Raw genomic sequence first — 109417 nt, 5'->3', positions numbered from 1 at the left:
ATCTTCAGCTTTACTAGACTATGCCAGTTTTCTGAAGTGGTTGAACAAATTTTCAGTTCCACTCTGCTCGGATGAGTATTCCCGTGGCTTTCTGGTGCCACACGTGCGTGCCTGCTAAGTCACTTCAGTTGTGTCCGACTCTTTGTGATCCTATCTATGGATTCTAGCCCAGCGGGCTCCTCTGTCCATGGGATTCTCTAGGCATGAAAGCTGGAGTGGGTTGCCATGCCCTCTTCCAGGGGAATCTTCCTGACCCAGGGATTGAACCTGTGTCTCTTAAGTCTCCTGCATTGGCAGGTGCTTTCTTTACCACTGGCACCTCCTGGGAAGCCCTTGCTTAATCTGCTGGGTGTGTAGTGGTGCCTCATTGTTACTGTAAGCTGCAATTCCAAGGCGATTTAATGAGGTAGAGTATCTCTTCATATATTTATTGGCTGGTTGGATTCCTCCCTGCCCCTTTTAAAAGCATCTGTTTAAATTTTTTGCCTATTTTCTATTGGGTTGTTTGTAACATATGCCCCTGGTGCCAGCATCGCTCTAATTTTGGCCACTGTGCAAGGTACAAACCTCCTCCTGCTAGAGAGCCAGTCTGTCAACGTTCTATCCAGGGTCTTTTCCAACACTGTGGAAAAGACTGGAATAGGGGCATCATAGCTGATGGACGGGTGCCCCAGCTCCTGACCTTCACGGAGACAGCTCTAGAGTGCCTCAGAGGTCCTGGAGGTCCCACTGGCTACAACAGTGACCTTGACAACGTCCTGGTATTGGGATGTCTACCTGCCCTGTCTCACTCTCTCTACCCCTCACTCCTGCCTTGAGCATCATCTTCTAGACACCCAAGCCCTTGTCTCAGTCTCCCTTCTCCTCTTGTTCTTATTGATTTTTAGGGGATATTTATATATTCTGGATATGACTTCTTTGTCAGTTATATTATTGCAATTATATTCTCCCACTCTGTGATCTTATTCACTTTTCTCCCCTACAGTCTTTTTTAAAAAATAATTATTTTTGGCTGTGCTGGGTCTTCATTGCTGCATGGGCTTTTCTATAGTTGGGGAGAGTGGGGGCGCTCTCTAGTTGTGGTGCACAGGATTCTCATTGTGGTGATTTCTCTTGTTATATTTCCCGGGCTCCAGAGCTGGGACTCAGTAGTTGTGGCACATGGGCTTAGTTGCTCCGTGGCATGTGGCATCAGGGATCAAACCTGTGTCTCCTGCATTGGCAGGTGGATTCCTTATCACTAAGCCACCAGGGAAGCCCCCTTACCCCACCCATCGTCTTTTGATGAACAGAAACTCTTCAGTTTGTTATGTTCTAGGTGATTAAATATTTATCTGATGGCCAGTGCTTTTTGTGTTAAACTCTTCCCTGACTCAAAGTCAGGAAGACATCTTTCTGTATCATTGCCAAGATGTTTTGTAGCTTTTCACTGTCAGGTCTTTAAATTTACCTGCAATTGATTTTTTTTTTGACTTGTATGTGTTAGGGTTGAATTTTGTTTTTGTTTTTTCCTCGTGTGGATACCCAGCTGTCTGAACACTATTCGTATAAACTCCAGCCTTTCCTTGATGCTCAGAAATGCCAGCTCTGTTGTAAATCAGGCAGCCACATATGTGTGGAACTGTTGGTGAGTGCTCCAGTCTATTTCTGCATGTCCCAATTAAATTTTAGAACTTTATCTGAATTGTGTGCATTTCTGGTTAGATTTATTTCTAGGCACTTGATCTATTTTTGAAGTGTTGTAAATGGTGGTGGTTATATTAGTTATCTATTAACATGTAACAAATTATCCCTAAACTCAGTGGCAAAACCTCAAACATTTATCATCTCCGGTTTTTGTGGGTTATGCACCTAGCTGGAGGAGAAGGCAATGGCACCCCACTCCAGTACTCTTGCCTGGAGAATCCCATGGACGGAAGAGCTTGGTAGGCTACAGTCCACGGACTCGCTAAGAGTCGGACACGACTGAGCGACTTCACTTTCACTTTTCCGTTTCATGCACTAGAGAAGGAAATGGCAACCCACTCCAGTGTTCTTGCCTGGAGAATCCCAGGGATGGGGGAGCCTGGTGGGCTGCCGTCTATGAGGTCGCACAGAGTTGGACACGACTGAAGTGACTTAGCAGCAGCAGCAGCAGCACCTAGCTGGTGGCTCTGCCTTAAGGTCTTTTATGAGGTTGCAGTCAAGTTGATGGCTAGGGCTGTGGTCTTACTTTTTTAAGTGTACAATTTCAATAGTTTCTAGTTTTGAGTGGGCCCAAAAGTTCATTTAGCTTTTTTCCATAAGATCTGGTTGTGCAGAATTGTGCAGCCATCACCACAGTCAATTTTAGAATATGTTCATTACCCCCAAAAAAGAAACCTCATACCCATTACCTCATTTCCGTTTCACCAAAGCTTCCAGCATCAAGCAACCATTAATCTTCTTTCTGTCTGTATAAATCTGCCTATTCAGTACATTTCATAAAAATGGAATTATGCAATATGTAGCCTTATAACTGGTTTCTTTCACCTAGTACATTTTCAAGGTTTTTCCATGTTGTAGCATGTATTCCTTTTTATTGATGAATAGTATGTCATTGTGTAGACACACCACACTTTTATTTATTCTTTAATCTGTAGGTAAATATTTTGTTCTCTTCCCCATTTTTAATAATGCTGCTATGGGTACTCATGTACAAGTTTTTGTGTGAATATACATTTTCAGTTCTTTTGAGTGTATACCTAGGATTGAAATTGCAAAGTCATATTAAAAGTTTATGTACTAGGGCTGTGGTCTTATCTAAAGGCTTTGATTCCCATGATGAAAAGCTGATGGAAGAGGCTCAGTTCTTGTCTTTTCTGAAGAAAGAATTCAGTAAAGAGATCAATATTGTGAAAAAGTTAAAAGCATTGTTTGTGTGGAAGAAGTAAAGTATGCGTGGAAAAAACAATATACGTGTGCAAAGCACAGAGGTCACCTGGAAGTGAGCAGCCCAATAGAGGCAGCTTAGGTGGCTTGTATAGAGGCAGTTTCTGTCTGTTTTCTTTTGCTTTCCTGGTCAATCATCTCCATGTTTGGTCCTGGTATGGGCGTGCATCTCTCAGCCAGACGGATCCCAGCAGATGTCTTCGTCATCCTTTCATCCTTCCCCTAGACTGAAGGCCTTCTCTGTGTGTGTGTCAGGCTGGGAAATCCACAAGAATGCATCCAATCAAGACCCAATACTCCCACTGGTATCCCATTTTGAAATGTCAGCAGGAGACCAGCTGCAGCTGCCCAGCCTGGGGCCAATCTACCTCCTACCTCGGCTTGACTTGTGAAGGGGACCTGTAGGGCTGCCGCATGACATGACAGCTGGCTTCCCCAGGAGGGAAGTAATTTGAGAGAGAGGGAGAGAGAACACCCAAGATGGGAGCCGCAGCCTTTTAATAACCTTATATCAGAAATGACATGTCATGATTTCTGCTATGTTCTATTCGTTAGAATACAGATCATAAAGAAAGATGAGCACTGAAGAATTGATGCTTTTAAACTGTGGTGTTGTAGAAAACTCTTGAGAGTCCCTTGGACAGCAAGGAGATCAAACCAGTCGATCTTAAAAAAAATCAACCCTGAATACTCATTGGAAGGACTGATGCTGACGCTGAAGCTCCAATACTTTGGCCACCTGATGGGAAGAGCTGACTCATTGGAAAAGATCCTGATGTTGGGAAAAATTGAAGGCAGGAGGAGAAGGGTATGACAGAGGATGAGATGGTTGGATGGCATCACTGACTCAATGGACATAATTCTGAGCAAGTTCTAGGAGATGGTGAAGGACAGGGGAGCCTGGCATGTTGCAGTCCATGGGGTCACCAAGAGTCGGACACGACTGAGCAACTGAACTGAAGTTACTAAATGCAGCCCACACAAGAGGAGGGGATTACACAGAGGCACAACTAGCAGGAAGCCAGAATCATTTTGGACCATCATATAATGAATAGAACCTGTTACTGTGACCTTTTAAAAATTTTCTTTTCTAATTGTGGCTACTATATAGTATTACATAATGATGTTTTAACATTGTTTTTTGGATCCTGCAAACTTACTGAACTCTCTTGTTAATTCTAATAGATTGTCAATTTTTTAAAATAGTTTTTCAATTTTTTTTTTAATATACTCATCATCACATCTGTGAATGGTGAGGTTTGTTTTTTTCCAATGCTTGTCTGTCTTATCTCACTTCCTTTTCTTATTGCACAGGCTAGGTCTTTACAGAACAATACAGAACTGATATAGTAATAGCAAGCTTCCTTGTCTTGCTACCAAACTCAAAGGGAAAGTTTTTGACAGTTTCACCCTGAAGTATAATATTTGCTGTAAGGTTTTTTTCAGTATGTACCCTTTATCAGATTTAGGAAGTTCCTTATATTTCTAGTTTCCTAAAATTTTTTTTTTAAACCATGAATGGATACTGAATTTTGTCAAACATCTCTTTTTCATACTTTGCAATGATCATTAGAACTTTTGTTGTTATTCAGTTGCTAAATCGGAGAAGGCGATGGCACCTCACTCCAGTACTCTTGCCTGGAGAATCCCATGGATGGAGGAGCCTGGTAGGCTACAGTCCATGGGGTCGCTACGAGTCGGACACAACTGAGCAACTTCACTTTCACTTCTCACTTTCATGCACTGGAGAAGGAAATGGCAGCCCACTCCAGTATTCTTGCCTGGAAAATCCCAGGGATGGCGGAGACTGGTGGGCTGCAGTCTATGGGGTCGCACAGAGTTGGACACGACTGAAGCGACTTAGCCGCAGCAGCAGTTGCTAAATCATGTCCTGCAGCATGCCAAGCTTCCCTGTCCTTCACTATTTCCCGGAGTTTGCTCAAACTCATGTTCATTGAGTCAGTGAAATTAAGTTTTAGTATTATCTTTACCTCTAGTAATGCACTTTGCCTTAAAGTCTACTTTGTCTTTTACAAATAAAGTTATACTAGCTTTTTGAAAACTGGTATTTTTATTTTATTGCCTTAAAATGGTCTCTATTCTTATGTTTTATAAGTGTTTGTTCATTTTTAAGCATCATAAATTTTCCCCCATCCAGTCTGAAATTTTTGCCTTTTAACTGGAGCATTTAGTCCATTTATAATTAATGACTGTGTATAGGTAAATGTAAATGTAATGTACATCTACTGTAAACATTTAGAATTAAATCTACTATCTTATTTTGTGGTACTTATCTTACTCATCCTATTTTTTTCTTTTCTTTCTGGCCTTGAAAGAATTGTCTGTATATGTTTTATCATTTAACTCATATCATTTACTCTGTTAATAAGTTTGAAATGATATACTCTTTTTCTATTCCTTTAGTGCAGGAGCTGGTAACTTTTTTTGGTAAAAAGCCCAATGGTAAATATTTTAGGTTTTGCGTGCCACTGATAGTCTGTCATAGATTCTTCTCTGATTGGATTTTTATAGCCCTTTTCATATGTGGAAACCATTCTTATTTGGCAGGCCCTACCAAAAGCAAGCTGGACCTGATCCATGGAACAGTGTCCTGATCCTTGCTTTAGTGTTTACCCTAGATATTGTAACATGCACACTTAATTTATTAAAGCCTGAAATTAATCACACCTTTACCATTCGCCTGAATACCCCATTGATACTATAACATTTTGATACTATTTGTTTCCCACTCCCAATTTATGTTAGATTGTCTGGTATTTTCATTTCATTTTAAATTCCATTAGACTTTATGATTACCGTTCCATACAATGTTTTATACACTTGTCCGTATTTTATTTATTTATTTATGGCTGCACTGGGTCTTCGTAGCTGCGTGGGCTTTCTCTAGGCGAGGCGAGTGGGGGCTACTCTCTAGTTGCGGTGTGCGGGATTCTCACTGCAGCGGCTTCTCTCGTTGTGGAGCACAGGCTCTAGGGCACGTGGGCTTCAGTAGTTGTGGTGCTCAGGCTTAGTTGACCTGCAGCACATGGGATCTTCCTGGACCAGGGGTCGAACCCATGATCCTAGCACTGGCAGCCAGCCTCTCAACCACTGGACCACCAGGGATGTCCTTTGTCTGTATTCTTTTAGCCACTTTCTTTAGTCCCTATTCTTTTTTTATACCCCCTACCCTCCCATCTAGATAATTTTCCTTCTGCCTCAAGTACATGTTTTAAATTTTTCTTTAGTGAGGGTTTGCTGGCGATGAACTCTCAGTTTTTGTTTGAAAGAAAATATCTTTATTTGGCCTTCATTCTTGAAAGATATTTTAGCTGAGTATCGAGTCTAGGTTGGCAGTTATTCTGCTTCATTACCTTAAGGATTTCATTCAGTCCACTTTTCTATGGTTTCCATCATTGCTGTTAAGAATGATTTGTAAGTCTAATCGCCATTGCTTTGAAAGTAAATGGTCTTTTCTCTCTGGCTGGTTTTAATATTTTCTTCTTATTTTTCTATTTCTGTTAAATATCAATTTTTTGTATTTGTTCTGTTTGAGATTTTCTGGGCCACTTGTATCTGTGGCTGGGCCACTTTTACCTTGCATTAATTCTGAAAAAATACTCAAAATATTCAACCACCATCTCTTTAAATATTTTCTCCTCTCTCCTTGGGATTCTGAAGAAAGATATATTAGATTTTTCTCTCACTATATCCTCCATGTTTCTTACCCCCTTATCCGTAGCCTCCATCTTTTTGTCTTTATGCAGTACATTCTCAATAATTTCTTCTGATCCATCTTCAAGTTTCTAGAAGTTTCCTTTGGCTCTTTAAAAAATATGCTATGCCACTTTCTATGGTTTACTATTCCCTGAAGCTATTTTCAGCTTGTTGTTCATTTTTGTAGACTATAGTAAGAATAGTTGTTTAATCCTCTTTATCGGATCATTACAATATCCGCAGTAACCATGGACCTATTTCTGCTGATTCTGACTTACATTCCCTCTTGTCTTTGTGTAGTTTGTCATCTTTGACCTGGTTATGGCCGTTGGCTTCGAAAAATTATTGTGGGACTTCCCCCAAGGAATGGATGTGTTCCCTTCCAGCCTTGTATTTCTTTCTTTTTTTAATTATTAATAGTTTTTAAAAATTTGAATTATAGTTTGTAAGGCGAGTGCAGAGAAAGAGAGTGAGCTGGGCAGTCACGCAAGAAAAGGGAAATTTATTACAGGGAAAAGAGAGGGTGACTGGCTCTTAAGGAGACCCAGCGTCCTCCCTGTCTGATGGGGTGGGTCCTTCTTATACCCCACCAATGAAAAATTCTCTGAAGGGATGGTCACAGAGCCGGAGGTCTGGAATCTGGTGATCTCGCAGCTTTGAGAAGATAGGCGCCAGTGAGAAAACAGCATGCCATTTGGGCTGTTTGGTCAGTCAAGCCGATCACTGTGATTTTATTCTTTGTTTGCGAGGTTGACATAATGAGCTGTCTTATCAGTGAGACCCCATGTGGGCCCTATCATAGTTGATTTACAACATTGTGTTAATTTCTGCTGTACAGCAAAGTGATCCAGTTATACATATGTATACATCCTTTTAAAAACTTCTTTTCCATTGTGATTTATCACAGGGTCTTGAATACAGTTTTCTGCACTATACCGTAGGACCTTGTTGTTTTTCCATTCTGTGTTGAATAGCTTACATACGCTGACCCCAACCTCCCACTCCATCCTTTCCCAGCCACCTTCCCCTTCTCGTATTTGTCTCTGATAGGCAGTTGGAACACTTACGGATGGAAAAATGTCAGATGAGTTCACAGCTTTAGGCCCCCTGTCTGCCCCTGCCTGTTGTGCCTGGGGTGATGAAGTGCGTGCGTGCCAGCCTACAGCGGTAGCTCTCAGAGTGGGCCTCTTCCCTTGCTTCTGCTCTTCTCAATCCCAAATTGCTTTCTGGGGCCAAGGGGAGGGGCATGCTTTAGTTCTGGTTTACCTTTTTCTCGAGGAGGGGGTCCCGACCTACATGGGAAGGGTCTGCTTTACGTCTCCCTCCCTGGTCCTGTCTTTGGCCTTTTGACGTCTGTCCTGCTTACTCTGAAGGCTCCCAGGCTGAAGCTCAAGTGGGTGACATCTGCTAATACCCTTCGTACGGAAGTGGCTTTGGTGTTTCTGTCATGTTGTTTACCTGTCTGGGGCGATATTTTCTCCTCAGACTTAGCCTGCTACTTCCCCACGATCTTTCTAGCTCTGCAAGTAAATTTTTTTTTTTTTAACTCAGCATTTTAAACTGTGTTCAGAGGTAAAAGGAAGTCTGCTGTCTCCGAAAACAAAAATCTCAAGATCAGTTTTAGATCTACTGTGTTGGAGGGTCTGACGGGACGTTTTGTGTTGGGTCGCACCAAAGAAAATCTTCTCTTTATAATAATGCTGGTATCTGCACACATCCAGCCTATAGCTTGTCTGCAATGGAGTGTACCATGCCAGGGTGCTGGCATCCTCTGAGACAGAGTGGGCAGAAGTGAGTCAGATACGGCCAGCAGAACTCAGGGAAAGATCAGATGCCTCACGGAGGCAGGAAAGTGGAGCCTGACTCCTCAATTCCTGGCACATCTCTCAGTGACCTCACTTCTGTCCATTTGTCCCCAGACTGCTACTGTAAGGACCTCCTGCCGTCTCCTCCATGGATGGTTGGTGAAATGAGCGCAGTGCTATGCCTGATGACACTACTGACTGGGCAGAAGTCGCAGCTCCCTCCCATACGAGTTATACAACCCAGGAAGCTACCTAACCTCTCCTGGCCTGAGCTGAAAGATCTGCAATACGGGATGGTCATAATAGCAACCAGCTTATAGAGTTGATAGGAGAATTAACTAGCCAATAATTGCAATGCTCTTGAGAGAGTGCCTGCAACATAGTAGGCTGTATAAAATCTTTTTAAAATGGGATGAGGTCTCATACACCTCTCCAGGTCAACTGTAATAATAAACACAATATTACTGTCACATTTGCTCTTTTAATCTCCTGCCACCCTTCAGTTTAGAGGTGAGAAACTGAGACCCAGAGAGGGCGGGGATTCCACAAAGCAGTCCAGCCGGCCACCATCTCCCTAACCTGGAGAGGGCCACTCAGGGTCCCAGCCACACCTCTGCTACCTCGGACTGGCTGTGTGACTGTGGCCTGGTCTGTTCCCTCTCTGGGCTTTGGTTTCCCCATAGGTGAACCAAGAGGAAAGACCAGTCATCCCTCTGCCTCCAGCTCCATCTGACCAGCAAAGGGTGTTCTGGTCAAGCTCCATGGTTTGTTCTGGGAGATTTTGGGGGGTTGCAATTGCTGAGGTGATTCAAGGAACCAAGCAGGCTGGGAGGATGTGCAGTGGGTCATGAGAGCTGCCTTCCAGGAACCCAGAAGCTTGAGAACTTGCAGCCTCAAATCAGCCGCCTCTACCACTTATAGCACATAGGAAGGTGTTATTCAGACACGGACTTGGGTGAATAGCTTCCCACGGGTGGGGGGCGGGGGAGGGAGAGGGGAGTGGGGGAAGGGACGGACAACAGTGAGGGGTGAGAATTCACAGCAGCTCTCTGGCTGGGGGGCCCCAGGCAGGCACAGAGCCCTACTCAGTCTTGTCTTCCGGGAGCTGGGGCAGGACATCTAGGCTCTGGCTTCTGACTCTGGTTCAAGCCAGTCCCTGTCCCTCTCTGGGCCTCAGTCTCCCATCAGTGAAATGGGACCAGAGACAGCACAGATAAGTCTCTAAGGCCCCACATGACCTGGCCATCAGGCAAAAGTGTGACTGTCCCTCCTAGTGTGTGGACACTAGGACCTCCACCGGGCCCCACCACAGGGGAAAGGCAGCACTGAGTGCCCTGACCGCCTACTGTCTGATCTCTCTGAGCCTCAGGGCTCCTCATCTGTGCAACACAAATGTGACAGGGCTGGGAGGATTCCCTGAGATGTTTGCCCAGGACCTGATCCAGCTGTCAGTGCAGAAAGTAATTCCCACCCACCGACATCCCCTCCTGCCAGGCCCCAGGGGCTAGAGGCAGCTCCCCAGCCCTGGCAGGCCCCAGGCCTCCACGCCCAGAGGGAGCCAGACCTGGGAAGAGGCCTTGGCTGTGGTGATTTCGAAGCAGGTGCTATAACCCCCACTCCTGAGGCCTGGGCTCCCACACACCCATATCCTGCCTCCAGGCCAACCCCCCAATTGGTTATCATTTAGTTAGGGCCACCAGCCTGCAGGCAGTTAATTGCACCTGTCAGCAAAACAGGAAGAACTTTAGTGAGCAATTCATTAATAAAACTGGTGACTGCCAGAGCCGCTTCTTTCAGGGAGGACTTATTTCATTAACCACTTCATCACTCAGGCAAAGGCTGATGGTATCAGTGGTTTGCATCCTCCAAGATCCTTTGGGGGGGATATAGAATAACTGCTTTTCATTTATAGAGAGCCTGCTCTGTGCCAAGCCGTGTGCTTTGCAAATCCCACCAGATTCGGTCCTTACAGTATGAAAGTGTTAGTTGTTCAGTCTTGTCTGACTCTTTGCAACCCCATGGACTATAGCCTGCCAGGCTCCTCTGTCTTTAGGATTCTCTAGGCAGGAATACTGAAGTGGGTTGCTGTGCCTTTCTCCAGGGGATCTTCCTGGCTCAGGGATCGAACCCGTGTCTCATATCTTCTGCACTGGCGGGTGGGCTCTTTACCACTAGCTCCACCTGAATAAGGTACTATTATTATGCCTATTTTACAGGTGGGAAAATTGAAGCTCCGAAAGATGATTCTCTTCTCCAAGGACATGTAACTATTAATAAGTACAAATGGATCACAGTCTGTCTGATTCCAAAGGTATTTTCTCCTTGAGTGGTCCCTCAAATACATGTTTCCTTTTATGGATGGACGGTCTCAGAACCTGTGAGCTAAGAAGCAGTCACAGGCTTGCAGGAAGTGGGTATGTGGACGCAGGTCTTTTCCTAAAGCAATTCCACTGTTTCAGTGAAAAAGGAACCCTTAGGTCCTGAAACACGCTGAGGCTGGTTTGTCCCCTCCAGCCACTCTCCTGCCCCCCAAACCACCAGCCTCCATCCTCAAGATCTGGATTCTTCCTCTGCAGCTCATTTACCTATTCTGTGTCTGCAGCTGTCTGCATAAGAGGCAATTGGAATGAAATTTTAGATGGCACAGGGAAATTAATTTATTTTTTGTATTCATTTTTGGCTGCACTGGGTCTTTGTTGTTGCACGTGGGCTTTCTCTAGTTGTGGTAAATGGGAGCTCCTCTTCATTGCAATACATGTGCTTCTCTTGTGGATCGCAGGCTCTAAGCATGAGGGCTTTGGTAATTGTGGTGTGTGGGATCAGTAGCCGTGGCTCGCACGTTCTAGAGCACAGGTTCAGTAGTTGTGGCACAAGGTTTAGTTGCCTCATGGCACATAGGATCCTCCCGGACTAGGGATCAAACCCATGTCCCTTGCATCGACAGAATTCTTAACTGGACCACCAGGAAAGTCCCAAGGGAGATTAATTTTTAATATTAGTCTAATGAATAGCTTTTCATTAATTATGGCATGTGACCTTGGTCATTTAACACAGGATATTGTGTTTTCTTTTAAAAGCAATCATTTGAATTAAGTTTAAAAAGATCCATAGATCTAAAATATGAAGTAAAAATTTGGCAGATTTAATTTCTGGCCTTGGAAAAAACTGTGAGAACAAACTTGCCTTCCTGAGTTGGGGACCCCTAGCCTGGGTTACCCCTGCCCCCTTCTTAACCAAACAGGTCCAGGGAGGTATTTGTCAGTCTCAAGAGGGTAGTCCTTTCCTGGAGGGGAAGTTGGCCTTCTTCCTCAGCCAACAGACTCACGCTGCAGCCAGGTTATTTATTTCTCTGAAAATGTTATCAGTGTACTACACATACACACAGTTTAGCATCATGGTTGCCTGGGGTGGAAGTGGAGGGGAGGTTGACTGCAAAGGAGCATGAAGGAAGTTTCTGGAAAGATGAAAACACTCTGTATCTTGATTTAGGTGTCTGCTACACAAGTGTGTACGCTTGTCAAGTCATTGACTTGTACACTTAAAATGTGGAGATTTTTTGCCGGGAGATAAAGGCGATTTGAAAACAATAAAAACCAAAGCCACAAGTATTCACTTATATTGGGAGCCCTTTGTATTCCCTGCTGGTTCTAAATTCTGAGACCTGTGCTTTGCTGCATGATAGAATATGCTGGTCTCATTTAGCTATTATTTTGGTTGCTCCCCCAAATCAGCATTTACAGAGTTCTGCCACATGCTGGTCACAACAAGGGTGTTTAGACAGTCAGAGAGTTACATTTGGCAAAGGGACATCACAAGCAATTGTTGGGACAGTTGGCTCTACATTTAGAAGGAAATAAAATTAGATCCCTACCTCACACCATATGCACACATACAAACATTCCAGATAGACTAAAGGTGAATGGATTAAATGTTATTAAAAAACTATAGAAGTATTAAAATAAAATATAGAAGTTTTTAAAAATAATTTTATTTATTTTTAGCTATGCTGAGTCTTTGTTGCTTGCTGCATGGACTTTTCTCAAGTTGTGGTGAGTGGGGGCTACTCTCTAGGTGTGGTGCTTCAGGCTTAGTTGCTCTGCAGCATATGGAATCTTCCCAGGTCAGGGATCAAACCCATGTCTTCTGCATTGGCAGGTGGATTCTTGACCACTCACTGAGCCACCTGGGAAGCCCTAGAAGAATATTTTTAATAAGGTCCAGCCAGTAGGAGCTAAGACATGAGGGCCAAAATTCATAAAAGAACAATGTGTTTGACTATGTATTCAGTGGCTTCAGTTATGTCTGACTCTTTGTGACCCTATGGACTGCAGCCCACCAGGCTCCTCTGTCCATGGGATTTTCCAAGCAAGAATACTGGAGTGGGTTGCCATTTTCTCCTCCAGGGGATCTTCCCGACCCAGGGATCGAATCCACATCTCCTGAGTCACCTGCATTGCAGGCAGATTCTTTACGGCTGAGCAACCAGGGAAGCCCCGTATTTGACTGTATAATAATGTAAAACATCCTATGACCAAAGATACTGAGAATTTAGCTAAAAGGCATGCAGTAGACCACTGGAAAATATTGCCTCATATGTATTAAAGAATTAAAATTTTTAGCATGAAAAGGGGTCCTGTAAATTAGTAAGAAAATAAATTAGTGGCAAAAAGCTCCATTAAAAATGGGTGAAGGATATATGCATTTGCTTCACACAAGAAGAAATAAAAATGAAAATTAGAGTTATGAAAAGGTGTTCAGACCCCTTCACAATTATAGATACGCACATTAAAACAATGGCATCAGGACTTCCCTGGTGGTTCAGCGGTTAAGAATCCCCTGCCAATGCAGGAGACATGAGTTCAATCCTTGGCCCAGGAAGATTCCACATGCCACAGAGCAAATAAGTTCATGTGCCACAACCACTGAAGCCCACGCGCCCTAGAGCCTGTGCTCCACAACTGCTCACGGCAATGAAGAACCAATGCAGCCAAACAATAGATAAAAATAAATAGAATTAAACAAACAACCCTCTCCCCCAAAACCCAATGGCATCAGCCCCCTCCAGATTGGCATAAAAAAAGTGGTAAGAGTATGGGAAAACAGATACTTTCACAGAGTTCGGGAAATCTAAATTGGTACTACTTTTTAAGGAGGGCAATTTAGCAGTATCTATAAAAGTTTTAACTGCAGAAACTCTGACCCAGCAATTCCCCTCTTAGGAATCTATTCTTCAGAAATAGCCACACATGTGCCCAAAATACATGTTCATTGCTTCCAAGCATATTATACTAAAACTTGGAAACTGCCTAAATTTCCTTCAAGAGGGGGTTATGGCTAGATACATTTTATATTGTATGCAATAGAATTCTTGCATCAGAAAGCATGAAATAGAACTGTAGGTACTGGTCTGGAATAATGTCCGTTATAACTTGGCAAGAGAGAAGAAAGCAAATTATAAAAAACTATGTGTAGCATAATAACCCTATTTTTATAAACCAGTTGCATTTATGAATCATAGATGTTGTTCATAGATGTTGTTCATTAGCCAAGTCATGTCTGACTCTTTGAGACCCCACGGACTGCAGCACACCAGGCTTCCCTGTCCATCACCAATTCCCGGAGTTTGCTCAAACTCATGTCCATCAAGTCAGTGATGCCATCCAACCATCTCATCCTCTGTTGTCTCCTTCTCCTCCTGCCTTCAATCTTTCCCAGCATTAGGGTCTTTTCTAATAAGTCAGCTCTTCGCGTCAGGTGGCCAAAGTATTAGAGCTCTAACTTCAGCATCAGTCCTTCCAATGAGTATTCAGGGTTGATTTCTTTTAAGATTGACTGGTTTGATCTCCTTGCTGTCCAAGGAACTCTCAAGAGTCTTCTCCAGCACCACAGTTCAAAAGCATCAATTCTTCGGCTCTCTGCCTGCTTTAACAACAATAAAGACTCACAGGTATATGCCAGCAGCATGGAGTTATTATTATTCCTATTCAATAGATGAGGAAACTGAGGTACAGAGTGGTTAAATAACTTGCCCGATGTGGCACAGCTAGCCAGTTGTAAAGCAAGGATTTGAACTTTAGCAACCTGATTCTATAACTTGAGCACTTGACATTATTTTGGTTTCATAGGCCCCAAATACTTTTGTTAAGAGTTGTGTGTGTGTGTGTGTGTGTGTGTGTGTGTGTGTGTGTGCGCGTGCGCTCGGTCGCTCAGTCATGTCCAGCTCTTTGCGACCCCCGTGGACTGTAGCCTGCCAGGGTCCTCTGTCCATGGGATTCTTCAGGCAAGAAAACTGGAGTGAGTAGCCATTTTTTCCTCCAGGAGATCTTCCCGACCCAGGGATTGAACCCAGGTGTCCTGCATCTCTTGCATTGGCATGGGGATTCTTTACCACTGAGCCACCTCTCAAAGAGTTATGACCTCCCAAAACAACACTGGAAGGGCTGAGTCCCTTTCTGACAAATACTTTTAAGAGGTAGATATTTTAAAACATAAACTGGTAAATAGCACTTATCAAAAGGCCCAATTTCCTGCCAACCCCCTCCTCAGAGTCCACCACTTAGCAGTTTTAATTTATGTCGTGGTTACCTCCAGGGCAATAAATAGCATGCTTATACCGCTATTTTTTGATTTATTAACCTTGGACATTTTTTATTGACTTCCGTAAGCACTGGAAAAAAGAAAATTCAGTTTATCTTCTTTTCCCCCTCTTCCTGTTACGGTGCAGTTTTCTGCTCTAACTCTAGGCTGGATCCTTGGCTGGGCAGTTCATTTACTGTATTGTTGCTAGGATTAGGCCCACTGAGGCTCAGAGTCGAAAGGGCCGAGCCCAAAGTCAGTGTGAGTCAGTGATGGAGGGAGGACAGGATCCCTGGTCTGCATGTCTCCAGGACCGGGCTGTTTCTGTGACATCCTGTGGCCCACCCCATGGGTGACTGTGGTATATTCCTGGCCTGTAGCAGCCCCTTTTGCCCTAGTAGAGGCTCAGCATGGCTGCAGAAGGGTGGCACTGGCTGTATGCCCGCGGGAGGCTGGCCTCAGGCCTCCTGCTGCTCGGAGGCGTGTTTGCGGAGCAGCAGGTGCAGCCTCTGGGTGTTTGGCCAGCAAGAGTTTCATTCTCTACTTCTGACGGGCTCAGACTTTGACCTTCTGGGGCCTCTACCTTTCAGATCATTATCCCATGTACCCTATGCCCACCCATCCCCGCCCTTGGGGAAAGGCCGAGCCAGTGAAAAATGGTAACCTGATACCCAAGACTCTCAGGAAGAAAACATCATCCTTCCCCTTAGCTGACATGAAGTCACTTGGTAGGAGAGGCTTGAAAATGAGTGACTAATGTTGGGCATTATCCAGGGCTTCCCCAGTGGCTCAGTAGTAAAGAATCCGTCTGCAATGCAGGAGTCGCAGGAGATGCAGGTTTGATCCCTGGGTCAGGAAGATCGCCTGTAGGAGGAAATGGCAACCCACTCCAGCATTCTTGCCTGGAGAATCCAATGGACTGAGCGGCCTGGAGGGCTACAGTCCATAGGGTCACAAAGAGCTGGACATGACTGAAGCGATTTAGCATGCACAGGCATTATCCAAAAGCAAATAATTCAGAATCTGCGGCGGGAGGCCTTGAGTCTGGATGGAGAGGAGCCCAGAGAGGGCCAGTGATTGGCCAGAGGCCACGGGACGAGTACATAGGAGTCCAGTCTTGACGGCCACTTCAGCCTGGAGAGAAGCTGGCCGAGTGGGGCCATTGAGGAAATGAAGGGCTGGGGCAGGGGGGAGGTGGCCACCGGGAAGGGCAGGTGAAAGAGCGGGCAGGGCTGTGGCCGGTATGGAGTCCTGCCCCAAGGCCACAGAAGTGGAGTCCCAGAACCGAGGTCACCTCCGGAACTGTCTGAGCCCCTTTGTGCGTGGGTGTGTGCTCAGTTGCTTCAGTCATGTCTGACTCTTTGTGACCCTATGGACTATAGCCTGCCAGGCTCCTCTGTCCCTGGGATTTCCCAGGCAAGAATACTGGAGTGGGTTGCCATTTCCCTCTCCAAGGGATCTTCCCAACCCTGGGATCGAACCTGCATCTCTTGTGTCTCCTGCATTGGCAAGTGGGTTCTTTACCATTAGCGCCACCTGGGAAGCCCCTTTGTAACCAGTGCCAAAAGCCCCTGGTTCTTACAGGCCAGCTCCCTGACCCCAAATTAGGCAAATTACCCACCCAAGTGCTCAGCCTATAGCGCCCTAACCAATCACCTAATGCCACTCTTCCAGCAGGAATTTTCTTTCTCTTGAGGCTATAAAAATTGGCTACTAACCCACGAAAAGCCTTGACTCTCCCTCGAGTCAGCTTGCTGTTCTAACATGTCCAGCTGACTCTCCCTGGTTTGCCAGTACATCGGCCCGCTGTGCTTGCAGCGTCCACATTATCTTTGCTCTTTGTTCTTAATAAACTCACTGTTTTCTGCGATGGTCTGTTCAGACTGCCACAACAGCCGGGTCTGTGTGCAGTGTGGGTGGCCTTCCTAGCAGGGCCCAGCGTGACAGAGACAGGAGACGCAGGGCAGGGACAGCCATGAAGGGGGCTACATGGACAATTCAGCCGAACTGAGCCCCAGGTCACTTCATCCTCAGCAAGAGCTGCATGTGGATGGTGGGTGGTGGGGCCTCACCCCTTTCAGGGATGCAGGCAGGCTTCTCTACACAGCAGGGCTCTGAGAGAGAACACGGAGGAGGCAGTGGGATTTTCAGGATTCAGGTTGGGGGATGGGAGAAATGTGCCCCCAGCCCCAAACTCCAGTACCTCCTCCTCCTCTTGAACTGTAGGGTCAGCACACCCAACCCTGACCCTGGAGTGGTCCTGTGACTCTATGTTCTAACTCACAGCAGCTGGGGCATCACGTGAGCAAACCCAGCAGCTGGGGGGACCGGGACCCCAGGGACCAGGCAGATGGCAAGTGGGGGTAGGGCAGGGCAGGGCTGGCAACGAGGGGCCTCTCAAGTGGGGTGGGGTCCTGGCTGGGCCCCAGCCTCCCTAGGCTTGCCCTCTGCCAATCTGGTCCTCTCACCCATCAGGAGTTCCTTCGGGCCTCCGGGGAGCCCTGCAAATTTGGGGGCCAGGTTGGGGCTGCTGGAAGAAGGAGCACGAGATACACATTTTCTGACCCCTGCCCAGTGCCTGCCCTGGCACAGCTGGGCTGAGATGTCTCCACCCCCTGCAGGCCCCTCAAGCCCCAAACTCTCTCTGGTTCCCTGGAGGCTTAGCTGGACTAGAACAGTCCTGGATCCTCACTGTCCTCAGACTCTGCCAGGCCCTGGGCTCAGCACTTTGTATGTACCTTTATTCCCACAGGTCATAAGCTCCTGATGTGCCCATTTTAGAGATGAGGACACTGAGACCCAGGGGGCTTATCCAGGAGTGACCTCTTATCTTGAGGGCTCCAAATGGACTCTGTCCACTGCGCTCTTCTGCTCCCCTCCGTGGAGAGGGGACTCCTCAGCCAGGCCAGGGTCCTCGCTGGGAGCTAGAGGACATATGCCCTTGTCTTGAACCCCATCCCTGCCACTGCCATGCCTACACTCTTCTGGGGCGACAAGACCCACAGAGATAGCAAGGCTGCTTGTCTGGGGAGAATCCTGGCTTTGTTCCTCTTGGGTTGTGTGAACTTGGGCGTCTGCACCTCAGTTTCCTCACCTGGAAAAAGTGGATAAAATAGTATCTGCCATGGGACTGCTGTGAGCATGAAGGGGTTAATGTAGCAAAGTGTTGACAACCGAACGTGGCCCATATCAGTTTAGCCTTTGTGATCTCCCGTGGGGCAGATGGGTGTACTCGGTCACGTGGCCACGTTTAACTGCCAGGGAAACTCGGAAGTAATGTCTTTATTCTGGAGAGCTGTGAGCCCTGCTAAAAGTGTGAAGTTCCATTCCACTAAAGGGGCAGAGGGACATCGGGGAACACCCCAGGGCTCTGACATGGGGTCTAAAGGCTGTCAGTGAGAGGCCCATGGCGTTGTCTGGCTTTTACTCTCAAAGGGCTTTAAATCCGTTTGAAATCAATCTCAACCTTTTTTTAAAAGAATTTTTAAAAATGTGGACCAGTTTTAAAGTCTTTATTGAATTTGCTACAGTACTGCTTCTGTTTTTTTATATTTTGGTGTTTTGGCTGTGAGGCATGTGAATCTTATCTCCCTGACCAGGGATCGAACCTATACCCTCTGCACTGGAAGGCAAAGTCCAAACTAAAAGTTCTAGCTTTTCTCAAAAGAACTGAAGGATCAGGCCACACGGGGCCCAAACCCTTTCAAGTGACATTTGGTTGGAGCTGGGCAGCACTGTGGATGGCCCCTACTCTCCAGTTCACCCTGGGCTCCCCGACCCATTCTCCTCTCCCTCCTGCTCTCATCAGCTTTGCATGCCCGGCCCTTGGTGGCCACTGCAGTTTGTACCTCCTGCTCCATCAACTTCCGCAGACAGTGCAGCTGAGACATAGAGTAATCGAAGGGACTTGATCAAGGGTCACCAGGTGGGCCTGGACAGAGTCGGGCCCCCAGCTCCAGTCTGCAAACTCAGCTTGGGCTTGTTTCTGCCTCGCCTGAGTTTCAGGCAGGTGTCCACGTGCCAGGGGAGGTTTGGGGTGGGGGAGGAGGGAGCAGGGAGAATGGCTCAGTGGTTAAGCCAGTAGACACTGGAGCCTGACAAGCCTAGTTCAGATCTTGACCCTGCTACTTTCCAGGGTGATTCACCTTGTGCTGTCTGTGGCTTGTGCTTTTTGTTTTGTTTTGACTTTGAGATGAGATAATAAGAGAGCCTGCCTCGCAGAGTCCAAGGCAGATTCAAGTGAGGTGCAGAGTCCTGGGGTGCTGGCAGTGAGCACCTCCTTACATTTTGTACCTGAACTGCCCCTTCCCCTACCCCCTGCTCCACCCTGCACTAGCAAATTGAATATTAGGACAGGAGCTCAGAGACAAGGGAGAAAGAAGTTTGGGAGGAGAGATAGCTGCCCGTTCTATGAACGGGGCGGGGGTAGGGGGCAGACTTTTCTGCCTTGGGGGCCAGGGCGGCTCCCCAAGTTGCCAAGGCTGATCTCTGCAAGGTGCGGTAAGTGCTGAGGGGAATGGAATCTGTGTCAGCTGTGGAGGTGGGCCCGACATGAGCCCATGCTGGGCTTCCCCAGCAACAACAGACACCCTCTCTGACTCAGGAGCTGCGCCTGCCCGCCTCCAATTTCCTCAGTCTGCTCAGGTTTTAAGTCCTGACATGGGTTAGCATAACCTCAGAGAACAACCAGCCAGCTGCATCTCCTGTCAGCTGTTCTAAAGATACACCTCCAGGAACGGCACGCTTTGGGGCCAGCCGCGGTGTCCGGGGAGCAGCCCTCCATCATACCCCCTCACCACAGTGTAACATTTGGTTTCAGGCTCTATTTATATCCACCCAGGTACATAGATACCTCCGGTTTTTGTATAACTTTGATTGTGTTGCGCAAAACAATTTTAGAACAGCAACAATGGAAATAATTCTAAAATGGAAAGAAACACCCTCAATCCTTCCAACTGGCTTTGCTTCCTGGTAGCATTGTTTCTGGACTTCCCTGGTGGCTCAGACGGTGAAGAATCCTCCTGCAATGCAGGAGACCAGGGTTCGATCCCTGGGTTGGAAAGATTCCCTGGAGAAAGGAATGGCAACCCACTCCAATATTCTTGCCTGGAGAATCCCATGGACAGAGGAGCCTGGTGGACTACAGTCCGTGGGATTGCAAAGAGTAGGACACAACTGAACAACTACCATACATACAGTATTGTTTAAGTGCCAGCTGCATGCCAGGCACTATGCTTTCTGTGATAGGTCTCACTGAAGCTGCACAACCACCCAAGGGGGTAGGAACAGTTTACAGATGGAGACACTGAGGCACAGAGCTGTCAGGTCACCTCCCAAGGTCACCCAGCAAGTGTGTGATAGAGCCAGGATTGAATGGGCTCCAAGGTCCCACACTTACCCACCCCTGAGGGTTGGCTCTTCTTTCCCCACATCTCTGCTATTGGAAGCTGGACCCAGAGACACAGATTTGACACCACCTGCTTTGCAGAGCATTTCTGAGCAGACTCTGGGTACCAGCCTCACCTCAGAGCAGACAAACAGGTCCTTGGGATGGGTAGAGATGCCACATTTGTTTTCTGCTTATTTTCACTGAATTTATTTTTAAATTTTTATAATTTATTTTATTATTTGTTTTTGGATATACTTTTGTTGCTACATTTGGCTACTCTCTAATTGTGGTGCATGGGCTTACCTGGTGGCTCAGATGGTAAAGCCTGCAGTGCCGGAGACCTGGGTTCGATCCCTGGGTCGGGAAGATCCCCTGGAGAAGGAAATGGCAACCTACTCCAGTACTCTTGCCTGGGAAATTCCATGGACAGAGGAGCCTGGTAGGCTACAGTCCATAGGGTCACAAAGAATTGGACACGACTGAGCGATTTCGCTTTCTTTCTTTCTTCTAGTTGCAGCACACGGTTTTCCTATCGCGGTTGGCCTCTCTTGTTGTGGCTTGTGGGCTCTAGGGTGCAAGCTCAGTAGTTGTGATGAATGGGTCCAGCTGCCCCGCAGTGTGGGGGATCCTCCTGGACCAGGGATCAAACCTGTGTCCCCTGCATTAGCAGGCAGACTCTCCACCACAGGACCACCAGGAAGCCCTATTTTCACTGAATTTAGTATTTATAGGCAGTTATAGGGAAGTTGACCATAAGGTGGGGGTGGCCAACTGTCCTGGTTTGCCCAGTACTCAGGCATTTCCTGGAACCCAGAACATCCAGTGTCGGGAGCCGCGATAGGCATTACTGACAAAATGGAGGCATGGCCCCAACCCCCTCTCCTCATCCCGCAGGCACGGTCCCGGGATGAAGGAGTTAGGTCTTGTGATTCTGACTTGTCCTCTCCTTCCTCCAGTTGAGTTGGCTGGAAAGAATGTTATAGTCCATAACGTTAACTATTGACATTTGTTCAAGGATCTTTACAAAGAATGCTCCAGGATGAGCAGGTAGGCTGCAGCCTGAGATCATGGGAAACATTGTTACCTGAAACCTGCCTGTAAGGGGAATGTTTATGGCAAAAGAAGTTTGCTGAGTTTAGGGGTTAGGAATAATTAAGAATAGTTAGAAGCTAAAGGTTTAAGGTATGTTGTAGTGTTGGCATATTTTACTATAGCTTATGGAAACTAGGTATTTTAGAGATACTAATAGCCAAAAGCCTTTTTAGGAGATGATGAGCTTAAGTTACTAGGGGATAGCAGGATTTAAAGAGATAAGAAATAAACTGAGGAATGTAATATACAGCCCAGAGACAAACTTGAGTTACAATGTTATCACAAGGACACTTAAGAAGAAACTCTGAAGGACAACAATGATTTATGGAGACAGTAAATATGGGTGAGGGGAAACTGAAGATGTCATACCTCTGACCTAATGCTTTTGTAAAAGTATAAAAGAAAACCTGATGCTTAAAATAAACATGCAGCCCAGTGCTTTGAGCGAGAGACTGCATCATTTTCTCTGCCGAGATGCAGTCCAAATGAGTGAGAGGCTGCATCATTCGCCGACCCCGTTCATCCCTTCAGGGCGATTCCCTGGATGCCGGAGCTGGACTCCGGCAATCCAGGGCTGAAAGCGGGGACAGTCCGGGACAAATAGCGATGGTTGGTCACCCTAGTGGGGCAAGCTGGGCTGCGCTTTCTGAGCCACTTCCTGGCGCTGAGCACTTGGACTGTTTCCAGCTCTTGGCTGGTCGGGTTGGGAAGCCCTGTGACCACAGCTTGTCACTGGAGCATCCTTCCCTCAGGACTCTTTCCTGGTGAGAAGAGACTGGGCTCTCAGGGTTCCTCAGAGGAGATGTTCAGGACTTACCCCAGCTTCTCTGACCTGTCCCTCATCTGAGCCTGCAGGGAGGTCAATCGGGGACTTGGGACAGGGCTGAGGGAGGTGAGGCCCTCCGATGTGTTGGAGCCTGTTCATACTGGCCTGCAAGAGACAGTTGTTGGTTATGAAACAGTCCTTGTTAAGCATTAAATCACATAAACTTACAACTAAACTATAATCAAAATGGTAACAAATGCTCAAAATTCACTACTTTCTAATTATTATGCCACATTTTGCTATTATCTATGGTTATGGGCTGAGTTGTATCCTTCCCCTCAATTCATATATGGGATTCCTCACCTTCAGTACTTCAGAATGTGACCTTATTTATAGATAGGGGTCTTTAGGGAGGGAAACAATATGAGGTCGTTAGGGTGGGCCCTAACCCAATATGACTGGTGTTTTTATAAAAGGGAGATATTTGGATGCAGACACACACACAGAGAATGTCATAGAAAGATGAAGGTAGAAATCAGGGTGATGCTTTGACAGACCAAGAAATGCCAGAGATAGTCAGTGAACCACCAGAAGCTAGGAGAAAGGTTTAGAACGGGCCCTTTCTCACAGCCAGCAGAAGGGACCAGCTCTGTGGACACCTTGATCTTGGACTCCCAGCTTCCAGAATTGTGAGACAACCCGTTTCTGTCATCTCAGCTGTTCAGCCTGTGGTACTTAGTCACGGCAGCTTTAGCAAACGAGTCATCTATGTGCTTGCGGTTTTTGACATCCATCGCACTGGTACCATAGAAATGCTGTAGACTAGTGAGCTGTGGCACAGCTTTCCTCCAATTCCACATTCAAGGCGTGACACATCTTATGGAAAAACACCCGGATGAACTTTTTGGTCAGTCTAATACCTTGAAATGGTCCATGGTGGGAGTATTTATACCATAGAAATCTACACATGCTGCAATACAGATCAGGCCTTGATATCTTGCTTTGTTGATCATCTCACCAGACTTAAGGAAGTGGTGGAGAAGATGGTGGTAGGGCACATTCAATGCAGTGTGTCACGCCTGTGGCTGTCATGTTGTGAATAGCACAAAACAACAGAAAACTGTCATCCCATTCAGCAGTGTATTCAAAAGCTATTATCCGAGTCAGCAAGAATTCCAGGCTTTGAGGACTGTGATCCAATTCAGTAAAAATAAATCGCTCATGTCACTGATGAACAAGTAAAGTTCCAACACGTCTTTGTCGTTTCACTCTTGTCTTAGTTGTTCATGCAAATGAAAATTTCAGTGTTTGGGACTTCCCTAGCAATTCAGTGGTTAAGACTCTGAGCTTCCACTTCAGGGGCCACAGGTTTGATCCCCGGTCAGGGAACTAAAATTCTGCATGCCACGCAGGGTGGCAAAAAAAAAAGATAGAAGGAAAAAAGAAAATATCACTGTTTATGTCTGAACAATATACAGAGAGCCAGGTGTTACTGTTCAGCTGCTTGCTGTTGGTGAGGGGCACGGGAGGCCTGCCCTGGACCCAAGACTGCAGAGGGCTTTTGGGCAGATAGAGAGAGAGACTGCCTGATGGATGGACAGATGACTACCTGATGGATGAGCAGGTGCCAGCCTTCCAGCTCTGGGGGAACTAGCTACTGTGGATGGGCCAGCCTCAGTGTCTCCCTCCTGGATGGGGTGGGAGGCTGCCCTGCCCTCTGCCCTGGGGGACTTCTGCACAGTTCCTGCTTGACCCTGCAGGACCCTTGATCCTTGACCCAGCCTTGATCAACAGCCTTGACCTAGTCAGGGCAGAGACTAGTTCTTCAGCTACTCTCCTTAAAATGTAAATGGATGTCCTCACCCCTTGCCTAAGTCCACCCATGGCTTCCTGCTGCTCTGGGATCAAGATTGCGCCTCCCTCCCTGTCTCCACGGCCCTCCTCTCTGGCCTCATCTCTCTTGCCCCTGTGCTCCAGACACATTTACTAGCTGCCTGTTTCCCCAACCCTCTGAGTTCTTCTCCCACTCTGAGCCTGTGCACAAGCTGTTCCTTCTGCCTGGTACTCTGTGCCCTAGACTCATTCTTTCCAAGACTGGCTCTTCCTCGCCCACCAGAACTTTATTACAAATGTCACCTTCTCTAAGAATCCTTCCATGCTTACCTGGCTAAAAGCTGGTTCCCTGTTGCATGCATCTCTACGCTTATATTTTTTTTTTTTTTGCCTTCTGCATTGCCCTTACATTATATAGAATTATTTTTCTTCATACTTATTAAATTACTTGATTCATTAATTACTTCACTGAATCTTTTTTTTAATCCTTCACCCCATCTGGCTATAAATTCCATGAGGGCAGAGATGATGTCTGTCTCATGTCCACAGAGCCCAAGGGTGAGGTCTGGCATTTAGTGGGCCCTTGTAAAAATGTTTGTTGAATGAACAAATGAAATACATTTACTGAGAAGCTGCATAAAAGAGACAAGTTATGGTCCAACACAGATATGGGTTCAAATGCTAGCTTGGGCACTCATGAGCGATGTGTTTTGTGGTAGGTAACTCATTTCTTTGGGGCTCCATCTCCTCGCCTATAGTAATAGCATCCCTCCATAGGATTGTTTCCTATGGAGCATCTCGTGGAGCATCCCTCCATAGCTTCCCTGGTGGCTCAGCTGGTAAATAATCTACCTGCAATGCAGGAGACTTGGGTTCAATCCCTGGGTTGGAAGATCCCCTGGAGAAGGGAAAGGCTACCCACTCCAGTATTCTGGCCTGGAGAATTCCATGAACAGTATAGTCCATGGGGTCGCAAAGAGTCAGACATGACTGAGCAACTTTCACTTTTGATCTTTCAATAGGACTGTTATGAGGATTAAATGAATCTGTCCATGCAGAGTTTAGGCTTCCCTGGTGGCTCAGATAGTAAAGAAATTGCCTGTAATTCAGGGGACCAAGGTTTGATCCCTGGATTGGGATCAAAATGGCTTTGATCAACAAATGGCTACCCGTTTCAGTATTCTTGCCTAGAGAATCCCATGGACAGAGGAGCCTGATGGGCTACAGTCCATGGGATTGCAAAGAGTCGGACATGACTAAGGGACTAACATACACTTTAAAGCTTTATAAAGGAAAAGGCCTGGCATAGAGATGCTCAGGAGAGTTGGATGGTAATATTCTTGTAGGTAAAGTGCTGAGGACTTTTGAGATGGTGGGATTCAGGGCAGGCTGCCCCCAGGAGGCCACATTGGTGTATTGATTATTTTGAATTGAAGTTTTTCAAGGAGCAGCCGATGCAAGAAAGAAGCTCTGACCCTCCTCTGTCTCCTTGAAAAGCAGGAAACAATTCTCTGATATGAAAGGTGCCCTTCCTGTGTATGGAGGAGGAAGGACACCCTTATCGCCAGAGAGGGGGAATTTGGGCTGAGAAGCTGCATAAACAAACCTTGCTAGTTCTTTCCTAATTTACCGCCCCAAGTCCAAACTCTTTTATTTTTGTCTATGCTGGGTCTTCGTTGCTGTGTGGGCTTCCTCTAGTTGTGGTGAGTGGGGGCTACTCTCTAGCTGAGGTGCAAAGGCTTCTCATTGAACTGACTTCTCTTGTTACAGAGCACAGGCTTTAGGGTGCGTGGGCTTCAGTAGCTGCAGTTCACAGGCTCTAGAGCACAGGCTCAATAGTTGTGGCCCGTGGGCTTCACTAGCTGCAGTTTGCAGGCTCTAGAGCACAGGCTCAATAGTTGTGGCCCATGGGCTTCACTAGCTGCAGTTTGCAGGCTCTAGAGCACAAGCTCAATAGTTGTGGCCCATGGGCTTAGTCGCTCCACAGCTTGTGATATCTTTCTGGATCAGGGATGGAACCCGTGTCTCCTGCATAGGCAGGTGGATTCTTTATTACAAAGCCACCAAGGAAGCCCCCCAAACTCTGTTTAGATTCTTCACTAATTAACTGATAAGTTTCTTTGTCTTGTTAATTCCTCACAAATTTATTGTTTCTCTGTCTAAAAAGTATAAAAGCTGCCAGCTCTGGCCACTTCTTGGGTTCCAATTTTTTTCTTTTCTTTCTTGGCTGCACTGCATAGCTTGTGGAATCTTAGTTCCCCAACCAGGGATTCAACCTGCGCCCGTTGCAGTGAAAGCACACAGTCCTAACTCCTGGACCAGGGAAGTCCCTTGGGTCCTAGTTCTGAGACCTCCCTGCACACGAATTAAAATTTGTTTCTTTTTCTCCTGTTTATCTGTCTTGCGTCAATCTTATTATTAGTCTAGCCACAAGAACTCAAGCAAAGTAGGGGTGAGATGTCCCCCTTTCCAACAGAGGTACAGAGGCTGACTTCCCCTAGGGAAGAATGGGATAACTCCAAGAGGACTATTTGGAAGAGGGGACATTTGAATCGGGCTATAAGGGTGGAGGGTGGGATTTGTCTGGGCAGAGATGAGATGGGAGATCAGGAGAGGTGAGGGACACTTGGTCCCAATAAGAGACCCGTGGGCAGGTCAGGGCCACGCTGGGACTATGATGAGAGGTTCTCTAAGCTTTTCCCAGACATAGCCCTAGCAAGAGCTGCCCTGTTCTAGGCCCACTGCTCCTGCCCCCACAGTCTTGACAGCTGGTTTGTAACCCATTTCCTGTGTTTGGTTGCTACCCGGGGAGTGCTGACTTTAAGGAGACATGGGGGGGACCCAGCAGAAAATGTGACTCAGTTGTCCTAGAACTCAGTCAACTTGACAGAGGACCCCGGGACTACACAAGGACAGCCTCTGCAGGGTCACGGAATGCCAGGGATGTGGTCTGGTGCCACCAACACAACATAGGCTATGAGCAAAGTTTTCTCTCTGGGTTGCCCTTGGTCTCAGACACTTGGGGACAGACATTCGACAGAGTTGTTGGGATGATGAAATGAGTCTTTTGGTTGGCAGAATGGTTTCAGAGTGGTTCCCTGCCCCAAGTCTCCTTATGTGATTCATTTGAAAACACTGCAGCATGGGTCATCTTATTATCCCCATTTCACAGATGGGAACACTGAGGCTCAGAGGAGGGCCCTGACCTGTTCAGCATCACAGAGCCAGTGAGTGGCAGACCCAGGACTGGAACCAGTTTCTCCTGATCCTCAGACCAGGTGAAGTTGAAGGAGCAGGTACAGACAGAAACTGGAACATGTGTGTCCAAGGATGCAGAAGGTGGGGAATGAACTCCTCGTGGGAAGCAAGGTAATTCCCTTAGCTATCTCTCTGCCCATCCCAGCACAGTGAGAGCTGTGGGTTTGTACACCCACATCTGGCTGGGGAAGTCACTTTCTTCCAAATGTGGCCAAAAAGGAGGAAGAGGCCAACTCTGTTCAATACAGAGACAGCAGTAAAGACTATACCGGGCTTTGAAAGTGAAAGTCACTCAGTCTTGTCTGACTCTTTGCGACCCCATGGACTGTACAGTCTTTATAAGGTCCATAATTTCATTTCCCCTCTGGATGTGGGTATGGCAAACACTGACTGAGCCCTTACCACATGCCAGCCACTGTTGGACGCACTTAGCATTTTCTCATTTAATTCTCATAGATTGATACTGATATCACTCCCATTTTGCAGACAAGCAAAGCAAGGCTAAGGGAGGCAAACTGACTGGCAAAAGGAGCTGGGATGTCCCACCCAGGCAGTCTGTTCTAGAGCCCCATGCCCAATCACAGCGCTGCTGCCTGCCCTGTGGGCAGTTTGCTTTTGAAAATGTAAGAAAGGTCCTGGCACCCAGGAGTCATTCTGCAAGTATCAGTTTAGTGAATGAATAAGTGAATTAATGAAAAATGACCCATGTGAATTAACCTGTGATTAGAAATTTATTTTAGAGATCATTGAGGAGAATTCCCTCACAGTCCAGTGGTTAAGACTCTGTGCTTCCATTATAGGGGACACAGGTTTGATTCCCGGCTGGGGAACTAAGATGCCACATGGCGTGGCCAAAAAAAAAAAAAGTAGAGACCATTGAGTCCTCCTCACAGATGTGGCAAGTGTCTTTTCTGCAACACTTCAGCTGAGCACTCCTTGGTTTCCCCTGGGGATGGGGAGCTCACTCCCTGACTGTGGGTAGCACTAGCTCTGAGATGGAGCTTGAAGACTGAGCCTGAGGTCCTGCTAGAGTGTGAGATGTCACAGCTGGGGACCCTTTATGCCCCTCCACACTTCCCACTTACCCCAACAATGAAGGGGTCTGCATTTCCTGAGACTCCCCTCTGAGTGGGGTTGGGGTTGAGCAGAGGGAAGCGGGGTTCACCTAGGGTCAGATAAAGGGCCCCAGTCCTGAGTCAGACTGCCTGGATATGACCTCAGATGTGTTACTTAACACTCCCCCCACCTAACCCTACCTATATCTGTAAAACCCACATGAAAAAGCAGATGTAGAGGGGAGCTGAGGGGATAATCCTTAGGTCCTAGATGGGGGTTCCTAGAGACCCAGCCCCCAGCCCCACAAGTGCTTTTCAGACACCTGCTCTGGCAAGGCCCTTTCCCATCCGTCCCCTCTCCTCCTCTTTTTGCCGCTGGAAGAGAAGCAGGGCGAAGGCATGTGGTTTCATTCCATAGATGGCCCAAGGCACAGGCGTTAGGCAACCTCCCCCAGGTGCACCCAGCGAATGAGGGCTCTGACCCCTCCTGTTCACCTAAAGAGCCTGCGGATGACATCACCAGCCAGGGCCCTGAGGGCGCAGTGGGGCAGCGTGGGGGTTGGAATGTGGGTTCAGGAGTGGGGGAGTCACCGGCAGGTATACAGGAAGTCACAGGGACTCCCTTGGTGTCCTTATTGGGGTGGGTGGCATCTCTGGGGCCATGGGTGCCGCTCTCAGAGCCCCAGGGAAACTCTGTGCTTTTAGGGGTCAGGCTGTCTTCCTGCAGGCCTGTTTCTCCCTGACACCCCACCGTTCTCCTGGTGCCCCCATCTGTGCTCAACTGTGGGCACATCTTGCTGCTGAGCAGAGCAGCCACCCAAGCTCACCAGCAGAGCTGCGGTCCTATCAGCAGTTAGAAATTTCCCTGGGGTGAAGACGGGAAGGTGATTTGGGGACCACAAACCACAGTGGGGTATGGGCTAGCCTCCAGGAAAGGGGCTGAGCTGTGGCCAATAGGCAGACCCTCCCTCAGGGAGTTGGATCTCTCCCACACTTCACCAGACCCGCATCCCTCCCTTGTTCCCATCTGTCCATCTGTCCATCCGTCCTTCCTTCATCTCCCTGGGCTCATCTCTACTTCGACCCCTTTATTCAGCAATGCCCAGCTCCTCCTTATTCCTTAAACGCATCAAACAGCCACTCACCACAGGGCCTTTGCAGGTACTGTTCCTGCCCCCAGAATGCACTCGCTCCAGACACCACAAAGTCTACCTCCCTCATCACATTCAGTCTGTGTCGTGTCATATTCTTAGAGAAAATCAAAACCAATGCTCCCTCCTCCATCCTTCTCTGCCTCCCTTGCTTTATTTTGCTCCATAGTTCTTATCACTGGATATATTTCATATTAATTTCCTAATCAATTTATTATCTGTCTCTCTCAGCTCTAGGGAGGCAGAGGTTTTTTGGTTGTGCTGGATTTTCACTGCTACGTGTGGGTATTCTCTAGTTGCAGTGAGCAGGGGTTTACTCTCTAGTTGCAATGCATGGGCTTCTCATTGCAGCGGCTTCTCTTGTTGTGGAGTACAGGTTCTAGGGCCGGGGCTTCAGTAGTCATGATGCATGGGTTAGATGCCCCGTGGCATGCGGAATCTTCCCAGACCAGGGATCAAACCCATTTCTCCTGCACTGGTAGGTGGACTCCCAACCACTGGACCACGAGGGAATTCCAGGCAGAGATTTTTATATTTTGTTTGCTGCTGTGTCCCCAGTGCCTAGAACAGTGTCTGGTACACCGTTGACCCTCAATAAGCACTCACTAAATACGTGGCTGAGTCTATCCACCTGTCCATCCTTCTGTCCATCCATCATCCACTGCTTCTCCCCACATTTTCTCCTTCATCCACCAGTCACCCAGAATTTCTCCACACCAGGCCTTGTGCTGGGGTGTGGGTTTGGTCATCTGGCAGGGTTCACAGACAAGGAAAGAAATGACTCTGACCCTGGGGGATAGGCCCCAGATGAGGGGAACCCACAGGAACCCTGTGTTGGGGTGGCGGTGGCAGGGGGAGGTGAGGGAAGGCACTCAAGGTTTATTTATGTGGCTCAGTGCCTCACCTGGGGCCGAGTCCACAGTGGTTCCTGGTATAGACTTTGCCAAATGAATCAACAACTGCCTGGATGGCTTTTTGGAAAAAGTGGTGATTCAGTTCTCAATACTATGGACACTGGGGTGGTGGGGGCAGGGAAACAAGCCACCTGTGGAAGTGGGGCCAGGAGAACTGCTGGCCTCAGGCAAAGCCTCAAGGGTGATGCAGGGGCCAGGCAGGTAGCGCTGGGCAGGGGAGGCAGGGGTGGGCACAAATGGTCCACAGAGGCCAAGGCCTCTGTGGGGACCTCACGGATGGAAGGAGCAGAGCCTGCCTGGACCACTCTCCACTGTACCCCGGGAAAGCTGGAGCAGCTGCCCACAATCCCTCCCACTCTTGTTTCCCATCCTTTCTCTGTGTCAGCTCCCCTTTGTGCCCCACACGAGGCTGAACATTCTGACAGCATGGACCATGCCCCCAGTCCCCATGTCCCAGAGCCCCACCCTCGCCTCCTGTCTCCAGCCAGCTGCAGGCTGTTGGCTTGTTCCTACTGCAGGCAGGTGAGTCTGGGCCCAGGCTTCAGGTGGGGGCTGGGCTCGGAGAGGAGGCAGGCAGGAGCTCGCAGAGCTGGTCATTACATATAGTGAGGGCGGCAGTGACGCCCACCAGCCCTGGGGAAGGGGGCACTGAGACTCAGAGACATTCAGGGACCCCCGGAGGGCCACAACCCAGGAGGCCTCGAATGGAGGTGCTGAAAGTCCATTAAGGGCTGAGGTGAGGGCTGGGGAGCCTTCAGCACCCAAGAGTCCAAGTCAGCCCCTGCAGGGAAACCCAGGAATGAGAGAGGGAGGCAGGAGCCGCGGGGCCACCGGAAATGGGAAGAGACACCCACGCAGGCGGAGCCATACCTGGGCCCGCCTGCCCAGGCAAGCTCTGGCTGGGTGCCTGGGAGCCCTGGGAGAAGGTGGACGGGGAGGAAGTCGCACAGGCAGTCCGGCCAGGGGCCTGCCCAGACCTGAGGTAAGAAGCGGCTGCTCGGGGCGGAGAGGTTGGGGGAGCGTGGCTCCCAGCCTGGCTCACTTGACCTTGGCCGACCCCAGGTCTGGTTCCACGCCTGAAGGCAGGTGTGTGGCCCAACAAGGACTCAGGGTTCTGGGCTGACGTGGAAGTCCTGGCGGTCCCAGGGTCACCCCTCGGGGCTCTGAAGGGGGTTTGACCGTGCTCACGTGCGGGTCATCAGGGAAGCTAGCAGGCACTGTGTGCTGCCTGGGCTCAGCCGGGGAGACTGCAGAAGCTGGGGGGCCGAGGGCAGGCTGCAAACCTTGGTGCTTGGATGGGGAGGCAGGAGGCAGGCACCCAGCACCCAGAGCCTCCTTCCACCAGGGATCTCACAGGAAACCGGTTTGGGAGCTGGTTGGCCCAGGTTGTCTGACTTTTGACAAGGCGGGGGAAAGCAGTCTCCCTGGGTGAGATGGGACAGGGTGCAGGCCTAGGGGTGTGCCTGCGCCTCTGGCCAGCACAGGGTCCTTCCCGCCGCTCCCCAGACCCCTCACCTGGCAGCGTGTCCCGTCCCACCTTGGCTGTCACAGACAGGAGGCGAAAGGCAAGCTATTCCCCAAATGGTCTTGGACCTGCCCTGGGCCAGGCCCCTGTGATGAGCCCCTAGACGGTGGCCCAGGATCGGGGAGCCAGCCTGGAGCAAAGGGCTTGTCCCACCACTGCCTCCTGTGGAAACTATGGCAGCCTGCCATCTCTGGGCTGGTTCCCTGTCTACCTCGAGGGAGGTGGCAGGAGCAGAGATCTGGAAACAAAGACGGGAGCAGACGTCTCCAGCCCCACCTCCACCCACACACATCCAGTCTCCTGGCCCCACATGGCAGCCAGACGGAGGTGGGGGGCTGGACCCCGGCCAGCTCTGCCCCCACGAGCTTGGCTCCCTGGGGCGTGTGGGAAGCAGAAAGGGCTCCCCATGTTCCCTCTGTTAATTAGGCCACCCCTGCTGTTGAGTGTCTGTCATCATTGCCCCATTATGCCTCCTGAACCATCTGCGCCCCAGCACTCATGGGGAGACCCTGGGGGCGCCCTGGCTGCCAGGGCAGAGGCACAGGCGGGAAGTGGTGCTTCTGGGAGGCACTGGGGGTGTCTCCCGGGGTGAGGTTGGCCTTTCCACAAAGTACATCCGCCTCTTTATTTATCAAAAGAGAAGTGACGGTAGCCCCAGGTTCCAGGTAAGGACCCTGAGACACCCTCTTTATGGCTCCCAGGTGCGTCTCCTGCAGCCAACACTTCACACAGGGGTGTGTGTGTGTGTGTGTGTGCGCGCGCACGCGCGTGCGTGCGTGTGCATGCGTGTGCACGCTCAGTGTGTCCAACTCTTTGGGACCCCATGGACTGTAGCCCACCAGACTCCTCTCTCCATGGGTTTTTCCAGGCAAGAATACTGGAGTGGGTTGCCATTTCCTACTTCAGGGGATCTTCCCGACTCAGGGATCCAACCTGTGTCTCCTGCATCTCCTGCACTGGCAGGCGGATTCTTTACCACTAGCACCACCTGGAAAGCCTCTGTGTGTGTGTGTGTGTGTCTTGCTGGGGGTGTGGCACTGGCTGCATGGGGAGGTCAAAGTTGAGAGCCTGAGCCCTGGGGAGCCTGTGGCAGTCAAGCAGGATGACACCTTGTTACCCCACGATGAAGCAAGATCTGCCGTCTTTGCCTACTGCTGTGCCACCTGGCGGGTAGTCACTCAACCTCTCTGGGCCTCATTTGCCTCCTGTGACTCAGGAGTGGCGATGCCTCACCACTGACCAAAGACACCTGGCCCAAGTCTTGGGTGTCTGAGTAGCTGCCACCCAAACCTCACAGGCCAGGGCTGGGGGTGAGCACTGACCAAAGAGGCACAACCATTGAGACATCAGTGGCAGCTGGGGTGGCCAACCTGGGCCTCCTGCCCAGGAAGGGAGGCTCCTATGGAGGAGTGAGAAGCCTCTTCTGCTCCTCCTAAGGGGCAAATTTGCTTTGAAAAGAGAGCCTGGGATAGAACAACCGTGACTGCAGTCCCTAGAAGCCCTGGCCTCAGACAAGCCTGAGCACACCCATTTTACACCTGTGAACACTGAGGCTCAGAAGCTTGGATCTGGACAGTTGGATGCCAGGTCCCAGGCTGTGCTGATTGGAGGACTTTGGGAGCAGTGCTGGGAGGAACCTAGGTGGGAGAGAGGCAGTAGGGAGCCTCCTAATCACCAGGTGAAGAGGCCACTCGTTGGAAAAGACCCTGATGATGGGGAAGATTGAAGGAAAATGGAGAAAGCGGTGGCAGAGGGCGAGATGGTTGAATGGTATCACTGACTCAATGGACACAAATCTGAACAAACTCTGGGAGACAGTGGAGGACAGAGACACCTGGCATCCTGCAGTCCATGGGGTTGCAAAGAATCCGACACGACTTAGGGACTGAACAGCAACAATCACCGGGTCTCCCCAAGGCAAGCCTGCCTCAGAGCAGAGCACCAGAGGTCCCCTTGAGAAGAGCAGTTCTCCCAAATGTCAGCACCCCCAACCCCGGAGGAAGGCTGCACCCAGCTCACCAGCTCCAAAACCCTGGGCTGCAAAGGGGTGCCTGATACATAAAGACAGCATAGGGTCTCACCTGTGGAACCCAGGCCTCTGGGGGCCCCACCCTGCACCTATTTCCTGCAGCAAGGGTGGTTTAGGCTGGCGGCCTGGGAGTGGGACTGTGGAGAGGGCTTGCAGCCCCCGTTTGCTGGGCCTGCCCTTGCCCTGGGTTCAGGGGCTTCTGGAGGCAGGAGCATGGTCAGAATGGCCTTCCAGGCCTGCTCTGGCTGGATCCAACCTTCCTGCCATATGTACTTGTGGGGCTGGGCTGAGGTCAGACATTCCATCATGCCCAGGGAGAGGGGGTGGCTGCCCTGTTTACCTTCTGTCTTAGGTAGCTGGTCACCCAGGCGTGCCTGCCTCCGGGGAAGGTCAACAGGGTGGTCCGGGGAGGCCCAGCCAACCTGAACTTTGTCTAAGGACCTGCATAATGTGTCTAGGCAGGAATAGGGTGATCGTGGGAGGTGGCGGGTGGGGGAGGGGGGTGGCGGTGTCTGTCTGTTTGTCTGTCTGGGGTAGGTCCAAGGACACTTCTTGTTGGCATGTGGTCAAGATGCCACTGGAAACAGGAAGAGGGTATTGAGGGAAGACGCCAGCCTTTAAGTCGGATCCTGTGTGACCTTGGGCTGGGTGCCCTCCCTCTCTGAGCCTCCGTCTCTCCCTTCAGTAAAAGGGGCAAGACTTCCTTGGCAGGACTGTGGGAGAAAACACAAGTCCCTTGCTTGGTACACAGTGAGAGCTCAATAGGGGCACGTGGACTTGAGTCTGAAGCCTTCAGGGGAAAAGGGGTGGTGAGAGGTCAGTGCTGGGGACAGCTGTGGACACAGGAGCCCGGGCGGCTGGTATCCAGGGAGTCTTTTTCCCCAGACCACAAGCCCCAGTGCTTTTGAAACCTGATGCAGGTAAACGTGGGTGGGGCACCTGCCTGGTGCTCCAGGAGGAACCAATGGGGTTGAGTCTGTCCTTGGCCCTCCAAATAAGGCCTCAGAAAGCCAGCTTGGACCTGGGTGGCCTCTGCCCTTCATTCCACTGCTGGAGCTGGCACCAGCCTCTTGCACCCCAAGTCTGGACTTGAATCTCCATTAAACTTGTCCCATCGGCTGAAGGTGCTTCTAGCTCTCCTGCGTCTTGGATTTGTCGGGCTCCCTGCTCCTTCTCTGGCTGGGGGATGGGTGGCTGAGGCAGGCCTAAAGCACCAGGCACACAGCTCCCTTTGTGAGGGCGGCTGAGTCACATGGCCTGTGCCAACCCCCTGCGCACTGGGGTGGCTGTGATGGCGTTATCATGGGACTGTGGCTGCCCCCACGCCTGTGGCCAGGAAGCTTTCCCACGGGAATGAACAGGGAGGTGGCTGGGAGCATCGGCCACCAAATACGTAGTCTGAGTCACAGGACCAGGGTTCGAATCCTGTCTCTCATGTGGATGCGCTGTGAGGCTTTGGGAAAATTCTCTCTCTGAGCCTCAGTCTTCATCTCTGTTAAGTGGGAACAGTCATCACTGTTTGCAGAGGAGACACTGGACATGAAAGGGCTTTGCGAACGGTGGAGTGTGGGCCTGTGGCATTTGCGTTGACTTGATGATAATCATGACATTGGCCAACATCTGTCAAGCACCTACTGTGTGCCAGGCATGGTGGTCAGTTATTTACAAGGACACTCAACTTGCAAGGGGGAGAAGCCTGAACTTGAACAATTCTTGTCCAATAAGAACCCAGCCACACACAGGCAGTGGTGACCTTCCTGACCTGGGCACAGTGCTTCACTGTTTGCAAGGCTGCCCAGGCTGGAGGGTTAGAGTCAGGAAAGGGTGAGGCCTCCAGGCAGAAGCCTCACTGTACCCTCCTACTTGCCCAAGCCTCTGCCACTGTGACCACAACGAATATCCCGTCCTCCCTCCTGTACTGGGGACCACAAGTCCTCCCACTGCCCTGGCAGCCCCACCTCTGTCTCCGGTGCAGGCTTCTCTGAACAGCAATGCCCTTACAAATATATCAGAGTATGCATTTGTCCCAGGTTGGGCCAGGAGCTTGATATATGTGGCCTCATTTATTACTATTGGTGGTGCTGTTACTATCCGCACAGATGGTGGATGGCTAGAGAGATGCTGCCTGAGTCCCTAGGCTGCCAGAGCCAGGAGCAGAAGCCCGTTGGCCTGAGCCCAGAGTCTGAGTCCAGCCTCTCTGCAGTAGCATTACCAACTCTCCTCCATCCCTTCAAATGAAGCCCTCTTCTGCAACTTTCTGCACTCTCCACCCCATCTCTGGCCACTATCACCAGCCAGTAATGTTCATGACCTTCCCTGGCCCTGGGGGACCTAAGCCCTTCACCCCTGAGCCCTAGCTATGTGTTTCCAGTGACCTTTTGGAAGGCTCCCCACTATATCACAAGGATACCCCCATTCTGCTGTGCCCAAGGGCAGCCTCTTCCCTGTCTCCCAGATCTGCAGTCTGTCCCTTGCCCCCTGCATTTCAGGACAGTCTGTGACATCGTATCCCCTTTCATGTGTGGAGTGGGCGTCCCAGCCTCTGCTTCTCATTTCTTGGACTAAAGTCCCTAGCCTCCCCTAGCCCCCCACCCACTTGCATCTTCTCTAAAGCCCCAGCAGGGCTCTGGCCTCCCTTCCATATCCAATCCCCTCACTGCTGGTACAGCTGCTGGAGCAGACCAAGGTTTCTCCTGCTTGCACAAATGTTGGAACCACCTGGGATCTTGTTCAAATACATACTCTGATTCGGCAGGTCTGGGGCACCCCTGAGATGCTGGATTCCTAATGACTTCTCTGGTTGTGCTGTAGGTCTGTGGACCGCCTTTTGAGTGCTGGTCACAAGAAATTCCTTCCATGGCTTCTCAGCACCTTTGATGAAACCCCTTCAGAAGGAAACTCCCTGCTTTCACAATCTTCCAGAATCTGCCTCACCCACTAATTAGATCCTACTTCCTTCCAAGGATGCCTCCCATGTCCCACTTCTCCCCTCTCTATTGATGCTGTCCCCTCTGCCCAGCAAGTCCTTCCTGCTGGTCTCTGTTCATTGAAACTGATTCTTCGAGACCCAGCTGGTCTCAAGGGCCGACAAACCTGGTTCAAACCCTGGCTGTGACCCTCACCCTCTCTGAGCCTTGTGCCTCTTCAGTAGAGCAGGATAACAACTGTCCTGAGACGCAGGGGAGATCATGAATGTGATGAACCTAGCAGGAACTTAGTGCCTGGCAGGTGCTTGGTTATAGCCCACGGGTCTGGAGACCTAGACACAGACCATTTGTGTCTCTGAAATACCAGCACGCCCAGCCCACAGGGTGGAGGATACAACAAGAAGAACTCATATAGAGCTGAACATTTTACACAGAGCCTATGGACATAGCCCTGGTAATTAGTCCCAGCAGTAGTACTAATAAGAGGTAGCATGCATGCTAAGTCACCTTAGTCGTGTCTGACTCTTTGCAACCCTATGGACTGCAACCCTATGGACTGCCAGGCTCCTCTGTCCATAAGGATTTTCTAGACAAGAATACTGGAGTGGGCTGCCATATCCTCCTCCAGGGGATCTTCCCTACCCAGGGATTGAACCTGCGTCTCTTATGTCTCCTGCATTGGCAGGCAGGTTCTTTCCTGCTAGCACCACCTGGGAAGCCCAGTAAGAGGTAGTGTTGTGATTAATAATAATTTATTTGGTTTCTCTTCTCTGACTCCCAGAGCTCCCTGGGGCTCTATGGTGCTAGTAACTGACTCCCCAGTGTTGCTACAATGTGAGCCAGGCTTGTCCCCCAACCCCTGGAGCCTGGAACAATACCCAGCACATAGTAGGTCTCTGAGCGGGCTGATGGTAAGAGAGCAGGCAGAGCCTGGTGAGCAGCTCCTGCCCAGCCGGGCCACCTTCTAGGGCCTTTCCTATGTGGCCAGGGTGGCAGTCAGCTCCAGGTTCTGTGTCCCTTGGTTGGACATCCAGCTCAACAAGTCCATGCCAACTGCAGAGTGGCACTGCTGACCCTCCCTCTGTGCCCTGCTAGACAATACCCTCTGAGGCGTGTGTGCATGAGTGTGTGTGGGGGGTGGGGGTGGGGGTGGGGGTGTGTGGTTGCTGTCTGGCTGGCCCGGATCCCGGAGAACAGCTAAGGCTGCTCCAGTGACCATCTGGCCTGGACCTGAAGGACAGACCTTGGGGGAACTGAACCTTAGCAGTGATGATTTGCCCAAAGACATGAATTTAAGGAATCCTTGATCCTTTCCTGGGTCCTTTCCTCCCCATCCTTTTTCTGATGAGTAAGAACATCTTCATCCCTTGTTTCTTGGTCTCCAGTGTGGACCGGCCCCTCCTGCCCTGGCCATGAGGCAGTGCTCACTGCAGTCCTGGGAGGGAGCAGCTGGCTGGACATAGATAGACCCAGTGCCCACCTCTCCCGGGCAGGGGCACAGCCTGGTCAGCGGTCTGATTGCTAGGAGAGCACAGCACTGCTTGCCAGAAGCTCAGGCCTGGGGGCTTCCTTGTACCCTGCTATGTAGCTTTGTTGCCCTTCCTCTTCCCTGCAGCTTGATTTATACGAGCAGGTGAGGGATGAACTTCACCGGCAGCAGCCCCTGGCCTCCTGGGCTGCCTGAAAAGCTTCCATTCATGCTGCAGCAGGTGACTTTTCCAGGTCCTTCTGCAGATCCCCGTGAGAGAGAAGGGACCTTAGGGCCCTGGGCATCCGTTGTGTCCAGGGCCCGCTCCAGAGGCCTGAAGAGTCTAAGTTCATGAGCGGTTAGGACAGCTGGCTGTGGAGCCAGACTATCTGGGGTCCTGTCCCACCTCTGCCACTCCCCAGCTGTGTGATCTTGGGCAAGTTATTTCCCTTCTCTGGGCTTCCTAGCTCTTCCTTCTGCTTCAGCACATTCGTGGCGAACATTGACTGAGGGCTCATCAAGTGTCAGGCGCTGGTCTGAGCAACGAGTTTTCCCATGGTGCCACGGCTATGGCGCCAGGGAAGAGTCTGTAATGTAGTAAATTATTATTAATTATTATTATTACTGTTGTTATTGTTGCTGTCGTCACTTGCCCTCATTAGGCTATGAAATCCTTCCAGCATCTGTGACTTGGAAATCATCGGTTCACATTGGAGGGATGAGGGGAGATGAGGGATTCCCCGCCCTCCACAGTAGGGGAGTGTGGGCCATCTGAAGTTTCCTGACTCCCAGGGTGGCCATGAAGTTTAACAGTGAGAGGAAACTGCTGACAGAGGCCAGTGGCCAGAAAGGGAAAGGGGGCATCAGCCCATTTTCAAATTTCTCTCTCTGAGCTTTCAGAGCCACCGGGAAGGGTTCCTCCCCTGGGCCTCAGTTTCCCCTTTTGACCCAGCAGACAAACTGGAAGGCCATATCAAGAAGCCCCTGGGGTCTCAGAGTCCAGGACGTGAGTCTGCTGAATGTTGTGAGTGCTTGGGGAGCACTGAGGTGGGTCCCTCTGCTGGGAGGATGAACTGAGGCTCAGGGAGGAGTCAAGGTCAAGTGGCCAGTTGTGTGTGGCCTGGCTGGCCGCATGCCAAGCGGCTTGACACCACCCCCCTTCCCCAGAGTCCCTTCCGCTCTACTGGTCAGCACAGGCTCCTGCCTGCTGCCAAGGAGGCTGGACTTTCTTTCAGGAAGGGGCAGTTGTTGCCGGGTCCTGGGTGGAGGGGGTGGCATTGGGGCAGACTGTTGCCATAGTAACCCTGGCCTCTCTGCGGGAAATTTGGGGAGAACAGCCCTGGGGAATTAACAGATGGAGGGCGAGGAGGCAGTTATCTCTGACCAGCATCCATCCACAAAGCCTGGCACCTGGATGAGGGGAGGCGGGAGGTGAGGCTGAAGTGCCCCCTTGCCCAGCGCTGAGTCATGGGCATCCCCCAACGTTCCCGCCTCGGTGCTCTCAGCCCTGCCCCCTCCCAGCCTCCCTCTGAGAAATCCGTGTGACTCACGTATGGTCCCGTCATCCCCGGCCGAGCTTGGAGGAGGGAGGAGCCCAGCTGGGGCAGGAGGGGGGTGTTCCCCCCACGCCCCCTGCAAACACACCCCAGCGCCTCCCCCGGCTCCACACTGGCTGCCTGCCTTGCCCTGCCTCAGAAGAGGGAGTCTCCACGCGCACCAGCCCTCTCGGCAGCTGTGGGACCACGGCTGGCAGGTTAAGCCTCAGAGGTGGATCTTGAAAGGTGGTTCCGCTGCCTGGCCCCACGTGGGACCTTCTGCTCATCACCAGGTACCGGATCAAGGGCTCGAGGGCAGGAGGGAGGCGGGACGGAGGTGTGTGCTGCTGAGGGTGGGGTGACGGTGGAGCGGGGCTCTGAAGTCTCTAGCCCACACATGAGCAGGACTGTGCCGGGGCTGAAGAGTTGCAGGTAGATGGACAGCGGGATGCTGCGGAAGGGGGTGGAGCCGGAGAGGGTGGAACCTCTCAGAGCCATTTGTTAGCGGGGGAAACTGAGGCTGGGAGTGGTAGGGTCCCTGGGTCTGGCGAGCTTGGGTCTGCTCTGTGGGCGGGGAAGGACTGTGGTCTCCTGCCCCCACCGTTCAGATGGGAGAAGCAAGTTTGTGAGAGGGCAGGGGGCTCACCCAAGATCATAGAACAAGTCTGGGGAGGGAAAGCCAGCCTCTGGCCTTGGGGAGGAGAGGATAGTGCAAGGCGGCTGGGCACAGGCACTTAGGGGGCAGCCTTGCCTGCAGCTGCCCTGGGTCTGCGTCTGGGGACACCCCCTACCACCCACTGAGCCAGGGGCAACGTGGCTCTTCATGGCCTAGGCCCTGCCTTTGAGAGGAGACGAACCTGGTAGTGGTGTCTGAACGTTGTGTCCTGCGATGAGAGAGAATGTCCTGGGAGCCAGCGGCAGTCGATGGGGAAGTGCTCCCCGCTTGCTAACCGCCAGGCCCCAGGCTCCCCGTTCTGCTCGAAGTTGATAGGGCCTCCCCACCTGGGGGACGGCTGGTTCCTCTCCCCACCCCCTTCCTAACTGACCTCCTTCCTTTGGTGCTGTTTCATGGGAGTTGGGGTCTCCCGTGGCCCCCACGATGGTGGCTGGTGCTCATTTTACTGAGGGGGGTTGGTGGGGACATGAGTTGAGGCAGAGGCCCCTCTCACCACATCGCCACCACTACCATCCTGCTTGGAGCAGCTCTGGCCTGGGCGAGGTGGGGTGGGGGAAGAATACCCTTTGTGGCTGTAGAGGGCCCAAGAAGTTACTGTGTGCCTGGTACTGACCTAGGGGTGGGGACTCATTTGAATGAGACAAATGTGGTGTGGGCGGTCCAGAGCCAAGCCACTGCCCTACCCACCCCACCCCACCCCCGCTGGGGATCCCCTGAGTACAGAGTGTTGATTCCTCAGGATGAGTTGGGGAGAAGGGTCTGGAGTCCGTGAGAACCATCAGGGGCTGAGTTGGTCCCCCAGATCCCAGGCCAGGGGTCCCACGGGGTCTTCCCTGCAAATGACCAGGGCAGGACTAGCTCTAGGGGCCAGACCTGAGCCCCTTTGCTGCAGGGACCCCAGGGGCCTGAGATGCACCCCCACCTTGGTCTTAGCATCACTGTGGCCACCTTGCCTTGCCTCGCTCTCTCTGGGCACAGTTGGCCCTGCTGATAAGTGAAAGTGTGTGTTGGGGTGGGGGGTAGTAGCTGCCCTGCCTCCTGTCCTGGGCTTGGCTCCGAGAGGGTCAGGTTGTGAAGGACACCACTCTGGGCGGGCGTGGCTCTGAGGGAGGCAGAGGCTCTGCTAGACAGCCTGCTCTGTTGTTGCCAGCCTCTGTGGTTCCCTGGGCCACTGGGCAGGACACCCTCATCTTGTCAGGGACACAAACAAACAAGACAATTAGGATCTGAGGCCGAGGAAGGAGATAAGCTTGCTGATGGAGGAGGAGAGAATTCCCTGACCTGGGAGGATGGGAGGCTCCGCAGAGGGCATAGAGGCTGGCCTTGGAGGCTGGTGGAGAGAAGGGGAGGGCTGATGGAGTGGAGGGGGTGGCATTCCTGGCTGAGAAACTGCAGTGGGAATAGGTTTGGGAATGACGAGAACTGGGGGGACTGGAGCAGGTGATGGTACTGGAGAGCTGGCATGTGTCGTTTTGGTAGCCTGACTGCCAGGCTGTCAGGTTGCAATCTGCTCGCAGGGGAAGAGGTGGTGGGAAGACTTGGCAGTACTGCAGCCAGGCTATGTGGGGACTGGAGGGGGGGGCATTTTCTGGGGGTGTGGGCTGCCACCCAAGCTGGATGAGGAGGGCAGGATTGTGATGGGGGGGGAGGGTCTGGCCACCCCAGGCCCAAGGCTCCTGCTTGGAGGGAGCAGCTTCATGGCTGAGGGGACAGAGGGGGACGGTGGTCACCCAGTCCAGGAGAAGGACAAGAGATGGCAGAGCTGTGGTCAGGTCCATGTGCAGTGGGGGTGGGCTTCCTAGCAAGGTCCAGCATGACAAATGCAAGACGGGCAGGGCAGTATGCCATGAAGGAGGCCACGTGGACAGTGCTCTGGTTGAGTCCAGCCCCAGGTCACTTCATCCTCAACAAGACCTGCGTGTGGATGGTGGGTGGTGGGGGCTGGAGTGAAGAGTCAGGGGCAGGGCTGGTGGGGGGTGGGGGAAATGTGACCACACAGCCCCAAATCTCACTGCTGCCGCCCCACCTAGAACCAGAGCGGGTTCAGGACCCCCAAGCCTGATCCCAGGGCAGCCCTGTGACTCTGTGTTCTGACTCCCAGCAGCTGGGGCATCACGTGAGCAAACCCAGCAGCTGAGGGGACCAGGACCCCAGGGACCAGGCAGATGGCAAGTGAGGGTAGGGCAGGGCAGGGCTGGCACCGAGGGGCCTCTCAAGTGGGGTGGGGTCCTGGCTGGGCCCCAGCCTCCCCAGGCTTGCCTTCTGCCAGTCTGGTCCTCTCACTCATCAGGAGTTCCTTGGGACCCCCGGGGAGCCCTGCAGGTTTGGGGGTCAGGTTGGGGCTGCTGGAGGAAGGAGCACAGGATACACATTTTCTGACCCCTGCCCAGTGCCTTCCCTGGCACAGGTGGGCTGAGACACCCCCACCCCCTGCAGGCCCCTCAAGCCCCAAACTCTCTCTGATTCCCTGGGGGCTTAGCTGGACTAGAATAGTCCTGGATCCTCGCTGCCCCCAGACTCTGCCAGGCCCTAGGCTCAGCGTTTTGAACACACCTTTATTCCCACCAGCTATGAGCTCCCAGTGTGCCCATTTTAGAGATGAGATCACTGAGGCACCAGAGGCTCCTCCAGGAGTGACCTCTTATCTTGGGGGCTCCAGAGTCTGGGCTCTTGTCCACTGTGCTCTTCTGCCCCTCTTCGTGGGAAGGGGACTCCTCAGCCAGACCAGACTCCATGCTGGGGGCCAGAGGACATGTGCCCTTGTCCTGAGCCCCATCCTTGCCACTGTTAAGCCCATGCACTTTTAGGGCAACAGGACCCATGGAGAAGGCAAGGCCGCTTATCTGGGGAGAGCTTCATTCCTCTCGGGTTGTGTGAACTTGGGTGTCTGCGCCTCATTTTCCTTATCTGGAAAAAGCAGATAAAACATAACAGTATCTACTTCAGGGGCTGTTTTGAGCCTGAAGGACTAATGCAGTGAAGTGCTGACACCAGCGCTTGTCCCACATGTTAGCCTTTACTATTATGATCTCCCCCTTGGGTAGTGGCTTGAGGGGGGACGTCTTCCTGCCTCCCAGCCCCCAAGACACCAAGAGCTACTCGGGCATCAGCAGGAACCCACCTCCCACCCCCCTACCGCAGCCTGACTTGTGTTTTGGCAGGGAGGCCAGGGTGGTGGGAGTTGGGCTCTTGGGCTGGCGCTGGCTCAGGCAGTTTGTGGCGCACTTGGCAGTTCCAAGCAGGCCGAGATAAAAGCTGAGCCGTGGAGGAGCTGGCAGGGCTTCCGGGCACCAGTGGACAGGCTTCTGCATTAGACAGAGATGGCCTGGGGGTGGGGGCCTCTCTGTCTGGGAGCCAGCCCAGCTCTGGTCCCCTGAAAGGCTGGCGGTTAGACAGCTAATGGCTCCAGCCTGGCTCCCCAGGCTCAGGGTCACTCACACTACCTCCAGGATGAGCAGCAGTGCGAGATCAGGGCTACCTCTGACTTCCCTCCAGTCCCCGGGTCTCTGCCTTCCTCCTCCCAGGAGCCCTGCCCTTAGCTCTCTGGGCCCACGGGTGAGAGCAGAGGACTTTCGGGCTTGGATCCTGCTGCCTAAGGTCACAACCTCCCCAGACCTCAGTGTTCACACCTGTGCACAGGGGTGACACCACCAGCCCCTGCAGGGTTGTTGCTGGAATTTGGAGGAAATGGCTGCAAAGCATGTCCTCAGCACAGTGAGCAGCTTTGATGGGTCTTCCCTAAACCTCCACTGAAAGTTTGGGCTTCAGGTTCAGTCACACGGTAGTTTAGTTAGAACTGAGTTCACATCATTGAAAAGTGACCTTGAGCAGGTGGCTTAATTTCTCTAAGCCTCATTCCTTAGGCTGTCAAATGGGCAGGAGGATATATGAATCCCTAAGTGAGACCCTGTGGGAATCATCTGAGTCAGCCCCGCGCTGCAGGGACCCATGAGCAGTAGACCCCCCTTCCCAGCTGTCCTGGATCTTTGCTTCCCCATTGCCCAGCTCAGCTGTCCCCCTGGGGGAGGTTGCACAGGTGGGTAGCTCTGGGGTTGCCCCGTTCTGGCCCAGCTGTGTGAACTTGGACAGGTGTATTAGCCTCTCTGTGCCTATTTTTGTCATCTTCAAAATGAAGATAGTAATGGCACCTTGGGGCTTCCCTGGTGGCTCAGTGGTAAAGAGTCCACCTGCCAATGCAGGAGATGCAGGTTCAATCCCTGGGTTGGAAAGATCCCCTGGAGAAGGGCATGGCAACCCACTGCAGTATTCTTGCCTGGGAAATCCCATGGACAGAGGAGCCTGGTGGGCTACAGTCCATAGGATTGCGAAAGAGCCGGACACCACTTAATGATTCAACAACAATAAATAACAGCAATGGCACCTTGAGAAGGTTAAGTGAGCCAAGAAATCTCAAGCACTGGGTATAGGGCCTGGCACATCATTAGCGATGTCATTGCCACTCTTCTGGACCATCACCAAGCCCTTCTCTGAGGGAGCCGCAGTGACCTTATTGCGAGCATTAGCCCTGTCTTCCCGTGACGTCACCAGGAAAGGACCCAGGCCCCAGAGAGCCCCCCTCCCCCGGACACCCTCATCCAGTGGCCTCTTGATCTGCTGGCCTGAGGAGCTGTCCCAGAATGAGGGTCCCTCCTGCCCCTGGAGACCCAAGGCCTGCCTGGCTTGACCACTGTCCCAGACCTGCAGGGAAGACCTGGGTTTGAGCTGGGCTGGTCTCCTGGGGTAGCTGAGTCCCCTTGGCCCCTGGGCAGTGAGGGCAGGGGTCCCTGGCTGAGTCTGGCCCTCAAGGGTGTGGCTCTGTGGCTGGCCTCCTGGTTTCTGGCCCTATGGCGGGGGTACAACTGCTCAGACCCACCTGCCTTAATGGTGACAAATGTGAGGGGTGAACCCCAGGGGGCAGCTGAGTCATGCCTGGCCTGGCACCCTCTGCCCACTGCTCCTCTGATTTGTCACCAGCTGAGTGTGTGTCAACCGCCCTGGGCGACTCCTAACCAACCCACCACCCCTGGTGCATACAGCTCTGCTGCCTACAAAGACCTTCATTCAGTCACGGGTGCAGTTGCCCTTGGAGTTTTGAATCTGTACATTTCACAGATGAGGAAGCAGGCCAAGGTCCCCTGGCCGGTCAGAGGTAGTCTCCAGACTCCGAACCTGGATCTTTGCCCGTGGCCCCGCAGATGATGTTCCCAACTGAGCTAGTGAGTTCCCCACCCCTGCTGGTATTTAAGTCTGACAGGGAAGTTGTAGGGGGACCTCAGATACCATGTGGGGTTCTTCACGGCTCTTTCTAGTCCTGAGCTTTTCCAACCCTGCCCATTTTAGCATCAGGCAATTCTTGTGGGCAGGTGGCGCCTCCATATAAAAGCCCTCTCCATAGTCTTGCCAGTACACCCACCATTAGAAGCATCCATTACATCTTCAGAGGCTCCTCAGTTCAGTTCAGTTGCTCAGTCATGTCCAACTTTTTGCAACCCCATGGACTGTAGTATGCCGGCTTCCCTCTCTATCTATCACCAACTCCTGGAGCTTAGTCAAACTCATGTCCATTAAGTCAGTGATGTCATCCAACCATCTCATCCTCTGTTGTCCCCTTCTCCTCCCGCCTTCAATCATTCCCAGCATCAGGGTCTTTTCAAATGAGTCAAATCTTTGCATCAGGTGGCCAGAGTATTGGAGTTTCAGCATCAGTCTTTCTAATGAATATTCAGGACTGATTTTCTATAGGATGGACTGGTTGGATCTTCTCGCTGTCCAAGGGACTCTCAAGAGTCTTCTCCAACACCACAGTTCAAAAGCATCAATTCTCCAGAGTGTAAACAGCTCAGTGAGCTGGATGGGAGGCATAGAGGGCAAGAGGGCATCAGGGGAACAGGACGGGCGTGAGGAAGGAAGGTCTGATGGAGGAGTTGGGAAGGGTGGACACCCACCTCCTAAATTATCAGGTACCCCTTGCTCTCCCTCATCCAGTAGGCCTGCGCCTGGTAGGTGTGTGCCTGGCCTCGTGGCACTTTCCCTCACACACACACCTGCATGTGACATCACCTGGTGAGAGCTGCGGGCAGTGGGCAAGGCCGGAAGGAGTCCTCATGCGGTTTCCTCAAAGCTGTACTTATCCTTTGTCCATGACCACGTCTGCCGCACCCGCCTGGGGCTCTGCCACCTAGGTACACACCCCAGAGCAAATGGGCAGAGTCTATTATTCGGCTCCTTGGCTAGAAGCCGAGAATATCCGGGTCCCAGTACCTGGGCCGGGTCTGGGGACAGTGCACATTGCCATTTGTGGTGGAAAGGACAGCCAGTGTCTCCCCAAGGAGACTCTGCAGGGGGTGTCAGAGCATCTGGGAGTCTGGCCTCTGCTCCCCTACCTGGGTTTAGGGAACCAGAGTTGGGAACTGCAGTAACTAATGACCTGGAAGGATGGGAGTGCTTGCAAACCCCATGAGCCCATGGGTGAGGGTCTGGCTTCTGGGCTGGAATGCATTGGACCCATTGTGCGGCCTCTTGGGCCTCATGTCCACTTCCCTGGAGTGGCTGGCAACTCCTCTCCATGTCCTGGAGATTCCAGGGCTGGGGGTGGGACAATGGGGGCATCACAGCTGAAGGAGTGCATAGAACTACCTGTGGGTTCAGTTTTAGCAGCCGTGTGACCCCGGGAAAGAAGCTTCTCCTCTCTGAGCCTCAGTTTTCCCAGTTGTAAAATGGGCTTAATAATACCTACTCCTCTCAGGGCAGCTGTGGGCGTTGTAGAAGGTCATGGGCACATTGTATGGTTCATGCTCCCTCATGGTTCCTGTCTCTGCCCCAGCTCTATCACGAGTCTCTACAGGCTTGTCCTGGGGATATACCTGCCTCCAGGTGCCTAGACCCCAGGATCCTCCCTGGCCACAGGCGCATACCATTTCCCCTCCTTGCTCCACTTTGGGGAGACCATGGGGAGTCCAGATGGGAGATCTGGCATTTGCAGCAGTGGGTGCCTGACCCACATTCGTTGGTAAATCCCATGCCTGGGCCCCCTCTATCCCAGGGCCATGGGAGCAGGTGGTGGAAGATGCGGCAGTGTTTACTTTGCCTGCATGTAGAGAGAAAACTCAAATTTTGATCATAGTTCAGACAGGATCTCAAACATCAAATAATCTAGCACCTGTGAAAGTATGTCTGTGGTCCCACTGGTCTAGGAAAGCCTTGGGCTTCCAGGCTTGTGTACTACAGTTCAGTTCAGTTCAGTCACTCAGTCATATCTGACTCTTTGCGACCCCATGGACTGCAGCACGCCAGGCCTCCCTGTCCATCACCAACTCCCGGAATTTACTCAAACTCATGTCCATTTAGTCAGTGATGCCATCCAACCATCTCATTCTCTGTCGTCCCCTTCTCTTCCCGCCTTCAATCTTTCCCAGCATCAGGGTCTTTTCAAATGAGTCAGTTCTTGCATCAGGTAGCCAAAGTATTGGAGTTTCAGCTTCAACATCATTCCTTCCAATGAACACTCAGGACTGATCTCCTTTAGGATGGACTGGTTGGATCTCCTTGCAGTCCAAGGGACTCTCAAGAGTCTTCTCCAACACCACAGTTCAAAAGCATCAATTATTTGGCGCTCAGCTTTCTTTATAGTCCAACTCTCACATCCATACACTGCTATTGGAAAAACCATAGCCTTGACTAGACAGACCTTTGTTGGCAAAGTATGTCTCTGATTTTTAATATGCTGTCTAGGTTGGTCATAACTTTCCTTCCAAGCAGTAAGTGTCTTTTACTTTCATGGCTGCAGTCACCATCTGCAGTGATTTTGGAGCCCAGAAAAATAAAGTCTGCCACTGCCATTGTGCACTACAGGACTTCTTAAAAGCCTTTATCAGGTGGCTCTGGGTGGGAGGTGAAGTTTCAGGCCCTGTCCTGGCTCTCAGGCTGTGCACAGTCTTGGAAGCCCCTCTCCGGCCAAGCACCTGGCAGCGATGTGTGTGCTCCTAACTCAGATAGAAGCTGGAAAGCGGGGACGGCTCAGTGTTGGAATCCCCCTGCCCCAAGCATCAGGAACTGGCTCCTATTGGGAACAGGCTTGGAGCCAGCCTGGCCTGGTCAGAGTCCCAGCTCTGTCTCATTCACTCATCCATTTATTAACTAGCTGTCACTGAGCATCTACTGTGGACCAGGCGCTGTGGCACTAAGTGATACAAGTGATGAGCAAGATAGACAAGACAGAGCAAATGCAGAGAAATGGATGACAGGCAAATCACAGGGTCATTTCAAACAATCTTAAGTGCTTTAAAGTTTATTACATAAGGTGACATGGAAGAGGAACTGAATGGGGAGATAATTTCAGTTGGGTGAACATGGAAGGCTTCTTAGGAGAGGGGAGACTTGGATTAAGACTTGAGAAGGGGGACTCCCTGATGGTCCAGTGGCTAAGACTCCATGCTCCCAATGCAGGGGCCCTGGGTTTGATCCCTGCCTGGGGAACTAGATCTCACATGCTGCAACTAAGAGTGTGCATGCCACAGCTAAAGATCCCACATGCCACAGCTAAGACTGGGCACAGTCAAATAAATAAGTATTAAAAGAAAAAAAAAGGAAAAAGTCTTGAGTTGGAACCAATCAGGGAAAGAACCCAGAAAGAATGTTCTATGCTGTGGGAAAAGCATGTGCAAAGGCCCTGATGTGTGTCTGGGGATAGAAAGAAGGCTAGCGCACTGGAGTTGGTGTAAGCAAGGAAGGGTGGGAGTGGCACAAGGTGGAGGAAATGAGGGGTCACTAACTTGTTATTTTGGCGGTCATGCTGTTCTCAGAGCATCAATTATCTGATTTATGAGGCTTATCACTTTGTCCCCGACCTCCACCCTGGTTGTGGGTGGGTGTTGTGGGTGTTCAGTGAGAATCTTTCCGGCAGAGACTTGGTTATGGGCACCTGTGAGCTACTGTGCTGTACTGCGCTACTTTTTTTTTTATTGTCATTACAAGTGCTTACTGACTATGGGTGGTACCGGGGATCCTGGGCCTCTCTTTCTCTGCATGTGGCTGCAGTTAGTGAGCACCAAGTGTGTGTACAAGGCCAGGGATGCCCCATCTGTGGCCCCTGCTCTGACTCCCCTGAACCACAGCCCCCCGCCAGCTCCTTTCAAGCCTAGGATCTTTTGATCCACAGCGACTGCCTTCTCTGGCCCAGCAGGCCCTGGAATCCTTTCCGGGCGAAGGTTCCACTGAGAACAGCAACTCCTTTCTTTGCTTTCTTTTCCTCTTCCTCTGGGTGCCAAAAATAGTGCCTGAATAGGACACAGCTCTGGGCCGCCAGTGAGACAATAGCCGCCTCCTGGCTCTGGTCCATCAGTGGGGGAGGGGACGATGGGAATGCAGGGGCACACCATCCCATGGACCCCAGCCCCTGCTGCCTTTCCCATGGACTCGGCCAGAAACCATCCCAGAGCCCCTTGGAGTGTGATTGCCGAGGGGATCCTTGCTTATTCTGGGGAAGGGCTCTGAAACCCTGGGGCCCTCGGCGCTCTGAGCAGCCCCATTCTGGCTCTTGATCAGCTGCTGGTCTGGAGCTGAAGGCCTCGGTGGGGGCGCCCACGGCCCTGGTCCTCTTCTGGGCTCTGTATGGCACACAGAGGCCATCCCATGGCTTTGACGTCCTTTTCCCTTTGACTCAATGGCTACAAAAGACTTTTCAGAGGTCAAAGAGATATGTCCTCTTGAAATGAAGTGAGCCCCCTGTCAATGGAGGTAATCAAATAATGTCTGGATGTACATTGGATGGGGGTGGGATTAGTCAAGCATCAGATGGACACTGGGTCTTGATGTCTTCATGCCTCAGAGGAGATCATGGTTTGAATTCCATATACCTCTCTTACCAGTTAGGTGGCCTTGAACAGGTCACATCGTGTGGCTGAGCCTCTGTCATTCCATCTGTAAGATAGGTTCAATAGGACTAATCTTTATTGTGGTGGAAATGGATTTCCAAAATGCCCAGTGGAGTGCCTGGCACATATGCAGGCTTTCAGAAGCTTTGCCTCTGTTCTCTTCCCTCCCCAGACTGGTACTTACTCTAAGGTACAAAAAGAACCCACTCTTGGCCCCTAGGGAGCTCTGGAGGAAAGCCAGGGGAACCTCTGACCCCAGGGCTGATCCAGGAGAAAGATTCCTGGTGGGCTGCGGCTATCTGGGAAGGCTTCCTGAAGGAGGCACTCCTCTAAGACATTTCCAGGGAAGTATTGTGTACATTCTGTGCTCTTGGAACCCAGTGGTGGGGATTAGATGGGTATCCAGGGGGATCAAGCCAAGGCCAGAGGCTGGCAGCCCCACGGGCAAATGTAGCTGATAGCAGACATTTTTGATCACAAGGGTAGACCTCACTAGTGTTCTAAAAAGATTTGGATTTAAAGTAAATGTTGACAAATTTAGGCAGGTGTTCCCCAGAACTTAGTGTACTAAACTCTGCCCTTCCTCCTGCCAGCTCCATGCCTGGCCAGCATCCAAGTAAGGGGACATGGGCACAGGATAAGTTAGGAGAACTGCGCTGTGCTGGGTTGGAGCTGGGTGGTGACGTAGTAGTCACCACAGCTGCCAGTGGTTGCCAGGACAACGGTTGCCAGGGGTTGCTGTCACCTGCGCCCCTTTTCCCGGGCTGGCGGCTGGGGCTTGCAGCCGCTTTGTTTGAGGCTCTAGCGAGGGGGCGGGAGCCGGGGCTGGGGTAGTTCAGCTTCAAAGTGCCCCTCTGGCCTCTTGAACTGGGAAGAAGCTGACCCACCACCTCAGTAGGCTGCAGCCTGCAAACAAGGCGAGCCCTTAGCCCACTCATTCACGCTCTTTATGTATTGATAATCCACTTGACGGCACAAAGGAGGAATCCAGGTATGATTCTTGCCCTCTCTCTCCATCCCTCTGACTCCCGCTCCCCAAACTCCACCCCCACTTCTCATCCCCTCCCTTTTCCTTGCCCACCTTCTCCTCCATCCCTCTTCCGCTGTATCACGTTCTACTCCCTCTGCCTCTCCCTTCCATTCCCCCAACCCCCTCTTCCTCCCTAAACTAAAAGCTTAGCTGATGGGGAGGGTGGGGTTGGGGCTGGGTGCAGTGATACTAGGGGCTCAGATGCGACTCCGAGGGGAATTGGTCAGACAGCGGCCCAGAGTGACGAGGAAGTCGTTGCGGGTAAGGGCTTCACACCCCACAATCCTTCCCTCAGCTACACTCCAGCAAAAATTCAATTTCAGTTTACGGGCTGTATCCCCGTCATTGAAGACAAGCCTCCGCCAGTGCTGGGAGTGGGTGTCCAGAGCCTGCGGAGGACAGAGAGCAAGAGTGTTGCTGGGAGGGGGTCCTGACAGCCCGCAGGACCAGGGTTTCTTCAGAGGAAGGGGTTCAACTAATCCCAAGGAAACACATTTCTGGAAGCATCTTTTACTGGGAATTTTAAAGAGAAGCCCTTTGTAATAGGTAACGTCAAGCAGAAACGGACTGCAAAATCAAGAGCCTGTGCTCTGGAGCCAGGCCCCAAGGCTGCACCTCAAGCCGTGTGATCTCCAGTGGCCAACCTGATCTTCTCGGGCCTCTGTTTCCTTATTTGTTAAATGGGCAGAATGGTATTTGTCTCAGAAGATTTGGGGGAGGATTAAATGTGTTCCTTTGGGTAGAGAGCTTAGGATCAAGTCTTCCCTCTTCAGAGAGCTTCATTTAATGCTAGCTGTGTGGCTGCAGGTGGTGAGCACTCTACCCGTGGGGGTATGCAAACAGTAGTGGAGGACCAGGTGAGGCGGCACTATGTGCTCAGTGAACTGGGATGGGATCCTAGTCTGTGCCTCCACCGACCTTCCCGGGAGGGAGCTGGAACCTCAGGCTCACTCTGGCCCCCAGCCCCTGTTGGGGAGGATGCCTGGCTGTGTGTCCAGTCTGCCCTTCAGCCAGGGATCTGGGCCCTGGAGGAAGAGAAAAGAAAGGGAGGGCTGGCGGCTGACCTTGGGAATGCTAAGGGGTCCTATGCGCCAAAGGCGGGCATTCTGCCAAGGCCCCAAGGAGCTGAAACGCAGCTCCCCAAAAATGAACAGGGAGGTAACTGAGCTGACCTTGTATGCCTGGCCTTGGCCAGTTTGGGAACACAGATGCAGAAGGGAAACTGCAGCCAGACGGCTGAGGTCCGTCTGTGGTTTGAGAGGGAAGACAGGCTGGCCAGGAGGATGAGATGGCCAGCACCTTTTTCCCCACCGCTCGCTGTCAGTCGGGAGGTAAGCCCTTCCCTTCCCTAGAAGCAACCTGGGGCTCTGGTCTATGGAGAAGACAGACAGGGGGACAGAGATCTTGTCACCTCCTCAGTAGAGGAGGAAGCTGAGGCCCAAAGAGGGGACTGGCTGCTACAAAGGTCCTAGGACCAGTTAGGTGCGGAGCTAGTTCAGGACTCTATGGGCTTCCCTGATGTCTCAGGTGGTAAAGAATCTGCCTGCAATGCAGGAGACCCAGGTTCAATCCCTGGGTTAGGAAGATCCCCTGGAGAAGGGAATAGCAACCCACTCCAGTATTCTTGCCTAGGAAATCCCACAGACAGAGGAGCCTGGCGGGCTACAGTCCATGGTGTCCCAAAGAGTGGGATATGACTGAGTGATTAACATACACGTGTGTAGATCTCCTGCCACCCCTGCTCTGGGAGTGTGCATTCCCTGGGCAGGTGCTGACTGGGAAGGGCCCTGAGGCCAAGCTTCAGCTGCTCCTTGTGGGGAAGGCTGTGGGGAGCCCTGCCTGTGGGTTGCAGGCTGCCTCAGAGGCATGGAGCTGGGCAGGGCTGGGGCCACTGTCCCAGGACTGCTCATGACAGGTCCTGCTGTCTGAACACCACCCCCAAACTGGGCCAGACCCTGACCTTCCTAATCCCTCCCCTTCCCTGAGGTTCTAGATCTTTTCTATCCATACTCAGACTCTAAAAACGTTGTGATTCTCAGCTCCTAAAAGCTCTTGCCTCCCCATCACTTCTCTCTCTTTCTTTTTCTCTCTCTGCTCCTCCCTCGTTCCCTTTCAGTCCCAGTCTTCTAAGTGTCTCGGCTGCTTGAGGTGACTGCGGTTGACTTTAATGGCACAGCCAATCCAGAAACACGCTGGCACTGCCCCTTTCCCCAAGAGCTGGTGCTGCCGGCCAAAGGGAGGTGGGAGGGGGCTGCCTTTATCCCGGGTTCCCCCAGGACCTCTGGCCTGGAAGTGTCAAAGATGGTGATGAGGTGCCCTGGGGAACATCACAGCCTAAATGGCTCCTGTAGCCCATCTCCTGCTAGTTAATGGCCTTTGGGACAGCTCCGAGGGGAGGGGAGGTGGCTGGAGGCTGGGAGGGGAAATGCTGACAGCTTTCTTATCTGTGTGATGTCAGGATTTCTGAGCGCTCCTCTTTTCACGTTGGTAACAGGTGTTCTGCTAAAAAAAAAGCTCGCACCGTCACGTTGGGCTGGGAAACTAAGCCCAACCAAGCTCTGTGGATTTTCTTTCTGCAGGACTTATCAGAGCCTTTGATATGTTAATTCATACGACCAAGTAGGACCTGCAGTATTTCTCTAGCTTGGGAACTAGTGCTTCTTAGGGAGGAAGTTCCCTGTCACTCATACAGTAAAGAATCTCTTGCAGTACAGGAGACCTGGGTTCGATCCCTGGGTCAGGAAGATCCTCTGGAGAAAGGAATGGCCCTGTCACTCATACAGTAAAGAATCGCTTGCAGTACAGGAGACCTGGGTTCGATCCCTGGGTCAGGAAGATCCTCTGGAGAAAGGAATGGCAACCCCCTCCAGTGTTCTTGCCTGAAGAATCCTGCGGACAGAGGAGCCTGGGGGGCTACAGTCCATGGGCTTGCAAAGAGTCGGACACGACTAAGTGACTAAGCACACACAGCTTCTTAGGAAGTGCTTGGCAAAGTTACCTCATGGTAAAGTCGGGGAGATAGTTCCAGAGAAGGGAAGGAAGGGGCTCTGGTGACCGTAATGGCTGAAATCGTGGGCTTTGAGGTTTGGTAGACTAAAGTCTGAATCCTGGCTTGGCTACTTACTTGCCTGGACATCACTTGGCCTCTTTGGATTTCCATTTCCTTTGTACATGGGGGCAATAATAGTATTTGCTTTATAGAGTTAAGGTGAGGATTGAATGATCATTTATGAAAAGTGCCTTGTACAGTTTTGGGCACCAAGTGAGTGCTCGCTAAACGGGAACTGTCACACACACACACCCCACCCCCACCGCTCCCCTTCTTGGATTCCAGCTCGTTTTTTGCTGTGCCAGCTAGATCTCTGTTTATTCCCACTCACCGTCTGCTGTTCTCCCAGGTACTACGAGGCTGGAGTGCAGGGCAGTCGGGGGAGGATGTGGAGGCCGAAGGCGAGTGTATGATCTGGGATCCCACCGGGGTCTGGTGGGGGCACCTCCTTTGTTTGTCGGGTACATGGGGTTTTTAAGTTAGACCTTTACAGATATGTCACAGGTTGGCATCCAGTGGGGAGGACTGGTGTGTGCAGAGGTTTGGAGGAGGGAACACTCAAGCCCAGGCTCATCTCTGGTGATGGTGTGTTGGCCTACCTGAGGCCTCTTAAGCAAATACTCTGATTGCAGATAAAGCAGGCGGCAGGGTGGGCAGCTCTGGATAACTGGCTCTTGGGGGAACCCGGAGTCCTTTCACCTGGGCAGGTGCCCTTCTCCTCCCCTTTCTCGGTCTCCCCACAGGGCCGGGGCCCATCTGGGCACACAGAGGGAGCCGTGGCCCAGGGACCTGGCTGGACGGAAGCCGTGGGGCGGTGGCGGGGCAGCACTCCAGAACGTGGGACTCATCCTGGGCAGTGAGCCGGCAAGGCTTTGGCACCCGCCGGCCTCCGGGAGGCAGGCAGCTAGCTTAATTTTTATTCTCTTTAATTGTAGAAAAATTCCTGGAACCTGAAGTCACTCTGTTTTCCCCGGCCAGGCCCGAACACCCTTCCTGGGGGGAGTTCTGTGTAGTCACCCAGCTTGGGCCTCGGTCACCCGGCCTGTGACTGAGGGGGGAGAGACGGGCTCCGTGTTTGCCAGCGGTGCCCCTTGGAGCCACGGGCTCTGCTGAGGGGCTGGGGGCCCGGCTGAGAGCGAGGTGTGGCCCGGGGTCCCACCGGGGTCTGGTGGGGGCACCTCCTTTGTTTGTCGGGTACATGGGGTTTCTAAGTTAGACTGCTTTTATGAGAGCTTGGGAAGGGCTGGTGGAGGGTCCTCTCAGCCCCCCGCCCCACCCCCGTGGAGGAAACACCTGCTGCAGAGCCTCCGCTCTGTTCTAACGTCCCTCCTCTCTCCCCTACACACCCGCACACACACGAGCGCACACACACGTGCATGCACACCTCATGTGCCTGTGTTCTACCCTCAAGGACTTCGCGCTCACCCACCCATCTCTTGGCCAAATCCTTTTCCCCTAAGGCCTTCTGTCCAGGGCTGGGGGGGTGGAGCCAGCATCTCCATGTTGTCCCCCGTCCGTTGTCCCCACCGCCCCCTACACTGACCAGCAGCTGAAGATGAGGGCTGGAGCTGGGAAGCTGGGCTGGGTCCTCCCGCTGCTGTCCTTCCCTGCAGGAGGGCAAGACCAGGCTCACACCTGGAGACCCGCTGGGGCAGGGGCTCCCCTCCTCCCCCCCATGCCCCCCTGCTCCCACCTGTGCTTGGGGAGGTCCCTTCCAGGTTCCAGGCACCCTGCTAAATGCCAGGTGAGCCACCCAGGACCATGATTCATCCTCACCACCACTGAGGTGGAGACGAGCCACCGAGGGGGAGGCAGGCTGCCCTGGCTCCTGTCCAGAGCTAACCATTTACCACGCAAGTGATCTGGGGCCGGGCCCCACCCGCCTCTGACTCCATAAGACAGGGCTCTGGTGTCAGCCCAGCCTTGTAAGCCAGTGGTTCTATGCCCGCGGAGTGTCGATCAATGGGATGCCTGGTCAAGCCGGACTCCCGAGCCCCACGCCAGACCTGGAGCATCTGCCCCTCACACGTTGTTATTGTTTAGTCACTCAGTCCAGCACTTTTGCGACCCCATGGACCATAGCCCACCAAGCTCCTCTGTCCATGGGATTGCCCAGGGAAGAGTCCTGGAGTGGGCTGCCATTTCCTTATCCAGGGAATCTTCCCAACTCAGGGATCCAACCTGAGGCTCCTGTCACATCTCCTGCACGGCAGGTGGATTCTTTACTGCTAAGCCCCTCACACATATTCTACCACAAAACTTTTATGTATCCCTGACAGTACCCTGTGTGTATGTGAAAAAGAATGAAAAAAAGGAAAAGAAATTGGAAAAAAAAAACACATCAGGCCCATAGCAGCTATTGGGTAAAAATTCTCCCCTACTTCTGATTTGCTGAATGAAGGAAAAAAATCTTTTGTGCTATTTTCAGAGATACTGAATGTCAGCGTGGAGGGATCAATGATAATGCATTTCAGTGAACTTCCTGGGGTGGTTCTGACCCATTGTGGATTTGGGCACCTCTGATGTGAACTCCTCATGGCAAAGGTGGGCATATAGGGTTGAGTATAGGCTGTGGACTGCCCCTTCCCCACCACACCAGGAACACAGAAGTTAATTCTGATGGCAGATAGGGAAAGCTTCAAGGGGAGGGGGTGTCTTCACTGAGTTTCGAAAGTTGAGTTGGGTCATGGAGAGAGGGAGGCGTTCAGGCAAAGAGGCTGGTCGGGGGTTGGATAAGTTGCGGTCCACGGTGTGTGTTACTGGCAGGAGAAGGCCTGGGGGCCTAGGTCATCTTCCTGGGGAGGCGCCTGCCCGGGAAGGGTTAATCCCAGAGCCGCTCAGGTCCTGTCCACTCAACTTCCACCTCCGTCCTCCGAGGAAATGGGTTTTCCAGGGGCCTGGACTGGGCCAGCGGTGACTCGTGGCTCTATGTGGATGGCAGAGGAAAGTGAGTCAGGCCTCGGGGGAGAAAGTGAGCCACTGGTTCCCTGCCCATTACCCTCTCCCCCACCATGAGGACGGGCAGGGCTGGGCCCGCACTGGGACCGGAGCATCTCCTCCTGGGCCCAGCCAGCCCGGGGGATGGGCAGCCGGGAGTCTTAGCTTAGACGAGCCCTGGCCCCTCCGCTCTGCCTGGATCCTTGGGGACTCTGTGATGGAGGCCCCCATTGTGCCAAACTGGGCCGGAATGTTTTGTTCTCTATGTGTGTTTACGGAAGGCGTGAGGTCAAGGGCAGCTGCTCTAGAAGGGGTAGGGGGAGGGGCCTCTCTTGGGGGCTCAGCCCCCTAAATTCTCTCTCCCAGGCTGGAATTGTCTGCACAGCCTGTGGTCTCAGCTGTCACCCACCCACCATTTCTCTCTCCTTTTGTCTGGGGGTCTCCCCGAACCAGAGGAGCAAGCATCTCTAGAAACTATTGGCTCCAGCTCTCCAAGGAGTTCTCTCTAGAATGACACTGAGGTCCGTGTCTTAGCTCCACCAGTGGGGAATCTTAGAACAGATAATCCTGCCCTGGTCTCAGTTTTCTGATCTGTAAAATGGCAAAGCAGCAGGACCAGCCTCACAGGGTGGCTCATGAGAGTGTAGATGGTGCCCCCTTCCAGCCCTCCTGCCCCTCAGAGGCTTCTGGGGACAGGCTCAGGTCCATGCTGTGAGGTGGGAAGTTTTCTGGGTGGGGTTTCCGTCTTCCCAGAAAGGAAATTTCATGCTCGAAGAATTTCCGGTCAAGGCGCTTTGGAAGTTGAGCTGGCTGTGGGGGCCACGAGGTGGTGACGTGGAGGGTGGGAGGGAAGGTGTAGGAGTCGGGACCTGTGACGGGCCCAGGGGGTTGGGTGAGGGGCAGGCGTGAGCTGATCAGGAAGGATACAAAGGTATTTGGCCAACACTATGGCACCTGCCGTGTGCATGCTCCTGCTCTAAGTCCTCTATAGATATCAATTTTTTTAATTCTCACAATGACCCTTGTGATAGTCTTGATTTTTATATCTATTTACAGATGACAAAAGTGAGGCCCAGAGAAGGTGAGTAACTAGTCCAGAGACACACAGCCATTGAGTAGAGGAACTGAGATTTAAACCCAGACAGTCTGGCTCCAGAGTCTATTCTACTAAGGATGGGTTAAAGGAAACCAGGCAGTCCCTCCCCCTCAAATTCCAAGAAAGTCTATCAGGCTAGAGTTGTTCACCTTGGAGTGGCTATTCAAGCAGCCAGGGTAGAGTGGGGATGACCCAGGAAAGTCAGAGCATGTCATTGATCTCTATCTGTTGGAATCATGGCATTTCACAAGTGCAGCCTCACTTGTATCCCTCTGGTGATGGGAAGCTCATTCCCTCTTTCTGCTTTTTTGTTCTCAAAGAGATCAGTCCAGGAAGATAAATGAAAACACGGACAGGTGACTCTGTTCTGTCCTGGGCACTGTTTAATGACAGTGGTAACTCACTTTGAAAGTCAGTGGGCCAGAGAGATACTTGGATTCTGGTCAGCTCCATCCTTGCTTGCTGTGTGAGGCCAGGGAATCACTGGTCCTCTCTGGGCCTTGAATGCAAATGCCATAATGAAGAACTGGGGCCATATTTGCAAAGTGATCTGTGAACTCTGAGTTCACAAGTATAAAACAGAAGTCAAAATAGGGGTTGGGGAGTTGCCTGGAGGAGATGTCATTTGTACTGGGAATCAGGTATAGACAGTGACAGGGACTGGCAGAAAGGAGAAGGAAAGAGAAGCGGTCCAGGAGAGACATACTTCTCTCTCCAGATGCTGGGTTTCCTTCCACTGTTCTAGGATGACAATTTCAAAAGGAGCCAAAATGGGAGACACTGCTTTAGAAAGATCCTCAGTGCTCTCCTTACTTCAAGTAATAAATCCTTCATTCCCCCTAAAAATAAAAACAAAAATACCAAAACCCAAAAGGAACCAAAATGCTCAGAGAGGATGCAGAGTGAAACCTTAAAAATCACAATTTAGGAAATAGCAGCCATTCCCCCAAAGACTTTCACTTCCTTCTTCTCTGGGGTCTTGTTATGTCACCAAGGCAGGGTGATGAACCCAGTTGACCAGTGATTAGACTGGCCAGACCCAAGAATATATATGTTGCTATATATGTTATATATGTTGGGATACTAGAAGCTGGCTTGAGCGGGCCAGGTTTGTTCAGTGAATTCCTGCCTGGGCCACCCCTTCATTTAATGCTGTCCTCAAATAGTCCATCTAAAAGTCACTTCCTCCTGGAAGCCCTCCTGGGTTCCCCCAAATCAAACTCCTCATATGCCCCATGGATGCCAGGCTTCCTTTTGTCTGGCTTGTGGCAGATGACTGCATCTGTCACCACAGACATATGCAGCTCCCCACAGGATGAGGGTGTCTGTTCGTGACTGCCAGCACCCAGCTCAGTCACTGGGCCACATGGCCGTGGGGTGGGCCAAGCCACACAGCATCTCTCTGTAAGTACCAGGCACACAGGTTCCCTGCCAGGCACTACAGTCCTGATCAGGCAGGGAAAGCCCTTGGCCTCTGGAACAACTAAATGGGCAAGTCATTTAATTCCTTGGATCTCAGGTTCCCTATCTGTGAAATGGATCAAATGGTAGGGCCTATTTCACAGGGTTGGAATGAAGATTAGCATAGGTATAGGGGTGAGGAGACTGGGTCAGCACAGGCTGGCAGATAGTGGGTATTCAGCTAACAGAGGATGGGAGAGTGACCCATTCTACACCAGGAGAGGGCTGAGGGGAGCTGGATCCTCCCCAGCTTGGACCATACTGTTTCTCCCTGCCAGCCTGGGACGTCCCTCTGCCTTTCCAGCTGCCTTGGGAACCGGCTCCCCCTGGTGGCCATACAAGGAAGTGCATTTCTCCTCCAGCCCCTGTAGAGGGCGCTGTGACCGCACTGATCCTTCACTCCAATTCGCCCTGCGGCCAGGCTGCACAGTAACCTCTGTGAACACTGGGGCCTGTGCGCAGAGATGCATCAGGAGCCCCCTGTGGAGGAGGGGTGCACCGTCCTGTACCTCCCAGAGCCGGCTAACAGGGGACCCTGGCTGGAGGCGGCAACCAAAGGAGTCCAGGACCGACTGTAGAGGGGGTTGAAGAAGACTTCCTGAAGAAGGTGTCCTCTGAGCTGGGTCTTAGGGGTGATCATGGTGAGGTTCCTGGAGGAGAACCCCGAGAGCGTCCTTTTTCTTGTGTCTTCTGAAGGCCCGGAGGGGGCAGGGTGGGGTGGTTTCTGGTGATGCTATGGAGCTTCCCCCCACAAATTCTACCCTGATTACCCCATCACTGCTGGGTTCGGAAGGGAAGTACTATTATTAGTCCTGTTTTCCCTGACTTATAGAGGGCTATGCAGCAAGCCAGAGGTGGAGCTGGGACTTGAACTCAGTCACTGCCTTTTTTTTTTAATTTAAAAAAAATTTTATTTTAAAATTTATTTTATTGAAGAATAGTTGATTTACAACATTGTGTTAATTTCTGCTTATAGCAAAGTGATTCAGTTATATAATACATATATATTCTTTTTCATATTCTTTTCCATTATGGTTGATCACAGGATATTGAATATAGTTCCCTGTGCTATACAGTAGGACCTTGTTTTTCATCCATTCTGTATGTAATAGTTTGTATCTGCTCACCCCAAATGCCCAATCTATCCCTCCCCCACACCCCTACCTCTGGGCAGTCACAAGTCTGTTCTCTATATCTGTGAGTCTGTTTCTGTCTTGTAGATATGTTCATTGGTGTCTTATTTTAGATTTCACATATAACTGATATCATACTGTATTTGACTTTCTGTGACTTGCTTCACTTAGTGTGATAATCTTTAGGTCTATTCATGTTGCTGCAAGTAGCATTATTTCATTCTTTTTTACGGCCAAGTAGGATTTCATTGCATATATGTACCACATCTTTATTCATTCTTCTGTTGATGGAATGTATGTAGGTTGTTTCCATGTTTTGGCTATTGTGAATGGTGCTGCTATGAACCTAGGGGTGCATATAACTTTTTGAATTATAGTTTTGTCCAGGTATATGCCCAGGAGTGGGATTGCTGGATTATATGACAATTCTATTTTTAACTTTCTGAGGAAACTCCACACTGTCCTCCATAGTGGCTGCACCAATTTACATTGCCACCAACAGTGTAGGAGGGTTCCCTTTTCACACCTTCTCTAGGATTTGCTATTTGTAGGCTTTTTAATGATGGCTATTCTGACCTGTGTGAGATACCTCATTGTAGTTTTTATTTCCATTTTTCTATTAATTAGCGATTCGGAGCATATTTTCACATGCCTGTTGGTCATCCATGTGTCTTCTTTCGGCCACTGCCTCCTGATACTCTGCTCCTGGTCGCTCTGGGGGAGGTTCACGGACTGCTTCCACACATGCCTCCCTGCCTCACATCCCACATCCATACTACCCTGGTTTGTCCCTCTGTAGAGCTGGCAGTCACCCTAGGGGTCAGGACCTCGGCTAAAACTCCTGGCCTCTTTCAGGCGGTGACGTCTCGGGTGCCTTGGGGGAGGAAGATGACTGCCCAAGTGCTGCTGCAGATGCCGCTGTTCCTGCTGGGTCTCCTCCTGGTTCAGGGTAGGTTTTCCTGGAGGTGCCTTGGGGCTTCTGTTAAAATGCCATCCTGGTGTTAAGGACCAGCACATCCAGTAACCCCTTTGGGCAGGCACAGGCCTGCAAAAACAGCTTAGCAAGTAGACAGACAGTACCTTGGAGAAAAGAAAAAGTCTCCCCTTCTTTCTGTCAAATGCAGCCCCCCAGTGTACAGCTTGGGGTGGGTTTTGGCCACACTCACCTCTGCAGCCAGAGAACCCTTGTGCAGTGCACAGCCTGCACCACTGTCTGTAGCAGGCATGGCCTCATGAAATATTTTATTGCTATTTAAAATATTATTTTGCCTTTGAAATTTTTTTTTTAATGATTTTGAGTTTGTCCTTTTCCTATTTTGAAGCCAACCGTCTTGGAGCAGGGTAGATTCACATTTTTGGAGACCCTTTGAAATATAGGTCCTTGGAATGTGTGTGGGTCCCAGGCACTGGGCTCCTGTGTTCTGGACCCAGGGCCTGCCTCCAGCCCAGAGTCCCATCTGCATTCTCTGCCCCCTCAGGTGCCCGTGGCGGGGGCCCCCGGGACGACTTCCGCTTCTGCGGCCAGCGGAACCAGACGCAGAACAGCAGCCTCCATTATAAGCAGGCATCCCAGCTCCACATCTCCATCAGGAACTCTGAGGAGGCCCTCACCATCCATGCCCCCTTCCCTGGAGTCCACCTGGCTTCTTGGCCATTCCCTCTCCCCAGGGGCCTCTACCACTTCTGCCTCTACTGGAACCGCCACAAGGGGAAATTGCATCTTCAATATGGCAAGAAAGACTTCGTGCTGAGTGACCAAGCCCTTGACCTCCTGTGCTTCCGGCATCAGGAGGAGACCCTGGCCCCGGGCCCCCCGCTGTTTGCCACCTCAGTCAGCTCCTGGTGGAGCCCCCAGAACATGAGTCTGCCCAGCGCGGCCAGCTTCAGCTTCTCCTTCCACAGTAAGGTGACTTCCAGGCAGAAGGAAGGGCTCAGCCCAAGGCCTGGAAATGGGGAAGGCAAAACGCATGGGGGCTGAGGGGGGAGGGCACGCTTAAAGCGTTCTGGGCTGCATGTCAGGTCGTGGAGTTGGGGGTGGGCTCTGTTCACAGGCAGTGGGGACTCGGGGAAGGTGTCTGAGGAGTGGAAGAGTGTGATGCAAGGGAAGACAGGGGTGAGGGGGGAGGGGTGAAGTCCTATCCCGTGGCTGCAGCGTAGGTCCAGGTAAAGGAAGATGAGAGATGAACAAGGTGGGAGCAGAGAGAATGGAGAGACTAGAGGTCTGGAGCCGGAGGAAAAATTCTGCTTCGTTAGCCTTATCTAGACTGTTTACCCCCATTTCACAGAGGAGAAACTGAGGCTCAGAGAGGCACAAAGTTGCAAGAGTAAGGAGTAAGAGAGGGAGCCAGATTTGAACCCAGCAGCTGATTGGCATGGGGCCGGGGGACAGGAAGAGAGGTGGAAAGTCAGGAAGCGGCAAGGCTAGAGGCTGACACTGAGGTGTGCAGGCTGAATCTTCTGGCTGAGATGTGACAGGTGTGGCGTGGCCACTGCCTTTTCTATTCAGTGCGGAGTGGAGGCAGGGAGAAGGGGCTGGCCTGAAGGAGCTGGAGGCTTTACTTGGGGTCCAGGATTTCCCTGATTCTGGTTCCTTTCAGGCAGCTCTAGTTTCGGGCGGGGCTCCCAAGGGAGGGGGCACAGCAGCTCCAGGCCCATGGAAATGCTACGGGGTAGGGGGTGGTGGGGAGAGGGGTGGAGGGGGCGGAGCTGGGGCAGGTGGGGGCGGGTAGATGGGGGTCCCTATCCCCAGGCCCGGTTCTGCCCCATCCTGGGAGGGTTTAGGGCAAACTCAGAAACAGCTGTAAACTGGCCTCCTGAAGAGATCTGGCCTGGTCTTACTTGGTCTGTAGAGAGTTTTTGGAAAACATGAGCCAGGATTTTCAAATGACTGAAAAATCAGGCTTTCTGCCTTAAAAATGCAGATGTGACCACAGGGCCTGCCTTATTTGATGGCATAGGGCCTGCCCTCTCCCGCTATGTCCCTATTTCCATCTGCCTATTTCATCAGAGTTCCATCTAACCCCTGGAGATGCCTGCGTCTGCGGCTCTCGGGTGCAGGGTACCCCGGGTGGAGGCCCTGGAGCCACTACAGAAGCCCCCCACCCCCTAGCTCCTCCTGAAGGAGGTCTGGCTGGTCCTGGGGAACTGACCCTCCCAGCTCCCTCTGTGTGGTCAGAAGGATGACTGGGGTAGGGGTAGGGGTATCCTAACCCACCCTGCTGGGGCTGGAGTTGCTGGGAGCTCCATATGACAGAGGTCCATCTGGCCGGCTACATCTCTGAGTGACCTGGGGGAGTCTACCCCACTACCTGGAGCCTCAGTTTCCTGTTCTGTAAAATGGGGACAGAAGCTGTCAGAGTCACAGGGAGTAATTGAGAGTGTGATGAGTGTGGCCTGAGTTGGATGAGTGGAACCCCATTCAATAGCCTTTGGTGGGTCTGTCTGTCCCTCTCCCCCAGATCCCTCCCACAAGGCCTCCCACAGTGCCTCGGTGGACATATGTGAGCTGAAAAGGGACCTCCAGCGGCTCAGCCAGTTTCTGAAGCATCCCCAGAAGACCTCAAGGAGGCCCCCCTTCACCCCCATGGGCCAGTAAGTGTGGGTCTGCAGAGTGTGAGGAGTGAGGAGGAGGCTCCCCCAGACCCTGAAGTGGCAGGGATTTGGAGTGGGAGACCATGGAGACCTCCCCTTGGTCTCCATCTCGATTCAGTCCCACAGGCCAAGCCCCCTGACCTGCCTGAGTCAGAAAAAAAAAGTCTCTCTTACCAGCACCCAAGACCTCCTCTCCACCAATGAGGGAAGAGGATTGACCCATTTTACAGCTCAGCAGACTGAGGCCCAGAGATGGGCAGGGCTGCCCGGCGGCACAAAGTGGGTCGGTCCAGGCAGAACTCGGCCCAGAACCTGGTGGCTGAGTCTGAGGATAGGACCCCACCCCGCTCCTTTCCTGTTTGTGCTGAGGCCCTGGTTTCCTCCGCATCACCCCCGCAGGTCACTCTGTCGGGCCCCACACTCTTTCCTGTGTATCAGCCTGAGTCGCCTCTCTGCTCCCTCTGTCTTCCTGCCCGCTGACCTACCTGGATCTGCCCCTCACCCCCAGCAGTCATCCCCTCCTCTCTCTCCCCTGCTTCCAGGCAGCTGCAGAGCCTGGAGTCGAAGCTGGCCTCTGTGAACTTCACAGGAGACATGGTGTCCTTCGAGGAGGAACAGGTCAACGCCACGGTGTGGAAGCTCCAGCCCTCCTTCAGCCCGCAGGACCTGCACATCCACTCCTGCCGGGAGGTCAGGGGTCAGGATTGGTAGCCAGGGCAGGAAGCAGATGTAGAGGCTGTGAGCGCTCCCACCCCCCTCCCACCCCCCCACCCCCCGCCACCGCCTCCTCCGGAGCCCGCTCTGTGCTCATGAGGAAGGCCTCAGGCCCAGACCTGGTAGCATTGAGGACCCTTCAGGTCACAGCAGTGGGGACAGAGTGAGGGAGGGGCCTGGTCCCTGCACCGGGGGCTCCTGGGACACATCCCTGTGGACCGACAACCGGTACCAAAACGCCTGTGCCTTCAGCCCTGTAGTCAGCCTGCCCCTTGATGGGCCTGGTTGCGGGGAGGGGCGGCTACCCCCCCACCCTTCATATCCCCCAGCATACCAAGGGGCCACAGGCAGGGTCAGTGTCTGACACCCAGACACCGGAATACCCCATGATTCTCCCAGGCCCTTACCCCCTGGGCTCTAACCGCAAGACTCCCTAGCCAGCACTTGTGCCAAGGAAAGGAGGAGTGAGCGGGGTTGTTGTGAGTCTGGCCTGGCTTCATGAAGGAGGTGGGCCTAGAGATGGCAGCAAGCAGGAAGGCGCGTGCTGGGGGGACATGGCGGGGACCTGGAGGTCCACTTCTGACTGAGCCCCAGCGGGTCCTCTGGTCTGCAGGAGGAGCAGAGTGAGATCCTGGAGTATTCGGTGCTGCTGCCCGGCGTGCTCTTCCAGACGAACAAGGGCAAGAGGCAGGAAGCTGAGAAGAGACTCCTCCTGGTGGACTTCAGCAGCCAAGCTCTGTTCCAGGTAGGGGGTGGTTGTCCTTGTGCCCTCCCTTGGGGAAAGCAGCTTCTGTCTGACAGAGAGATGGAAGGTAGGCATGGAAGGTAGCCCTCTCCTCCAACAGTCCTTGTAAAGACAGAAATCAGATGGCAACATGCATGAGATTTAGAGCTGGGAAAGGGCTAAATGCTGTTATTCTTACTATGGTGTAAATGACTATTTATGCAAGAATTGCTTCCAGAGGGAGACTCAAAATCTGGGAGCAATGTACTGAGCAGAGACAAGAGTGTACTCTTCTTCTCAGTCCTGAGCCCCCCCCCCCCCTTCTCCATACCCCTTATATCTAGGACAAGAATTCCAGCCAGGTCTTGGGAGAGAAGGTCTTGGGTATTGTTGTGCAGAACACCAAAGTGGCCAACCTCTCGGAGCCCGTGGTGCTCACCTTCCAGCACCAACCACAGCCGGTGAGTGTGAACCAAGCAACCCACGGGACAAGAGTCCCTGTTTGCCCGTGTCCTCCTGTCCCTCCTCTTTTCTGAACTACTCACCTTTAACAAAATGATTGACTGGCTGAGGGCATTGTCCAGTCAGGTTGAAATAGGGTGGGGCCCTGGCACTGGCTCCCTCAGCCTGGCTGGAAAGGAGTAGACTGTCACAGGGCCCACCCCTTCTTTCTTGTCTCTACAGAAGAACGTGACTCTGCAGTGTGTATTCTGGGTTGAAGACCTGACATGTGAGTGTGGAGGGGGCTCTGAGCTGGGCAGGTACCTGGAGGCAGGTAGTGGGGGTCCTAGAGAGTGGGGTAGATGGAGTTAATCAAAGAGGGCTTCCTGGAAGAAGGTGGCTTTGAAGAGGGAGTGATGGCAGGTTAGGGACCTGCTGAGGGAAGCAAAAGCTCAGAAGGGGGATGCATTCATGCCCTTGTGGGGTACTGGGGGCAACAGTGGGGGTTGATCTCAGAGCCTCATGCTGGCCCTTCCTCAGCGAGCAGCCCGGGGAGCTGGAGCGATGAGGGGTGTGAGACCGTCAGGAGAGAGACACAGACATCTTGCCGCTGCAACCACCTGACCTACTTTGCGGTACTGATGGTACGTGACCCCCTCCTGTCCCACTGCTGCCGCTTCTCACATATATGTCATTCATTCCTCACAACAAGCCTCAAGATGACTCCTGTTGTTGTCCCATTTTATCGATAAGGAAACTGAGGCTCAGAGAGGTTAGGCAATTTACCCAAGGTCACACAGCTACTAGTAAGTAAAATGTCTTTGAAGCTCTTTACCCCCAAATTTGGGTGCATGATACAAACGCAGGTTCCTGGTCCTAACCTAGGATTCTGATCCTACAGGGCTGGGGTGGGGGCAGGACTGTGTTTCTATAGAAACTTCGAGGGGATGCTGAGGCCCAATGCAGAGGCCCTTGTGGTGGACTTTGGCACCTCCCCAAGATCTCTTTGTGTCCTACATTCATTCTCCCAGAATTTTAGGACCCAGCATCCGAGGGACCAGCATCTGAGGGACCAGAGTAGTCCTCTGGTGCTCTCTGGGTATTGGGAGCTGACTCCCTCACAGGAGACTTATTTCTGAGTTGAGTGTTCTAGAACATAGTGCCAGGACAGAAAAGGGATTCTCTGGTGGAGGCCTCTGGACCTTGGTGGGGACAGGGATCCATATGAGAATGTGAAAAAATGCACTCATGGGCCCACACTCTGCTCCACTGCGGGGCAAGAGTGGCTCATAGATGCCCAAGGCCCTCCAGGGACCATGGGTCAGCCCTCCATCTTGGCAAACCCTCAGCACTGAGGCCAACCCCGACCTGCCCTGTGGCCCCAGGTTGCCTCCGTGGAGGTGGACGCCGCACACAAGCACTATCTGACCCTCCTCTCCTACGTGGGCTGCGTCATCTCCGCCCTGGCCTGCGTCCTCACCATTGCCGCCTACCTCTGCTCTAGGTAGGGCCTGGGGCTGGGAGGGAAAGGGGTAGGGACAGCCTCCATTCCAGGCCCCTGAGCTGGGGCCCCACAATCAGGGAGACCCACCCTGGAGATTGGCCTGACTGACCCTGACAGGTGTGTGTGGTTTGTGGGAGCCCTGGGAGGTTCGCTCAGCTGATCTTCCCTCCTCAGATCTGTGCTGTTTGGGTAACATCACACTGACAGTTTATATTAGCTGCCAATTGGGCGAGTTGATGTAAGAATCTAGATTCCTGTCTTTGGAACCAGATGTGATTCCACTGGGGGCATATAGTAATATGATGATGCTGGTGATGATAATGGTGAACAATTACATCAAGCTTCCCACATGCCACACCCTCTTCTTTTTTTTTTTTTGAGCATATAGAATACATTCTTTTATTTTAAATATCCCATTGTTTTCCTCTGTTTTAAATGCATTTCAATACTTTATTTGCTTAAAGGCTACTCAAAGATTTGCAATTTTTTTTTAGTGCAATTTTTTCTTTTTTTAAAAAATTTGTTTATTTTAATTGGAGGCTAATTACTTTACAATATTGTAGTGGTTTTTGCCATACATTGACATGAATCAGCTATGGCCACACCCTGTTCTAAGTGCTTTATATACGTGAACTGGGTTCATCCTCACAAGGGTCCTATGAAAGAGTGCTCAGAGAGGGTAAGTGACCTGACCGAGATCACACAACACAGAAGCGGCAGAAGCAGGCTTGAACCGAAGCAGGCAGGCTCCAGGCCCACAGGGCCCCAGTTACTGAGCTGTCTGGCTGTGGCCTCTGTGGACAGGCAGAGCCTCCAGGGTTATCTCCAGCCCCATTCCCTGGTGTCTGTTTTGAGGCTCGGCCTCCTGGCTCCATGGAGGAACCTGTCACCCTGGTCGTTTGGGTGCCTGAGGAGAGAAGAGGTCACCTTTGGCAGAGTGAAGAGTGCCTCCCCCAACCTCAGACAGGCTTGTGTATGGGGTCTGGATTGTCAGAGCTGGGCTTTGCCTAAACTGAAGTCCACCTGCAGTTGGTGCCTGGAGCCATTGGGGTAGAGGGGAGACAGCCTTAGTTCTGGAGTAACATCGGGAGTGTGCTCACTGTCCTTGTGGGGAGGAGGGGAGGGTGGAGCCATATGCAAGCGTGGTCGTAGATGCACACGTGGTGGGTTGGAGTCGGTGATGAAGAGAGACGGCTGGCAGGCTTAGTGGAGGGCCAGGAGTGGGGGCACAAGCCCCCCCCCAGCCCACTAATCACAAAAGTGCCCCAGGACACAGGGATGGGAACCCTTCAGGACTGAGCATCTTATCTGTGCCGGGTACTTTATATCAGTGTAACCCTCATCCCCCCCTTGAGGGGGGCCGGTCCTCCCACTTCACAGATGAGTAAACTGAGGGTGAGGGGGTGGGGCCAGCCAATAGTGGTTTCTTGTGTGAGGGGCAGGGCAGGCATGGAAATCCAGGATGGCAGGGGCTCTGCGCCCTCTGGGACAGGCAGTGGATGGTGCCAGGCAGGGCACATCCGGGGCAGAAAGGCTGACAGTGCCCTGGACCACATAGTATCTCAGGATGGGGGCAGAGCATGCACACACAGACTTTCAGACTCAAGGATCCAGGCACACACAGCCTGTGCTCACAGATGTACAGTGTGCAGACAGACACAGACATGGAATGTGGGTGGCATGGATTCTCCAAAACAGCAAAAATTCCAGTCTTTCCCTTCTGACTTTGGGAGCATCTGGTTGATGATTGTGTCTGTGTTGATTGGAGCATCTGTGCCTAGCTGAGGCTGCTGTTAAATGCACACACGGTGCCGGAGCCTGTAGGTGCTGGGTACTGGGTAGGTACAGAGGGACAGGTGGGCAAGAGCCTGGCTGCAGCCACAAGAGTAGGATAGGAAGCGCACGCACGTGTGTGTGTGTGTGTGTGTGTGTGTGTGTGTGTGTGTGTGTAGTCTGGGAAGGCTGCCTGGAGGACGAGGAGGGGGCGGACGGGCCCTCCCACTCCCACTCCCACTCCCACCCCCACTCCCACCTCCCCGCCTTCCCACACTGACCACCAGAGTGACCCTGTCTGCCCACCCCTCACCTGTGCAGGAGGAAATCCAGGGATTACACCATCAAGGTGCACATGAACCTGCTCCTGGCCGTCTTCCTGCTGGACGTAAGCTTCCTGCTCAGCGAGCCGGTGGCCTTGTCAGGCTCTGAGGCTGCCTGCCGTGCCAGCGCCATCTTCCTGCACTTCTCTCTGCTCGCCTGCCTCTGCTGGATGGGCCTCGAGGGCTACAACCTCTACCGACTTGTGGTTGAGGTCTTCGGCACCTATGTCCCAGGCTACCTGCTCAAGCTGAGCATCGTGGGCTGGGGTAAGTTAGTGGAGGGGGTTTGTGGGTTCCCCCCAGACCTGCCTCTTCCTCTTGGCTTTTGACGAAAGGTGGGCACTTCGTTCTAATTCTCCGCCAACCCTTCTTATTATTCCCTCACTGCTTCCTTCACTCACCCATCCTCAGGGGTTCTTTACCTTGGCTGGATCAAGGTCCTCTTTAGGAGGATGAGGTGATGAGCCCTGTCTCCAATAAATGCTTACATATTCTCTTCATCTCTGTTTTACAAGTGGGATTTGCAGACAGAGCCACCATGTACGGATGTGTGGGCTGTGCACTGCTCAAAGGCACCCAGTCGTGGATGAGTGGGGCTTAAACCAGTCCTCACATAATTCACCTAGGCTGGTGGTGGCCCAGACTGTGGATCCTGATGAACCTCAGATAACAGATTCCCAATGGCTCTGGCATTTGTTCTTAGCCAATAGCAACCCAATTCATCTATGGCCCAACCTCTCTTTCGTCAGACCTGAGGCCTGGGGGCACACACCACAAGTCCTTTTGATCACTGCACAGGCCCATCAACCTCCACATGTCCCTGATCCCAACCTGATCCCATATTTTTCATTTGGTTCCTTCTTGGTTCATATCACTGATGTATATGAAATACCCTCAGAGTTGGCTGTTTGTCAAAATCCAGGTGTTTAATGGTGGGCAGCCCTTCCAGGGAGCTCTCAGTCTCCACCTCACAGACAGAGTCAAGGCCCAGAATAGATATCCCATTGGGGCATAACTCTAGATGTCCCCCAGTGAACTGTCCTCTACCCCACCAATGTCTGCTTCTCCCATTTCTCCTGTGACATCCAGCCCCCAAGCAGGGACCTGCTGGCCTTTTCCCTTAGGGCCTCCCAGAATGGTGAGGGGGCAGGGGTTAGGTCAGGGGAAATAGGCCCCCCTTTGGGAAACCAGGGGCTTCCTTCACAGCTCAGTTGGTAAAAAAATCTGCCTGCAATGCAGAAGACCCAGGTTCAATTCCTGGGTCAGGAAGATCCCCTGGAGAAGGAAATGGCAACCCACTCCAGTATTCTTGCCTGGGAAATCCCATGGACAGAGGAGCCTGGCAGGCTACAATCCATGGGGTCGCAAGAGTTGGACACAACTTGGGAAACCAGAACTGGAATAGAGAAGGGAGGGCCCGAGCTTGGAGGACTTGCCCCAGGGGGAGCGGGCTGGGGTCTGGGAGCACAGGTCCCAGAGGGAAGGTGAGAGGAGGAGGGCTCACCAGAGGGGAGGGGAGGGCAGACCTGGGAAGGTGGGAGACGGAGCTCCCTGCTTTGTTGTCCACAGGCTTCCCCATTTTCCTGGTGATGCTGGTGGCACTGGTGGACGTGAACAACTATGGTCACATCATCCTTGCTGTGCAGAAGACCCCTGAGAGTGTCATCTACCCTTCCATGTGAGTGGCTTGTGCAGTGGGGGCAGAAGTGTGGTCCTCATGATGCAGAAGTCAGAGCATCCTGGGCCCAGGTCACACTCACCAGGAGACTCTTGGGTGCCGGGTGCTGGAGGTACTGACCTGGCCTTGGCTGGAGCTCTGGGCTAAGGGCAATGCTTCTCTCCGGGAGGGTGAGAACAGGCCTGGATCTGCCACTCACTTGCCAGATAACCTTGCATGGGTCCTGGCCCCTCTCTGGGCCTCAGTTTCCCCACTTGTGTGTGGGAGTCTTGGCTGGAGCCAATGAACCTCTAGCATGTTCCTTTGCTGCACACTTCTATCTCCCTCCCCATGGAAAGAGAAAGACTGAGTCCCAGAGAAGGCAGGGATCCACACCACCCTGCTCAAAGGTACCCAACCAGGAGGTGAAATGGGCTGAAATCCAGTCCTACATTCAGCTAATTCACCCAGGCTGGTGGTGGCCAGGCCTGGCCTGTGAGTCCCTCTGAACTTAGACTAGAATCCAGAGCTCCTGAGCCCTAGGCTAGGAAGGAATCCTTTCCATTCCATTAGTGTTTTAAAAATTTCAGTTTTTTGCATCATAATCTTGTGATTTTTGCCTTACTTTGTATCATCCGTATTATTATTGTTTAATTTTTTTCTTTAAATCTTCTGGCTTGTTAAATGTTGTTTTTTTTTTTTAAAAAAAGTCATATTACACATAAATGGAAAATCAGCATTACTTGTCATAAACAGTGAATAGTCATGAAAGCAAACTCAGGAACAAGAAAACCCTGCTACTAAATTCTTGATGAAAGCAGTGAGCCTAAGTCTGACTCTTTTTGAAAAGGGAGACTAGCAAGTGTTAAAAGTGTTAAAAACATATTAGCAAACCGAGCCTTTCTCTTGACTATAGAGAAGGAATATAGGATGGTTGAAAGAAGAGAAGGAATATAGGATGGTTGAAAGAAGAGTGACTTTTTCACCCTTGAATCGGCGGTGTCTCAAGTAACTGCCCTGTAACTGGGGCTCACCATGGTGCTTGCCCACAGCTCAGGAAGCACCATGTGAGCCCGGCCTTGCCCTGAGCCTTTGTAGTTTGCCCACAGGTGCTGGATCCGGGACTCCTTGGTCAGCCACGTCACCAACCTGGGCCTCTTCAGCCTGGTGTTTCTGTTCAACACGGCCATGCTGGGCACCATGGTGGTGCAGATCCTGCGGCTGCGCCCACATGCCCAGAAGTGGCCCCACGTGCTGACCCTGCTGGGCCTCAGTCTGGTCCTCGGCCTGCCCTGGGCCTTGGTCTTCTTCTCCTTTGCTTCTGGCACCTTCCAGCTTGTTGTCCTCTACTTCTTCAGCATCATCACCTCCTTCCAAGGTAGTTGTGGAGAAGACCCCAGACCCTGGCCCAGAAAGGGTGCCCATACATAGAGAACAGGCCACAGATGAGTTGACGCAGATGACCTGAAGCCTCCCCTTCTCTGGGCCTCAACCTTCCCGTTTATAAAGTGGGGGCCTCTGGGCCACAGTTGACATGTCTCTATTTGTACAGTAGGTACTGACAAGTACCTACTATGTGTAGACTCTATGTTAAGCCCTGGTGCTCCAGTTGTGAACTAGCCGGGCAAGAGCCTTGCTTCGCAGAGCTCATCTCTAGTGGGGAAGACCAAGACCAAGGCCCACAGGCATCAAAGGGCATCTGGGAGAGAAAGGAAGTAATACTGGGCAAGGTGATAGACAGTCTGAGCCTGCTGGGGGACACTTGGAGGGGGAGGCCCCTCCGTTTAGGAGACATCCAAAGATAACAGAAGGATCCAGCCATGGATCCAGAGTGCCCTTCACTTCACCTCCCTCAGGCCCCACCCCCGTTGCATGGGGACCCCATGGAGGCCTCGCCTTCCCTGTTTTCCTGCCCAAGTCCTCCTCCTATCCAGCATAGTGAAAAACAAAGGTGGATCTCTCCACCCACAGAGAGATCAAGGGTCCCATTACTCCAAGGGTGTTTCTCGGATCAGCAGCATCAGCATCATCAGGAGCTTATTACAGACACCGCCTCTGGCCCTCCCCAGACCTGCTGAGTCAGAGTCCTCCTTGTTACAGATGCCCAGGTGCACCTTACGGGCTGAGGAGACCTGGTCTAGGGCTCCAGGCAGAGGGAGAAGCATGAGCAAAGTTCCTGAGGCTAGAAGTAGGGTGTGTGTTGGAGGAACCCTGAGGAGGATCTGCGTAAGGGGTAGTGAGCTGGGGGGAAGATGAGGGGGAGGAGGTAAGGGGGAAGGAGCAGAGGGGCTGTATCGTGGGGGCCTGGCTTGATGCCATGAGGGTCTGTTCCTGCTCTACCTACACCCCTCTGCCCCCACCCCCCCAACATCTCTCACACACACACACACACACACACCTTTGTTTTTCACCATGTTGGGTAGGGAGGAGGGCTTGGGCAGGAAAACAGGGAAAGCAAGGTCTCCATGGAGTCCCCATGCAATGGGAGCTGGGTGTGAGGGGGGTGAGCCTTTGTTTTCTCATCTGTGAAGTGAAGGGAACTCTGTAAGGATGCTGATCAATTCACGCATTTACTGAGCTACTGCTGAATCACAGTAGTATTATTTGGGGAGAAACACTATCACCTGATACTTAAGCAAGTGGCTCCAGAGCCCAAGCACTGCTGCTGGACTCCTGGCTCAGCCAAGCTCCTTATCTCCCTGGGCCTCAGTCTCCCTGTTTGTAAAACAGAATGATAATAACGAGGCCTGGTCTCAAGGGACCTGGAGAGAATAAAGTGAGATGATATACAGAGTGTTGCCCAGTGCCTGGCGCAGAGTCAGTACTCCTAGGATCAAGTCGGTGTGGGGAGCCTGTGAGGGAGGTGTGGGCAGACATGGGTCAAAGTGGAAGGGAGTGGGGTTGGGGGGGGCTGCCCCCAGCCTCTGAGCCCTGTACCCCCTTGCTGCCCACAGGCTTCCTCATTTTCCTCTGGTACTGGTCCATGCGCCTGCAGGCCCGGGGTGGGCCCTCCCCTCTGAAGAGCAACTCGGACAGTGCAAGGCTCCCCATCAGCTCGGGCAGCACCTCGTCCAGCCGCATCTAGGCCGCCAGCGCCCCCCGACAGTGTGAAGAAGCAGAGTCGCCTGTCTCTCTTCACTGCTGCCTGCGGCCCCTGCAGCCAGGCCTGGCCCTGGGTGGGTCAGCTGAAGACATGAGAAGGCCCCAGGACCTTGGAGGGATGGGGCTGTTGCCATGGCAGCCAGACTCCCAGGCTGGGCCTTCTGACTACTTGCCTCTTGGGTCCATTGCAGGGGGCCCAGGAGTGGGACTGAAGGCTGGTCTTAGTGCACTACCACTGGACCGGCCCTTGTAGCTGGGGGTTGGGAGTCTGCAGGACTTGAACCTTGGAGGTTGGCGGCATCCTTGATCCTGTGCTCCTGCCCAGGACAGAAATGTGCCATGGCTGCTCTATCTCTGGCGATCACCACGAGGATACTCTGTAGCCTCAGTCATTTTAACCTAAGGATGGCATGCAGGGAAAATGGGTCGAGGCAGAGCTTTGAGCCAGACCCCTGGAGGAGCACAGCTTCCCTACCTCTGAGCCCAGGGCCCTCCCCCTTTGTCAGCCTCCCCAGCCCTCCCTCTCCCCTTCCTGCTCCTCCCTTCCTCTCCTAGGACCTCCCTAGCCTTCCACTCACAGCCCCAAGGTCCCTGATTCCAACGCTGGATTTTGGGCAGTGGTTCCCAAGAGCCGCCTGGTGCCTGCTGTAAACCTTGATTTACTATGTGGGCCTTTGCCTGCCCCCGACTCAGGCTTAGTAGAAACATTTCTGGGCTGGGCTAGGTCCATCTTTCCATCTGGGCCTCTCCAACCCTGCATCACCCTTGCTCACCACCGCCAAGCCCACACCTCACAGGGGCCCACAGCTTCTCCTGAAGCCCTCTTGCCTCACGAACTATGGAACATCGCAGTCCAAAATCGTTTCCACCCCAGCCCTCCAAAGACTGAGACACGCCTCCCCTGATGATGCTGGTAGAGCCTGACGTGCCCCCTTAGCGCCCCCTGCAGGCAGTTTTTATCACACCACAGTTAGTCACAGTTAATTCTGTTGGACACGAATGGCCAGACCTGGTTGTTCCCCTCTGTGAGTTCTCAGTCTAGTGTAGGAACCATGCATAAACACAAGAACTCTTAGAGCTGCAGGCACAGGGTTGGGAGAACCATCACTCCTAGCTGGGATTCCAGGAAGACTTCCTGCAGGAGAGCAACATTTGATCAGGCTGTCAGACTTAAAGGGAGAAGGAAATGGCAACCCGCTCCAGTGCTCTTGCCTGGAAAATCCCATGGACGGAGGAGCCTGGTAGGCTACAGTCCATGGGGTCGCAAAGAGTCGGACACGACTGAGCGACTTCACTTTCAGACTTAAAGATGGGGTGGATTTCCTTTGTAATTACCAGTCCATTTGTCTTTTGATATTAAAAAGAAGTATGTGTTCATCGTAGAGAATTTGGAAGCTGTAGAAGAGTACACAGAAGAAAATAAAAGTCAGTTGTCACCTAACCAACAAATGCAAACATTTTGGGGCGTTTCCTCCTGAACTTTGTTCTGTGCTTCTATTAAGAGTCACTGATGGGGGTGGGGTGGGGGTGGGGCACAATGGAGAAACATGAACAAGAGAAGGCGTCCATGTATAAAAGAAATCTACTGGAAATGTTATCAGGGCAAGGGGGAGGAGAAATGGCAACTGGGTGTCAGCACTGGGGAGGCAGTGGCAAGTGGTGGGGTCAGTGGGGGACTGAAGGTTACAAGCCTCACGCTGAGGGTGCAGTTGCTACTCAGCTCAAGCCGATCACCACCTTGCAGGAATGAGGGCCCATGTAGCCAGACCACACCTGCCTTTTATGAGGAAAAATCCAGATTGTGCTGGTGTAAAATCCCCTGATTTAAGAAACTTTGACTACGGACTTCCCTGGTGGTCCAGTGGCTAAGACTCCGCACTCCCAGTTTAGGGGGCCCGGGTTTGATCCTTGGTCAGGGAACTAGACCCCACATGCCTCAACTAAAAAAATCCTGCATGCTGCTACTGAAGATGCCACTTGGCACGACGATCAAAGATCTCTCAACCCGCATGAAGCAACTAAGACCTGGCGCAGCCGCATAATTAAGTAAAAATAATAAATATGAAAAAAAAAACGTGGCTAATCCAAAATATTCACTGGTCAAAGAAAGCACATTTGAGGACTAAATTCAGCCCTTGGCTGGTCACAGGATGTTGGGGTCCTTTAATGGACTGGAACTTGGGGGTACAGAGTCGATCGATAAGAAAGTGAAAGAAGGAAGAAAAGAGACTGAGCAGCCTGAAGGGGACAGAGAGAGAGAAAGAGAGAGAAATGAAGAAGGACATGGGGACCAGTGCTCTGATGGAACAAAGGCGTTTATTCAACATATTGTGGGCATATATATACTCTTTTACAAGATAGCCCTTTTTAGCGGAGACAGGGATAAAAAAAAAAATCTTACAAGTTAATCAGGAAGCTGGAGGCTAGAATCATTTTCAAGGGAGGGGATTGTAAAAGTTACTTTCCATATCAGAAGGGAAAAGAGTAGTAAATGGCTGCTATTCACCGTATGGAGAGGTTACTTTCCATAGAACGAGATGCATAAATTCCTATTATTCCAGGAACTGCTGTGCAGTTCCTCTAGCGCCTGTATTCAGGTGCTAATGAGGAACAAAGGAATTATGCAAGACCAAAAGCAGCATACGGGAAGCCTTCTGTTAAATGCTGCCTTACAACAGGACATATGTAACCAGTTTACTGACTGGTGTGCAGTGGGTGGGCTGCAGGAATGAACTGATTGGACCTCTCTCCCATCACTGCCTTCGACCTTGTCCCATCAAGTCTCCCCTCTCTGTCCTGTGACACAGGTGAGGCAGGTCAAATAGCTTCTCATCCCCCTTCAGTTACTGGAAGCAGTCTTGTTTGATCACGGCTCTTTGTGTCTAAAGGTCCAGTGTAGCTCCAGCCCTGGCCCACATCTGAGCTTTCCATCCCCACAGTCTCCTCCCTCCTGTCCTGGCTGCTCCAGGAGGAACATGGGCTGGGGAAAGAGGCACGGCCTCCAGAGATGGACAGGAAGCAGGGTGAAGCGCCTTGGCAGCCAGGGATGGGCCGGCAGTGATGTGACAGGCTTGAATGTGGGATCTTGGGGACCTGCCCAGACCCACTTCCATCAGCCTCTGCCTCTGCCTTTCTCCAAGTGGTGGGCTCCTCTTGCGCCCCAGCCCCCGAAGGTAGAGGACAGACCTCCTCCCCCACTCTGTCGTCCTGATTGTGCATCTGGGTGGGATGCACAGAGATCAGGGCCATCTCCCCTCATGGACCTCTCTGGGGGTCTCTCGGACCAACATTACTTGACTAGACCTTAGGAAACACCTCCAGCCATCTTCAGGGAGGGTAGGAAGGGGGACCCAGCCCCTCTCCCTCAAACAAATTCTCCCACTTGAAAGGACTCTCTTGAGCACCTAGTGTCTGGTTCTGGGGCCAGCTCAGGTCGTGGGGACCAGGTTTCTGGTTGGATCTCATCCTCTCGTGACAGCCCTGAACGGGCCACCTGACAGCTCCACGGTGCTCCTCAACCCAGATGGTTCTTACCACGCATGTCCCTGGGCTGTGGGACTTTGGACAATAGGACCACTGGTCCCACCAGTCTTGTTTCCCTCTTTGTGTGGGAAATGGGCTGGAATAGACAGGGGGTGAGAGTTGGCTGGGCCTGTCCAGAGTACCAGAGGCATTGCACCGGGAGTCTCCAAATCTGGAGCCGTTTGGACAAGCCGAGGGTGGGAGATGGCTGGAGGGGGAGGTTTTCCTGGGAATCCCCAGGGCTCTAAATGGCTCCAGGCTAACTTCCAGCCCCCATGGGGCCTAGGAGAGGCGGCTCCTGCTCTGGCTCTGCCAGACCCTCCCTCATCACTTTGCCAGTCCCCCGTCCTGTCTTCTTCCCAGGTGGGCTGCACACTCTGGGTTCTGGTCTGCAGGGCTCAGGCTCTTTTTTACAAAAAGGCATCCGGGAGTCCCTCTGGGAGCCCCAGGTGCCAGGTGGGTCTCCAGGGGTGGAACCTAGCAGTCATGGTTCACAGAGCCCTCGCCCTGACCCGCGGCTGGAAGGGAGGAGGCGGCCATCCAGGGGGAGGTGGGCGGAGGGGCAGGCCAGTGGCTCCCATTCACCCTCCCAGCCTTCCCTGCAGAGGAAGTGCCTGGGGTCCTGCCAGATTCCCACCTGCCAGCTGCGTGGCCCGACCTTCCCAGGGCCCAGAGGGCCTAGCAAGAGGCTGAGTCCTGTCTGGACACTGCGTGGGAAGAAGGGGAAAGAGAGACAAGCCAGGGCTGGGCGGACCTACCCATCTCTCCAGTCCTCCCTGTGCCTCATAAGAAACTCGGAGCAGAGGTTAGCTCACACAAGCTCAGGCAGCAGGGAAGCGGCCAGGACAGACGTCAGCCCCGTCAGCCCCGCTCTGACCAAGCCCCAGGGCCCTCACTCACATCTCTCCTGTTATTCCATCTCCTGGGTGGGGGAGGGGAGTGGCCCCAGGGGCATCCAGGCTTGGCTCCTCCTCTCCTCCCAGGACCCTAGCAGGCCTGGGCTTGAGCCTTGGTCTTGTTCAAATCCTAGGCCTGAAGGAGGGAGTGTGAACTCTTTCCCCATCTTCATCTTCATCCCTACAGCCGGGCTGCGTGGCTGGCGTGTGACAGGCCCTGTCTCACACCCAACACGGCCCTAGGAGGCAGTGCTGCATTGCTGTGTCTGTTTTGGTGGTTTAGTCGCTCAATCATGCCTGACTCTTGTGACCCCATGGACTGTAGCCCACCAGGCTCCTCTGTCCGTGGGATTTTCCAGGGAAGAATACTGGAGTGGGTTGCCATTTCCTCCTCCAGGAGATCTTCCCACCCAGGGATCGAACCCTGGTCTCCTGAGCTGCAGATCGTCTCCTACAATGCAGGCGAATTCTTTACCGACTGGGCCACTTGGTGTCTGTTTTACAAAGGGTGAAATTGAGGCTCAGAGAGGCCCCTCGCTTGTGAAAGGAGGATCTGAGAAAAGAATTGTTGGTTCCAAAGCCCAGGCCCGTCATCACTCCCCAGGAGCCTGCTCAGAGCTTCTGTGGCCGCTGGATCCCCACACCCACCCAGATAAGACCCCAGGAGCAGTGTCCCTGGGGTGGGTTCAGCAGCTCCCAAGGAATCTGGGCCCCTCTGCTGGTGGTCATGGGGCGGGGTGAGGCTAGGAACACTGCCCAGTTCCCCACACTCACCTTTCACAACTTAACTGACAGTGCCATGGCACAGGAAGGGTGAGAAAGAGACCACAGGAAGCGGTGACGCTGCGGGGTTGGGGCCAGGGAGGGCCGGCTCAGCAGAACCTGGGACCAGAAGGACACACAGCTGCAGGGCTCTGGCTGGTGTGGACGAGGCTGGCCCAGGATGGTGGCACTCAGGGCCCTGGGGGTCCTGCTACTCCTGCATCTGGCCCTAGGTGAGCAGTGGGCTCCTCCTCCCCTCCTGCCAAGCCTGGGACAGCCGGGGTCAGGGATGGGGAGGGGTGGGGAGAGGGCATGTCCGGAGCGTGTCCTCTGAGGTGCCCACCCTGATGGCTGCCTCACCTCCTCTGACCTCTGGGTCAGTTTTACTGTCCTGATAAACTTGGGTCAGCACTTGTCTTGGATCCCCTTGGCTTCCCCCCACAGCACCCTGGAGATGGGAGGGGGCCATAGAGGGTGCTCCCCCACCCCTATACCTCAGGCTGTGGCTCTCTGACAGTCATGGCTCCAGGACACGGGGTGAGGGGATGGGACAAGCCCTTCTCCACTGCCTCTGAGCTTCTGGGAAAGGAGTCTGGGACCCTCTGGAGGCTGAGGCCAGACGGCCTGCACTGCCCTCCCACCACCACCCCCAACCCCTTTCCCCAGCCACACTGGCTCCCTTTCCCTGACCCCACAATAGCTCCACGGTACCCAGTCACCCAAGCTGAGAATTAGACTTTCCATTCCTTTACTCTTGGCCTTTTTTTCCCCAAAGATTTTTTTTTTAAACGCGGGTCATTTTAAAAGTCTTTGTTGAGTTTGTTACCATATTGCTTCTATTTTTTATGTTTTGTGTTTTTGACCCCGAGACATGTGGGATCTTAGCTCCCCAACCAGGGATTGAGCCCACACCACCCATGCTGGAAGGTGAAGTCTTAACCACTGGTCCACAAGGGAAGCCCTCACTCCCGGTCTGGCACACACCCACACGGTGGTTGTCCAGAGGCAGCCTGAGGGTGCCAGGCCTTGCCCTTGCTTTCCTTTTTCCTGGGAAAGGGGCCCCCATCCCTGGCCTACCTGGTCAGCTCTCCCTGGCTGCTCTGTGCCATCTGCAGTGACCCCTCTGGGGCAGAGGAAGATGCACCCTCCCCATGGGCTGTCTGTTTCTGAGCCTCACCTGCTCCTCTTGTTTCACTTTTGATTCAGTGAATGGCCTGCATGCCTGTCCCTCATCCCCACCCCTGTGTGTGTCCAGCGTGGGGTCACATGGCTTTGGATCAATCTCTCAGGGCTTCAAGTAAACTTCTTCTCTTCAAAAGTTGGGAAATTCAGGGAAATGCAAAATTCAGTCTATGGCATAAAATAGGGCTTCCTTGGTGGCTCAGATGGTAAAGAATATGCCTGCAATGCAGGAGACCTGGGTTCAATCCCTGGGTCAGGAAGACTCCCTGGAGAAGGGAATGGCAACCCACTTCAGTATTCTTGATTAGAGAATTTTGTGGACAAAGGAGCCTGTGGGGTCACAAAGAGTCGGACATGACTGAACAACTAACACACATGTACACGGCCCAAAAAAGTGTGAAAAATGGCAATGTTGTACCAGAGGTGTGGCAGCAACACTTGAAGGATTAATTAACTTCATAACAAATAGTGGCTCTAGCTTGATCTTGTAAGGACCCTGGGCCCCTCGCAGAAGTTGTAATTTTCTGGTCGGGCCTTGAAGTCCCCTTGGAGTGATGGAGTTTCCCCTATGGTGACATGGGTGCTCTGGTTCAGCTGTTTAAACAGTGTGAGAAGCCCTGAGAGATTTATATCTTGAGGTAAGCCCCTTCCTTTGTGGGTGTTTTTGGGCAGTTGCCATGCGTTCATTTGCTCTTTTCATTCATTCATTCCAGAATGAATGGAGCCCTCGACACAATATCGGGCCCTGTGCTCATATACCATGTGGTCCCTGCTCTCAAGGGACTCACGTTCTAGCAGAGTGACATGGGTGCTTCAAAGGAGTAGGGACCCAGAGAGAGAAGTGTGTGTGTGCTCATTTGCTCAGTCATGTCCAACACTTTTGAGACCTCAGGGACTGTAGCCTGCCAGATTCCTCTGTCCATGGGATTTTCCAGGCAAGAATACTGGAGCAGGTTGCCATTTCCAACTCCAGGGTATCCTCCTGACCCAGGGATTGAACCCTCTTGCATCTCCTGCATTGATTGGATTCTTTACCACTGTGCCACTTGGAAGGTATCTAGAGGGAAGCATACGGTCTCTTTAATAAAGGGTTACTTTCCTGGGACTTCCCTCTTGGCCCAGGGGTTAAGACTTCACCTTCCAATGCAGGGGATACAGGTTTAATCCCTGGTCAGGGAGCTAAGATACCACGTGCCTTGTGGCCAAAAATCAAAAACATAAAACGGAAGCATTGGGGGAGTTTGTAATTTCCTCACTTCTGTCTCGTTGTAACAAAAATCTGAAGCGATGGATGGGCCAGCGTTATATCCCCATGTAACTTCCTTGGATATGGACCAGTGTTACAGTTCCGTGTTACAGCTCAGTTTTATTTAGAAACCAAAGGAAAATACATCTTCGATGTGTGAGGGCGGGCCAACCCAAAAGACCCGAAGAGAAGCCCCTGGCCCAATTTTGGCTCCTCTTTCTATATGTTTTTTCTCCTCCCCTTGAGCCTGCCCTTTGTAAATTGGGCTAGCCAGAAGGGCTGTTTGTTTCACCTGAGGTTCTCACTACTATCCTCGAATCTTCCTTTGTTCTATTTTCTTTGTTCTGTTTTCGCAGGCTTTTCCCGTCTTTGTCTTTTAGCCACCGCCATTCTGGACTCTTTTTTCCTATTCTAACTACATAACAGAAGCAACATTGTAACAAATTCAATAAAGACTTCAAAAATGATCCACATCAAAAAAAAAAAATCTTTAAAAAAGGCGGGGGGCGGGGATACTTTACTGAGGACAGGTCAGGGACAAGAGTCTGTGGCTGTTGGCAAAGAGAAGCAGGCCAGTGATGCGGAGGCTAGGGAAGGACAGGCACTGTCCTGCCTTCTGACCTCCTTGCCCATCCCTCACTCCCCATATGAACCCAGATTGAGGTGGTCCTTGGAGACCAACCTCTGGGTCAGAGCAGGATGGAGAAGAGTAGGGTGGGTTTGGAGGGACCTCCGGCACAAAGGCCTGGGTCAGGCTCTCTCTGTCTGAGCTAAATGCTTCTGATAATGTCTTCCAAAAATAATTGCAAAAAAAGATGTTTTGTAATCTTCTCTGCCCCAGATACTTGCCAAGAGCTTCACAAGTCTGAAGGCCCTGAAATCTCATGGCGGGCCAGGGGGAAGGCTCTGTTTACACCTGCCGAGGTGCCCCCTGTACCCAGCACCCATGAGTAATCCGTCAGGCACCCAGAGGGCTGCCATTAAAAGACAACATTGCCTCCCCTGGAGCTGACATGACACTTTCCTTGGCTCCCTCCTCTTCCTCTCTGCTCTTCTTCCTTCTTTCTCTCTTTCTCCCTCCTTCCCTGTTTTCTCTCTCTTCCTCCTTTTTAAAAATTATTTATTTCTTATTTTTGGCTGTGCCAGGTCTTCACTGCTGCCTGGGCTTTTCTCTAGCTGTGGTGGCTTCTTTTGTCTCGGAGCATGGGCTCTAGGGAGCGTGGGCTTCAGCAGTGTGGCTCCCAGGCTCTAGAGCACAGGCTCAATAGCAGCGGCTCGCAGGCTGAGTTGCTCTGCTGCTTGTGGGGTCTTTCCAGATCAGGGATCGAACCCATATCTCCTGCAATGACAGGTGGATTCTTTACCTCTGAGCCACCGGGGAAGCCCCTCTCTTCCTCCTTTGCTTAAAAAGCAAACATGGATCTTATTCTACATAGACTCACCCATCCTGTGCTTTTTCCCATTAAACAACATATTATGAATATCTTTATAATCTAACAGAAAACTAAAGTTCCTTTATAAGCTACTTAAAACATTGTCACATATAGGCCTAATTATTATAAAATCCACTTGAAAATGTTACCACTTTACCCTACATTTACCCTAACTTTGGTGTGCTGTTGTCTTTACCATGTATTTTATTTTTGTCTTAAAATTCAACTGATATCATTTAATGTGAAAGTAATACTGTACATAATTTTTTAAAAAATCAAACACCAGAGAAGGATGTGAAAAAATGAAAAGTAAATGTCTCCCTGCCCACCTCACCCTCAGCTCCTGGTGCGCCAGTTAGAACTTAAAGGCACAGATTGTCAAGATCCAGTCTCACTCCTGTAAAGGAAGCAATAAAGCAGTTTATGGAAAAAGACATACAAATAGATGCTCAAACTTCTTCTAAAATTAAAATGAAACCCAATTTTAGCCTCCAGTCTAGCAAAGATTTCAAAGTTTGGTAAAGTCTAGGACTGTGAGCGTGTGAGTAAAGCAGTCACTCTTGTCCATTTGGGTGCAAGTATAAAGAGCTGTAGCCCTTTTGAGAAGGAAATTTGAGGACTTCCCTGGTGGCCTAATGGTTAAGAATCCGCTTGCCAATGCAAGGGACATAGGTTCAATCCCTGGTCCAGGAAGATTCCACATGCTGCCAGACAACTAAACCCACAGAGCAAACTGGTCTGTACGCCACAACCACCGAAGCCTGAGTGCCTAGAGCCAGCACACTATAAGTAGAGAAAGCCTGCCTGCAGCAGCGAAGACCCAATGCAGCCAAATAAGCAAATAAAATTGCATACATCTTTTTTTAAAAAAGAAGGAAATTCGATAATATCTAGCAATTTTCCCAAGTGCATACATTTTGATATAGAAATGCCAAGGATAGGAATGTTTTCTATGAATTCATAACATACACTGACAAAGACATAAGTAGCATTATTCAAAATAGTAAACAAAATAAAACAAAAACCCCCTAAATGTTCACCAAGAGGGGACCAACTGAAGAAGCATTGCAATACCCATATACTGAAATAGTATGCAAATATATAATGAATGAGATGGATCAGTATGTGCTGATGCAGAAAGCTCTTTTAGATATATTGCTAAATGATCCCATTCAGGTAAATTTGTAAATTCACATAACATACTTGCATATGCATAGTCATTCCCTGGAAAGTTGTACAATAAACTTTTATAGGTAGTGAACTCTATAGAGTGTGAGCTGGGAGTTGCAGGGACTTTTACTTTTCATTTTATGTCCTTGTGTACAGTTTGTTTTTAAAAACTCTGTTCATATATTATTTTTGCTGAGAGATAGGTAAATATATAGGCACATCCTTCCACTCAATGTAAATACATAAATATGCAAATAGTTTTACAATGCCTTTCTCATCTCCTGGAATAAATAATACCGACTGTACCCTCCAGTGAGCTAAGTCCTTAATGCGTATGATCTCTAATCCTCCCCACAACTAGGAAGGAAAGTATCATCAGCCCCATTTGGCCAATGAGACTGAGTATCAGAGAGTTTAAGTAATTTACCTGAGGTCACACAGCTAGTGACCCGAAGCTTGCACTCCATCCCCTACCAGGTGAAAGCTGACCTCTGGTCCTGGAGCCTCCAACTAGCTGGTGACCTTGCTCAGTCATTCTGCTTCAGGGAGCCCCACTCTGCTGTATTTTCCACCCATACCAGGAGGTAGCCATGAGGGTTGTGCTGGGAATGTGGGAGAATGAGGCAAACCAAAACAGATCATGTCTAAGAGTTACACCATGTGTCCCACTTGTGAAGGCTTTGGAAAGTCTGATGTGGAACAAATGCAAAAAAGCCAGGCAGACTCCCTGGAGGAGGCAGGAAAACGGTACTTGCACTAACATGAACCTTTATCTATAGAGTCATGCGCCAAGCCTTTTGTACGTACTTTTCCCAAAGCAGCCCACTGGCCCTGTGAGATGGGTTGGGGGGGGCGGCAGGGGCAGGATATTATCTCCTTCACCTTGAAACTGAGGTACAGGGAGGGTATGAATCCATCTCAAGTTCACACAGTTGATGTGGATGGGTGGAGCTGGGGTTCTAGTCCACACCACTAGACTCTGGACCCTGAACTCCTCTACCCTCTGCCCTTGTGGCGCCTCCCCATGCAGAACATTCACATTTTGCATCCCTCTGTTAGATGAGGGAAATTTCACACCCAGATATGAGGAGCCAAGAAATGTCTGCCGGCGCTTCACCCATATGAACCAGTATGAAGACTTCGACCTTAACAGAACTGCTGGTTGCTTCTCAAAGTGTACACAGTCTCAGGAGGAACTCTGCCATCTGGGAAACTTGCAGAGGTAAAGGGCCCTCTGAGCTGGAGCAGGAATCTGGGCCTCTTCCATAAACATTTGAATTCAAGTTCTTTATAGACATATGTTTTCATTTCTTTGGGAATGGAATTGCTAGGACATACAGTAAGTAAATGTTTTGCTTTATAAAAAACTGCCAAACTGATTCTCAAAGTGGCTATATCATTTGCTTTCCCATAAACAGTATAAAAGGGTTGTAGTTTCAATACATTTTTACAATACTGTTGGTATTTTGAGTTATAGCCATTTCACTGAGTGTGGATGGTATTTCACTATGGTTTTATTTACATTTAACAAATGACTGACAATGTTGAGTAACTTTTCATATGCTTGTGTATTTTCTTTGGTGAAATGATTATTCAAATCTTCCTCTCTTTTAAAAAACTGGGTTGTCTTCTTACTACTGAGTTTTAAGAATTCTGGATACAAGTCCTATATCAGATGTACGATTTGCAAATATGTATTCTCTCCCAGTATATGATGCTTTGTTTTTTCATTTTCCTAACAATGTCTTTTGAAAATCAAAAGCATTTAATTTTGATAAATTCTAACTTAAATTTAAAACATATCAAAGAAATGTTCATCTAGCAAGGCTATAAAATTTTTCTTCTAAGTTTTCTGTTCTAAGTGTATTGTTTGAAGTCTTATAATTAGGCTCAATTAGCATTTGAGTTTCATTTTATGTGCACAGTGTGAGATAAATGTCTAGCTTTATATTATTACTGTCATTTTGCATTTAGATAGCTAATGGTTTTGACACTATCTTTCCTTTTTAAATTTTTAATTAATTAATTAATTTATAGCTGCTCTGGATCTTTGCTGCTGCAAGGTGAGTGGTGGCTATTCTTCACTGCACTGTGCTTGATTCTCATTATGGTAGCTTCTCTTGTGTGGAGCACAGGCTCTGGGTGTTCGGGCTTCAGTAGTTGCAGCTCACTGGCCTAGTTGCCCCGAGGCATGTGGAATCTTCCCAGACCAGGGATGGATGGAACCCATGTCTCCTGCACTGGCAGGTGGATTCTTAACCTCTGGATCACCAAGGTAGTCTGATTTTGGCACTATTTATTAAAGAGATTATGCTTTCTCCATTGAATTGCATTCGGGAGGGCATTTCATTGAATGGCTAAATACTAGCTCCTGGAATGTCTTTTTCCCACTGAGATAGTAAACCAGAAACAAAACAAAATCAATGGGGGCAAATATAGAGATTAATGCAACCATGAAAGACTTGAAAGAAGCAGAAGTGATAATACCTGCCATAACTCCATTTAACACACCATCAGTCAGGTGGGTCTTGGAGAATGACATGGACTGTCATAAACTTAATCAGGTAGTGAATCTGATTGTAGCTGCTGTCCCTGATGAGTATGTTTACACAAAGGAATCAACACAGCCCCTCGCCATTGCTATGCGGCTATTACATGGCTAATGTTTTTTTCTCCAAACCATTTTTCAAGGACTTCCAAAAGTAGCTTGCTTTTTGAAAAAGTTTTTGAAAAAAATTTTGGCTGTGCTAGGTCTTCATTGCAGCATATGGACTTTTCTCTAGTTGCAGTGCAAGGGCTTCCCATTGTGATATGTGGACTTCTGTTGTGGAGCATGGGGTCTAGAGTGCTTGGGCTCAGTAGTTGCAGCACGTGGACTCTCTAGTGGCAGTGAGGGGTATTTAGTGGCCCTGAGGCATGTGGGATTTTAGTTCCCCAACCAGAAATTGAACCCGAAAGTAGGGAAAGTGAAAGTTGCTCAGTTGTGTACGACTCTTTGCGACCCCATGGACTATACAGTCCATGGAATTTTCCAGGCCAGAATACTGGAGTGGGTAGCCTTCCCCTTCTCCAAAGGATCTTCCCAACCCAGGAATCAAACCCAAATCTCCTGCATAGCAGGCAGATTCTTTACCAGCTGAGCCACAAGGGAAGCCCAAGAATACTGGAGTGGGTAGTCTATTCCTTCTCCAGCAGATCATCCCAAAATCAACCCGGGGTCCTATGCATTGCAGAAGGATTCTTTACCAACTGAGTTATGAGGGAAGACAGTTGAACCTGAGTCCTCTGCACTGGAAGGTGGATTTTAACCACTGGACCACTAGAGAGGTCCCTGAAGTAGTTTGCTTTTACTTGGCAGAGCTAACAGTATATAGCCACAATGTTTCCTGAGGGCGACATCAAGTCTCTTCACTGCCATAAGATAATTCACAGAGACCTCACTAATCTTGACCTTCTACAAAGTTCACCATATTGACAACATTGCTGATTAGATCTGATGAGCAGAAAGTGGCAAGTGGTGAAGATGCTGTAGGAAGACATGTATGAACCAGAATATAGGAGACAAACTCCATAAGAATTCAGGGTCCCATCACCTCATTGAATCTCCTGGACATTCAGAGGACTAGAGAATATCAAGATGTCCCCTCCAAGGTAAAAGACAAGTTGTTGAACTTCACACCACTTACAATGAAAAAAATTGTATCATGCAAACAAACACAAACAAAAAGATATCTCAATAGTTAAATTAGTATCAGACAAAGAAGATGACCCTTAAATGGGTGTCATCTTTATAATTAAAAATTCAGTTATACATCTGTCGAGAAGGGAATGGCAACCCACTCCAGTATTCTTGCCTGGAGAATTCCATGGACAGAGGAGACAATCCATGGGACCACATAGAGTTGGACAGAACTGAGTGACTAACACTTTCTTTTCACTTTCATCTATGCTTTAGAATTTCTGAATATATGTTACTTTCACAACTAAAACAATTTTTAAAAAGTGCTCTGAAACCCAGATCAGAAAATCTTCCCTCAAGAAAGTAAATTCATGGGCTGTTTTGTAAGGGAAAGGAATGTTTAGAATGCATGAAGTGAGCTACAATTCTCTATTTTATTTGGTAACAATAAAAATCACAAAACTTTGTTTAGATTTTTGAAAGATAAAAAGTAGCATCAATTGGTGTATCTCAGTCAATGGATTTGGACGGTCTCATCTCACTGTTTCTGGCTGGATTTTCTAGTTGCTTGATCCATCCAATCTCATTTGCACATGTTTTCATGGATTATATTTTACAATATTTTTGTCCTGTGGTTTCCCTGGAGTTTTTTTTATTTCTTGGTGCTGTGATAAGTCACTTCAGCCATGTCTGACTCTTTGTGATCCTATGGACCATAGCCCACCAGACTCCTCTGCCCATGGGATTCTCTAGGCAAGAATGCTAGAGTGCGTTGTCATTTCCTTCTCCAGGGGCTCTTCCCGACCCAAGGATCGAACCAAAATCTCTTATGTCTCCTGCATTGGCAGATGTGTTCTTTACCACTAGCCCCACCTGGGTAACTGTGACTATTCAAAAAATGATGTTGAAATAAAATTCTCCCTTTCGTCTCCCTTGCAAGCCCTCCATAGCTACTCCTTTCCAATAGCCTTGATCTGGCTCTATCTGTTCTTGTTCCACTTTTCTCCCATTGCTACTTCAGCCTTCACCTGTTTAGAATTACTTTTAAAACACGGGCAACACATCTTAGGAACCCTTGCTTAGGAAAAGGAACTCTGGCCAGAGAAGTTTCAGCACCATGGAGAGCACCAGGACAGGGACCGGCTTGGGAGGGGGGACTCGCCTCACCCCGACTTTCTAGCCCAGTGGTCCCCAAAGTTTTTGGCACTAGGGACCGGTTTTGTGGAAGACAACCCCTCACCTCCTGCAGTGCGACCCAGTTCCTAATGGTCCACAGACCGATACCCGTCTGTGGCTCCAGGGACTGGGGACCCCTGTTCTAGCCCATGGCAAGAGGGCTACAGTAAAATAAATGACAATTAAATTTGTGTTCTATGTATTTCCAATGCCAGATCAGTTCCCATAAGTCAGTGTCCACAGAGCTAAGTCTTCAAAGGCTGAATTCCTGTATTTACTTAGCACTTGGTAATAAGTGTGAGTGAGCTCTCATATCAGGGCTTCCCTGGTAGCTCAGCTGGTAAAGAATCTGCCTGCAATGCAGGAGACGCCAGTTTGATTCCTGAGTCAGGAAGATCCCCTGGAGAAGGGATAGGCTACCTGCTCCAGTATTCTTGGACTTCCCTGGTGGCTCAGATGGTAAAGAATCTACCTGCAATGTAGGAGACCTGGATTCGATCCCTGGGTTGGGAAGATCCCCTGGAGGAGGGCAAGGCACCCCACTCCAGTATTCTTGCCTGGAGAATCCCATGGACTGAGGAGCCTGGCGGGCTGCAGTCTGTGGGGTCAGAAAGAGTCAGACACGACTGAAAGACTAAGCACAGCACAGCGGAGCACAGCCCTCACACCGCACACTGATCATCCCACAGTTTCCACTGCTCAGAAGAATTTCTCCAAAGAAGATTTACACATACCAATAAGCACATGAAAATGTGCTCAACATCATTAGTCACTAGAGAAATGCAAATTAAAACCACAGTGAGATACCACTTCACACCCCCTAGGATGGCTATAATTGAAAATGAAACAAAACAAAGTGAAAATACCAAGTGTTGGCAAGAATCTGGAGAAATCAAGACCCTCATCCATTGGTGATGGGACTATAAAATGATGCAGCTAATATGGAAAACAGTTGAATAGTTCCTCAAGAAGTTAAACATAGAATTACCAGCAATTCTGCTCCTAGGTATCCACGCAAAAGAATTAAAATCAAGTCTTCAGGGGCTTCCCTGGTGGTCCAGTGGTTAAGACTTCACCTTCCAATGCAGTGGATGTGAGTTCAATCCCTGGTCAGGGAGCTAAGGTCACACATGTCTCCTGGCCAAGAAACAATAACACAAGACAGAAACAACATTGTATAAAGTTCAATAAAGACTTAAAAAAAAATACTCTTCAAACAAAAGCTTTTACATGAATATAAGCAACTCCACTCACAACAGCCAAAAAGTGGAAACAATCCAAATGCCTGTCAATGGAAACACGTATAAACAAAAGGTGATATATACATACAAAGGTAAATTATTCATCCATAAAAAGGAATGAAATACTTACACATGCCATAACATAGGTAAACATTGAAAATGTAAAGTGGAAGAAGCCAACAGACCTGATAGCGCATAATTCTATTTATATGAAATATCCAGAATAGGCAAACTCATAGATTAGTGGTTTCCAGAGCCTGGGGGAAGAGTAACTGCTTAATGGGCTCAGAGTTTCCTTTAAGGGTGATGGACATTTCTGGAGCTAGATAGCAAAGATGATTTCAAATGCTGTGCATGTCTTTAATGCCACTGAATTGCACACTTTGAAATGGTTAATATGACAAACTTTACATTGTAATGTATTTTGTTACCAAAAAAGAGAAACATGTACTCAGGGGGGCCTCTGACCAGAATCCCTCAGAACCAGCATGAATCGCTCCCATGCACCCCTCTTCTGCAGCATCATGGTCTTCCCTTTGATATCCTGGGTCACCCCTCCTACACCAAGAGCCTGATGATCGCTGTCCCGTGGTATTCCTCCTCCTGTCATCCAGGTGAGCGGGCCAGGTGAATGGGCGACTCAACCTGCAAGACCCTATCTTCCCTTGTAGGTATTGGCTGAACTTTGAGACCTATCTGGTGGACAGGAGTCAGACGGACACATTGAATACATCTTTTTTGATGGCGCTTGTCAAGAGCATCAACACCAGTGTCTCAGAAGACCTGTACTTCTCTCTGACCCCCTCTCAGGTGAAGACTCCCCCATCCCCTTTGGTGGGTTCTGGCCCTACTTTCCTCAGGCATATTTTTCTGAGAGAATCATGGTCTGTGCTTGGTGTCCATCAACAGTTGTCCTTCCCATGTCATGCTGGGTAGTTCTCTGCCACCTGGCTAGTGCATGCTGGTGAGTTAACTGGGTGAGTGGATCCTGGTAACAGATTATCCAGGGTGCTAGCATGAGACCTTTGGAAGATTGTCAAATTGAGAGTCAGGGTTCTAGTCCTGGACTTCCCCCCGACCTGACAAAGTGTCCTCAAGGAAATCCCCTCCCCTCTCTGGGCCCCTGAGTCCTCATCTATAAAATGAGCTTGAAGGCTCCTCCAAAGTCTGACATTCCCATGAGAACTTCTATCGGGTAACACATTAGAAACCAGGTAAAGGCACTGACAGAGGTACTACAAAGGGTTAACAGGCAGACTCTGGGTTTACACTGGTCTGGATTCTGCCCCTAACTAGTTACTGTGATCTTGGGCAAAGTACTGAACTTTTCTGAGCCTCGGTTTCCCCATCTATAAAATGGGGATGATATTGCCCACTTTCAAGGTTATCAGAGAGAGCAAATGCAATAACTTACAGGGAATATTTGGTGCAGCGAGGGCACAGCCTCCTTCAAGGCATAAAGCGGAGGGTGAAAGTTTGGGCAGCAGGGAAGTGGTCTGTCACTGAGGGACTTTCAGGTCAGCCTAGAGAAGGAGAGATGGAAGATGGAGGGGCCTTTCTCAACCCTTTATCACATCACTGTAATAGCTGAGCCCTCTGCATGGGGTAGGCACCGGCCTCTGAAATCACCCACATGTCCTTTTGACAAGGTTCTGGGCTAGGAAGCAGAAAGTTGAGGCTCTTGGCTACAACACTTAGCTCCCCCTGTCTCCATGCCCATGGGTGCTTTTGAGGCAGGATCAGGTGGGACCAGGCTGCAGCCCCAGGGGAACAGTGAGGTCACAGAATGGACGAAACACACTTGGCAACTACCCATGAAAATTTATTTTAAAATTTTGAACATTCTTAGCTGTTACAAAATGTGTTGTTGGGTGGGGATGGATATCACATTCAATGTGAATTCTTGTATTTTTCCTCTTTGTCCTCACTGTCTCCCTTTCCAATGGCCTTATGCTTTCCATTTATCCCTGACTCGGAAACCAGACATTGTCACCCTAGCCCCATGTCAGCACAGCAGGGGTCAGGACCCTGGCCAAAAGCACTACCACTGACCCTTCCTCACACCTGCAAACTGACCTGTCCAGGTGCTGCCCCTTCATAGCCCACTTTCAGCCTGCCTGACTGGTGGCCACGTGGACGCTTGCTGGCTCCATTCTCCATATTGGGAAAACCGAGGCTCCACAAGGGCTATGACTTGGCCAGGGGCTCACAGCCTGAACAGAGCAGAGATTGGACTGTGCCCCCAGGTGTCCCGCCTCTCAGAGCTGTCCTCGGACCCTGGTGCTGTCCCACCACCCAGCGTGCCTCAGTTTCTCCTTCCAGCTGGGGGAGGGGCAGGAGCTGTGTTCACGGCTGGGCTCCTCCAGGAAAGACAGAAGTGGCTGGGTCTGTGGTTGCAGATTCCGAAGCAGGTGACCAAGGATGAGCACCAGCACCCTGACAGAGTCCGGCTGCCCAAGAGCCTTTTCGGATCCCTGAAAAGCAGCGGGCCAGTGGTCCGGTTGGGCATAATCATCCTGGACATCGGTCCGGGGAACGTCTTCAAGGTGAGGAGAGGCACAGGGTGGCTGAGATTCAATGCTGGGTTCACTGGGACATGCTTGCCCCCCCTGGAGTCTTTGCTGAGGGACCTAATGTGGACGAAGGAAGTGATGAACGTCTGCAGAATGTTCCTCAAGCAGCCAAGGTCATCTAGACCCCTGTCCTTAGAGTCTGGACCGCAGGCTCATGCTGGTTATTCCCACTTGGTATTTAGACTGCACCCCCCCACCGGTGTCCTTGAACTTGTATCTGTATCCCAAGTGAGTTCATATCCTGTGTGCATCCTTGTCCATGCACAAGCATGCATCCCTTTTCTTATTCCTGATTACACTCATAATCATGTATGTTCTGGTGTGGCCGTGTTCACTAGAGCAAGCATATGCATTCCCTTGCAAATGTGTACCAGGTATGTCCCCAGAGGTGTGTCTGCACTCACACGGGGGCTTGTGCATCCCTGAGTGCTGGTGGGCAGGGGCTCCCCACCTGTAGGCATCCACTGTCCTCCATCTCTTGGCTGATCTTCCTTCTAACCCTGCTCTCCAGTTAAGAGGGCGGAGGAACCCTGGGGACCAGAAATGGAGAGCTATCAAATACACAGCATTGTGGCCATTCGGCCTAGAGTGTAGGGCCCATCCTGGCATAGCCCGTGCAGACTCCGGGGAGCAGCAGGAAGAAGGTTGCCCATGACCCCTTATCCCCCGGACCTCTGGCTCCAGACTTTTCTCTACAGGCAAGGTGCACAAGCCCTAGAGGCCCTTAGGAACCCCCACCAGGGTTGGGTTGGGGGAGCCCTTTGTGTAGCCTGGATTCCCCCTATCCCTCCACAGGGCTCCCTGCTCAGCCGGGAGGACGGCAGCAGCGTGTTGAACAATCGCATGGTGGGCTTGACTCTGGGTCACATAAATGTCACTGAACTGACTGAGCCTTTGGAGATCACATTCTCCCATCAGCACCAGCCCTCTGTGAGTCCCCCACCCTAGCCGGGCAGGTGGGCAGGTGGGCATCCCTAGGCATAGACAGACTTGCAGGGGACTCTGCACACACACACACCCCCGCACCCTCCCACATCCACCTGGGAGAAACCATTAGGACCAGACACACAATTGTGCCCATGGACACATGTCCAGCCTATGCAGGCATGTCCACGTGCCTCCCAACATGCTCCGCTCATGTGCTCCCAGAGGGGCCCGGTGAACCTGGCAAACCCACATGCATGCACACAGATTTGCACATCTGCTTACATGCACGCTCCCATAAAGGAGCCCCCAGACATACGCCTCTCCCACCCACACCTATCCATGCCCCACACGCTGACCAGGGATACATCAAATTCTTCAAATGTGGTTCCCGTGTGATCACAGGCTGAGCCTTGCTTCCACCTAATGCAGGCATGTGCTGAGACACGGAGCACCCCCTCACTCCCCCCACCCTCTTCTCCCTGCTCCCAGTCACCCCTGCCTTGCCCCTGAATCCCACTCTCTGGTTTTAGAACATGAACCTCAGCTGTGAATTCTGGAATGTGACTAAAGGTAGGGCCTGGAGAACCTTCCCCGGGTAAGATGAGGGGAGGATGAGTCCTGTCCTTAGGGGATAAGACTCCAACAGCAGGGCCGGCCCCTCTTCCTTTCCTCTCCGGACCTCTCTCTTCCCTTTTCCTGCCCTCCCCTCTGCTATGCTCCCTCTCCTTCTCATCTGGGTCATCAGGAGACTGGTCTTCCAAAGGCTGCTCCACAGAGGTTGGATTCCACAGGACCGTCTGCCGCTGTGACCACCTGACCTTCTTCGCCCTGCTGCTGGTAACAGTGCCCCCTCCCCGACCATCCCAGCAATTCCAGCAATGCCGAGGCTCCTGACCCGGAGATTGGGGTGGCTGCGGGCAGGGGCCAGGCCTTGGGAGTGTGCAGGCCTGGCCTCCAATTGATAGGATTCTCACTCGGGGGACTCACCCACAGAGGCCGATCTTGGATGAAGCTACTGTGAAGGCCCTCATACAGATTTCCCAGGCTGGCTGTGGAACCTCCATGATCTTCCTGGCCTTCACCATCATCCTCTATGCTGTCCTGAGGTGGGTCACCCCCCCCCAGCCCCACCCCACATCTCCTTCCTGCCCTCAAGGACAGCAGCAGGGTAGGGTAGAAACCAGCAGAGTAGTGTTAATCTTATGTTATACTCATATTTTCTCCAAACATCAGCTTCCTCATCTATAAAATGGGATTGGAGGCTGAAAAGTGTCTGGCTATTTCAGTTACAGGTGGCAGAAACTCAACTCAAATTGAATTAAAATAGATAATGCATGGTTTACGGGATTGAAAAGCCCAAGGTGATCTCAGTTCAGGTGATGCTGGATCCAGGTGCAAAAGATGTCCCTGGGACTCCGTGTCCCTCTGATTCTCACCACTTTGCTTTCTCCTTTGTCAGTCATGTCAGACAACTTCTGCATACTCAGGGGCCTTGGGGAGCCCCAGACTTGCATCATAGCTTCTTAGCTGCCTAACCAGCTAATCTTCTGAACTAAGCCTCAGAATTGAGGTCTCTTAAAAAACTTTATTTTGAAATAATTATAGGCTAACAGGAAGTTGCAGAAATAGTACCTAGAGCCCCAGGTTTCCTTCATCCAGCTTTCCTCAGTGATGACATTTTCTATAACTGTAGTACAGTATGAAACCAGGAAATTGATATTGGTACAGCACTGCTCTTTGCAGAAGGAAATGGCAACCCGCTCCAGTATTCTTGCCTGGAAAACTCCATGGACAGAGGAGCCTAGGTGGGCTACCGTCCATGGGGTCGCAAAGAGTTGGATGCGAATGAGCGACTAACACACACACACACACACGCACAGACACACACGCTCAGCACTGCTAATGAGAATACAGAGCTCATTCAGTTTTCACCATTTTCCACATGTATTCAATTGTGTGTGTGTGTGAGCATGTTTACACATGCACACAGGACTGGCTAAATCATTTGCAGGGCTCAGTTCAAAATAAAAACTTGTAGCCCCTTGTTCAAAAATCATTAGGAATTTCAAGATGGTGACAACAGAGCATTAAAACAAGCACAGAGCCCTTCTGAGTGCCGGGCCATGCAGAGATCATACCCCAAAGAGGCTGAGCCTGTGCATGCCCTGTGTGTGTGTGTGTGTGTGTGTGTGTGTGTGTGTGTGTGTGTGTGTGTGTGTGTATTCAGTTTTGTCCCTGTACTGCAGAGTTGAATCTCACTGGTGTAACTTAGACCCTGTGTCCATGACTAAACAGGCGCACTGTGGTGAAAGGATGGATGACACTGATTGGTCAGGCCAGATCACATGCCTGCTCTTGGGTTTGAGGTCCATGGCTGAGAGTGGGGAAGGGTACTCCTTGGGGAAACCTAAGGCTGTTCCTGGAAGAAGGAGGAGCAGGGACAACAGAGGCTGCTGCAGCCAGTCCCAGGCTCTCCCAGGCCCCGGCCATGGCTGAAGGACCCACAGGAACTTCTGCTGAAGGAACCCATGGGACCAGCCCCATGCCTGGCCTTCTGACCCATGACTGGCTTGGAGCAGCCCTCGGTCTCCTGATTCCCAGTCTGGGTCCTCCCATTGCCCTCCTCCACATGCTGGTGCTGTCTTTCTGGGGGGGCTGAGGCCCCCACCAGCTCCACTCCCCCATCTCAGACCAAACAGTGAGTGTAAATGGTGCCACCCCTGCCCCCATCCCCAAGACCTGGCCCAGGACACTACCTTCATCCCCAACAAGCTAAGCGTGACTTGCCAGCTGGTTGCCCTGCTGGACCCTGTGGGAAGCGCTTGGAGTGCCAGGAGGAAGTGTCAGTATCTTCCAAGGGTGGGGCCTGGCTTCTCAGGTGAGGTGGACATTATCCCTCATGCCCCCTCCAGGCAGCTGTGAGGGCCCATTCCTCCAATGAGAGTCCTGCAGGTTGGCTAGGAAGGTGCAGTGAGCCTTACAGAGCAGGCGGGGAGCCCTGGGCTGGGAGCCTGGAGCCCCTGTCCTGCTCTGTGACTCTGAGTCCCTGTCCATCTCTGAGCCTCACCTTCTTACAATTTCTAGGCCTTGGGCATCCATGCGCCATCTGTCCAGTCACTCAACCAATGCAGGGCCTCCTCCTGCTTATTGTGCTAGGCCCAAGGTCACAGCATGGGGAGAGACGGAAATAAGGGGCAGGAGAGTTACACCGCACACATTTCTGGGACTTCCACCTAAGCCTGGGATAAGTGGCCTTCAGAGACAGCCTTCGCAGGAGGAAACATCCAAGGAGGGTTTTGAAGGTGGAGCAGGGAAAGGCACCTGAGGGCAGAGGGAAGAGCATGGGCAAAGCCTGGGAGCTATGGAGAAGCAGAAGGCATTCAGAGAGTTGCAAGTTACGCGGTTTGGCTCAAGCATGGAGTCAAGGAATGAAGCCAGAAAGATCCAGAACCCACAGGGTCCTGCAGGTCATGAGAGAGCCCCTGGACTTGAACCAGAGGGTGCTCATACTGGCAGAGAGGTGGAACAGGGGTGGTGAGACAGAGAGGTCTGGGTGCGCTTCTGCACTGGCCCTTCTTGCCCCAGGTTCTCCTGGCAGAGGTTCAAGTCTGAAGACGCCCCCAAGATCCATGTGGCCCTGAGTGTCAGCTTGTTTCTCCTGAATCTGGCCTTCTTCATCAATGTGGGGCAAGGTCTGAAGGGGTCCGATGCCGCCTGCTGGGCCCGGGGGGCCGTCTTCCACTACTTCCTGCTCTGTGCCTTCACCTGGATGAGCCTGGAAGCCTTCCACCTCTACCTGCTCGTCATCAAGGTCTTTAACACCTACATCAGCCACTACTTCTTGAAGCTGAGCCTCGTGGCCTGGGGTAGGTGCCTCCTGGCCAGGCAGAGGGTTGGCTGGCTCTGTCTGGATGAGGCCAGAAGGGGACCAGCCTTGGGGAGGGCCATGGGCAGGGGCAGCTCTCTCTCTGATCGGCTCAGAGCTTGAGGGATGGACTGTGGGAGGGGGATGTGAAGGCTGCTGTGCCCAGGGAGCCTCAGCTATGCCATATGTCCTCTCCTCCTTGCCCTCAGTCCTGCCTGCCCTAATAGTCATCAGTACTGGGATCGCCAACAGCTACGGCCCCTACTCCATCCGTGATGAGAAGAACGTCACCACGCTGGAGCTGTGAGTGGTGGCTGTGGGAGTTGGGGTGACCTCAGGGCCCTGGGGGCACAAATTAGGGCCAGAAGGAGGTGGGGAGAGGGGAGAATCCCGGGAAGAGGGTAAGTCAAGGCCGAGGATCCAAAGATCCAGCTAGCTCATGGCCTGAAGGGGTAAACTGAGGCCCGGAGAGAGGAAGGACAAAGAGAGAGGGGGCTGAGAAGGAGAGAGGACTGGACCAGGAGGCAGGACACCCTGCTCCCACCTGCGGCACCACCACCTTCTATAGCACCTTTGGGAAAATTTTAAAACGTACCCCCTTCATCTCTCTGACCTGCCATGCCAGGTGCCCAGCCTGGTGAGTACAGGGTGAGCTGGATTTCAGCCTCCACCTGCCCCCCAGCCAGGTGCCCTTGTGCAGGGCACAACTGTCCAGTGCTTGCAGCAGCCCTGGATCTATGCAGACTCTGCCTCTGGGTTGCTGTGTGACGGTGGGCAAGGTCGTCCCCTCTCAGAGCCTGGGTCTCCTTGTTTGTACAATGGGGGTTGATCCACACTTGCTTTGGGGCCTTGTTTACCCCTGCGGTGCAGGGCATGGTGCGGCCGAGTTGAGCCTCTCCCAGGGCTCCTGCCTGAGACCCGTGACTCTGTGCTAAGAAGAGTTGGCGGGGCCTTGGTGCTGTGCCCAGGGCCTTGAATGCAGAGTCCCAGGGGCCAGACAGGTAACATAAATGTTTGCTACAGCCTGGATGGGCATGTCCACAGACCGTCAATCACACACCAGCCCAATTGGCAGCTGCTTACTGTCCCTCAGGAGGGCGTCCGCAGAGCTGCCAGCTGTATGGTTTCATAAGAGAAGCAGAAATTGGCATATTTAGGGAATTCCCCGGTGGTCCAGTGGTTAGGACTTGGTGCTTGCACTGCCAGTGCCTGGGTTCAATCCCTGGAGGGGGAACTAGGATCGAACACAGGTATCATTGCAGGCTGATTCTTTACCATCTGAGGCTCCAGCAAAGCCCAAGATCCCATAAGCCGAGTGGAATCTGGATGTATATGCCAAATCTTTCACTTTTAAAAGGGTATTCCTTAATTCAGTTGTTTGTTTGTTTTTTTCCAACATAAGGTGGGGTGAACAAAACATGCCTTTGGGACTGAATTGGCCTTTTGTACCCACTGGTCTAACCTGGAGCCTCATGGCATCCCCTGCCCTGGGAGAGCAGGGGAAGGGTGGGTGGATATGGGGCTGGTGCATCGTCTTAGTCAGAGAAGAACAGGCTGGGGAGACTACCCAGGGCTTGCTCCCAGGGGAGCAAGTGGGAAGTCCCCCGCCCAGGGGACTTCCTCTGGTCCCAGCAGCCACCCCTCTCCTCCAGGTGCTGGTTCCGTGAGAAAACTGCCCTCTACGTCACTGTGCACGGCTATTTCCTCATTGTTTTCCTCTTTGGCGTGGTGATCCTGAGCCTGGTATCCTGGAAGATCTTCACTCTGTCGAGTGCCACAGCGGGCAAGGAGAAGGGGCAGCACTGGAAGGGGGTCCTCACCCTGCTGGGCCTCTCGTGCCTGGTGGGCGTGCCATGGGGGCTGGCCCTCCTCACGTCCCTGGGCCCGTTCACCGCCTATGTCTTTGCAGTGTTCACCTCTCTTCAAGGTGAGGCTCCTGGGCTAGGGAGGAGACGGGCTGCCTTCCTGCACCAAAGGGTGTTGGGGGGCTTTGAAGGAGGGTGTAGATAGCCAGAAACAGGATTCTACTCAGGCTCGCTCAAATCAGTTGTTGTTGTTTAGTCGCTAAGTTAAGTCCGATTCTTTTGCAACCCCATGGATTGTCGCCCGCCAGACTCCTCTGTCCATAGGATTTCCCAGGCAAGAATACTGGAGTGGGTTGTCAGTTCCTTCTCCAGGGGATCTTCCCGACCCTGGGATCAAACCCACGCTTCCTGCATTGGCAGGCAGATTCTTTACCACTGAGTCACCGGGGAAGCCTGGTGGTACTCAAGGGTATGAATTTTAAATACCCAAGGCTCTCCCAAGGACCCCAGGGCAGGAAGACTGGCCGACTTCATAGGAGCTGGTAGCAGAGTCAGGAAAAGCCACCAAAACCAAAGCAGATACTTGCTCCATCTTTTTCTCTGGAGTCACAAGAAGTCGCTCACCTTCTCTCTGCGGTAACTTTTTCCCTCCACTGGCCCATTCTTACCCATGGCCTCCCACTGGCTGTCCCAGATGACCACCTCATCCCTATGTCATCTTCCCAGTCTGCTGACCGTGGTCTGGTTCAGTCTATTCTATGTTCTTAGGAGAGCCAAGGATCTGACTGGGCCATCAGACATCCATCTCTGGTCCAGTCATCTGTGGCCAGGAGAGCAAGATCATGTGATGTGATGGCTATGTGACATGAACAGAGTCTTGAAGGGTCTGTGGAGGCGGGAAGGAAATGATTAGTGGAGGAAATGGTAGATAAGCCTGCTCCCTGCCCCAACAGGATTTTTCCTCCGATATCCAGCAAAGGGGCAGGTACTCAGGGTGCATGTGGGGCAGGGTTTCCCTGCCTGCACCTGTCCCCTTTCCTCCTCATACCCCTGTTTCATACATGGAATTTAAAGAAGTATGCTGCTGCTGCTGCTAAGTCACCTCAGTCGTGTCCAACTCTGTGTGACCCCATAGATGGCAGCCCAGCAGGCTCCGCCGTCCCTGGGATTCTCCAGGCAAGAACACTGGAGTGGGTTGCCATTTCCTTCTCCAATGCATGAAAGTGAAAAGTGAAAGTGAAGTCGCTCAGTTGTGTCCGACTCTTAGCGACCCCATGGACTGCAGCCTACCAGGCTCCTCCATCCATGGCATTTTCCAGGCAAGAGTACTGGAGTGGGGTGCCATTGCCTTCTATCACAGCCCAACTGTGAGGGAAAACAGCCCAGAGAAGAACAGTAAGTGTGGCTTTGACTCACAGTCTCATCCTGTCCAGAGCAGTCGCTAGGGACCTAGGGGGTCTAGATCCAGCGGGTGCAAGCCCACAGGAACAGGGCTGGCTCCCAATGCCTCACAAGACTGCATGGCAACATGGTTGGCAGCACTGGGTACAAGCAGTTCTTGTTGTTTAGTTGCTAAGTCATGTCCAACTCTTTCTCAACCCCACGGACAGTAACTCGCCAGGCTCCTCTGTCCATGGGATTTCCCTGGCAAGAATACTGGAGTGGGTTGCCATTACCTTCTCCAGGGGATCTTCCTGACCCAGGGATCAAACCTGCATCTCCTGTATTAGCAGGTGGATTGTTTACCACTGAGCCACCTGGGAAACCCAGAGACAAGCAGACCTAGGTTCAAATCCTGCCTCCACTCACCACCCCAACAACTCATTCAACTCCTTAGATCCTGTCATCTGTACAGTTGGGATAATCCCAGTACTTTTCTCTCCGGATCTCGTGATGAATAACTGAGATAATGTGTCTGTGGGACACAGTAAGCCTTCAATATGTGGGAACTATGTTAACAACAGAAGTCATTATTATTAGGCCATCAGAGACTGGCCCTAGATGAAGATTCATGAGTCCACATCTGAGAAGACTCAGGGGTTAAGGTTTGGGGGCGCATCTTGAAACTGCAGATTGTCATTCTTTCTGAGGTTACCCACTATAGCTAAATATGAACACTTCACCGCACTGAGGTTTTTCGACTGACTATGAGTAACTCAGTATTTCTCTCTTCCTCACAAACAGAGCCCTCAGCCCACTTTAACAGCCCTTGAAGTCTTTTCAATATATTTTTTAACAAGTTTACATTTTTTATTTTTGTCTGTGCTGGGTTTTCATTGCTGCACACAATCTCTTTGTTGTGGTGTATGAAGTTATTTAGTTGTGGCATACAGGCTTTTTAGCCTGGTGGCATGTGGGATCATAGTTCCCTGACCAAGAAACCTGTGTCCCTGCATTGGAAAGCAGATTCTTTACCACTGGACCACCAGGGAAGTCCCCTCAATACTTTTATTGTTGTATAGGGTTTTAGTTCTAAATTTCTCTGAAAGACATAAAATGATTTTTACTTTTCCCTCAATGTCTGTACTTACTACAGTTTTCATACCTCACACCTTCCCTCTTCTTGCTGAAGCGCATCCTGGAATAACCCTTTATAAGAGGGGCAGTGGTCGTTGTTTTGTATGTATGAAAATCTCTTCATTTTGGCCTTTGTTTTATGTGATAGATATGTATATAGATTATATTTCAAGGACTGGTTTTCATTCCCAAGATATTGATTAGGTCCTTTTTCAGGAATAGATTTCATCTTGGGGGCTGATGTTTCTGTACATTCTTGAGCTTTTACAGTGGAGCGGTTTCGCCTCCGGGCAGCCGCCAGCCCCAGCCCTGCCCCAGGCTCACTGAGGCTTTCTCCTCCCTCACAGGTGTCTTCATCTTCTGCTGGTTCATTGTTATCTACTGCCCAAGCCAGAGCACCGTGACCTCATCTTCTGGCACTGCCCGGGTTGACCAGGCCCACACCGTGTCTCATGAATAGAGGATGGCCATGTGGCCAGGTCAGACCCGCCCTGCGCTCTGGACTCAGCCCTAATTTGCTGTGTGACCTGGGGGTGGGGGGAAGGGGGTCCCTGCCTCCTTCTGGGCCTCAGCGCCCTTCTCTGTACAATGTGACTGGGAAGCCAGGGGATGGGAAGTACGTTGGGCCATGCTGTCTCAAGGGTCTTATCCAGAGACACCTATGGGTCTGAGAGTTCACAGATCCAGGAAGGCAGGAGCCTCAAGTCCCTGTAATCCTGAGACCGCTGCTGGCACAGGGCGACACCCACACCCTGCCCCCATGCCCACCCCCTGCCCTCAGAACAAACCGGCCTTCTAGTCTCGGAAAGCCTGAGTTCAAATAAGGAAGCCCTTCCTTGGCCGCCTCGTGAAGAGTCCCCAGCCGCTCCCCTTCCTTCCTTCCCCTCATCACTGCCCTCCCACAGCTCTGCCCTTGGGCCGCCTGTACCTGAGGGGGAGCTCTGGGCCACTGCCCGCTCAGGCGTGGGGGGATGTTGTGGACTGGAGGTTTGTTTTGAGGGGGTGGGGGGTTGGTCCTCCTCTGTTCTCACCTGGTCTCAGCCACTCTCTCCAGGGCCCATCCTCACAGAGGTCTCCCTGCCGTTCAGGGGTGCTGGGAGCCCCTCAGGTATTGGGGACACTGAATATCAAGGAATGCCACTTACTCAGTAGGTGGGCTACCTCAAAAGTCCCCCAGTCCCTCCTCTGAACTGCCTCGCGGGTGGCCTTGATACCAACCAGGGTCCTTGGCCTTTCTCGATCAACAGACATTGACGGGAGGCCAGACGAGCAATTCAGGCAAGGCTTTATTGGGGCCCCTGCTGCAGCAGGGAGCAAACAACAGGCTGCCTTGCTTGCTCGCTCCCTGAGGGCAGGGGTGGGGAAGCTGATTCCTTTCATGGGGTGAGAGTAGGGATTTGTCCAGGGGTTGGGCTGGAAGCCTAGCTTAGGTGGTTTGCCCATCCTTCTGGTGGTGCTGAGTACAGAGGGCATGTGCAGTACCCAGCTTTTTTTCCCCAACACCCTGTTTTTATTCCTAGCTCTTCAGAAGTGGCATTAGGGACTTTTTTAGTTTTTTGTTTTGTTTCTTTTGTCCAGGACTGGCCCCAACTACACATGCACGCAGTTATTTTTAGTCCCATATAGCTTCTCTGCATTTTGTTGCTGGAGGAGAGGTTTGCCCAAGTTGCGAGCATTGCAGCAAAGGGTCCCAGGTCCCAGCTGGCCTCAGGTGGACTGACCTCTGACCTGCTGTCTTGGTGGGGATGGAGGGGGTAAGGTTCAGGGCTCAGCACACCTGAGGCTGAAGAGCCAGTGCGGGGGGCGGGTGGTTGTGAACAGAGAGAGGGTGGACATTTCTTCTGGCATACAAGCTCCCATAGTGCCAGGGGAGTAGCTCAGGCCAGACCCAGCTGGGTTTGTCACTTCCAGTGGCTGGGCTTGGTTTTGAAACCACTGGTTTCCTCAGTGGGAAACAAAAAAGAGGCAGAGACAGTAGAGATAGATGCAGAGATATAGAGATAAAGAGATGGAGAGAGATAGAAAGATAAACTGATAGAAAGATGAACAGATAAACTGACCCAAAGAAAGAAAACAGAAGGAGAGAGACAGGCAAATGCAGGGACACACTGGCCCCCTGGGCTGGCCCGAACAGGAGGGCAGAACGCTGGTGTCCACCCCTCTCTTCTACCCTACCCTGCACCTCATCCGACTTACTGTTCAGCCTCCCTCCTCAACCCCCACCCTCCCCAGTGTGCTTTGCAGAAAGTCTAGCACCTTCCACAGGTGAGAAGTTATTATTATTAGAGCCTCACCACAACCCCTGGCTGCCAGTCTGCCTCCTCCCCACAAATGCCCTGGACTTGGATTCCCCTTCTCCCTCCTCCCACTCAGCAAACAGATGAAAGAAAGGAAGCTCAGGACTCTGGCTTTATGCAGATCACTTTGTTCCTAGAAGGGAAATCTTAAGAGTGTGGACACTGCAACAGTTGAGCCACGTTATCAGTTTTTGGAGACAAACTTGGTGGGTTTCGAGACTTATCTTCATAGACATCCGTTTCTCACACTGGAGTTCTCAGCAACCTTACCCCAAAGTCTCAGAGTTGGTAACATGTCCTTAGGAAGGACAGTGCTTCAGTGTCTGACAGGCCTGGGCTCAAATCCTAGCTCTGCTGTTTAGGGGCTGGGTGACCCTGAGCCTGTCACCACACCTCTCTGAACCTCAGTTTCACCCTACGTAAGATGGGGCTTGTTGAGTCTGATGGGTGCATGCTCAGTTGCTCAGTCATGTCCACCTCTCTGTGACCCCATGGACTATAGCCTGCCAGGCTTCTTGGTCCATGGGATTTTCCAGGCAAGAATACTGAAGTGGCTTGCCATTTCCTACTCCAGGGGATCTTGCCAGCCCAGGGATCGAACCTGGGTCTCCTACTTTGGCAGGTGAATTCTTTACCACTGAGCCACCTGGGAAGCCCATTGAGTCTTAAGTGAGGTGATCAAAGTAAAGTGCCCGACATTAAGTCAGCAGGAGTTAGTTTGCTCCATGAGAAACCACTTGGCCTAAGAAAACCTGGGTATAAAGCAAATTGTGAGCTTCTGCAACCTGTTTGTTAACTAGGAGGGTGTGAAGTTCAAAGCTCCCTTCTATCAAGAGGGAGGGGACATACGTATACCTATGGCTGATGCATGTTGATGTTTGGCAGGAACCAATCCAATATTCTAAAACAATTATCCTTTAATTGAAAATAAAAACATTTTTTAAAAAATAGCTCTCTTCCAGATTCCTTGCACAGCTCTGACAAGTGGACTAGCCCTGGGTGGGCGGGGGCGGGGGGTGGGGAGGAAATTGAGCCCAGAGAGGCCCAGCACCCCGCCCAAGATCACCCTGCAAGCTGGGCCGACACTAGAGCTGGGGGCTCCCTGGGTTTAGAGTTACCTTGTCCCTGACCTCTGGGTCTCAAAGGAAATCCTGGGCAGTGGTTTTTTTCTTGCTTTTTCCTTGCTTTCTCACTTAGACATACTCAGTGGGATGAGGGACCAATAGAACCACAAGCCCTCGATGGGCAGGGTTTCCAGGTGCAGTTGGGGAGAGCCGATGGGGTGCATAGATAACGGCAGAGATGTCCTGTTTGCTGCCTGGCTCTCCACCTTGGGGCCAGGCAGCCGCAGAGGGGCTGGGGTCCCTCATTGCTTAAAGTCACTGCAAAAGTGGCTCCAAGCACCAAGTTGAGCACATGCTAAGGCCAGGGAGGGCTATGGCAAAAAAACACCCCAAGGTCCACCTAGAAAGACAAAGTTCTCCTGTCACTGATGCATCCAAAGGACAGCCTAGGAGGTGGACAGCCAGATGGTCAAAAGCACAAACTCAGAGGTCAGCCTGCCTGGTCCAAGTTCTTTGCCTTGGACCAGTTCCTCACCTACTGAATCTGTAAATCAGGGATGACGGCAGCTGCCCGACAAGGCTGGTGATTACATGAGATACTGGCTAAGAGTGCTGCCCACTCAACATAGTGTGACTGTGACTAAGCCGGAACTCGGCTTTGGCTGACACCTTTTCAGGCCATAGGCAGCAGTGGTCATCTATGTGCTGCAGGGCCTCATCGTGGTTCCCTGCCAGGTTCTCTCTGTTCTGTCCCAACTTCTTCTTTCCTAATACTTTTTCATTACAATGTAACAAATAGGTAGGAAGTAAGAAGACCTACTTGCTTCATGCTTTCAGAAAAGTAATTTAATATCAAAAGATAAAAATTCTTTGCAAATTGATCTACGAATACAATGTAATTCCAATGAAGATTCTAAGTGATTTTTTAGGCTTTCTGAAACTTATTCTAAAATTAATATGAAAGGGTTTCCCTGGTGGTCCGGTGGTTAAGAATCTGCCTGGCAATGCAGGGGACATGGGTTCGATCCCTGGTCCAGGAAGATCATTTGCCCCCTGGTCTAAATGCCACAGGGCAACTAAGCCTGTGGGCCACAGCTACTGAGCTCGTGCACCCTAAAGCCCACATTCTGAAACAAGAGAAGCCACCACAATGAGAAGCCCATGGACTGCAACTAGAAAAAGCCCATGCACAGCAATGAAGACCCAGCACAACCCAAAGTAAGTAAATAAATAAAAATTTTAAAAACTAAATAAAATAAAGTGTATATTAAGGCATATAGGCCTCAAATAGCTAAGTCATCCTTAATGAAAGAGGGCATAGAAGGAAGAACTGACCTGCAGATATAAAGAGTGTATAAGGCCATAGTGGTAAATTCAACATGGAGTCTGTGCAGGGATAGACATGAAGACCAGTGGAATAGAACAGAGGGCTCAGTGGCAGACACATGCACACCCGGGGGACTTAATGTATGACAAGAGTGACATCACGAGGAAGGGACAAATGATCTGATGATGGTGTTGGAAAATTAACTCATTATAAGGGGAAAAATAAAACAAAATCCCTACTTAACTCCTCATACAGAGATGGAGTTCCAGCAGAGAAAATGTCTCAATGGCACGGCAAAATTATAAAGTTAACATAGGAAAATATTTTTATTGGAGTATAATCGCTCTACAATGTTGTATTAGTTTCTGCTGTGCAACAATGTGAATCAGCTGCATACATATATCCCCCCTCTCTCGAGCCTCCCTCCCATTCCCCATCCCACCCTGCCAGGTCATCACAGAGGGGACAATATTTTTGTGACTTAAGTGCAAGAAGGATTTCTTAAACAAAAATTCATAAGTGCAAAATGTCAGACCAAAACCAGATAGACTCAAATACATCAAAATGTAAGTTTTCTGTTCATTGAAGTTCACTACAGGCAAGGTTAGCGGACATGTGACAGGATGGAGGGAGGCATTTGCAGCATCTGGAACCGGGGATTAACACCTGGAAGTCCTGCAAATCCAAACAAGATAATTCTGCAATAAAGAAAAATGGGTTGAGTTTTTAAAAGACAGTTTCAGAAGAAGAAACCCTTAAAGCTAACACATTAGCACATGAAGGCAGATTTAAAATCTTTAGTAATCAGAGAGGCACATGGTCAAATGACAATAAGATCTTGTTGTACCCCTGTGAAACTGGAAAACATCAGGAAGGGAGTGAATATCAACTGCTGGTGAGGGCAAGGGTACCAGGCTCCCTTAGGCATTGTGGGAGGTGGAGAGAGTGTAGGTTTCACCACCTGAAAAAAAGTGCAGTGTTGCTGCTGAGCCAGCAGTCCTGCTCTTGGTTCTTTATCCCAAAGATAAACTTGCAGGTCTAGAAGGGACTCCACCAATGACATGTGTGGCATTATCTGTGAATAATGGGAGTTGATGGCAAAGTGGTGTGTCCATGGCTGGGAGGGTAAAGAGGTAATTAAAAATGTGGGTCTATGGACACACAGCAACTTGGGTGGATTTTTTTTTTTTTTTTTAGTAAATTCTGGTGAGGTTTTTGTTTGTTTGTTTGTTTAACATTTATTTATTTTCTTTATTCATTTGGCTATGCCAGGTCTCAGTTGCAGCATGCAGGATCTAGTTCCCTGACTAGGGATTGAACCCAGGCCCCCTGTTTTGGGGGCCCAGACTCTTAGCCACTGGATCACCAAGGAAGTCCAGTGGGTGGATCTTAAAAACATAGTTCTTAGCAAATATCTAAGAAACAGAAAAATATTAATACAACATCATTAACACCAATTAAAAATGCTGACTGCATGAAGAAGAATGCTCATTTGGTGGGGAGCTGGGGAGCGTCAGAATGATGCCTATGCGGGCTGGGAGTGGGTAAAGAGGAATAAACAACTATGTGGAGGAAATTAGGTGTTGCACGAAACAAAAGGAAAAAGGAGACCTATGTTCCATTCCGCCAGCAGCGCATATCACATTTTCCTTTTCCTCTTTCCTTCCTGGCCGCCTCCCAGGTGAATTTCCCAGAGAGGTAA

General features: G+C 51.3%; 2 protein-coding genes across 15 annotated transcripts; both read left to right on the top strand.

Moving 5' to 3' along the window:
- The first annotated feature begins 31391 nt into the window (after window positions 1-31391).
- ADGRG1 (adhesion G protein-coupled receptor G1) lies at window positions 31392-76488 on the top strand. Of its 14 annotated transcripts, none has more exons than XM_081512436.1 (15): window positions 51239-51489; window positions 58571-58595; window positions 62060-62153; window positions 62683-63105; window positions 64663-64795; window positions 65338-65485; window positions 66123-66254; window positions 66578-66694; window positions 66918-66963; window positions 67215-67318; window positions 68060-68178; window positions 70273-70541; window positions 71844-71952; window positions 73041-73309; window positions 74886-76488. In XM_081512436.1, exons 3-15 carry the CDS (start codon window positions 62093-62095, stop codon window positions 75014-75016), a joined length of 2061 nt encoding a protein of 686 aa, XP_081368562.1. In that variant the 5' UTR covers window positions 51239-51489; window positions 58571-58595; window positions 62060-62092; the 3' UTR covers window positions 75017-76488. The 14 variants fall into 14 exon arrangements, with proteins under 14 accessions (XP_081368566.1, XP_081368555.1, XP_081368554.1 ...); XM_081512432.1 differs by lacking the exons at window positions 51239-51489; window positions 58571-58595 and adding exons at window positions 52741-52859; window positions 54238-54532; XM_081512437.1 differs by lacking the exon at window positions 51239-51489 and adding an exon at window positions 57003-57121.
- Window positions 76489-80355: 3867 nt separating this feature from the next.
- On the top strand, window positions 80356-105406 carry ADGRG3 (adhesion G protein-coupled receptor G3). Its single transcript, XM_081512427.1, has 12 exons — window positions 80356-80446; window positions 86304-86466; window positions 92012-92150; window positions 93740-93886; window positions 94709-94843; window positions 95371-95410; window positions 95586-95677; window positions 95834-95946; window positions 98426-98706; window positions 98915-99008; window positions 100358-100632; window positions 103375-105406. Exons 1-12 carry the CDS (start codon window positions 80395-80397, stop codon window positions 103485-103487), a joined length of 1644 nt encoding a protein of 547 aa, XP_081368553.1. The 5' UTR covers window positions 80356-80394; the 3' UTR covers window positions 103488-105406.
- Window positions 105407-109417: the final 4011 nt, after the last annotated feature.

This window comes from Giraffa tippelskirchi, chromosome 7, assembly GCF_054371585.1.
Source record: "Giraffa tippelskirchi isolate mGirTip1 chromosome 7, T2T-mGirTip1v1.2.pri, whole genome shotgun sequence".
In the NCBI taxonomy this organism is placed as follows: Eukaryota; Metazoa; Chordata; class Mammalia; order Artiodactyla; family Giraffidae; genus Giraffa; species Giraffa tippelskirchi.
The sequence above is the reverse complement of the archived record's forward strand: the minus strand, read 5'-3'. Positions and strand labels throughout refer to the sequence as shown.

Coding starts and splice junctions, on each gene's coding strand:
- ADGRG1 (XM_081512430.1), top strand. CDS start 52,737: ATGCAGAAGGGAAACTGCAGCCAGACGGCTGAGGTCCGTCTGTGGTTT. Junction 62,154..62,682: donor GGGTCTCCTCCTGGTTCAGG/GTAGGTTTTCCT, acceptor CTGCCCCCTCAG/GTGCCCGTGGCGGGGGCCCC. Junction 67,319..68,059: donor CCTACTTTGCGGTACTGATG/GTACGTGACCCC, acceptor CTGTGGCCCCAG/GTTGCCTCCGTGGAGGTGGA.
- ADGRG3 (XM_081512427.1), top strand. CDS start 80,395: ATGGTGGCACTCAGGGCCCTGGGGGTCCTGCTACTCCTGCATCTGGCC. Junction 94,844..95,370: donor CCCATCAGCACCAGCCCTCT/GTGAGTCCCCCA, acceptor CTCTGGTTTTAG/AACATGAACCTCAGCTGTGA. Junction 95,947..98,425: donor ATCCTCTATGCTGTCCTGAG/GTGGGTCACCCC, acceptor TTCTTGCCCCAG/GTTCTCCTGGCAGAGGTTCA.